The sequence below is a fragment of the Muscardinus avellanarius genome (assembly GCF_963383645.1).
Source record: "Muscardinus avellanarius genome assembly, chromosome: 15".
Classification (NCBI taxonomy): domain Eukaryota; kingdom Metazoa; phylum Chordata; class Mammalia; order Rodentia; family Gliridae; genus Muscardinus; species Muscardinus avellanarius.
The window spans coordinates 86,419,263-86,540,943 of record NC_137801.1 but is presented as its reverse complement, the minus strand read 5'-3'; the positions used below and the strand labels follow the sequence as shown (position 1 = coordinate 86,540,943).

The window sequence follows — 121,681 nt, the reverse complement described above, 5'->3', positions numbered from 1 at the left end:
AGCCAAGGTTGGCTGTGAACCTGCAATTCTCCTGTCTTAGCCTCCCAAGTGCTGGGATTACAAGCCTGTGCCACCATGCCCAGCTCCAATTTTATTTGAAAACAGGGTCTCTCTAAGTCGCTGAGGCTGGCCTTGAACCTGTAATCCTCCTTGTCTCAGCTTCCCAAGTTCTGGGGTCACAGCCTATGCCACCCTGCTAATTCCTGTTGTGGAAGCCAGTGAGTCTGCAGTATTTGATTTGGCAGCCCTAACAGACCAGTACATGGGGGAAGAGTTTCCTAGGCAGAAAAAACAGCACATTAAAAGCCCCAGCGGTGACTTGGCTGGTCAGCTTTATCAAGCAAGGGGGTCTGCGCGCAGGGTGTGCAGGGTAGAGCCAGCCAGCCGCCAAGCAGGAAATAAGAGCTATATATGGAAACCGATGCCATGGCACCCTGTTGGCTGTTGTAACAACTCTGGCTTCCCTCCTGAGGGGCTTGGGAGACCATTTGAGGCTTGTGGCCTGCCTGTGGGAAAGCAAGAAAATCAGTGAAAAGTATTTGATCCAGAAAAGACCGGGTTCCCGAGTCCAACCGAGCTGCAGCAAAGCGTGAGAGTTGCCCTTTGCCACAGGCAGGCAGCCTCTGTGAGAGCAGCTTGGGTGGAGGGGACGGAGGCCTGACAGCATGCTGAAGAATGGGAGGAGAGGAACCAAGTTTAGAGTTTACTGTACAGAAGAGCAAGAAATGTGGTCAGAGCTGGAAGGGGAAGTGAGTCTTGTGGTTTGGTTTGTTTTAGGATGGGAGAAAATAGAGTATGATTGCATGCAGATGGGGAATATTGTAGGTATGTACACAAATTGCCAGCCTCGAAAAAAAAAAAAAGAAAGAAAAACCCTTACACATGTTTTTACTGTTACTGGTAGTGTGGCTCAGGAGTCCTGGCTGACTAGATTCTGCCACCAGCCTGCCTACAAAATAGCACGCATTGGTAAAAGGAAAAAAGGAATTATGTGAGTTGGATCAAACTGGGGAGAAGTAGATAGTCTGGATATCTGCTGCTCCCACGGAAGCAGTTACAATTTATAGACACAAAAGCCAAGCGACCTGCGGGTGTAGATCCAGCCAGGCTGTGCTTAGCCAGGGAGTCTTAAAGTCCTGGGCATCGGTCCTCAGCCGCAGGAGGCCAACGCAGTGGTCAAGAGGTTGCCTTTCATTTCAGAGGAGGTCTGTTTCCCGACTGGTCGCCATCTCTGCCGCTAGGCTTCTAAACACGCCGCCGAGGGCTGCAACTGCTGGCGCCCCACTCATCTGCCAGCAATATTCAGGGCGTTCTCGCCGCCCCGGGGAAAGCTCGGGCCTTGGCTGACCATTCCTTCCTCCGCCGCTCTGGTCCTTTGCTGTGCCCTTCCTCTCCGCACAGCCCTACACTGAGTGCGCAGCATGCTAGTCAGGGCTGGGAGACCTGAGCTAAGGTCCTGTCTGCGACTGCCTGGCTCTGCGGCCCAGGCTCCCTCCGCTCCGGGCGTCCGTCAGCCGCGGCGGTCCCTGGCTTCTCGAAACCAGGTCCTGGGCCTCTGCGGCCCTCCCTCCACCTCTGGACCACACGATACTTTCCTCCTCCTCCTCCTCCTCCTCCTCCTCCTCCTCTGCTTGGCTTTTGCCTCGGCAAACAGACCCGGCCTTGGAAGCAGTCTCTAAGGCGGCCGCCTCCCCGTCACCGGGGACTCGCCGCCCACTCTTCCTTTCACAGGGGACAGTCCGCTTCACAGTCAGAAGCAGCCACGTAGTAAGTGCCGCTTCCAACCAATCAAGAGGCAGTTACCTCAGACCTTTGAGGGACATCCACTTCCACCAATGATCATCAAGTCTCTGCGGGCTCGCCCAGGATGGCCAATCTCCTTCAGAACGGGTATTCCGGGAGCGGCAGGGCCTACCAATCAGAGAAGACAACTCTGGGGCGGTGTCTTTCTCATTGGCTGTCGTGTGCGGAAAAGGGCCAGGCTTCGAGGAATGGTAGCACGACTTGATTGGTAGGTGTGCTGTTGACAACTAAAAGATTCCCGCCTCCTCCAGAGTGGCGGGGCTAGCAGCCAATGGGAGGGCAGGACGCGGCCCGCGGCTTCCTGGGCGCTGCCGGCGGGAGGCTGTCACTCGGGTGGCGGCGGCGGAGGCCGGGCTGAGACGTGGCCGGGAGCGCAGCTGGCTGCTCGGACGTCGGGCGGCGGTCTGAGGAGCGTCCTGCGGGCTCGGGCCGGGGCCCCATGCGCGCGCGCGGGGCCGGCCGCTGATGGAGCGCGCCGCCCGCCCGGGGCCGCGGCCGCCGCCGCTGCTGCTGCTGCTGCTGGGGCTGCTGGCGGGCGGCGGGGCGGCGGGGCGCGCTCGCGGCCTCCCCGCGCCCTCGGCCTTCGGCCTGGGCGCCGCGGCCGCCCCCGCCTCGGCCGCGCGGGTGCCGGCGGCGGGGCCCGGGGCGGCCGCCGAGGTGACGGTGGAGGACGCCGAGGCGCGCGGGCCGGACCCCGACGCCGCCGAGCTGCGGCCGCGCGGCAGGTGAGGCTGGGCGGGCGGCGGCGCCCTCGCGGGGCTGCGCGGAGGCGGCGGCGGAGGAGGCCCCGCGCTGCCCGCCGCCCTCCCGCCGATTTCCACCCCTGGCCGGCGCTGCGCCCACAGCTGCCTGCAGAAGGGACTTTGGAAAGAGGGCGCCGGCCCCTCACCACTCGCGGGCTGCGGGTGCGCGGGCTTCTCTAACTAGACCCGGGGCCCACTGCGGCGTCACCTGGGGATGCCGCCTAAATGTGCAGTTTCCCCGACCTCACCTCGCTTTACCGAATCTGGCATTCCCTGGTAAAATCCTGGCGACCGCAAGCTTAGCAAGTACTCCGGGCAGTTTTGGGGTACACTAAGAGCACAGGGGCCGTGGCTGGGTGCTTGCATCCTGGCAGGCCCTGTGGGGTCGAGAGAGCACCTGTGTAGCATGTAGGGGGACCGGGATGCCATGCCCAGCACGGCCCAAAAGAAAAAAGAAAGTTGATATTAGCATTTAGTATAGGGTTGTCTTTGTCCTTAGCCTTCTTAAACGTGCTACTTCAGTGTACGGGTTTTTTTTTTTTTTTTTTTTTTTTTTTTTTCCTTTTTCAAAAGCCAAGTATTTTTATTTATTTATTTATTTTTAGCGCACCTAGAGAGAAAGAAATGTGCTAATGGAATTAGTGGAATGCTAAACAAATTTAATGAGAAAAGGAGAGTTAGGTAAAACAAGCCAGGGAGGGCTACTTTCTGGCGTAGAAAGTATTTTTAAGTTTCTAGCAGAGGAACAGTAGAGCATAACAAATTAGATTCAGTGCTCAGTGAGATTTCAGAACCTATATTTAGGAAGTCTTTGGGTTTCCTAGTAGTCTCTTGGAGACTGCTATAAACAGGATAAGTACTAATATTCTTTGGTATCATTTGGATGTGATTGATTGATTCATTCATTCATGGTACTGGGGATGGAACTTAGGGGCATTCTGCCTCTGAGCTACACCCCAACTTTATTTATTTTAAAACAGGACCTTGCTAGATTGCTGAGGCTGGTCACAAACCTGTGATCTTCCTGTCTCAGCCTCCCAAGCACTGGGATGACAGGCGTGCGCCACGCTGCCTGGCTCCCCAGCCCTTTTATTGAACCCAGCGGGATTCTACCTCGGAGCCATACTCCCACCCCTATTTTCTTCTTTATTTTGAAACAGAGCCTCACTAAGTTGCTGAGATTGGCTGCAAACCTGCAATCCTCCTGTCTCAGCTACCCCAAGTACTAGAATTACAAGGGTGTGCCACCACAGCAGGCTCCCCAGCTGCTTTTTTTAAAAATTGAAACAGGATCTTACTAAGTTGCTGAGGCAGGCCTGGAACCTGCCATCCTCCTGTCTCATCCTCCCAGGAACTGATTACAGGTAGGCCCGCAAGTGGCCACCATGCCCTGGCTTATATATATATTTTTAAGTAGCAAATGCGTAACAAAACTTTCTTAGGTTTGCTGATGAGCCATATCTCTTGGAAGAGTGGTTTTGTTTATCTTAAAGAAACTTCTGAAACAGCTGCTGGAGCAAACACACTGAGCCGGATGTCTTGTTCTTCTTAGAATACGCCTTGGAGGCGCTTACACTGGCAGCACTCGGGACGCCCTGGGCTGCGGTGCCAGGCAGGGAGCCGCCAAGAGCCACAGAGGGAATGAGGTGCCGGGGATGGACGGCCCGGGTTCTGTGACGGTCACTGGGTGGTCATGGGGTGAGCCAGGCTAGAAGCTAAGCTTGAAAAGTGGCTCGAATTCTGATAGACATTGGACTTGAGGAAACAGCCCAGGGGCACAGAGGCTGGAGATTACATTCAGAGAACGTTTTATCTATGTACATCTGTGTGTGTGTGTGTGTGTGTGTGTGTGTGTGTGTGTGTGTGTGTGCTCGCGCGCTCGTGTGGCATCAAACTGGGAATCTCATCACGTTAAAACTTCCGAATCAGTTATCACCTACATTAGCTTGAGGACGTTACATAGAGTGTCTTGCATGCCGAGCTAGATCAAAATTATGCGTGAAGAATATTTCTCTAGCCGGCGTGGTGGCGCACGCTTGTCATCCCAGCACTGGAGAGGCTGAGACGGGAAGATCACAGTTCCTGGGCAGCCTCAGCTACTTAGTGAGGTCTCTTGCAATCCAGTGAGACCCTGTTTCAAAATAAAGAATTTAAAAAATGGGGCTGGAGGTGTAGCTCGGAGACAGAATGCCCCTGGGTTCCATCCTCAGTACCGCAAAAAAAAAAAAAAAAAAAAAAAAAAAAAAAGTATTTCTCTAGCTACAGTGTGCGCAGGCGCATGAGGTACCGGAGCGAAAGGAGAGCGTCACAGCAGTTCAGAGGAGACGCTTAGCTTTGTGTGGTCTGGACCTGGACAGATTTGAGAGAGAGTTGAGGCAAAAACCTTGGCTCCTGGCAAATGCCTTGAGCCCTCCTCTCTCGGCTAAAGACTGAGACGGATGGCCAGAGGACCCCAGCACACACAGGCCAATGGGGAGGCTCAGGGGAGCAGGAAAGAAAAGGAGTTTGGTGTTGGACCCGGTGGCTCGGGGACGCAGGCCGGCGGAGATGATGCGGGGCTGGAGAGGGGCCGGGGGGATAGTAGGAGTTATGATAAAGGGGAGGCCGCAGGAGGAAACCCCAGGAAGCACTGCCCCTCTCGGGAGAACTGAAGAAGGGAGGATTGGGAGGGCACCCTTGAAGTGGAGTTGAAGGCAGCGGCAGATGTCAAGGCAGACCGCACAGAGGGCAGAGATCCAGCCCTTTCTGCCCCACTGCTTCCTACCCTCACTGACAAGACGCAGTTTTTTGGACGTGGGACCTCTGAGCCTGTTTGTAGACGGTGAGGAAGGGACCTTTATGGACAGGTTAAAAATGAAGGGAACACCCGGGCGTGGCGGCGCGCGCTTGTAACCCCAGTACTTGGGAGGCTGAGACAGGAGGATCGCAGGTTCACAGCCAGCCTTGGCAACTTAGCGAGGCGCTCAGCAGCCTAGTGAGACCCTGTTTCCAAATAAGAAATAAAAATTAGGCTGAGGTAGAATGCCTCTGGGTTCAATCCTCCGTACCAAAAAAATGGGGGGATAGAGGACAAAGTTAAGCCAAGTTGAGGGGTCAGTGTATCAGGCAAGAGGCGACTTCAGGCTCAGTAACAAGAATAAGCGCAGAGGAATTTCATTCACCTGGAGAGAAGATGGAATTTCTGGCAAACAGAACTGTCTAAGGAGAGCTAGAATCTGGTTTAGGGGTCTCCCTGGTAGTGGGAGTTAAGATAGCTTGGAACCTTGAGAAGCCTTGGGTAAGAGCAATTTGATGGCAGGAGATAAATATACAAAGTTAATAAAAGTTTATTTCTAAGTGTTCTTTTTTTTTTCCTTTACTTTGAAACAGGGTCTCACTGGGTTGCAAAGGGTCTCACAAAGTAGCTAAGGCTGTTCTCAAGCCAGATTCTCCTGTCCCAGCCTCCCAAATGCTGGGCTTACAAGCGTGGGCCACCACACCCAGCTTCTAAGTGCTCTAAAAAAGAAAAAACAACAGTAAAAGCCAGAGACTGTGAGCCCCATAATAGTAAACCAATATCCTGTTTATTTCAAATAGGAGAATGAGGGGCCAGGAGTGGCAGTACACACCTGTAATCCCAGTACTTGGGAGGCTGAGATAGGAGGATCGAAGGTTTAAGGCCAGCCTCAGCAATTTGACTCAGAGGTAGAATGCCCTAGTGTTCAATCCCCAGTACAAAAAAAAAAAAGGAGAGGAGGACTAGGGAAGAGATCTGAGTTAACCAAGCGGTTACTACAAACAGCTGTGAAGACAAAACTGTGAAGGGGGGGGGGGCTCAGCGCTTTGCTTTTTGATGTTCACGGAGCAAGATGAGACAGAGGGTTTTTTGTTTTTCTTTTTTCTCTTAATAGATATTTTTTCCTCTTCATTGGTTTGATTCAAAATGCTCACTGCACATCTCAGGCATGAGAAGGAACAGTTTTTTTCTTTTTAAAAAAAGGAGCTATTTTGAGCTTATTTTAAGCTTGCTTTTCTCCTAGCGTCTTGCCAGCGTTTCTTCTGTTAAACATTCGCCAGAAGTTCACGTGGTCCCGAGGAGGCTTGAGGGGCTCAGGCTTGCCTCCCCGTCAGGCTCCCGCGGTGACAGTCCGTGTGGACTAACAGCAGATGTCAGTGCTGCTTACGGTAGCTTGGGCTTTACACTGAGGATGTTTGGGCAGCTCAGAAGTTGTAAAGTTTTATCTTGACTATGCCACTAATTTGCAAAGTCTATTTCCTTTTTCCCCCTCTCTAATTCCTCTCTAACAAAAACATTACTAAATTTGGCATTACCTTGTTGTGCCTTCGTGTGTGTGTGTGTGTGTGTGTGTGTGTGTGTGTGTGTGTGTGACTGAGATTGAATCAGGCATTCTACCTCTGAGCTATACTCCTAAGGCAGTGTCTCTGTGTTACTGTAATTGAATCCAGGGGCATTCTACCTCCAAGCTACATACCCAGCCCTATTATATTTATATTTTTTTTTATTTTGAAATGGTATCACTGATTTGCAGAGGGCCTTGCTAAGTAGCTGAGGCTGGCCACGAACCTGTGATCTACCTGTCTCGGCCTCCCAGGTACTGGGATTATAAACGTAGTCCATCACACCCAGCTAGTTTTTATTTTTTTATTTTTATTTTTATTTATTTATTTATTTATTTTTGCGGGTCTGGGGATGGAACCCAGGGGCATTTTACCTCCAAGCTACACCCCCAGCCCTATTTTTTATTCTTTATTTTGAAACCGGGTCTCACTGAGTCGCTGAGGGCCTCACTAAGTAGCTGAGGCTGTCCGCGAACCGCGATCCTCCGGTCTCAGCCTCCCGAATGCTGGGATGACAAGCGTGCGCCACCACGCCCGGCTGCTAGTTTGTTTTTAAATGAAATCATACACCTCTTTTTGTGAGAGCTTATATTTAGGTAGAGGATTCTTGGCCACACCAAAGAGACCAGATCAACCAAGGCTCATTTTCCATTTTGTGAACTATTCTCCCCCAAGAAAAGAAATGTGAGCTTTTACAATAGGCAGTTGTTACTGGACCAACTCTTCTGTCCACAGACTGCCCCCTGTTACCTGCCCCCACTCCTGGGATTTCTACAGGAGGTTTGGCGCCTTTAAAATTACTTTATGAAGAAATGTAGCATATGCTTATCAGAATCCAATAAACTTAGCTGTAAGCCTGCAGGTGTTCTGGGTGACTTGAGTCAGAGCAAACATTTTTTTTAATTGTGTACTCACGGTGGCATAAGGTCATGGCCGCCATGTTGACAGCATGGCCCAGCGAGGGCACAGCGAATGCCATCTTGATAACATTTCTGGAAGGAATAAAGCGCGTGTCATAGAACGTGGTGGCCGTCGCTTAGGCAAACTGGCGGTTCTCAGGAGAGTAGAATTGGAGGCGTTTAAACTCGTTTGGTGTACGTAGGCAGGTCGCATCTTTTCACATCTTCCTCGGCCTTTCTTGTTGGTTTTCTGTGGACAGCATGTTTGTTGAGCCAGGGTTTATTCATTTATTATCATTACTATTAGGTATTCGGCACTGGTAGGCCGAGAGGAGCTAAATCTCTTTTCCTTGCAAGTCGGACAGGGAGATAACTGTTAGAGGACCGACCGTAGACAGCGGGTGGCAGGTGTGATAGGAGCGTGAAGGGAACGGAGGTGGCCTCGGCGTGGAGAGCGTCGAGGCCAGCGCCGCCCAGGCTCTCGGTCCCAGCCATCGCGGGCCGTGAGACGGGATTCAGAACTGGCCTCATGGAGACTGAACATCTGCTAAGGAAAAGGCCAGTTAACATCCTTTGCTTTGAACTGGAATCATACCAAACCTTAGGAATTAGAGATTTCTCTCCAGAAATTCTGCATATTTAGATTGATTTCGTGTATGTATGCATGTGTGTGTGTGCGTGTGTGCGTGTGTGTTGAGCCCAGAGGCAGTCTACCTCTTAGCTATACCTTCAGCCCTATTTTATTTATTTACTTATTTTTTGTGGTACCAGGGATGGAACCCAGGGGCATTCTACCTCCAAGCTACACCCCAGCCACTATTTTTTATTCTTTATTTTGAAACAGGGTCTCACTGAATTGCAGAGGGCCTCACTAAGTAGCTGAGACTGTCCACAAACCGCGATCCTTCTGTCTCAGCCTCCCAAATGCTGGGATGACAAGTGTGCACCACCACGCCCGGCTCCCAGCCCTGTTTTTTTATTTTTATTTTGAGACAAGGTCTGGCTAAGTTGCAGTGGGCCTCATGAAGTAGCAGAGGCTGGCTATTAACCTGCGATCTTCCTGTCTCAGCCTCCAAAGTACTAGGATTATAAGTGTGCCCCACCACACCTGGCTTTTTTTATTTTTTAATTTGGAAACAAGCTCTTGCTAAATTACTGAGGGACCGCCCTAAGTTGCCAAGGCTGGCCTCGAACCTGCAGTCCTCCCGGTTTAGCCTCCCAAGTACTGGGATTACAGGCATGCGTCACCACACCAAGCAAGTATTTCCCTCCAAGATAGGAGTATAGGGAGGGGTTGGGGAGGTTTCTAATAAGCAATGTTCATCTCGCAAATGGAATTTTTTAAGACATGGGGCAAACTCTAAATGAACAGAGGCACTTTGTTGGAAAGGTTAGCGATCTCTGGTATGTGTGTGTGTTGCTTGGGCTGAGGGAGGTCTGGGAAAGGAGACTGGGTTGGCAGAAGAGGCAGAAAATGGGATTAGGAAGTACACCGGTGGGACTGTGGGGGGCTTTGTGCACCCGCAGGCAGCGTGGCCTTTCTTGAGTGGCGCAGGGGAGGTCCTGAAGCTTATCACATCTGCTGTAGAAGCAAACGTGTGGGAAGAGACGGGAAGAGACGGGAGGCAGGGAACCACGCCAGCCTCTCGGGCTGTTCTGACGAGACGGGAGAATGTGATCTGGGGCCAGGGCCGTGGCAGTGAGGAGGAAGGAAAGACGCTGGAGCAGCTTCAGAAGCAGATGGGAGGCGAGACCTGTCTAAATGGACGGGCGGGGTGGGGTCAGGGCAGGGCTCCTCTCCGTACTGCTGTCAGCTGCTAGGCCGGATCCCATGTGAGACGAAGGAGGTAGAGGAAGGGCCGTGGGGAGAAGTTTGATTTTCTGGATGTGTTGTGGGGACAGGTGGATCTTGCTATCCGGGTGTGTTGGTGCACACCTGTAACCCCAGCATTTGGGGGGCTGAGGCAGGAGGACCACAGGTTCACAGCCAGCCTCAGCTACTCAGTGAGACCCTGGTTCAAAATAAAGAATAAAAAGTAGGGGGTCTAGGTCAGAGGTAGCATGACCCCGGGCTCAATCCCCAATACCACCAAAAAAAAAAAAAAAAAAAACCAAGTGGATATTGCTGAGGCTGGCAAGCGAGGGCAGGGAGGGGTGTGACCTACAGGGGCTGGGTGGGGCTGGGGTGCCCGGGTCACGTCACAGACATGAGGCTCTGCCCTCCAGAAAGAAGGCGCAAGCAGGAGAGACTGACGACCTATGAAGCAGAGAGATAGGTGAGGGTCCCCGGGGGGCGGACCTGTAGAATATAGAGGAAGGACGGCCAGGACAGATTTGGTGGGGGGTGGCTCTGGCAGAGAGGAGCTCATCAAAACCCTGTCCAGAGGGGAGCCTGAAGGATTTGGGATGGAGCGTGCTGTGGAATAGCGCACACCGATGCCTGTGAAAACCAGAGGCGAGAAAGAAACAGATTTTTTCTTTTACTTTTTTTTTTTTTTTTTAGGAATTGAACCCAGGGGCATTCTACCCCCGGACCTCCATGTCCAGCCCTTTTTATTTTTTTTATTTTGAAACAGTTCCAAAGAGTTGCTGAGGGTCTTGTCTGGCTAAGTTGCTAAGGCTGGCTTCGCGCCAGGGATCCTCCTGTCCCAGCCTCCCACGGACAGGATTACAGGCGTGTACCACCATGCCCAGTGTGGCGGGACTCACTGTGTTGGGGTGAGGTGAGCACCCAGAGTCCTGGGTGGGGGCTAACGTTTTCTTTAAGTACATGGGCCAAGTACACAGGGTCGTAGCTATCTTCCTAACGTCCTGCTTGTCGTCAACTTTACAGATCACTCGTGATTATCAGCACTCTAGATGGACGAATCGCCGCCTTGGATGCTGAGAACCATGGTCAGAAGCAGTGGGATCTGGACGTGGGGTCTGGTTCCCTGGTCTCATCCAGTCTCAGCAAGCCAGAGGTAAGAAATCTCAGCTGAACGCTGCTTAGAAAACTTAGTTCTAATGAGAAGTTGCTGGTGTATATAACGCTTGGCTCTGGGCCCAGTTGCCTAGGTTGGAGGCCTGCCTGCCTCTTACCAGCTGCGTCCCCATGGGGTAATCGCTTAACTTCCCTTCTCTTCAGTTCCCCTCCTATAAAACAGGGCAGGTAATAGCACCTACTTCTCAGTATCGTCTTAGCATTTGATAAGTTAGTCATATAAATTATTAGCTGCGGACTACTTCGGCTGTATCGCTGCAGCGCATTGTCTGACCCTTAACGTCTTCATCATTTCTTATTACTTTAAGTTCCCTAGGAATAAAACAAATATAAATAAACACTTAGTTGAGTTTTACTGGTTCTATATCCATGCTGCAGAATCCATAAATTACTATTCCCTACATTTTCCCTCAAGTGTGCCTCCTAATTATAAGCATAATTTACCTGAAATTTTCTTGAAATAGGATTCTAGACAAATTGGATGATTTGCAGAAAGTTTGTACGTAATAGTTCTGAGCTGTAGCCTGGTCCAGGGGAATGAGCACAGAGTGAAGGAGACCCAGGCAGTGACTCCAGTGCTCCAGGCTTTAGCACCTGTCAGTCAGGTGAAGCTCCGCCCCCTGGTGGGGTGAGGGAGGCAGGACCAAAGGAGGGAGCCGGCTCTCCCCACCTTTACCCTTCACTGTGATACAGTAAGTCTTTCTGGGGCCTTTTTTTTTGCGTGTCTGGGGATGGAACCCAGGTGCATTTGACCTCCGAGCTATACCCTCTGCCCTATTTTTTATTCTTTATGTTTGAAACAGGGTCTCACTAAGTTGTGGAAGGCCTCAGTAAGTAGCCGAGGCTGTCTGTGAACCGCGATCCTCCAGTCTCAGCCTCCCGAATGCTGGGATGACAAGCGTGCCCACCACGCCCGGCCTCTGGGGCCTTATTTTGTTGTTTAAATCATTTAAAGGTAAATCCACCTTTTGAGTAGTGGCTGCTAACCTGGAAGCAGTTCCTGATTCCAGACCGCCCTGTCTTCTCCCCTGTGAAGTCCTTCCTGTTGGACACTCCCGAGCATAGACTTTTTTTTTCTTTCAACATCACTCCTTTTCATTAAGAAGCTTCCTAACTGGTATGGAGTTTGAAAAGGGCAAGACCTGCCGGACATGGTGGCACACACCTGTAATCCCAGCATTTGGGAGGCTGAGACAGGAGGAGGGCAGTTGTTGGCCAGCCTCAGCTGCTTAGGGAGGCCCTTCACAACTTAGTGAGACCCTGATTCAAAATAAAGAATAAAAAATAGGGCTGGGGGTGTAGCTCAGTGATAGAATGCCCCTTGAGAACAATGAACTTCTGTGTGTCGTGGATTAGCAATACAACTAGAAATTTGATTGTGAATTACTTCCAAAGTGTGAATAGGTATTGGTTTTTTAGATGGTATTCAAGCAAATCGCTATTCCACCTAAACTCTTGCTTGTGTTCTCCTGGGTTTCATCACTAGTACCAAAAAAAAATTAAAAGAAAAACAGGCAAGAACTAGGGTGAAGGGCTAAGAACAGCCTCAGCAGTGCTGATGGAACTTTCTGGTGCGAATCAATCTCAGCCACCCCTCTGTGAAGACAGGCCTCTCCCACCCTCCAGAAAGCCCAGCCTGGATTCTTTTCTTTTCTTTTCTTTTCTTTTTTGGTGGTCCTGGGGATGGAACCTAGGAACATTCTCCCTCTGAGCTATACCTCTAGCACTACTTTTTTATTATTTTTTATTTTGAAACAGAGTCTTACTGAGTTGCAAAGGGCCTCACTAAGTAGCCAAGGCTGTCTGTGAACCATGATCCTCCTGTCTCAGCCTCTCGAATGCTGAGATTATAAGCGTGGCCACCACGCCCGGCTCCAGCCTGGATTCTTTTCTGTTGCACCCAGGCACAGCACAGCCACGTTTTCACATTTGCTGTGTGCTAAGCCCTCACTAGACTTTAGAGTGCCTAGTACCTGTCGGACAGTAAACTGAAATCATCTTGGAGAACAGTGAACTTCTGTGTGTCGTGGATTATCAGTACAACTAGAAACTTGATTGTGAATTACTTGCACAGTGTGAATAGGTATCGCTTTCTTAGGTGGTATTCAGGCAAATCCCTATTCCAGCCAAGTGCTTGTTTATCTGTGTTCTCTGGGGATTATGCCTGGGGATGCATGTTTTGCTTTGTTTTTAAACTAGACGTAAAGGATGATCGGCAGGACGAGAAGACTGTAAGCTGCTTACATCTGAGGTAATTCTACAGCGTGTTGCAGTGGTGCAGAGCTTGTGTGTGTTTGCAAACTGAAACGTGTACACACACACACACACACACACACAATAAGTTGCATGGTATGACACAGTAGAATGCAAATAGTTGTAATAACCCAAGTGCTGTTGTGTTTAAATAATAAGCAGCTAGTTGTACTCAAAAGATTTTCTTCTAAGTAGCAAAGATGTTAGCCATTTTTAAACTATAGTTCAGTTTTCCTAACTGTCCCAGTCCTTAACCATTTTTTTGTAGTTCATTAAGTGTCCTCCCCCAACCCCTACCCATTAGGTCCTTTGCGTAGAAAACTTTGAAATGTTGAATTGCAAGCACATTTAAAGAGTTTCACTCTGCCTCTCTGCTGGAATATATGAAGAGCTCACAAGCCACTTTTCCTTCGAGAGAAAAATTCCGAGACCTTTTACATTACCTGGATTTTAATTTTCTACTCTACAGGGAAAAAAGAGATCTAAAGGTATTGAAACACAATAGGTTTCTAGCGTTTACTGTTGCCCCAAGTTTTGGGGACCATTTCTTGAGAGTCTGTATTTATAATGTAAATATGTTAAAATAGCATTGTTCTCAGCTTGTAGGATATACTTGATGCTCCTGACACAAAACAGAATTCTCTTAGTAATCCTCCTGATGTTGATTCTTTGGTCCCATTTCATTTTATTTATTTTTGTGATACTGGGGATGGAACCCAGGGGCATCTTACCTCTGAGCTCCACCCCCAGCCCTATTTTTTATTCTTTATTTTGAAACAAGGTCTCACTGAGTTGCAGAGGGCCTCTCTAAGTAGTAGCTGAGGCTGGCCGCAAACCTGCCATCCTCCTGTCTCAGCCTCCCAAATGCTGGGATGACAAGCGTATGTTGCCACGCCCGGCTTCAGGACCCTTTTATGCCACTAAAACTTTTGTCAAGGTCTCTAAAGAGCTTCCTTCCCCATGGCTTATGTCTATCTGTATTTATGAGATTAAAAATTAAAATAAAGCCGGGCGTGGTGGCGCACGTTTGTAATCCCGCATTCGGGTGGCATTTAACACGCTTGCTAGTCATGCAGAAAAGAAAAGGAAAAGGGCCGGGATTTGGTCAAGGCAGTCGTGCTTTTTGCTTCATCAGGAACGTTTTTTGCCAGTTAGAGCAGCGCACGCCTACAGCCCCACCTCCTTAGTAGGGGAGGCAGCAAGAACGCAAGCTTGTGCTTACCCCGTGACTTAGCAAGACCTTGTCTTAAAATGTAACTTAAGTCCGGCGCGGTGGCGCACGCTTATCATCCCAGCATTCAGGAGGCTGAGACGGGAGGATTGTGGTTATGGACAGCCTCAGCTACTTAGGCCCTCTGCGACTCAGTGAGACCCTGTTTCAAATTAAAGAATAAAAAATAGGGCAGGGGCTGTAGCTTGGAGTTCGAATGCCCCTGGGTTCCATCCCCAGACCTGCCAAAAAAAAATAATAATAATACATATATATATATGGATGTAGCTCAGTACTGTAAAAATTAAAATTAAATTAAAAAATTTTTTGTGTGTGTATGTGGTACTGGGGGTAGAACCAGAGGCTTTCTACCTCCGGGCTATACTCTCAGCCCTATTTTATATTTTATTTGGAAACATGGTCTCACTAAATTGCTGAGAGCCTCACTAAGTAGCTGAGGCTGGCTTCAAACTTGTGCGATCCTCCTGTCTCAGCCTCCCAAGTTCCGGGATTACAAGCGTGCGCCACCATGCCCAGTGAAAGAAATAAATAAATTTTAAAAAGAAAATACTGGAATTGAACCCAAGGATATTCTACCTTTTTTTTTTTTTTTTTTTTTTTTTTTTTTTTTTTTGCAGTACTGGGCATTTGAACTCTGAGCTATACCTCCAGTCCTTTTTCTTTTCTTTTCTTTTTTTTTTTTTTTTTTTTCTGGTCTGGGGATGGAACCCATAGGCATTTGACCTCCAAGCTACATCTCCTGTCCTATTTTTTTATTCTTTATTTTGAAACAGGGTCTCACTGAGTTGCGGAGGGCCTCACTAAGTAGCTGAGGTTGGGCTGGAACCTGCTTTCCTCCTGTGCCAGCCTCCCAAGTTCTGAGATTATAAACACGTGCCACCGAGCCTGCTGGCATTCTACCTCTGAGCCCTATTTTACTTTTTTATTTTGAAACAGGATGTCACTAGGTTGCTAAGGCTCTCACTGAGTGCTGAGGCTGTCCTTGAACCTGCAATCCTCCTGTCTTAGCTTCCCAGGAACTAGGATTACTGGCATGCGCCACCATACCAACAGGAAAAAAAAATCTGAAGTGTGAAGGTCTGTTTTTTATTTTTTCCTCTTGCTGTTAACGTGTGACGGAGAAGAACACAATGTCTCCCCTTTTTGCTCATTTCCCGCTAAATTGGGTCAGCCCCCCTTTACACCGTCAGCACAAACGGCCGCACAGAGGAAAGGTCAGAGCGCCCCATTATGAAAGCTGTGTGACCTCCCGCACTCCTCAGAGAGCCCAGGAACCTTGCGCGAGAGTCACTGCCCTAGTACCTGAGAGAACGTACTATAAAAACGTTTGTGAAGGACCGTGGTGGCGCACGCTTGTAGTCCCAGCATTCGGGAGGCTGAGAAAGGAGGGTCTCAGCTAGCCTCAGCTACTGAGGCCCTCTGCAACTCAGTGAGACCCTGTTTCCAAATAAAGAATAAAAAATTGGGCTGGGGATATAGCTCGGAGGTAGAATGCCCCTGGGTTCCATCCCCAGACACACACACACACACACACACACACACACACACACACACACACAATGTTTGTGAGATTAGAAACATTTTGGCAAGGAGAGGGGAATGTATTGTGAGCTCAGTTCATAGTTTATCGTACAAGTTGTATACCGTGGAACCTCTAGAAGTTATGTTCAGAAGATGGCGAAAGGACCACAGAAAAGGACCACGGACTGCCGTCTGAAATGCCCTGACGGGTGCATACAGCAATCACACGTTTCTAACTGCATCTGGTGCGGAATTCCATGAAGGCCCCGACCTTGCCGAGAGTTCATTTCTGTCTGAAAGCCCATGTTTGGTTAGACAGGATCATCAAAGGGGGAGGGCTAGTTGCAGCTGACAGAACTGGCGTGGAGATAGACATGGCAGGGGCCCAGGGCACCGTCAGTAGAGCCGGCTCCGCTGGGTACATCAGTGTCAGGGTCCCCAGCTCCATCAGGAGTGCCCTGAAAACAGGTTTAACTCAGGGCCAGAGAAGATGTATTCTCTGCGCAACAGTTATTAACCCAATGAGACACTGAAGACTAAAGAATTTGATAGAGTGTAATCATTTTAGGTTATTGTCAGTTGAGGGATTGTGAATCACATGTGCACTTGGCAGAAAAATTACAAAGTAGCCCAGGAGCATTTTGCTGTGTTCCGGTATCATGGAGGGAGATAGACTTGGGAGCTCCCAATCCAGGTCATAAATCCTCATTAATTTACTGTCGGAACTGGCTAAATTAGTTCATTTAGTAGAGTTTCAGCTTCCTCCAAATTATTATGGGGCTGAGCTCAATCTCCAAAGATTATTCTGACGTCAGGAGTCAGGTGCAATCGAGTATATGAAACATCCAAATAAATTATTTAGAGAATTGTTTTTGTTTTTGTGGTATTGGGGATGGAACCCAGGGGCATTCTACCTCTGAGCTGTAACCCCAGTGCTACTTCATATATATATTTTATTTATTTATTTATTTTTGCGGGTTTGGGGATGGAACCCAGGGGCATTTGACCTCCGAGCTAAATCCCCTGCCCTATTTTCTATTCTATTTTGTTGTTTTTTTTTTTTATTTTTTTTTATTTTTGGTGGTACTGGGGTTCCTGGAAGCCCTTCTACTTTAGGGCTACACTCCCAGACCTATTTTATATTTTTATTTGGAAACAGGGTCTCTTAAAGCCAGTGAGGCTGGCTTCGAACCTGCGCGATCCTCCTGTCTCTGCCTCCCAAGTGCGGGGATTACAAGCGTGCACCACCATGCCCAGCTTCTATTATATTTTGAAACAGGGTCTCATTGAGTTGCAGAGGGCCTCACTAAGTAGCTGAGGGTGTCCGCAAACCACGATCCTCCGGTCTCAGCCTCCCGAATGCTGGGATTACAAGCGTGCGCCACCACGCCCGGCTTATATTTTTATTTTGAAACAGGGTCTTGTTCTGTTGCTGAGAATCTCACTACTTGCTGAGCCTGTCCGCAAACCGCAATCCTCCTGTCGTAGCCCCCCAAGTATTAGGATTACACGCATGCCACCACCATGTTCGGCTATCAATAGAAAACTTTGAGCTTATCCCTTTACAACATTTAAGGACTTTCTTAAATAAATAAAGCATAAATTCATTACCGGTCACACTGGGTGTGGCCTCATTGCTCTCGGCCTGCTTAATGGGCCCCTTCACTTTCTGGATACAGAAAACACACGGAATAGTGTGTTCTGTTAGTGGTGTTTTGGTTATCAGCGGAAATTCCTGGAGGACAGGGGAGGTCGCCTGTCTCATTAGGATCAAGTGTTTTGCGTTGTTTGGAACTGAGGGTGGTGGAGATGCCTTGGGACACGGATCTTGTTGGCCATTCCTTCCTGTTGACAAGGTATCTGCAAACTTCCTCAGAAGAATATCGACCGCTGGGGTGGTAGCTCAGTGGTAGAGTGGCATGCGTGAGGCCCTGAGTTCAATCCCCACCACTAGAAAAACATTAAAAAAGACAATGCCACATAAAACATCAAACTTCAGTTGGGGCCAGGCGTGGTGGCACACGCTTGTAATCCCCGCGCTTGGGGGGGGCGGAGACAGAAGGATCGCGCATGTTTGAAACCAGCCGCACTGGCTTAAGAGACCCTGTTTCAAAAAAAAAGAAAGTATAAAATAGGTCTGGGAGTGTAGCCATAGCCCGGAGGTAGAAGAGTTTCCAGGAACCGTAGTACCACAAAAAAAAAAAAAAAAAAAAAAAGGGATATCTTTGAGCCGAGAGTGGTAGCGCACACTTATAATACAGTACTTGGGAAGCTGAGACAGGAGGATTGCAGGTTCTTGGCCAGCCTCAGCTGTTTAGTGAAGCCCTCCACAACACAGTGAGACCCTGTTTTAAAATAAAGAATAAGGTTCTGCCGGGCATGGTGGCGCACGCTTGTAATCCCCGTGCCTGGGAGGCTGAGACAGGAGGATCCTGCAGGTTCGAAGCCAGCCTCAGCTACTTAGTGAGGCTCTCAGCAACTTAGTGAGACCCTGTTTCCAAATAAAATATAAAATAGGTCTAGGAGGATAGCCCAGAGGTAGAAGGCTCCTGGGTTCCATCCCCAGTACCACCAAAAAATAAAAAATAAAATAAAATAAAGAATAAGGTTCAATCCTGGCACCACCAAAAAAAAAAAAAAAAACGGGGGGGGGGTCTGAAAACCAGGCATGATGGAGCACTGCTGTAATCCCAGTACTTGGGATTGGGAAGCTGAGACTGGAGGATCACAGGTTCAAAGCCAGCCTCAGCAACTTTGTGAGGCTCTTAGCAACTTGATGAGACCTTCTTTCCAAATAAAATGAGCTGGAGATGTAGCTCAAAGGTAGAATGCCCCGGGTTCAGTCCCTGTAGCACAAACATGCGCACACACGCAGGGTCGGCAATCTCTTTTATGGATTCTCTAGCTTCTACTGGAGGTTGTCCAAGTCTTTTTGCATTTTTTAAATTTGTACATTAAATAGTGCATTTTGAATCTGACTGTGTCATCTAAGATGACGCTTTATCTTGAAGTGTGACAGTCAACAACATAGGAAGCCAATATTTAAATCATAGCTTAGATGAATTGCTTTTCTTTAATTATAGAAATGAAACAGTGCTTTGATTTAATTTTGTTTTATTAATCCCTTAGCATGGCTGAAAGCAACACTGTGAACTAAAACTAATTTATTCTTGCATGCTGGCTGCAAATGAGAAGTTAATTTGACCCTGTTTGTTTTTTTTAGAAAATTGACTCTAGAGTGCATTGTTTTTCTAACTTTTTTTTTTTTTTTTTTTTTTTTTTTGCAGTACTGGGATTGAACCCAGGGGCATTCTACTTCCGAGCTATACTCCTAAACCTATTTATTTATTTATTTATTTATTTATTTAATTTTGTGATGCTGGGGGTGGAACCCAGGGGTTTTTCAACCTCCAGGCTATTCTCCCAGACCTATTTTATACTTTATTTGGAAACAGGGTCTCGCTAAGTTGCTGAGAGCCTCACTAAGTAACTGAGGCTGGCTTCAAACCTGCGCGATCCTCCTGTCTCAGCCTTCTAAGAGCTTGGATTACAAGCATGCGCCACCACGCCCAGCTTTTTATTTTTATTTTTGAAACAGGGTCTCACTAGGCTGATGAGAGTCTCACTACTTTCTGAGTCTGTTCTCAAACCTGCAATCCTCCTGTCTCAGCCTCCCAAGTACTGGGATTACAAGTGTGCACCCTACGCCCAGCTTTATTTTTTATTTCTAAGTTGCTGAGAGCCTTGCTAAGTTGCTGAGACTGGCATTGAACCTGTGATCTTCCTGTCTCAGCCTTCTAAGTACTGAGATCACAGGTGTTCACCACCACACCCAGCTTGACATTTTCTAGATGTTTCTGGATTAAGAATTTATATTTTTATTACCATTTTTCAGAAGTATTTATATACATATGATCACACACAAATTATATTAGAAATTTTCAAAAAGGAGCCCTGGATCATTCCATCTGTATAAACTATTATTTGATTAGCACTCTGTGGTTTGGAGAGTGACATCAAATCTATTCCTATTGAATCATTAACGTAGCCTTGTGAAATAAATATTCTTATTAACCCTCATTTTTCAGATGAGGAAGCTGGAGCTCAGAAATGATCAGAGGTTTATCTGACAAAGTAAAGCCAAGACTCAGCCCTCGGTCCTCCTGTGTATTATTTCCTACCTTCTGGCATTAACACTTTTTAAAATACCCTGGAAAGCCAGGTGTGATGCCGCACGCTTGTAATTCCAGCATTTGGGCAGCTGGGACCGGAGGATCACAGTTCGTGGCCAGCCTCAGCTACCTAGTGAGGCCCTCTGCAGCTCAGTGAGACCTGTTTTGAAATAAAGAATAAAAAACAGGGCTGGGGGTGTAGCTGGGAGGTAGAATGCCCCTGGGTTCCATCCCTGTTACCACACACACAAAAAAGGTGCTTCCCAGTGTGTTAAGAATTTTCTCTCCTAATATGTAACACTTCATGTGCTTTATCAAGGTGAATTACTCAAAATATACAAAATACTTAGCAAGATGCACATAGCATTTAACTGCCTCTTAGACGACCCGAGAGGGACAGTCACGGGCACCCCAACTTACCATATCCAACACCCAGTGCATCGCTGCGGTGGGGTCCCAGGGGTTGTGCGGGTCGAGCAGGGCCAGGCAGCACGACCCTGCCCTTGAGCAGCTTCCGTGCAGAGCCAGCGAGAGACGGATGGGATCCAAGGGGGGTTAAATGCGACCGAGTGTGGCGACATCCACGGCCGGCTGGAGCCCAAGGGGGACTGTAGCCAGGACAGCTGCTACCTGCTCTGAAGTCAGAGGTCAGGTGTTGACAGGGAGCTGCTTGGGCAAGGGACAGGTACGCCGTGGTGTGTGCTCAGGGAACTGACATAGGGGTGGCCGAGAGGAGCCCGGGGAGAGGCTAGGCCAGGTCCTGCAGGGTGTAGGCAGCCGTATTAGGCATTCAGCCTTTTATCCTGAGCCATGGGCAACCCCTGAAGGAACCCAGGTGGAAGGCCCCCGGGACTGTGGAGGACCGAAGAGCAGGCGCAGAAGCAGGGAGGCGGCTTGTAGCTAAGAGACCGCACAGCAGTGGTCCAGAGGGGGGATGATTCCAGCGGCCTGGCGATGCTGGGAATGCTTGCGGAAGCCGTGTGTTCAAGAGGAGGTTCAGGAGGGAGGTGCTTCAGAAAGGAAAATGCCAACGGAGAATTTGGTAGAACGTTACGAACAGGATAAAAAGGAAGAAGCGAGTTTGTTTAGACTTGCAGAGCTGAGGTGACAGATAGCGCTCCATAACACAGCTGTTAAGGAGGCCCGTCTCCCAGAGGAGAGGCCTGGGCCGCTTCCCACGGGCTGGTGTTCTGGGAACAGAACACCAGGCACCTTGAAGGAGAGCGGTCGGGAGGACTGATGGCCAGGCTGAAAGTGTGATGAGGCAGAGAAAATGTGTTTGGAGGATGGGTCAAGTTTATGCTTATTTTTTGGAAGAAAATCACTTATTTTAATGAACTCACAAAGAATAATATCACAAAGGAGACCGCACAAATATTTTCCCAGCCCCCAATTCTGTGCCAACTCAGTGAGCTTCTACAGTTAGAGGCTCTCTTCCATCGACATGCAGACACAGCGAAGCTATTGATTCCAGGACAGGTTTGACTTACGGTTTTTACGTGTTATACTTTTCTTATTGTCCACATTTTCATGCTAAAGTAACTGGGTCAGAGATGATTTTCCATTCCTTCAATTTGAACTCCTTGATTAGAGTAATCCATTTGCAATGCTGCTGTTTCAGCAGTCCATGGGGCGTAGCTCAGAAGTAGAACGCCTCTGGGCTCAATCCCTCGTGCCACAACCAAAAGTAAAATAAATGTTAATCTTTGAGACAATCGGGGAAATTTGAATATGAGATAGTTTTACTAGAATAAACAAGTGTATAGTGGATAAGTCAAGATAGGTGGAATGCTGTCAAGATGTAGATAAATGGTGACACTGGATGGTAGGTACAGGTAGGTTACCCTGTTGGTGCCTTAGCATTTAGTGTGGTTGACAATTTACGTTAAATATATAGTCCCCGTGTGTGTGTGTGTGTGTGTGTGTGTGTGTGTGTGTGTGTGTGTGTGTAGAGGGGGAATTGGCTGTATAGAAAAAAAATAAGGAAGAGCCAGGCACAGTGGTACCCACCTGTAATCCCAGGACTTGGGAGGCTAAAACAGAAGGATTGTAGGTTTAAGGCCAGCCTCAGTAACTTAGTGAGACCCTGTCTCAAAATGAAAAATAAAAGAAGGGTTGGAGTGTGTAGCTCAGAGAAGAAAGAGGAGGAGGAGGAGGAGGAGGAGGAGGAGGAGGAGGAGGAGGAGGAGGAGGAGGAGGGAGAATTTGGGAGGGTTTTTTTGTTTGTTTCATTTTTACTGCTGATGGTGTTTCTTTTGGTGGTTAGTAGTTCTTTGCTTTTTCAGTTGAAATTCCCTCTTCAGCACGAGAATTGGATTTATTTCCACTTCTCACCTCACAAATGCAGGCCCTGGCTGTGTGCGCCCAGGAATAGAAATGGAATTACATCACCAAACTGCTTGGCGATTGCACAGATACATGGAGACCCCAGATCTTTAGTCCCGACTTGGCTAGCCCATGGGACAAATCTTTCATTTTAAAATCATGACCAGGGAATCACAAATAGAGACGGAAACGACAAGAATTTATGCTTTTCCAAATGACCGAAGGGAAAAGCGAGTCCCGGCCTTCGTTTGCGATGCAGAGCGGCCAATCAGCGCGCAGCTGCCTCCACGGGCGAATGGATGAGCAGTGAAAAGCCATCACTGCCACCGGCTCTTTTTCCTCCCAAGAGCCTCGCAGCCCGGCCGGTGACTCATTCCTTTGCTTAGAGGGTGAGCTAATGCTGCTGTGAGGGTGATGTCATCGCTCCACCTGAACTGCATGCATATAGATCGGGCTCTCCAGGAAAACGCCATCTGCCTTCCCACGTGCGCCGACAGGCTTTGCGGAGCTTGCTGCAAAGGTCAGGGCCGCGGGTCTGACTCATCGGCAGCCAATGAGGAAGGCGCTGAGCAAGCGAGCGTCACCCCGAGCTGACAGGACGACTCCAGAGACGGAGTCATAAGTCTTTTTGTATTGTTCTATATTGACAGCATGAGCTCATGCCGGTGAAGACTAAACTTCCTCAGCCTGCTCAGTCATGTCCAACCTCCCTGGTTGTTTAAGCCCCGTGTTTTAATTGGAGATAAGTTGCTTTCACTGCGGGAGGTGCAGCTCATTCTTGAAAGGGAGATGAATTTTGCCCACGTTAGTGTGGCGGTTGCTTCTTGTACTTAGAGCCATCGCCCCCTATGGTTCTGTGGTTGCTTCATAGGGAGAGGTGGGTAAGGGACAGGACCAAGTGAATGCTGGCTGCTGCTGCTGCTGCTGCTGCTGGCCCAGGGACCCTTCCTCGCTGGTATATGCACACCCGCTTTCCCTGTGTGTACTTAAACTACTGAGAATCCTTCACTAAAACGTTACTGGTGAGAGGATTAGACGATTGGCATGCCCATTTTAACTCACAATTTGAATCTGCTGGTCTATCAAAGAGAATACAGAATTCCTTACAAACTATGGAAAGTAGAGAACCATAAATACTTGATTTTTTATTTTATTTTATTTTTGATGTTACTGGGGGCTAGAACCCAGCGGCTTTTCTACCTCCGGGCTATACTCCCAGACCTATTTTATACTTTATTTGGAAACAGGGTCTCACTAAGTTGCCGAGAGCCCCACTAAGTAGCTGAGGCTGGCCTCGAACCCTCGCGATCCACCTGTCTCCACCTCCCAAGCGCGGGGATGACAAGCGTGCCCACCATGCCCGGCTAATACTTGATTTTCTAACTGGTGCGTAACTAAGAATGGGATCTCGTATTGACTAAATACTACATTTGTTACTGTAGAGTACACGTGCCGTGACCCAGTTTGCATACTGGCAACTGCAGGTTGGATATTCTGCAAAAAATAAAATGTTTTAATTTTTAAAAAAAAACAAAGTCTGCGGTGGTGCACACTTGTAATCCCAGCACTTGGGAGGCTGAGACAGGCGGATTGAGGTTGAAGCCAGCCTCAGCTACTTAGTGAGGCTCTCAGCAACTTAGACCCTGTTTCCAAATAAAATATAACATAGATCTGGGAGTGTAGCCCAGAGGTAGGAAGCCGCGGGGTTCCACCCCAGTGCCAAAAAATAAAATGAAGTCTGTCATCAAGAAACATAAAAGCAAGGAGTAAAATAGAACGCTAAAACTCTGGGCTAATATCTGGTGGGATGTGAGTGCCATTAAAAATTTATTAAAAATCAAATGTTTTAGCCACATTAATGTTTTAATGTGTGGTAGCATCCACCTGTAATCCCAGTACTTGGGAGGCTGAGACAGGAGGATCACAGGTCCGAGGACGGCCTCAGCAAGTCTTCTTTGTGTTTTATGAAACTGCCATGTTTGAAGAGTATAGACTCTGCCTTTCACTGAACAAGAAGGGTTGGGAGTGTGCTCCTCCTGCGCTCGCCCGGTGTGTCTTTGGGGCTGGTGCAGGTGTGCGGCCCAGCTGGCACGCTGCGTGGGTGCTGTGCCCCTCGGTTAGCACGCCTGTCGCTCACCGCTGGCGTTAATTTTGGTCATCCACTCAAGGCATCGTCTAGGTTCTGCACTATAGAATTACTGTTTTATTTATTTATTTATTCATTTATTTTCATTTCTTACAACTAATCGTTCCCAGGGAGACGTGTGGAGACCATGCAGCCGTCCTGCTCCGTATCAACAGTTCTACATGGAGTTAGTGCCGCCATTGATTCTCTCGTGACCCGGCCTTTAGTATGATGTTGGCAAAATGCTAATCGTAGCCTGGCATGGTGGCACAGCCCATAATAATCCCAGCATTTGGGAGGCTGAGACAAGAGGATCACAGTTCGTGGGCAGCCCGAGCTACTTAGACCCTTTGCAACTCCGTGAGACCCTGTTTCCAAATAAAGAATAAAAAAATAGGGCTGGGGGTGTAGCTCAGAGGTAGAATGCCCCTGGGTTTCATCCCCAGTACCTCAAAAAAATAAAAAGTTCCAACTTCCAGCCCTGCCTTCTCCCCCACCTACTACTTTTTTTTTTTTTTTTTTTGGTGGTACTGGGGGTAGAACCCAGGAGCTTTCTACCTCCGGGCCATACTCCCAGACCTATTTTCTATTTTATTTGGAAACAGGGTCTCACTAAGTTGCCAAGGGCCTCACTCAGTAGCTGAGGCTGGCTGCGAACCTGTGCGATCCCCCTGTCTCAGCCTCCCGAGCGCGGGGATGACAAGCGTGCGCCACCACGCCAGGCTCTTTTTCTTTTTTTTTTTTTTTTTTTTCCAGTACTAGGGATGGAACCCAGGGGCATTCTACCTCCGAGCTACTACACCCCCAGCCCTGTTTTTTATCCTTTATTTGGAAACAGGGTCTCACTTAGCTGCAAAGGGCCTCACTTAGTAGCTGAGGCTGTCCATGAGCCATGATCCTCCTGTCTCAGCCTCCCGAATGCTGGGACTACAAGCGTGCGCCACCACGCCCGGCTCAGCCAGCAGTTTTTGAGAACACACGATAACATCTCAGTTGCAGTTGTCATGGAAAGTGTAGTACAGTCTTAGCAGGGGACAGTCGCTGTCAGCACACTGACCAGGGTGAAGGCCGGGCAGGATTTCGGCGGGCGGAGCTGGCGCGGGAGACTGTCGCTCACACTCGTGCCTGGGAAGAGCAGTAGTAGTAAGCGTCCTGCCTGACTTCGCCCACGTGGGGAAGGAGGAAGATGGGGACAGAGGTGGTTTGTGGTCACAGGTAGAGGACACCTAGTGTCCTCTTGAGGATGTGGGGGCTGTCGTCAGACAGTGCAGAGCGGCCACAGGTTTCTGAATGAGCCATAACCAGCTTAACTCCAACCCCACGTTCATCACGAAGGTACATGGAGCTTAGACGGAGGAAACTCCTCCTGAGAGCCATAACGAGGCGTTATCGTTGTTCAGGCTGCAATAACAAGGCTTTGGAGAGCATATGAAAGGAGCGCATGAGAAAAGCAGCTTTTGCGGCCTCCCACAATGCCAGAGCTGGGGTGGGGGGGCGGAGCACTCTGCCCCTTAGGGAACAAAACACTAAATAGAAATCCTGGTTGTTTTTTAAGTTAAGCGGGGTGTGGTGGCGGAGGCCTGAAATCTCAGTACTTGGGAGGCTGAGACGGGAGGATTGCAGGTTTGAGACCAACCTCAGCCACCTAGCCAGGGTCTCAGCAGCCTGGCGAGACCCTGGGTAAAACAGCAGGCTAAAGCAGCATCCTTTGGGAATGTCTCTGCTTTCCCTTCTTTTTTAACTTGTATTCTTTCGTATGCCCCCTTTCCCCAAAGTTTTCAACCTGAATGGTCAGGACAATAGTTGTATGATCAGGACTATAGTTAAATTATTAATTGAAGTAAATGATTTTTGGGGGGTACTGGGATAGAACCCAGGGGCATTTTACCTCCAAGCTACACCTCCAGCCTTAGTTTTTTATTTTTTATTTTGAAACAGGGTCTCACTAGGTTGCAGAGGGCCTCACTAAGTATCTGAGGCTGGCCTTGAAACTGCAATCCTCCTGTCTCAGCCTCCCAAGTCCTGGGATTACAAGTGTGCATCACCATCCCCGGCTGATCAGACGATTTTTTGAAATACCAAAGGTCAGTGTCACAAAGACACGTACTAAAGCTCTTACTCAAGAGACGAGATGTTCTTGGCCTGAAGCCTTGGCATTGTCCTGGATCTCAGCTCTTGTGCTCCAGGAAGCTCCCAGGAGGCCGGCTGCGTCTTCCAGTGACAGGCAGGCCCCTCCTCCAGCCTCCCCAGGCTCTCAGCCTCCTGTTGAGGCTTCCTCGTCCTCTTCCTCCCGGTTCCCCCAGCTGCCCCCTTGGCTCTTGGCTCTCAGGTTCAGCCTTCGCCAGGATGCGCTGTCCCAGCAGGACCCACCCGCCCTTCCAGTTGCCCTTTATCTTGTTCTGTCCCCCCCACCCCGTGGCATTCCCCACCCACCATCCCGCTCATGCTGTCCCCTGACAGCACAGCTCAGGCTCCCCAGGAGCGGTGGGCTGGCCGGCTGCTCTCTTGTCTCCCCTGACCGCAGGCGCACAGGCCGGCCCTCCAGAAACACTGCAGAGAAGGAAGGACAGACAAGGACGCAGCCAGTAAGCTTAGTTAGCAGGCTTCCAGCTCCCAGCTGACTTGACGTAAAGCAAAATGGGGCTGGGAGACTGCTGGAATCGGCATCTTCACACCTGGGCTCCTGGGATGCAAGTCTGTGACAGATGGGCCGGGATGAACCGGGCCTGGGAGATGCTGCGCGCGTTGTCGCTTACTCAAGTCATTCTGCGCATGGCCGCATCAGGAGCTCCATCTGCGCATGACCGCATCAGAAGCTCCTGCAGCAACCTCTTCTTGGCCTCGTTGGATCCCAGAGTCTGCTGGGAATGCACCTATCTTTGTGGGACCCTCTTAGCCCTTGGAAGAGTTTGAGAAAAATGAATACTAGACTGCTGAAACATTACTTCGAGTTGATGAACTATGCTGCGTTGTGTACTACTTACACGGAGGCTGGTATATCAGGCTTGAGTCTCCAGGGCTTAGTTACTGCCCTTCAAGATTTCACCTGCTGGGTGTGCTGCGCACGCTTGTAGGCCCAGCATTCGGGAGGCTGAGACCGGAGGATCGCAGTTCGCGGACAGCCTCAGCTACTTAGGCCGTCCGCAACTTAGTGAGACCCTGTTTCAAAATGAAGAATAAGCCAAGCGTGGTGGCATATGCTTGTCATCCCAGCATTCGGGAGGCTGAGACCAAAGGATCGCAGTTCGCAGGCAGCCTCGGCTACTTAGTGAGGCCCTCTGCAACTCAGTGAGACCCGGTTTCAAAATACAGAATAAAAAATAGGGCAGGGGGTGTAGCTCAGAGGTAGAATGCCCCTGGGTTCCATCCCCAGACCCGCAAAATTAAAGAACAAAAATAGGGCAGGGGGTGTAGCAGACCTGCAAAAAAAAAAAAAAAAAAGATTTCACCTGCTTGGTACGGATGCGTGCCTGTAACCCCAGCTTCTCAGAGACTGAGGCAGGACTATCACCAGCCTCAGCAACTTAGTGAGACCTTGTCTAAAAATAAAAATGGGCTTGAGCCACACATGGTGGCGCACACTTGTCATCCCAGCATTGGGGAGGCTGAGACAGGAAGATCGCGGTTCATGGACAGCCTCAGCTACTTAGTGAGGCCCTTTGCAACTCAGTGAGACCCTGTTTCGAAATAAAGGATAAAAAATAGGGCTGGGGTGTAGTTCAGAGATAGCATGCCCCTGGGTTTCACCCCCCAGTACCAGGAAAAAAGAAAATGGGCTGAAGATGCAGCCTAGTGGCAGAGCATTTGCCTAGCACTGAGAGGCTCGGGTTCAATCTCAGCGTTGAAAAGGGTGGGGGGATTTCTGACCCTTTTTTAAGGGCTTTTTTTTTTTTTAAGGTATTTGGGAATAAGATGATCATCCCTTCCCTGGATGGAGACCTCTTCCAGTGGGACCGAGACCGGGAGAGCATGGAGACCGTTCCTTTCACTGTCGAATCTCTTCTTGAATCTTCTTATAAGTTTGGAGATGATGTTGTTTTGGTTGGAGGAAAATCTCTCACTACTTATGGGCTCAGTGCATATAGTGGGAAGGTGAGTAAACAGCAAAAGGAAATCAGAATACATTGGGATGGAAAAGACGATGTCTCAAACCAAACTACTAGTAGTTGAGGGTTAGTGTTTAATAAGAGAACTGTGAAGTCGAAAGGGGAAAGTAAGCCAGGCGTGGTGCGCACGCCTGTAATCCCAGGACCCGGGAGGCTGAGCCAGGAAGATTGAAACCTAGTGAAACCCTGTTTCAAAATAAATCGAATAGGGCTGAGTGTGTAGCTCAGAGGTAGAATGACCGTGGGTTCCATCCCCACCCCACACACATACCACACATACCACATTTTAGCAATTACTAGCCTCTGAGGCTTCACGCACTTGGGTCTTTTGTACACATTTTCGTAAGTTGTTTTTACTTTCTTTTTTTCTTTTCTTTTTTCTTTTTTTTTTTTTTTTTCAGTACTGGGATGGAACCCAAGGGCATTCTACCTCTGAGCTATACCCCCAGCTCCATTTTTTTATTCTTTATTTTGAAACAGGGTCTCACTGATTTGCAAAGGGCCTCACTAAGTAGCTGAGGCTGTCCATAAATCGCGATCCTCCTGTCTCAGCCTCCTGAATGCTGGGATTATAAGCGTGCACCACCACACCTGTCTCCCAGCCCTATTTTTTTGTTTGTTTGTTTTTTTGGTGGTACTGGGGTTCCTGGAAGCCCTTCTACCTCCGGGATACACTCCCAGACCTATTTTTATACTTTTTTATTTGGAAACAGGGTCTCTTAAGCCAGCACAGCTGGCTTCGAACCTACACGATCCTCCTGTCTCTGCCTCCCAAGCACGGGGATTACAAGCGTGCACCACCACGCCCGGCGTCCCAGCCCAATTTTTTACTCTTTATTTTGAAACAGGATCTTTCTAAGTTACAGAGGCCTCACTAAGTAGCTGAGATTGTCCTCAAACTGCAATCTTCTTGTCTCAGCCTCCCAAGTACTGGGATAACAAGCGTGCACCACCCACCTGGCTCTTGCTTTTACTTCTTATCTTTTTTTTTTTTTCGGTACTAGGGATGGAACCCAGGGGCATTCTACCTCCAAGCTCCACCTCCACCCTAATTTTTATTCTTTATTTTGAAACAGGGTCTCACTGAAACACAAAGGGCCTCACTTAGTAGCTGAGGCTGTCCGTGAACCGAGATCCTCCTGTCTCAGCCTCCCAAATGCTGGGATTACCAGCGTGCAACACCACGCCCGTCTTGCTTTTACTTTTTAAAAATCCGGCTGGCCGTGATGGCATGATGGTGCATGCTGGTAATCCCAGCATTCTTGAGATCAAGGTTCATGGCCAGCCTCAGCTACTTAGTGAGGCCCTTTGCAACTTAGTGAGACCCTGTTTTAAAAAATAAATAAAAGACTAAAAAAATAGGACTGGGTGTGTAGCTCAGAAGTAGAATGCCCTTGGATTCCATCCACAGTACTGAAAAAAAAAAATCCTCGCACCTGCTTCCTGTAATGTCCCTGGCTCCTGTTGCTGCGTCCCTTACTGATCGTCTCTTGCTGCTTTCAGGTGAGGTATATCTGCTCCGCCTTGGGTTGTCGCCGGTGGGACGGTGACGAAATGGAAGAAGAAGAGGACATCTTGCTTCTGCAACGCACCCAGAAAACCGTCAGAGCTGTCGGGCCGCGCACCGGCAACGAGAAGTGGGTATTGGGAGAATTTGTGTTGATGTTATTTAGAAGTATCCCTAAAACCAAAATTCATCAGATGTTTCTCTGCAAAGATTCTTTTTTTTTATTTATTTATTTATTTTTTTTTTTTGCGGGTCTAGGGATGGAACCCAGGGGCATTCTTCCTCCAAGCTACAGCCCTGCCCTATTTTTTAATTCTTTATTTTGAAACCGGGTCTCACTGAGTTGCAGAGGGCCTCACTAAGTAGCTGAGGCTGTCCGCGAACTGCGATCCTCCAGTCTCGGCCTCCCGAATGCTGGGATTACAAGTGTGCGCCACTATGCCCGGCTTTCTCTGCAAAGATTCTGTGAAATATTTTGTTCTCTTTACGGAAATGTAGGCCCTAAATTAAGAATGTCCTCCTGGCCGTTAACAAATGCTAAGTTGAGCTTCTCCCCATACGATTCAGGATACGGTAATCAGGAATCCAGTGGAGTGACTGCATGTTGGTTTGATCTGAGGTTAATGATATTTTTCACAGCAAACTCACTGGGAGAAGTTCTTTGAATGAAGAAAGCTCCTAAGACAAAGTTAACATGTTTTCTTTAAGCTTGGACCTATTTAATTCTGTAGTTTGTCTACTAAGTAGTTTCATAGTTTGTTTCATTATCCCAATTTTACAATAATTATTTTATATGCTGGGCATGGTGGCACACACTTGTAATCCCAGCATTCGGGAGGCTGAGACAGGAGGATCACAGTTCATGGCCAGCCTCAGCTACTTAGTGAGGCCCTCTGCAACTTAGTGAGGCCCTGCTTCAAAATAAAGAGTAAGAAACAGGGCTGGGGGTGTAAGGAGGAGGTAGGATATCCCTGAATTTAATCTCCGGTACTGCAAAAAAATATTTTTTAAAAGAATTATTTTATTTTACTTTCTTATAGTGTTAAGATCCTTTATTTGGTCTAATTCCTTTTTGTTTCCTTCTTCAAATAATGAACATCTTATGTAATTTCCACATTTAAATATGTGATTTTAAAAATAAGATATGCTGATCCTGTATCGTGTGCCATATTTTTTAAATCTAATATTAAAGTGTTATATTGCCTGAGTAGTAAAAATAACTTTAGATTTCATCTTTATCATTTGAAAGTGAACCAGACTTTCAGATTTTTGTCTAGTCTGATGCAATATAATTCCATTGTGTTTCCTAAAAACTGTTTGCCAAGCCCAGTGAATAATGTATTTATTCCTTCTACTTTGAGTGGACTGTGGACAGGGCCTCTGCTGACAGCCTGACCTCCCTTATCCTCATGGGATTTTGTTTCCTTAAGAGTTGAGTGCCCACGGGGGACTCAGACATGAGAGCAGAAGTACAACACAACCAAATTCTGAGTTTCCAGATAGGAAAGGTGTAGGCTTCCAAGGTCCACACCTTAAGGATACATTTTTTTAAATAGAGGTCAGAATATTTTCCTAGGACACTTTATATCTAAATGATAAGACACTCTGCTGTCAATAAAGTGGTTTTTCAGTCTGACGTGGTGGTGCAGGCTTGTAATCCCAGCATTCGGGAGGCTGAGACCGGAGGATCGTGGTTCGAGGACAGCCTCAGCTACTTAGTGAGGCCCTCTGCAACTCAGTGAGACCCTGTTTCCAAATACAGAATAAAAAATAGGGCTGGGGTGTAGCTCGGAGGTAGAATGCCCCTGGGTTCCATCCCCAGTACCAAAAAATAAAATAAAATACATAAATAAGCAAAGTGTCTTTTGTGTGTGCCCACTGCAGAGCACACATCAGGGCACATCTGGGTGATCGTCCACCTTGCTTTTTACTTTGGCTTGTTGCTGTAATTTCTCTGCACGTGAGTGAGATGTGGCCAGGTAATTAAGAGATGAGGATGACCGTGTGCAACCACACGTTAGGGTGACTGTTGTATCCGAAGCAAATCACGCTGACGGGTTAAGCGTGAGCGCCTTCCCTTCCGTGAGGACACCGGGGCTGGCAAGACAGTTCTCACCGCGCCTGTCTCGTGGCGAGAGCCAGCAGAGGACCCCTTTCCGGACAGCTGTTGGCCTGTCCCTTCTCATCACAAGGTCTTAGGACTTGTTTCTTCAGTTCTAGGCGAGGTCTGTACTGTTTGGTCCTTTTACTTACGTGTAGATTTCTAAAACATGCCTTTGTGAATTTAAGGTGGAATTTCAGTGTTGGCCACTTTGAACTTCGGTATATTCCAGACATGGAAACTAGAGCCGGATTCATCGAAGGCGCCTTTAAGTCCAGCGGGAACAGAGAAGAGTCTGAAATTATTTCAGACGCGAAGGAGCAGGAAGCCGCCATGCGGGACACGGTGATCAAGGTCTCGGTCGCCGACTGGAAGGTGGTGGCGTTTAGTAGGAAGGGCGGACACCTCGAGTGGGAGTACCAGGTACTGAAGCCACCAGGGCGTACCCACGTGTCCCTCCTCCCCGCTGGCCGCTCTCATGGGTCCAGGGAAACAGCTGTCATTTTGGGTTCTCAGCTTGGTCTCTGTGCTTTAAGAAATGTGTGACTTTGCTGGGCATGGTGGCGCACGCCTGTAATCCCAGTCCTCGGGAGGCCGAGACAGGAGGATCGCAGGTTCCAGGACAGCCTGAACAAGAAGTGAGGCACTCGTCAACCTAGCGAGACTGTTTCAAAATAAAAATAAAAAATAAGACTGGGGGTGTATCTAGGGGATAGAATGCCCATAGATTACATCCCCAGTACAACAAAAAGAGAGAGAGAGAGAGAGAGAGAGAGAGAGAGAGAGAGAGAGAAGACGACAAGGGAGGAAGGAAAAGGAAAAAAGGAAGAAATGTGTGACTTTAGACTGGGCACCATGGTGCACACGTGTAATCCTAGTACTCACAAGGCTGAGATGGGAGGCTTACAGGCCAGCCTCGGCAATTTAAGGAGTCCCTCAGCAATTTAGACCCTATTTCAAAATAAAACATAGGGTGGGAGGTACAACATTCCTGCCTTCGATCTCTGGTACCACACACAGAAAAGAAAAAAAGAAAAAAAATGTATGGCTTTAAGTGGTATTTTATGAGTTGAAACGATGTAAGTACTGCTTGCAGTATTTAAAATTTGTTTTTCGTTTCTGCTCAGTTTTGTACTCCAATTGCGTCTGCCTGGTTGGTTAGAGACGGCAAAGTCATTCCCATCAGTCTCTTTGATGATACAAGTTACGCATCTAATGAGGACGTTGGAGGAGATGAGGAAGACATCGTCGAAGCTGCCAGAGGAGCCACAGAGAGCAGCGTGTACCTGGGTGAGCAGGCTCCGCCTCTGCAGCGGCCGCACTCACGGCCGTCTACACCGCTCCTACCCCCCCCACCGTGACAGCACACAGGGCCGTCTACACCGCTCCTACCCCTCCCGCGGCAGCACTCAGGGCCGTCTACACCGCTCCTACCCTTCCCGCGGCAGCACACAGGGCCGTCTACACCGCTCCTACCCCCCCCACTGTGACAGCACACAGGGCCGTCTACACCGCTCCTACCCCTCCCGCAGCAGCACACAGGGCCGTCTACACCGCTCTTATTCCCCCCCCCCCCCCGTGACAGCACTCAGGGCCGTCTACACCGCTCCTACCCCTCCCGTGACAGCACTCAGGGCCGTCTACACCGCTCCTACCCCTCCAGAGACAGCACACAGGGCCGTCTACACCGCTCCTGCCCCTCCCGCGGCAGCACTCAGGGCCGTCTACGCCGCTCTTACCCCTCCCATGACAGCACTCAGGGCCGTCTACACCGCTCCTACCCCTCCAGAGACAGCACTCAGGGCCGTCTACACCGCTCCTGCCCCTCCCGCGGCAGCACTCAGGGCTGTCTACACCGCTCCTACCCCTCCCGCGGCAGCACACAGGGCCGTCTACACCGCTCCTACCCCTCCCGCGGCAGCACTCAGGGCCGTCTACGCCGCTCTTACCCTCCCTCCTCCCTCCGGGAGCCTCTCGATCTCGCTCCTGAGCGTGTCCTCCATTTGATTGCCTTGAGATCTAGACCCTGACTTCCATTCCTGCTATTTTTCCATTTGTCCAGTTCTGAAATCTCTAATTACTGTAGTATATTCTTTTACTATATTACTATACGTATAATTACGATAGTATATTCTTGGGTGCAGCCTATTTTAGAGAGCCTTAGAAATGTTCTCTGTACAGCATGATGGACATTTGCTTAGCTGTCCTCAAAGTCGGTAACTGACTTACTGTATTTGTATTTAGACTCAAATCTATATCAGTTGCTTCCTTGGATTTATTTATTTATTTATTTATTTATTTATTTATTTATTTTTGTGGTGCTGGGGATAGAGCCCAGGGACATTCTACCACCGAGCTATACCCCCAGTCCAATTTCTTATTCTTTATTTGGAAACAGGGTCTCACTGCGTTGTGGAGGGCCTCACTAAGTCGCTGAGGCTGGCTGGGAACCTGCAGTCCTCTGGTCTCAGCCTCCAAAGTACTGAGTCACAAGCGTGCGCCACCATGCCTGGCCAGTTTGCTCCCTTTTAAAGATTGGGTGGTGGTTGTTGTTTGGTTTTTTTTTTAATCTTTCAATGCATATATACACCTGATCTGGGGGAAAAAAAAATCTGGTGTGTTTCTGAACAGTTGAGAAAAGGCCTTTAATATAACTTTTGAAAACTTTCGAATCTAATTGTTTGAATTACTTTGCGTCATGAAATACCATAAAGTTATGCAATCTCTACCAATGTGCCACCCACCCCTCCATTTCAGTGCAGAGCAGGAGTTTGAAGGGACAAGTGTGTCACACGTGTGTTAGGATAGTATTTGACTGAGTTGCTGCTGGCCATACATCAGCATTCTAGGTTTTTAAATAAAGCCTTGAAGGAGAAATTTATTTCTTGAAGAAGAAAGTCACTCCACCTCAGCTACTTGTTTCGTGAAAGTACAGTGACTTTTCTATTTTTGAATTTTTCTATTGGAATGATTTTTCTGTGATGATGAAAATGTGCTATTATTCAGGGAGCTAGACTGGGGCACCTTGTATATACTGTCCCCGCTATTTTTTATTTTTTTGTGGTACTGGGGATGGAACCCAGGTGCGTTCTACCTCCCAGCTACACCCCCTGCCCTATTTTTTATTCTTTATTTTGAAACAGGGTCTCACTGAGTTGCAGAGGGCCTCGCTACTTATAGCTGAGGCTGTCCGCGAACCACGATCCTCCTGTCTCAGCCTCCCGAAAGCTGGGATGACAAGTGTGCCCGCTGCGCCGGCTCATCCCCTCTATTTTTTGAGTTACTGTTGTGTCAAACTCGAGTACATCAGGCACGATTTCCTCTTTGGAAAGAGCTGTGTAGCATGCTAAGAAATAACTACCACTAATCTAAATTATTAAATCAAGGGGACCTTTTGAAACATTGCGTGGTTGACAGCGTTCTGGTTCCCTCAGGAATGTACCGAGGCCAGCTGTATCTGCAGTCCTCGGTCAGAATTTCAGAAAAGTTCCCCACGACGCCCAAGGCCTTGGAATCTGCCAGCAGCGAAAACGGGATTATTCCTTTGCCAACAATCAAGTGGAAACCCTTAATTCGTAAGTGAATTATAAACTTTATGAACACTGGTAAAGTGTTCAGAGACCTAATCCTAATTCTGTGCCCTCGTTTTAAATAGTGCAGCAATAACAACTATTATATACTTTACATTTTACCAATTAATTTCGAAGGTACTTCTTATGGCAATAATTAATTTTAATTAGCACTTAGAGCATTTTTTTGTCTTTTTATTTTTTGGTGGTACTGGGAATTGAACCCAGGGGCATTCTACCTCTGAGCTAAACCCTTAGCCATATTTTATTTTTCATTTTGAAACAGAGTCTCACTAAGTGGCTAAGAACTTAGCTCAGTTGCTAAGACTGGCCCCGAACCTCTGATCCTCCATCTCAGTCTCCCAGATACTGGGCTACGAGTGTGCACCCTGTGCCCGGCTTCAATTGCTTCTTTAAGTAAATCATATTCTGTGTGATGTTGGAATTTTTTATTTTTTTCTTGTTGTACTAGGGATTGAACCCAGGGTCATTCTACTTCTGAGCTATACCTTCAGACATTTATTTATTTATTTATTTATTTATTTATTTATTTATTTATTTATTTATTTTGCAGTACTGGAGATTGAACCCAGGGCCACTGTACCTCTGAGCTATACCCCCAGCCCTTTATTTATTTATTATTTTATTTATTTATTTATTTATTTTGCATTACTGGGGCTTGAACCCAGGGATATTCTACCTTTGATCTCCACCCCCAGCCCTATTACTTTTACTATTTATTTTGAAATGGTCTCCCTAAGTTGCGGAGGGCCTCACTAAATAGCTGAGGCTGGCTATGAACCTGCAGTCCTCCTGTCTCAGGCTCCCAAGTACTGAGATTACAAGCATGTGTCACCTTGCCCAGCTCCTTTTCATTTTTATTTTAAAACAGGGTCTTGCTAGGTTGCAGAAAGTCACTAGGTTGCTGAGGCTAGCCTCAAACCTGCTATCCTCCTGTGTCAGCCTCCCAAGTCCTGGGGTTACAGGTACGCACCACCACGACCAGCAAGATTGTACTTTTTAAGGGCAGGAACCTTGGGCCATTTGTTTGATTTATATCCTTGAACTAAACTGGTTGAGTATCAGTGTATTCAACCAGGGAACATGGGCATTCTTATTAAAGGCCTAACAGTTATCATTTTTTCATTCTCCTTTAGATTCTCCTTCCAGAACTCCCGTCTTGGTAGGGTCTGATGAATTTGACAAATGTCTCAGCAACGATAAGTTCTCCCATGAGGAGTACAGCAACGGTGCGCTCTCGGTCCTGCAGTACCCGTATGGTAAGCCTCGTGCTCCTGGGTTGAAATGCGGCCTTTTATGTCTCATTCAGTTGAAATCCACCAATAGAACTCAAGTGGAGCGAAGTCGGGGTGTGGGAGGCAATCTCCTGAGTCGTAAGAGCCTATGCACCCCAGAGTCAGACTCAGGGTTCAAATCCCGGATTCTCCACACCCAGCTGTTTCTCACACTCCAGCTTCTCCACACACAGCCCGTAGCTCCCTGTGTCTCCTTCCTGTATCTGTACGATGAGTCTGGTAATCCCTCCATGGTGTTCTGCGGGGTCTCAGTGCGACGATGTGTGTGTTGTCTCTGCCAGCACTGTGCCTGTAAGCATTACTTCTAGTTATCAGCTCTCAATCATCAGCCTACAAGAGGTTGACTGTCTAATGGCCCGTATGATGAAGACAGGGCTTATCTACAGAGCTGCATGAAAGTGCTATAAAGTGAATTTATTTTATTTTAGTTTCATTCTCAAATAAGAAAAATTAGTGCAGAAGTCAAGAAAAGACAAAATTTAAGAGCCGGGCATGGTGGTGCAGGCTTGTAATCTCAGCATTTGGGAGGCGGAGACCAGAGGATCGTGGTTCAAGGACAGCCTGAGCTACTTACTGAGGCCCTCTGAAACTCAGTGAGACCCTGTTTCAAAGTAAAGAGTAGAAAATGGAACTCGGGGTAGAGCTCAGAGGTAGAATGCCCCTGGCTTCCATCCCTACTACAAGAAAGAAAGAAAAAAGAAAGAAAGAAAGAAAGAAAGAAAGAAAGAAAGAAAGAAAGAAAGAAAGAAAGAAGGAAGGAAGGAAGGAAGGAAGGAAGGAAAGACATGAAATAACATTGGTGTATGGTAAGCAGACTTTTTTAAAAATTGGGATATACTCATAAATGAAAGTCTTTTGAATAGTTAGGTATTGCAAAAGTCATCAGGTCTACACTAGACAAAAACATGGGCTCTTCAAGTCAGGTGTGGTGGCGCACACATATAATCCCAGCCTTTGGGAGGCTGAGACAGGAGGATCATGGTTCAAAAACAGTCTCAGCTACTTGGTGAGGTTCTTTGCAACTTAGTGACACCCTGTTTCAAAATAAAGAATAAAAGCCAGGCTGGTGGAGCAGGTTTGTAATCCCCACACTTGGAGGCAGAGACAGGAGTATTGTACAGGTTCGAAGCCAGCCTCAGCTACTTAGTGAGGCTCTCAGCAACCTAGTGAGACCCTGTTTCCAAATAAAATATAAAAAATAGGCCTGGGAGTATAGCCTGGAGGTAGAAAGCCTCTGGGTTCCACCCCCAGTACCACCAAAAAATTAAAAAATTAAATAAAGAATAAAATATAGGACTGGGTGTGTAGCTCAAAGGTAGAATGCCCCTGGGTTCCATCCTCAGTACCGCAAAAAAAAAAAAAAAAAAAAAAAAAAAGAAGGGCTCTTCACCCTAGGTGCTAGAACTGGAAAATTATTATATATAACCTAAATTGATTAAAAAGATAGAGGGGGGGAAAATTGAGGGCTCTAAAGTAGACAGCAGGCTTTATCTGAAACTGATGTAAAGACAAGGTAAGAAAGAACTGTGTGGTCTTCTGGTGTGTGGAACAAAATAGAACACAAAGGAGATGAGTTGGATTTCTGGGACAAACTCTTATGGCAGCCTGCAGTGAGCCGAAGAACAGAATGGGGTGTTTTCCTGAAGCTAGGAAGAAGAATTCATGACCCAAGTTGCGTGCGTGTGTGTGTGTGTGTGTGTGTGTGTGTGTGTGTGTTACAGGAGATGAAACAACCCAGGGCCTTCTACCTCCGGGCTACACTCCCAGGCCTATTTTATTTGGAAACAGGGTCTCACTGAGTTGCTGAGAGCCTCACTGAGTAGCTGAGGCTGGCTTCGAACCTGTGCCATCCTCCTGTCTCAGCCTCTCAAGTACTGGTATTAGAAGCGTGCACCACCACACCTGGCTTCACGAGTTGCTATTTTGTTGATCTCAAGTTATAGCTAGTTCTTGTATTTAAAGGATTTAATTCATTATTAATGAAGTAATGAATGGAGTTGCCCTTAAATTTTTCTAGTCTTACTACTCAATATAAAGAAAATTTAAGCTGCTTGTGTTAGAAAAGAAAATGTCTGTATTTAAAGAAAAAGAAGTAAGGCAAAGGAAGATGTTTTTTGTTTTGTTGTTTTGTTTGTTTGTTGGTGGTACTGGGGTTCCTGGAAACCCGTCTACCTCCGAGCTACACTACCAGACCTATTTTTTAATTTTTTTGGAAACAGGGTCTCTTACGCCCGCGCGGCTGACTTTGAACCTGCACGATCCTCCTGTCTCCGCCCCCCAAGCGCGGGGATGACAGCGTGCCCACCGCGCCCGGCCAGGAAGACGTTTAAAATGTTTTAAAAAGCCAAGCAGGGTGCCACACGCTTGTAATCCCAGTACTTGGGAGGCTGAGAAAGGAGGATCACCGGTTCAAAGCCGGCCTCGGCGACTTAGTGAGGCGCTCAGCAACCCAGTGAGACCCTGGTTCCAAATAAGAAATTTAAAAATTGGGCTAGGGGTGTAGTTTGGAGGTAGAATGCCTCTGGGTTCAATCCCAGTACCAAAATTAAATAATAAAGAAGAGAGATGAAACATTAAAAAGAATTAGTATGACCGGGTATGGTAGCACCCACTTGTAATCCCAGTACTTGGGCCGCTGAGACAGGATTGCAGGTTCGTGACCAGCCTCTGCTACTTACTGAGGCCTTCCACCACTTAGTGAGACCTGTTTCAAAATAAAAATAGGGCTGCCGATGTAGCTTGAAGGTAGAATGCTCCTGGGTTCAAACACCAGTACTGAAGAAAAAAAAAAGTAATTGGTATTATAAGTCATCAGAAAACAGATGATTTTTAGCAGTTAAAGATGTGCCTCTTGGGTTTATCTTAAAACAAGAAGCAAACCCTCTTGCTGTTTGTCTTCGAAGATAACGGTTATTACCTGCCTTACTACAAGAGGGACCGGACCAAGCGGAGCACACAGGTCACCGTCAGGTTCCTCGACGACCCAGCTTACGGCAAGAGCGTCCGCAGGAAGGATCCTGTCCTCCTCTTACACTGGTGGAAAGAAATAATTGGGACAATTTTGTTTTGTATCATAGCAACAACTTTCATTGTGCGCCGACTTTTTCACCCCCAGCCTCACAGGGTAAGACATTCTTAGACTCTAGCTACATCTCCAGGTTTGGGAGGGTTGGACACTGGCAGGGCGGGCGTTGGTACCAGTCGGTACTTAAGCTTGGCCGGGCGGTCACTGTTGCTTCTACGGTCACCGGTCACTGAATGAGGACCCACCTGAGAACTGAGTCGCCAGGCAGGCTCATCCGTGTGCAAATGGCGTAGAGCGGAACCCGCAGACGTACAGGGTGTAGCCCATGAGGCGTGTGGGGTTGGCTGTTGCTGCTGGGCCACAGACCTGCGCACACCTTACTGCTGTGCGCACCTGCGGCAGTCGCCACACAAGGGCACAGTGAAAACACTAGGCCCTAAGAAGTTGGGGGCTCCTCCACTCAGCGATGTCTCTCGGGCAGCCCAGTTCCCCTGCCTGACTGCTCACGCACGCCCTCACCTGGCCAGCCACTGAACTGCGGTTCTAGGTGATGTTTTTGCTAAACCTAATGGACGTTCCAGTCCTTATCCAATTGAAACGCTCCATATTTGATGTGTTTTTGTTTTTGTTTTTGTTTTGTGTGTGTGTGTGTGTGTGTGTGTGTGTGTGTGTGTGTGTGTGTGTGCAGTACAGGGGATTGTATCCAAGGGCGTTCTACCTCCAACTACACTCCCAGCCCTATTTTTATTCTTTATTTTGAGATAGTGTCTCACCAAGTCTCAGAGGCCTCACTAAATAGCGGAGGCTGGCTGTGAGCCTGAGATCCTCCTGTCTCAGCCTCCCAAGTCCTGGGATTCCAGACTCTCATCAACCTAGAGAGACACTGTTTCAAAAATATAAATAAAATGAGGCTAGGGGTGTACTTGGAGATAGAATTCAATGGTTCAATCCCTAGTCTCACACACACACACACACAACACACACACACACACACACACACACACACAGACTAGAGGAATGACAGTTGGAAGATAAGCTTTATTTTCCTTAAATATATTTGGGGGGTGCTGTTTGTTGTGGTTTTACTTTTCTCAACAGTATTTTTCAATGCTATTTTATAACCTAAGCCTATTCACTGACTTCCATTCAGCTCTGTACTGATAGTGATTTTATTTTTGGCCTTATCAGCAAAGGAAAGAATCTGAAACTCAGTGTCAAACTGAAAGCAAGTACGATTCTGTGAGCGGCGAGTCCAGCGACGGCAGCCGGAAGGATCCGAACAACTGCGGATATGTCTCCCGGTAAGAGCTGTGCGGTGCCACTGCGTGCCAGCTCCCCACAGCAGCCCCCGATCCGGGAGGCCTCCAGACCGAGGTCCCACTCAACTTAGGGCTTGTTTTGCTTTTATTTTTTTATTTTTTTGCGGTAGTGGGACTTGAACCCAGGGGCCTTCTACCTCCAAGCTACACCCCCAGTCCTATTTTTTATTTTTTACTTTGAAACAGGGTCTCACTAAGTTGTGGAGAGCCTCACTAAATAGCTGAGGCTGACCACGAACCTGTGATCCTCCTGTCTCAGCCTCCCAAGTACTAGGATTACAAGTGTGCACCACCATGCCTAGGAACAGCTAACTTTTTTTGGGGGGGGCAGATCTGGGGATGGAACCCAGGGGCATTTGACCTCCAAGCTACACTTCCTGCCCTATTTTTATTTTTTATTTTTTATTTTTATTTTAAAACAGGGTCTCACTGAGTTGCGGAGGGCCTCACTAAGTAGCCGAGGCTGTCCACAAACTGCGATCCTCTTGTCTCAGCCTCCCAAATGCTGGGATTACAAGCGTGTGCCACCACGACTGGCTTGCAGCAGCTGACTTTTAAAAGCAGAAGAGAAGTAGGTTAGCTAAAAGGAGGCAGGTCGAGAGATTTGAAAGTCAAGTAGAGGGGCTACTCCGTCGCTCTTTGGTGCTGTGTTGTGCAGGAGGAGCTCTGGGTCAGTTTTATCCCCCCCCCCATGGTACTGGGGATGAAACCCAGGGGCTTTCTACCTCTGAACTACACTTCCAAACCTATTTTATATTTTATTTGGACACAGAGCCTCACTAAGTAGCTGAGGCTGGCTTTGAACTTGTGTGATCCTCCTGTCTCAGCCTCCCAAGTTCTGGGAGTACAAGCGTGCACCACCATGTCCATCTAAGCAATGTTTGTTTTTTTGTGGGTTTTTTTTTTTTTTTTTTTTTGGTGGTACTGGGGTTCCTGGAAACCCTTCTACCTCCGGGCTACACTCCCAGACCTATTTTTACTTTTTTTTTTTTTTTTTTTGGAGACAGGGTCTCCTAAACCAGCGCTCACAGCTGGCTTCGAACCTGTGCGATCCTCCTGTCTCTGCCTCCCAAGCGCGGGGATTACAAGCGTGCGCCACCACACCCGGCCTAAGCAATGTTTTTTTGATAGAAAAGATTAAAAATAATTGATAGGGAAGCCAGGCGTGGTGGTGCACGCATGTAATTCCAGTATTTGGGAGGCTGAGACAAGAGGATCACAGGTTCGCAGCCAGCCTCAGCTACTTAGTGAAGCCCTCCATTACTTAGTGAGACCCTTTTTCAAAATAAAGAATAAAGAGCCGGGCGTGGTGGCGCTCGCTTGTAATCCAGTCCTTGGGAGGCTGAGACAGGAGGATTGCACAGGCTCGAAGCCAGCCTCAGATACCTAGTGAGGCTCTCAGCAACTTAGTGAGACCCTATTTCCAAATAAAGTATAAAATAGGTCTGGGAGCAAAGCCCAGAGGTAGAAAAGCTCCTGGTTTCCACCCCAAGTACCACCAAAAAATTTTAAAAAAGAATAAAAATGAGAAATGGGGCTGGGGGTGTGGCTCAGAGGCAGAATGCCCCTGGGTTCGACCTCCAGTACCTCAAAAAATAACAATAATAATTGATAGGTGTTTTAAGGCTCTCCATTGCACTCAGCCACCTGCTTCAGGATGGTGGGAATCAGTGAGACTCCTGAATTCCATGACCGGAGCAGAATTTACTGGGCAAGAAACCAATGATAGAGCTACTTGCACGCTGTTGCTAAGGGAGTGCTCACAGGGGAGGCAGAGAGAGGCCGGGCCGTGACCCAGCACGCCTCACAGGTGCTCCGCCATGGAGCCAGGAGGGTTTGTCCAGCATGTCCTCTGAACCAGTACACGCAGGACAGTAGCACAGGCTTTGGGAGAATTCAAAAGACTGAGCTGCAGAACGCCTGCCTGCAGGCGCGGGCCTAGCGCCATAGGGAAGGAAGGGGGTCAGGAAAGAAGGAAAAGGAAAAAGAAGAGGAAGCGCGGGGCGAGCGAGCCTGTGCCAGGGAAGCTGGAGGTCATCGCAACTAAACTTAGCACTTCGCATTTCTCTCCCTGTGGAAAGACAGCGAGAGTACTAAATTTAGCCAAGTCCTAAATTTAGCTGTGATGACGTCAGAGGACACCATAAATGAGATCATGTTTGAACTGAGTCTTAATTACAAGAGCGAGGCTCTTGGAGATGGGGAGGTTGGGCATGTGGCCTCGTGAATAAAGGTGCGTTTGCCAGGCGGATGCCAAGTGAGTCGGAACACTGTGCCATACACGTAGGCAGCTCTTCCTTACCTCCATTCCCTGTGGACAGTGTGACTGGTTGTCTTATAAAGCGTTTCTAGAGTACTAATAACAGCCTGTGTTATTTGTGCCTGTTATGCTCGGGAGCATGAGCTCTGGATTTAGTCAGGAATTCAAATCTCAGCTTTGTCATTTATCAGCCGAGACCTTAGACTAGAGGATGCTCGTAAGGTCATGAATACTGTGCTCCTCTGTTTAGAAGCTGTGAATTCAGAAGGTATTCACGATGGGCCCTCCAGCAGGGCAGGGAGCGGTGGGGGCGGGTTTGTGCTGAGGCATCTTGACTAGCTATTTTTAGGAATCGGCGCTGTTACTCCTTCTCTGTGAAGGTAATTGGCCCACAGAGGGTTGGGGTTTGACCCTCCTCCTCTACCCCAGGCTGTAGCCAGCTGAGGCAACTAAGCGATCAGGGTGGATGTGCAGGGCCTCCGGTGATAAACTCAGCCTTCCGAGGGGAATACACGGTGGCTGTCCACAGCAGTGGACGGTGAGAGGAGAGACTGGACTCGCTCCCGGCACGAGCTGCCGCGCCTTTGAGTCCGCGCAGTTAGTCGACAGACATTTATGAGGCCGCTCATTTGCCAGGAGGTGCCCGGGTTCTGGAAGCTTGAAGGGAAAGCAGGATGCTTTCCTACACTCATGACCCCACAGGACAGCGGCGAGGGACACTCGAGCTGCGTACAAAAAAACTGCCCAGTACTGAGAGTAGATAGATCTTTGTCGTCCAGAGTGCCATGTCCGCAGCGCCGTAGGAACAGCAAGCCGCCCGGGGAAGCTCTGCAGAGGTGCCGAGAGAGCAGAAGGAAGGAGGGCGGGCTTCCATCGAGGGCAGAGGGCCGTCTGCCAGAGCAGATGTGTTAGAGAGGAGCGCAGGCCCTGCTCTAAGCTGTGCAAGCACAGCGCGCGCACCAGGCCCACGGCGGTGAGCTCAGGCTGGGGAGGCGCCGCCGAGCGCTGGCTGCAGGTGCCAGCGCCCTCGCCGCCCAACGCTGCTGGAAGTGTGGGCCTTACCCGCAGCTGCTTGGCTGCCTGGGGAGATTTCTGGCTAAAAAAGTAATTAACAAGATTATTTAGGTTTTTCCATGAACTTTGTAGACTGTGCAATGAATTATAACATTTTTTTTTTTTTTTGGCAGTACCAGGGATGGAACCCAGGGGCATTCTACCTCCGAACTACACCCCAACCCTATTTTTTATTCTTTATTTGGAAACGGTCTCACTGAGTTGTAAAGGACCTCACTAAGTAGTAGCTGAGGCTGTCCCCAAACCACGATCATCCTACGTCAGCCTCCCAATGCTGGGATGACAAGCGCGCCCACCACGGCCGGCTGAGGTCATAACATTTTGAACATAAAATGCCACGGGAAAGCCGGGCGTGGTGGCGCACGCTTGTCATCCCCGCGCTCGGGAGGCGGAGACAGGAGGATCGCGCTGGTTCGGAGCCAGCCTCGCTGGCTTAAGAGACTCTGTTTCCACATAAAAATGTTAAAAAATAGGTCTGGGAGTGTACCCCGGGCGAGTGTATCCTGGAGGTAGAAGGGCTTCCAGGAACCCCAGTACCACCAAAAAAAAAAAAAAACAAATAAAATGCCACGGGAACTGAAAGATGGAAGAATAGATTTTAGTACATGATGGAAAGTGTTAGGTAAGATAAATCCGTAAGGCAGTCTCTGCAGTAACAAGTGACTAACAAGTGATTCCCAATTTTAAAAAGCTTGCCCCACACCCTAGGGAATCTGTAAGAATGTTTGCTTAATTTGTGTAAATGGAAGAACTAAGAATGCAGTTAATACAATTCAATCTAGAATCTCTGTTAAAATAAATCCTCAGCCGGGAGTGGCGGCGCACGCTTGTCATCCCCACGCTCGGGAGGCTGAGACAGGAGGATCGCGCAGGTTCGAAGCCAGCCTCAGCTACTTAGTGAGGCTCTCGGCAACTTAGTGAGACCCTGTTTCCAAATAAAATATAAAATAGGTCTGGGAGGATAGATAGCTCGGAGGTAGAAAGCCTCTGGGTTCCACCCCCAGTACCACCAAAAAAAAAAAAAAAAATCCTCCAAGTTTACTAAATGTATGCATTTTTACATATCATAATATAACAGTGAACCAATTTTTACCTTACTGTAAAATTTAAAACTATTGCAAAGTAGCCAGGCATGGTGGTACACTCCTATAATCCCAGTACTTGGGAGACTGAGACAGGAGGATCGCAGATTCAGGGACAGCTTCATCAAGTAGTGAGACTCTCATCAACCTGGCAAGAACTTGTTTCAAAACTAAAAATAAGTTGGGGGGTGGTAACGCACACTTGTTATCCCAATACTTGGGAGGCTGAGTCGGGAGGATTGCAGATTCACAGCTAGCCTCAGCAACTTGTGAGGCCCTCCGCAACTTAGTGAGACCCTGTTTCAAAATAAAAGAATAAAATAAGGCTGGGGGTGTAGTTCAGAGGTAGAATGCCCCTGGGTTCCCTCCCCAGGGCCATAAAAATATATATTGCGGCCAGGCGTGGTGGCGCACGCTTGTAATCCCCGCGCTTGGGAGGCAGAGACAGGAGGATCGCGTAGGTTCGAAGCCAGCCGCGCGTGCTGCCTTAGGAGACCCTGTTTCCAAATAAAAATGTAAAAATAGGTCTGGGAGTGTAGCCCGGAGGTAGAAGGGCTTCCAGGAACCCCAGTACCACCAAAAAAAAAAAAAAATATGTGTGTGTGTGTGTGTGTGTGTGTATAGTGAACTTTTTAAAAACTTGCTTAAAAATGTGTTCTTGTTTTTAAGCTATCTCACAGATTTTGAGCCCATTCAGTGTCTGGGTCGTGGTGGCTTTGGCGTCGTCTTTGAAGCTAGGAACAAAGTAGATGACTGCAATTATGCCATCAAGAGGATCCGCCTCCCCAACAGGTACCGCACGCCCGGGAGCCAGCTCAGCACTGGAAAACCCCATCTCATGGCAAAGGGCTTCTTACCGTCCTGCACAGTCACTCCAAAGAACATTTCTGTTCCACATTGACATTCTTCCACATTGACATTCTTCCACATTGTAGGCGCTTAGTACTACCAGGCAACCAGCTGTCCAAAAGTGTGACACACAGAGCTTGCCGTGTATCTACTTTAAAAATATGCTCTTAGCTGGACCTGGTGGCGTGCGCTTGTAATCTCAGCATTTGGGAGGCTGAGACAGGAGGATCATGGTTCGCGGCCAGCCTCAGCTACTTAGTGAGGCCCTCTGCAACTCAGTGAGACCCTATTTCAAAATAAAGAATAAAAAATAGGGCAGGGGGTATAGCTCAGAGGTAGAATGCCCGTGGGTTCCATCCCCAGTACCACAAAAAAAATTAAATATATATGTGTGTGTGTGTAAGAGAGAGAGAGAGAGAGAGTGTGTGTGTGTATTCCTATGTGTCAGGCATCACATAGGAAGTTAAGATTAAACTAAACAATATTTTCTCCCTGCAGAAGCCTATAACTTTTCAGTATTCTCATTCACACACACACACACACACACACACACACACACACTCACTCTCTCTCTCTCTCTCTCTCTCTCTCTCTCTCCCTCTCACACTGCAGGAAAGATTGTGACCTGTGCCTTATGTTAGTAAACAGCTTCTCATGAAGGAGCAGGTGGAGCCCAAGGCGGTCCAGGGAGGCAGCCTCAGGGAAGTGGTGGCACCGGCTCCGGGTGGCCAACAGGAGCCTCCTCTAGTGGCAGCCATGTCGAGGGGGCTGAGGAGGGGCGGAGAGCCAGCGCAGGGGTGGTGCTGAGGATGGGCGAGGCACAGGGAGGGAGCACCTGTCCCACCAGGCCAGGGGGCTCAGCTTCCTGTCTGTAGTCAGCAGCCCTGGCGTAGGAAGGCGCCGTGGTGAAAGTGGAGGCCCCGGCAGTGTGGGCGGCTCCTGTGAGCCAGAGTCAGGAGTGAGAGGACTTGCTTTGCCGGAGTTTGACTCTAAGGTAGGGACTGAGCAGAAGGAATTGAAGGGATCTAGAAGCTGGAGAAGTCAGTGTACCTGGATGCTTAGCTTGGGAGAGCGGGGACATTACAGCAAGCACAGAGGAGAAAGGACCCACCTCCCATTTATTTATGTTGCTCAAGATGATAGCGAGAGCCGGGCGTGGTGGCGCACGCTTGTCATCCCAGCATTCAGGAGGCTGAGACAGGAGGACTGCAGTTCGCAGCCAGCCTCAGCTACTTAGCGAGGCCCTCGGCAACTCAGTGAGACCCTGTTTCAAAATAAAGAATAAAAAATAGGGCAGGGGGTGTAGCTGGGAGGTAGAACGCACCTGGGTTCCATCCCCAGTACCGCCAAAAAAAAAAAAAAAAAAATTATACACTCTGTGATTCTAACTCTGAATTCAAGGAAGACTCTTTGTTGCTCTTGCTGTCATCACGATTGGCCACAGAGGTGACAACCAGCAGCATCTTTTCTTTCCTGTGCTTCAGGGAGTTGGCCCGGGAGAAAGTCATGCGAGAGGTCAAAGCCCTGGCCAAGCTGGAGCACCCGGGCATCGTGCGCTACTTCAACGCCTGGCTGGAAGCGCCGCCCGAGAAGTGGCAGGAGGAGATGGACGAGATCTGGCTGAAGGACGAGAGGTAACTTAGGCGTGCGTGGCGAGGCCAGGGTTTTGTTTTTAGGCTAGTTTTTATGTTTGTTTGTTTGTTTGTTTATTTGTTTGTTTTTGTGGTACTGGGGATGGAACCCAGGGGCATTCGACCTCCAAGCAACACCCCCTATTTTTTCTTCTTTATTTTCAAACAGGGTCTCACTGAGTTGCCAAGGGCCTCACTAAGTGGCTGAGGCTGGCCACGAGCCGCAATCCTTCTGTCTCAGCCTCCCAAATGCTGGGATTATAAGCGTGCGCCACCACGCCGAGCTTTAGGCTAGTTTTTTGCTTCTGTGAATACTACTATCATTTTCCATAACTTTAGGAATTTTTATTTATTTATATGTTTTATAGAAAAAGAACAGTAGTCTTTCCTGTATCATGTTTTGGAAAGTTCTCTAACCACCCATTGAGATTTGGTCTATTCATTTTGTTGGTTTTTTTTTTTCTTTTTGGGGGGCATTGGGGATTAAACCAAGGGGAATTCTACCTCTAAGCTATACCCCCAGTCCTTTATTTTGAAACAGGGTCTTGCTAATTTGTTAAAGCTGGCCTCAATCTTGCAATCCTCCTATCTCAGCCTCCTAAGTACTAGGATTACAAACATGTACCACCACGCCCAACTTGATGGAGTTTTTGAAAACATACTTATTTTTTAATTATTAATCAGTGGTGTTCTATGAACGGTGATTGAAGGATTCACAGAGTCTTTTCTTATTATGAGGTATCGTCTTGATTCCTTTTGTCAACATTCGTGTGTGTGTGCGCGTGTGTGCGCGCGCGCGTGTGTGTGTGTGTGTGTGTGTTGCTCGTGATTGAACTCAGGAGCATTCTACCTCTAGGCTATACTCCCAGCCTTTTTTTTTTTTTAATAGTCTCACTAACTAGCTGAGGCTGGCCACAACCCTGCAGTTCTCCTATCTCAGCCTCCCAAGTACTGGAATTACAGGTGTGTGCCACCATGGAGGGCTTACTTTGTGTTTTGCATAAAAGGCCGTGCTGCTTTTGCGTGATCTTCCCAGACAACTGTTTTGAGTAGAGAATGAAGGGAGGCGTGGTGGCACACAACTATAATCCCAGCTTTTAGGAGGCTGAGACAGGAGGATCACAGGCTCAAGGGCAGCCTTAGCAGTTTAGGGAGACTCTCAACAACCTAGAGAGACTCTGTTTCAAAACAGAAAATAAGCACGCTTGTAATTTCAGTACTTGGGAGGCTGAAACAGGAGGATCACAGGCTCAAAGACAGAACAGCCTCAGCAAGTCGTAGGACTCTCATCACCCTAACGAGACCCTGCTTCCAAATAGAAGTAAACGGGCTGGGAGTGTAGCTGGAAGGTAGAATGCTTCTGGGTTCAATCCTCAATACCACAAAAATAAATAAATAACAAAAACGACTGGCTCAGAGGTAGAATGCCCCTGGGTCAATCCCCAGCACCACGAAAACAAGAAAGAAAATGAAATTTTCCAATTAAATTTGGTGGATGGGATGCAACATTGTCTGTTCCGTTCCGTCTGTGTGCTGTTCTGCTTGTCATTTGGTCACTGGCGTTGTTATGGTTGGAGCTGTTTAACAAGAGCGCGGCTCGCTGACTGACGTCCATTCACTCCACCCCTCCCGTGTCGCCCACCCTTAGCACAGACTGGCTACTCAGCTCTCCGAGCCCCATGGACGCGCCGTCTGTTAAGATCCTCAGGATGGACCCTTTCTCTACGGAGGGACACATTGAAATCATCCCTCCGTCACCACACAGAAGCAGCTCTTTTTCAGTGGGGATTTCCTGTGGCCAGACGAGCTCGTCAGACAGCCCGTTCTCCCCGCTGGAGTTCTCCGGGACGGACCACGGAGATGTCGGTGGGTCAGCGGCCGCCGCGGACAACCTGCGGGACAGTTGCCTCACGGACTGCGGCGTGGACGACGGCACCGTGGATGGCAGCGCGGGAGGGCTCTCTTTCGAACTTTGCCCTTCCGAGGCTTGTCCTGACGCGAGGTCAAGGGAGAGAACCTCCTCTTCCATAGTGTTTGAGGATTCTGGCTGTGACAACGCGTCCAGTAGAGGAGAGCCCAAAACTAACCGACTGCACCTTGGCAACCATTTTGCTAATAAACCAACTGCGCTCAAGTGCGCCAGCAGCAGATCGTCTTCCGAAGCTACCTTGTCTCTCTCTCCTCCGAGACCAACCACTCTGAGTTTAGACCTCACTAAGAACTCCGCGGAGAAAGTCCAGCCCAGCTCACCGAAGGTGTACCTCTACATTCAGATGCAGCTCTGCAGAAAGGAAAACCTCAAAGACTGGATGAACCGCCGGTGTGTCATCGAGGAGAGAGAGAGGAGCGCGTGTCTGCACATCTTCCTGCAGATCGCGGAGGCGGTCGAGTTTCTGCACAGTAAAGGCCTCATGCACAGGGACCTCAAGGTCTGTATTCTGCCCTTGCAGGACCACCCAGACAACTGTCACACGTAGAAAATGAAGCTGGGTGTGGTGGCACACAGCTGTAATCCCAATATTTAGGAGGCTGACACAGGAGGTTCCTAGATTTAAGGATAGCCTTAGCAATGTAGGGAGACTCAGCAACCTAGCAAGACCCTGTTTCAAAACAAACCAAAAAGAACTGGGGGTGTAGCTTGGAGGTAGAATACTCCAGGGTCGATCCCTGGTACCATGAAAAAAAAAATGAAGCTTTCAAATTAAATTTAACGGATGGGATCACGCAAGGCTTTCTATCTGCTTTTGGGAACTCAGAGCAGTTCTTGCAGGACCTGTCAGTTTTTCACACTATAAGAACCCTTAAGAACAAAGGATGGTGAAGGCATCCGAGCAGAGGTCTGAGAAGATAGCATGAAGGGGCCCGCTGCAAGAACGCCTCGTGTTTGAAACTCCAGACGAGTCGCACGTTCTCCTCTAGGACGTGCTGTGCTCGTCTTACTGTGAAAGGCATTAGTGGCAGCTCTGTCTCCGTCAACACTCCCCCTCTAAGATCCCGAACAACTGGCCATCCAAGACAACTTCATTTTTTTTTTCTTTTTTGGTGGTACTAAGGGTGGAACCCAGGGGCTTTTCTACCTCCGGGCTATACTCCCAGACCTCTTTCTTTTTAAATTTTTTTAAATTTATTTTTATTGGTGCATTGTAATCATACATCACATTGGAATACAAGACTCCGAGAGGATATACAAGCACACATCATCCAATTAGCCCTCATCCAGCCCCCATCCCATTCCCTCCCCCTCCCTCGATCCCATGCTTGTTTGGTGATTAACTTTGATACATTTGTTTATGTACCTCCTGCGTTTTAAAGAGGCTCCATCCTCCCCTATTCCATACCCTCTGATTGGTCACCTTAGTTGCTTCACTATAGGGCCCTTTCTATAGCTCGACCACTTCCTATTGCCCCTTTCCTCCTAGTTTTTGCTGATTAGGGGAAGCATCTGGTTTTAATTTTCTGCGATATTTCTCTGCATGCCGCGTTGCAAATACCGATCCCACTCTTGACAGCCCCAGTAGTGGCCTGGCTAGCTGGTGGACTGATCCAGACCTCGCTGGCTCAAGCAGCGGCCTTGCCTCATGGGAGGCCCCAGACCTCTTTTATATTTTATTTGGAAACTAAATTACTGAGAGCCTCACTCAGTAGCTGAGGCTGGCTTTGAACCTGTGCGATCCTCCTGTCTTAACCTCCCAAGAGCTGGGATTACAAGCGTGCGCCACCACACCTGGCTTATTCTTTATTTTGAAACAGGGTCTCACTAAGTAGCTGAGGCTGGCTTCAAACCTGTGCGATCCTCCTGTCTCAGCCTCCCAAGCACGGGGATTACAAGCGTGCGCCGCCACGCCCGGCTCAACAACTTCGTTCTTGATGGAAGATTTATTTGCTCACAGTTTTTGAGATTTTGAGGTTTAGTCTATGTTAGGCCAGGTCTGTGGGGCTCAGGGGACGGCCCTGGGAAACAGAGAGAGGGAGAGTGCAAAACTCTGCTCTCACATCACAGAGGCCAGAGGCAGAGAGTGAGCAGGGAGAGGTGGAAGCACATAATCATGCGCCCCACCCCGGGGACTTCTTATCAACCAAGCCTCGCTTCCAACACTGCTTTCTCTGAGGGCTAGGAAGACATTCTAAATCTAAATCATTACACTCCACCCCAGCTCCTTAGACCTCTCAGCCACGTCACAGTGCACAATGCATTCAGTCCATCTCCAAGACTCCATAATCCTGACAGTTTTAGCATCACTCAAAAGTCCAAAGTCTACTCCGAGGCCAGGTGTGGTGGCACACGCTTGTAATCCCAGTACTTCGGAGACTGTGACAGGAGGATCGCAGGTTCACAGCCAGCCTCAGCTACTTATTGAGACCGTGTTTTGAAATAAGGAATAAAAAAAAACATAGGGCTGAGGATATAGCTCAGAGTTAGAATGCCCCAGGTTCAATTCTCAGTATTGTAAAATATATATATATCCTTTGAAATTCAAGGTAAACTCCTGACTGTAAACCCCTGTAAAAACAAAAACAAGTTATATGCATCTAATGTACAATGGCACGAGTAAACCTGTGCATTCCAAAAGAGGGAATAGGATCACAAGAAGAAGGAATGGGGCCAAACAGCTCTGGGATCTAGCAGGGTCAGCCTTTGATCCGGCATCTGTAGCAGGTGGTGGTGAGATGCGATCTCCACAGGCCTTGGCAGCCCCGTCCCTGTGGCCGCATTGACGGCAGTCGATGGCATACTGGCTCTTTGAGCCTGTTTCCATGGCTCTTAGCTTGCAGCCTTTCCTTGTAATCCGTGCTTCTTGCACTTCTGAATCTCAGGGGGCTTCTTTTAACCTTGACTTCACCCTCAGAGTTTCACGAATTTCCCCTTTGGGGCCCACTTGCAGGGATTCTGGCCCTGCCATGTGTTGTTTGGCTTCTCAGACCTTCCTTTGAAATCTGGTGGGAAGCCTCCACGACCCATTGTTTCCCAGTGAAGCCAGCGTTCCATGAGTGCCAAGATCAGCTGCCAAAAGGAAAGGTGGTCGCACCCACCTAATCACAGCCACGGGGCCCTTTTCAGTCACAGCAGCAGGGCCCAGTGCTTCCTCCTTCCTTCCATCTCTCTTACTGTATTCCACATCATCTCTCTGGGCCCCTATTTTAAACCTGCCTTTCTGGCTACACTGCAAATCTGTAATGTCTCTGCTTTACTGTCCACTCCCAAAATTGGATGTACAATTTGTTAAACATGGACATCAACATCCACATGCAGTTTGGACACTTTGTTGTTTTGAGATTTCCTCCACTGGCTTAATCAGCCCATCATCTTTATTTTTATTTATTAATTAATTTATTATTTATTTATTTATTTATTTATTTAGTGGCACTGGGGATGGAACCCAGAGGGATTCTACCTCCAAGCTACATTCCCAGCCCTTTTTATTTGTTTGTTTGTTTGTTGGTTGGTTGGTTGTTTTTGGTGGTACTGGGGTTCCTGGAAGCCCTTCTACCTCCGGGCTACACTCCCAGACCCTTTTTTTTTTTTTTTTTTTTTTTTAATTTGGAAACAGGGTCTCTTAAGCCAGCGCAGCTGGCTTCAAACCTGTGTGATCCTCCTATCTCTGCCTCCCAAGCGCTGGGATTACAAGCATGTGCCACCACACCCGGCCCCAGCCCTATTTTTTATTTTGAAATAGGGTCTCACTAAGTTGTGGAGGGCCTAAGTAGCTGAGGTTGGCTATGAACCTACAATCCCCCTGTCTCAGCCTCCCAAGTACTGGGATTACAAGCATGTGCCACCATGCCTGGCTAGCCCATCATCTTTAAATTCAGCCTCAAACAAAATTTCAGAACACAGGCAAAATACTGCCAGAATGTAACACATGTGGCTTCTACTTCATTGTCCTCTGGAGCCCCCTTTGTCCTCTGAAATCTCCTGAGCACCATACATCAACCTGTCTAGCTACATTCTGGCCCTTCCAACTTCCTTTCACAAACCAGTTCCAAAGGTTTACAAAGCACGTGGTTAGACTTAGAAATAACAGGGTTCAGGCCGGGCGTGGTGGCGCACGCTTGTAATCCCCGCGCTTGGGAGGCGGAGACAGGAGGATCGCGCAGGTTCGAAGCCAGCGGCGCTGGCATAAGAGACCCTGTTTCAAAAATATAAAATAGGTCTGGGAGTGTAGCCCGGAGGTAGAAGGGCTTCCAGGAACCCCAGTACCACAAAAAAAAAAAAAAAAAGAAAGAAAGAAAAAAGAAATAACAGGGTTCCCACTCTTCCGGCACTAATTTCTGCTTCATTTAACATGCTCACTGCTGTAATCCAAAACAACTGACCACACAATTTAGAAAAAGGAAGATTTATTTGCTCACAGTTCTGGAGGTTTAGAGGGTCAGTCCATGTTAGGCTGGGTCTTTGGAGCTCAGAGAATGGAGGTGGGAAATGGGGACAGAGGGAGCACAAGGCTTCGCTCTCACATCACAGAGTAAAACAGAGAGCAGGAGGAGGAGGAAGTATAGAATCCCCAAGGCCATGGCCCCAAGGGCCCCTCCTTAGTAACCAAGCTTTGCTTCCAATATTGCTACCTTGTTTTCACAAGGGCTAGGAGGACATTCTAAATCTAAACCAGTGGGGGAAAGAGTCTTTAAGTTGCTGAGGCTGGCCTTGAACCTGTAAGACTATCAATGACTTAGGGAGACCTGCTTCAAAAAGTAAAATAGTGCTGGGTTATAATTTGGAGGTAGAATACACCTGGGTTCAACTTCAGTACCCAAAACAAAGAGTCTTTATGTGAAATCTACCACAGCATTTATACTTTTTCTGCCCTCTGGCTTTGAATCACCCTCACAAGTACACCTAGAGCTTGCAATGGCAGGGGGAAAGGGGCCAAGTGGAAGGAGAGATGCCTGTTCTTACCAGCCTGCTCTGAGTTGGCAGCAGATAACCTCAGTTTCGCCCATTTCTGATCTGTTTGGGTTCTGTAGGAGCAAATGTAGCAATACAGTATGCTAAGCTGCATAAAACTCATACTAAAATGTGCATTTCCTTAGTGTACATTTGTGTGTGTATATGTGTGTCTGTCTGTCTGTGCTGTGCTAGGGATTGAACCTAGGGGCATTCTACCTCAAAGCTACCCTCCCAGCCCTTATTTTACTTTATATTTTATTTGGAAATAAGGGTTTTGCTAAGTTGCTGGCAGCCTTGCCGGGGTCCAGCCCTAGCATGAGTCGAGGTTCCTGTGTTGGTGAGAGGAGAGTTGAGGTCGAATGAGAGAAGGGCTGTCACACGAGACCAGCTCCGAGCTCCTCCAACTTTATTCAGGATTTGTTACAATTTTTATACTTTCTTTTGTGGCAGAAAAAGCAAAGGCATAGCCATGCAAGCAGGAACTTCAAAGACAGGAAAAGTTTTTTACAGACTTCAGGGCAGGGTGCCAGACATTTAAATAATCATAGAAAGTATGCTTTGTCTCATCACAAGGCCAGCTTGAACTTAATCTTACATATTGACCCAAACTAAGGTCAGTCTGAACTTAATCTTTGGCCCAAACTTTATCCTTGGGGAAAAAAATCTTTGCTGCCCGAGTCTCTCACAAGCCGCTGCCCATCAGTTTTAGTTATAATGCTTATACATAAAATTCCAATTACACATATTGATCCAAATTATCCTAAAATAATTTTTTGAAGAAGGGAATGCTAGACATGCTTCAAGGGGGACCTACGCCTTTGCGGGTCCCCTGACGAGCTTTCTCAAGAGCTGCACGAGATGCTTTGGCGCAGCCTCACTGCGCTGCTGAGGCAGGCTCTGAACTTGCAATCCTCGTGTCTTAGCCTCCCAAGTACTGGGCTCATAGGCATGCGCCACCATGCCCATCTTCTTTGTATGCATTTCTGAAAGTATACATGAGTTGTTATTTAGCCGGGCGTGGTGGTGCACACTTGTCATCCCAGCATTCGGGAGGCTGAGACAGGAGGACCGCAGTTTGCAGACAGCCTCAGCTACTTAGTGAGGCCCTCTGCAACTCAGTGAGACCCTGTTTCAAAATAAAGCATAAAAAATAGGGGAGGAGGTGTAGCTCGGAGGTTGAATGCCCCTGCGTTCCATCCCCAGACCCCCACACACACACAAAAAGTGTTATTTAACTATTTTCTGCCACATTCCATCTGCTTATAGTGTTAACAGTAGCTGTATAATCATGAAATGGGTCGAGTGTACCCCAGTACTTGGGAGACCAGACAGGAGAATTGCAGCTTTGAGATTAGCCTCAGCACTTTACCGAGACCCTGTTTCAAAAAAAATAATAAGGGCTGGAAATGTAGCTCAGAGATAGAATGCCCCTGGGTTCAATCCCCAGTGCCAAAATAAACATTTGGAATATACAGATATTTTCTGATGCAAGTAGCTTAAGTTCCTAACAGATTCAGATTCACTTTGATATTTGTAGTTTTAATATATATAACCACAAGCTTTGGCTTTAGGCACCAAAGTAGCTGTTTGGACAAAAGTTATTTTCTTCTAAAATCAATAGTAGGGTGAATTCGTTCCAACCACCCCCTCATGCTATAGCATGGGGCTATAACTGTCTTCTGTATTTCTTTTTAATAAACTCCTTTAAATCTTCAAAAAAAAAATAAAATCAATAGTGGGTTTTAGGTTTTAAATTCTTCTGTATATTTTAAGAGATTTGGAATAATAATAAGAATTAGAAGTAATTCCTATTTTACTATATATTTAGTTGTGTGTAATAACTATGCTTCAGAAATTTGATCAGAATCCAAACTAGTTCCCAAGAATTGTGCTGCGGCAAATAACAAGTTCAGAAATAGCCGGGCGTGGTGGCACACACTTGTAATCCCGGCACTGGGAGGCTGAGACAGGAGGATCACAGGTTCTTGGCCAGCCTCAGCTACTGAGTGAGGCCCTCTGCGACTTAGAGACCCTATTTCCAAATAAAAAATAACATAGGGCTGGAGGTATACCTTAGAGGTAGAACACCTCTGGGTCCAATCCCCAGTACCAAAAAAAGAAAGAGAAGAGAAAGTTGAGATATGTGCCGTTCGGGCTGGAGAGGAGATGCCAGTTTTCAGGAGCACAGACGCTTTGACATGAGACGGTCGGAGCCGCTCAGGCCTGGGGGTGGGCCGCTGGCCTCGCACTTGGCGGAAGCAGGCTGGAGCACGCATTCGTCTTGAGTTTAATGCTCGCCGTCCTCGTGTGCCAAGCTGAAAGCCAGCATGGCTGTGTTTCCGTTAATAGAGAATATTCTTCAGATTTTACGATGTGAACGAGATGTTGGTGAATATGTGTTTAATGCTGCAATATCGTTGAAAGTTTTCTTATATCCATATGTATGCCAGAAAAAAATCCAAGGGGAAAGTTAATTTCCCATGTAGTTTTTTAAAAATCAAAAAAGGTTGTGTTGCCTTCCAATGGCTATTCATTAGCTAAGCATGGTAGTGTACACTTGTAATTCCAGCACTTGGGAGGCTGAGACAGGAGAATCACAGGTTAAAGGCTAGCCTCAACAACACAGCAAGAACTTGTTTCCAAACACAACAAACAAAATAAGGTTAGGGGTGCAGCTAACTGGGAGGTACACGCCTCAGGATATAATCCCTAGCACCACACACACACAAAAAAAGACTCCGGGCTATATCCCCAGCCCTATATTTTATTCCTTATTTTGAAACAGGGTCTCACTGAGTTGCAGAGGGCCTAAGTAGCTGAGGCTGTCCGCGAACCGCGATCCTCCTGTCTCAGCCTCCCGAATGCTGGGATTATAAGTGTGCCCACCACGCCCGGCTTTTAGACAAGTGTATTTATTCATCATCAAATAGAGATCGGCTACCATAGAGCAAGAACGGAACTAAACACCGGGCCAGGCAGTGAAGCCAAAGCCCTTTCTCCCTAGAGCCGACAGCCCGGCCTTGGGGCCCTGCTCCCAGCTGCAGCCAGCGGGCTAACCTGGAACAACTTATTGGACTGCTGAGCCTCAGTTTCCACATCTGGAGATCAGGAGCTGACACTGGCCACCTGGCAGCATTGTGGCACGCGTCGGTAGCGCCTGGCACTTTACAGTGTGCGCGCCCTTGCTGCTCTAACAGTTATCACACCATCATGGTGTCGGCCGTACACAAGGAGACAAGTAGGCTGGACCCCAGGGACGTGGGCCCTAAGGGTTTAAGTAGATTAGTTATTACTTCAATAAACCCAGCTCCCTTTTCCCCTCTACAGTCCTTGTCTGTTTTCTTTTTATTTTATTTATTTATTTATTTATTGCTGGTACTGGGGGTGGAACCCAGGAGCTTTCTACCTCCGGGCTACACTCCCAGACCTATTTTTTTATATTTTATTTGGAAACAGGGTCTCACTAAGTTCCTGAGAGCCTCAGTAAGTAGCTGAGGCTGGCTTCAAACCTGCGCGATCCTCCTGTCTCAGCCTCTCAAGTGCGGGGATTACAAGCATGCGCCGCCACGCCCGGCTTTCTTTTTATTTTCATATTAGCCCATTTTAGAGAGAAATATTCTGAGACTATCTTGTTTCTTCTGTTTCTCTCCTGTAAGCATTTAAATTTACTTTGTCTCCTCTGTACACACGCGCTATACTTTTGTTTACTTTTTCCCAGCCTTCCAACATATTCTTTACAATGGACGACGTGGTCAAGGTTGGGGACTTCGGATTAGTGACGGCCATGGACGAGGAAGAGCAGATGGTCCTGACCCCGATGCCAGCTTATGCCACACGCACAGGGCAAGTAGGGACCAAGCTGTACATGAGCCCAGAGCAGGTGAGTCCTTTGAGACATTAGCCACCGGGCGGGAGGCGAGGCCTGCCTGATCAATCTCCTCCTGTGCTCTCATTGGGCACGCTTGTAATCCCTGTGCTTGGGAGGTGGAGACAGGAGGATTGCGCAGGTTCGAAGCCAGCCTCGCTGGCTTAAGAGACCCTGTTTCCAAAAATAAAAAATAGGTCTTGGAGTGTAGCCCGGAGGTAGAAGGGCTTCCAGGAACCCCAGTACCACCCTAAAAAAAAAAAAGAAAGAAAGACCCAGTAAGAACCAGGCATGCTGGCACAGGTCTGCAATCCCAATTCTTGGGGGTGGAGACAGGAGGATCATAGGTTCGAGGACAGCCTCAGACTTAGCAAGACACTGTTTCAAAATTAAAAAATAAAATAGGGCTGGGAGTATAGCTCAGAGGCAGAATACCCCTGGGTTCAATCCCTATCACAGAAGAAGGAGAAGGAGAAGGAGAAGAAGAGGAGGAGGAGGAGGAGGAGGAGGAGGAGGAGGAGGAGGAGGAGGAAAGGGGAGGGGGAGGGGAGGAAAGAAAGAAAGAAAGACCGACCAAATAAGCCAGTAAGCCTGGGGTGGCCGCACACCTGCAAGCCCATGTACACTTGAGAGAGGAGGGTCACCTGTTCAAGGACAGCCTTGGACTTTCATCTAGCTAGACTGTTTCCAAGTAAGAAATAAAATTGGCCTGAGGCATAGCCCAAAGGTAGAATGCCTCTGGGTTCAGTTCTCTCAGAGGCAAATCCAATCCCTAATACCACACGCGCGCGCGCGCGCGCACACACACACACACACATACACACACACACACAATTATCAGTAGACATCAATATCAGTGATCAATATGTGCCACTGGTTCTTGTGAATATGGATATCAAGTTGAAATTGAATATAAAACCCACAGTGGTTCTTAGCAAAAGGCTTTCCTTTTAAATATTGTTATAATAAGATGAATCTGTAACATGTATATTAAGTTAACAAAGATCAGCCGGGTGTAGTGGCGCACGCTTGTAATCCCAGCATTTGGGGGGCTGAGACAGGAGGATCGCGGTTCACAGCCAGCCTCAGCTACTTAGTGAGGCCCTCTGCAACTCAGTGAGACCCCGTTTCAAAATAAAGAATGAAAAATAGGGCTGAGACTATGTATAGTTCAAAGGTAGAATGCCCCTGGGTTCCAGCCCCAGACCTGCAAGAAAATAAATAAAATTAATGAATTAATTAACAAAGATGAGGAAAGGAAGGTGGTGGGAACAAGGAAAGTAGACAGGAACAGGGATTTTTTTTTTTTTTTTTTTTTTTCAGAACTGGGGATGGAACCCAGGGGCATTCTACCTCCAAGCTACATCCCTAGTCCTAGTTTTTATTCTTTATTTTGAAACAGAGTCTCACTGAGTTGCAGAGGGCCTCACTAAGTAGCTGAGACTGGCCACAAACCGCAGTCCTCCTGTCTCAGCCTCCCCAGTGCTGGGATGACAAGTGTGCACCACCACGCCTGGCTAGGAGCAGGGATTTTTTGATGTACCTGATTTCTGCAAGATTTCTGCAAGTAGAAATAAACAAGCTGGACACGGTGGTACGTGCGTGTGATCCCAGTGCTTGGGAGCTGAGAAAGGTACAGATTCTCACTCTACCCTCAAGCTTCGTTCTTGAGCACATTTTTGGGGGGTACACCTCAGGCCTCAGGGATGAGAGACCAGGGCAGGTTCAGATGTCTCCAACAGCTGCCGGTCACTGGAACATTCCACACTGCTCCCGAGCAGGGAGGCAGGCCGGCTGCAGGAGGAGGCCAGGCCAAGTGTGGTAGAGAGGCTCCGGAGGCCTGGCCACTGCCCCCGGGGAACAGCTCCCAAGTGCTCCTGGAGCCAGGCTAGGGGCCCAGAGAAATTCCCCCAAATGAAAGGGCTCCTCCTCACCAGGAGGCCACTTTGAATGTGAATGCGGCTTTCTGGTCCAGGTTCTGCTGGGATTCCTGGGCTCCTTCTGCAAGGATTTACTGCTGAGTGGGGGGGGTGCGCCTTGCAGGGGTGGCTCCCCCAGGACGGGCCCTCTGCTCATGAAGAGGAGGAGCCAGCACGTGGAGAATGCAGAGCAGGCAGCAATTAGGCCGCCATGACCGCAGTTGATTAGTGGTTTGGAGTAATGAAGATTTTCTCCTAAAAATGGGTGAGGACTGCTTAGAAAGGAGAGATTTGCTGGAGATAGTGCTCGCTTTGAAACACTTCACCCTGGGGGGAGCCGGGCCACTCTGCCGGCTCCGGCTCCTTTAGCATGGCAGGCTCCAGGTTTCTGCCGGCCTGGCTTGCTGATGCATATCTGGGCGCCCGCCTGGGCTTTCCCTCTGTAATGCTGAGCAGCGTAATTACTCCTCTGGGTTCCTGGGCCAGGCTCAGGGGATTAACTCTTGGCTAACATTATCTGCTTCTTTACTATTTAAATCAAGAAGTGGCTAGGTGGACTTCGGGTTCGTGATGCTAAGGTATTAATTGTATTACCTCTGTTCATCAAACCGTCTTTGTGTGGGATTTCAGATTCTTGGAAACACCTACTCTCATAAAGTGGACATCTTCTCTTTAGGCCTGATTCTTTTCGAATTGCTGTACCCATTCAGCACACAGATGGAAAGAGTCAGGGTAAGTATGCGTGTCCTCAGAAAGATTGGAAGAGAAATCATCTTAAAATTTACAATAGGTTTTTGTTTGGGGTTTTTGTTTGTTTGTTATTTTCGTTGTGGTGGTGGTACTGGGGATGGAACCCAGGAACATTCTACCTCCGAGCGCAACCTCCTGTCTCAGCCTCCCAAGTACAGCTACAAACAATTTTTAAAGCAGGTTAGGTGGGTTTTTTTTGGGGGGAGGGGTGCAGAGGTGGGGATGGGACCCAGGGCTTTGCCCATTCTGGGCAGGTGCCTCATTGACCCTAAGATTAAATTATTCTTAATGCCAGTAGCTGGTTAAACCAAGGGGAAGAGGTCATGTTAGCTCTTGAGAGGGGAGTTTTAGACTGCTTCCTTCCATTTAAAGTTCAGTCTGGATGGACATGGTAATGAAGGCCTATGATCCTAGTACTTGGGAGGCTGAGACAGAAGGGTCACAGGTTCAAGGCCAGCCTCAGTAACTTAAGAAGAAAAAAAAGCTTAGTCTTTAAAAAAAAAAGTTTCACTATGATTGAACAGTATCTCTCATTACTACATTTCTTTTTTATTTTATTTCATTGTTACTGGGGATGGAACCCAGGGGTGTATTTTCAAACAGGGTCTCACTGAGTTGCAGAGGGCCTCACTAAGTCGCTGAAGCTATCTGCGAACCCAGATCTTCCTGTCTCAGCCTCCCAAATACTGGGATTACAGGCGTGCACCACCACGCCCGGCTTTTATTTTTTATTTTAAACAGTGTTTTGCTAAAATGCTGAGGCTCGCCTCAAACCTACTATCCTCCCATCTCAGCCTCCCAAGTACTGCAATTACGGGCATGCACCGCCATGCCTGGCTTTGTCAGTACATTTCCGCTAAGTGCAAAGCTAAGGAACACCATGTCAAGTTTTATGGAGTTAAGGTGAATATGGTGGCACACACCTGTAATCCCAGTATTTCGGAAGCGGAGATAAGAGGATCCCAGGTTCGAGGCCAGCCTCAGCAAGTAGTGTGACTCTCATCAACCTAGCGAGATCCTGTTTCAAAATAAAAGTGAAATAGGCTGGGAGTGTGGCTCAAAGATAGAATGCTCCTGGGTTCGATCCTTAGTAAAAAAAAAAAAGAATATGGTATTAGCTGGGCAAGGTAGTACACACCTATATGTCAGTATTTAAGAGGCTGAGACAGGAGGATAACAGGTTCAAGGACAGCCTCAGCAATTAGCAAAGTCCTCAGCAACTTAGGGAGGTCCTGTTTCATAATAAATAAGGGATAGGGCTGTATCTCACAGATAGAATGTCCCTGAGCCCAAAAAATAATTTGTTTATGGAGTTGTGTACATCACAGAACACTCTCAAGAAAGTAAAAAGATGGGTGCTGGGGTGTGCCTCCGTGGTAGACCGCTTGCCTCGTACGCTCAAGGCCCTGGGTTCTGTCCCCAGCACCGCAAGAAAATTTTATGTCTAAATAGATCCATCTCTCAGACTTAAAGTGACACTTTTTTTTATTTTTTAGACCTTAACTGATGTCAGAAATCTTAAATTCCCACCACTGTTTACTCAGAAATTTCCTCGTGAGGTAAGTATAATTCTCATCCCTTATTTTCTTTAAAATCATATTTAGAGCCAGGCAGGGTGGCGCACACCTGTAATCCCAGCTCTTGGGAGGCTGAAATAGGAGGATCGAAGGTTGGAAGTTAGCCTCAGCAAGTTAATGAGACCCTGTTTTAAAATAAAAAGAGCTGCTGGGCGTGGTGGCTCACGCTTGTAATCCAGCATTTGGGAGGCTGAGACAGAAGGATCGCGGTTCTCCGACAGCCTCAGCTCCTTAGCGAGGCCCTTTGCAACTCAGTGAGACCCTGTTTCAAAATAACCAAAAATAGGGCTGGGGAGTAGCTCAGAGGTCGAATGCCCCTGGGCTCCATCCCGACCTGCAATTAAAAAAGAAAAGTACTCTGGCTCTAGATCAGAAGTAGAAAGCCTCTGGGTTCAATCTCTAGTACCAAAATAAGAAAAGAAAAGAAAAGAAAATTGTATTCAGAATTTAAAAAGCCCCAAACAGTCAAGCAGTGAGTTTCCTCCTTTACAAACAAGGAAGCCAGAGATCCAGAGCGGAGAAGGATCTGCTCCCAAGCAAGAGCCCACTGCTGGTTTTTTGTTTGTTCGGGGTATTTTGGGGTTTTTTTGTTTGTTTTTTGTTTTTGTTTTTTTTTTTTTGGTGGTACTGGGGATGGAACCCAGGGGCCTTCTACCTCTGGGCTACACTCCCAGACCTATTTTATATTTTATTTGGAAACAGGGTCTCTTAAGCCAGCTCAGCTGGCTTCGAACCTGCGCGATCCTCCTGTCTCCGCCTCCCAAGCGCGGGGATTACAAGTGTGCGCCACCACGCCCGGCAGAGCCCATGGTTGTTAAGACCAGTGGCGGGACTGGCCGCCCCTTGCCCAAGACCCTGCACTGCCCCATGGACCTCCCTGCGCTTCTCACAGGACCAAAGCACAGTTAGGGCCACGCCATCCCTCTCCTTATTTTAGTGAATTTGTAAAAAAGCTGGCTTTTAAGCCAGGCGTGGTGGCACACGTTTATAATCCCAGCGCTTGGGAGGCTGAGACAGGAGGATCTCACAGGTTCAAAGCCAGCCTCAGCTACTTAGTGAGGCTCTCAACAATTTAGTGAGACCCTGTTTCCAAATAAAATATAAAAATAGGTCTGGGAGTGTAGCCCGGAGGTAGTAAAAGCCCCTGGGTTCTACCCCCAGTACCACGGGGGGGGGGGGGGGGGACTGGCTTATACTTTAAAGAAAAAGGACACTGATAATTGTTTTTGTTTTTTTTAATCCTGGAAACAGGGGACATTCTACCTCTGAGCTTTACCCCATCCCCTTTTATTTTTTATTTTGAAACAGGATCTCACTTTGTTTCTGAAGCAATCCTCCTATCTCAGGCTCCCAAGTACTGAGGTTACAGGTGAACCCCCGTGCCCTGTTTCACATATAGCTATCGACTGTGGGTGTTGGGGTCAGCGCCACACCGGAAGTGGTTCAGAGACTGAGAAAGGAAACTTAAGCTAGTCTTGACTGTAAAATTTGTGTGGGATGAATTTCTGAAGTTGTCTTTAGATTGAACCCAGGGAATTCAGACCCTGAGCTACACCCTCGGCCCTGTTTGTTTTTTGTCTGAAACAGGGTCTCACTAAGTTGATGAGAGTCTTCCTATATTGCTGAGGTTGTCCTCGAACCTGTGATCCTCCTGCCTCAGCCTCCCAAGTACTGAGATTACAGGAATATACTAACACACCTGGCTTAAAGTTATCTTTCTTTTCTTTTTTTTTTTTTTTTGGTGGTACTGGGGTGGAACCCAGGGGATTCTCTACCTCTGGGCTATACTCCCAGACCTATTTTATACTTTATTTGGAACAGGGTCTCACTACGTTGCTGAGAGCCTCACTCAGTAGCTGAGGCTGGCCTTGAACCTGTGCGATCCTCCTGTCTCAGCCTCCTAAGCACTGGGATGACAAGCGTGCCCACCACGCCCGGCAAGTTGTCTTTCTTTTTACAACTTTTTTTTTCCATAATATGTGTGGTCCACTACCATATGATTTTAAAATTTATATTTTGACAAATTTGACAAATATATACCAAATTATAAATTTATTTATTTATTTATTTGCACTTGGGATAGAACCCAGGGGCATTCTACCTCCAAGCTATACTCTCAGCCCTATTTTCTGTTCTTTATTTTGAAACAGAGTCTCACTGAGTTGCAGAGGGCCTCACTAAGTAGCAGAGGCTGTCCGCGAACCGCGATCCTCCGGTCTCAGCCTCCCGAATGCTGGGATGACATGCTGGGATGACGAGCGCGCCCACCACGCCCGGCATGAAGTTAATGACCTAATTGGAAAAAGTAAAAGTCTATCAGCATCAGAAGTATTGTGGCCGGGCGTGGTGGGCACACTCGTAATCCCCGCACTCGGGAGGCTGAGACCGGAGGATCACGGTTCGCGGACAGCCTCAGCTACTTAGCGAGGCCCTCTGCAACTCAGTGAGACCCTGTTTCAAAATAAACAATAAAAATAGAGCTGGGGGTGTCGCTCAGAGGTAGACTGCCCCTAGGTTCCCTCCCCAGTACCACAAAAATAAATAAATAAATAAATAAATAAATAAATAAAAAAAACAATTTCTTTCTAAACTTTTATTTATTTATTTATTCTTTGGTGGTACTGGGGGTGGAACCCAGAGGCTTTCTACCTCCGGGCTATACCCCCAGACCTATTTTATACTTTATTTGGAAACAGGGTCTCACTGAGTTGCCGAGGCTGGCTTCGAACCTGTGCGATCCTCCGGTCTCAGCCTCCCGAGCGCGGGGATGACAAACGTGCGCCACGACGCCCGGCTCCGAAACTTTTTTTAAAAAACTTCATAATATACTCGGGATGCTAACCTGAAATGAAAGGTCTGAGGCCAGCCTCAGCAACTTAGTGAGAACCTGTTTCCAAATAAAAAGTGAGGAGGGCCGGGGATGTACCTCAGAGGTGGAACGCCCCTGGGGCCAGTCCCCAGTTCCAAAACAGGGAGGGAGGCCCGGGGACAGCACCGGGCCGAGCGCCTGCCCAGTGCGCTCAAGGCCCGGGGTTCCATCCTTAGCACCCCAATCAAACCATCAATCACTCAGTCAAATAAAGAACCATTCGGTGACCAAAACCTGGCCCCTGGATCACAAAATCATGTCTTTTATTTCAGTATTTGATGGTTCAAGACATGCTCTCCCCGTCCCCCACGGAACGGCCGGAAGCCACGGACATCATTGAAAATGCTGTCTTCGAGGACTTGGAGTTCCCGGGAAGAGCTGTGCTCCGGCAGCGGTCCCGCTCCGTGAGCTTTCAGGAGCGGACCGTTCGTGAAGGCCCAGCCTCGCCCGCGGCCTGCCAGGCAGCCAGCCCCCAGCGCCTCTAGGGCCCGCGCTTTCCAAAAGCGTGGCCTCAAAAACTTCGGGGCTTCCTAAGTTGTACTCTGGACTGCTTTTTCTAAGTCAAACGGAAGCCAGCTGCGGGGCCTACCCTAACTTGAGCCAACTCGAGTCTGGCTGTGCCTACAGGAGAAGGCTGTCTGGGGGACGGCCCTCTGCCCTGTGTGGGGCTCCTGAGAGGGCCAGGCTTTGTAGCTCTCGCCTCCTGCCTAGGAGGGAAGGAGAAGCAATCCCTAAAATATAGAGCTATTTAAAATGGGAATATTAGCCGGGCGTGGTGGCGCGCACTTGTCATCCCAGCATTCGGGAGGCTGAGACAGGAGGATCGAGGTTTGTGGACAGCCTCAGCTACTTAGGCCCTCCGCAACTCAGTGAGACCCTGTTTCAAAATAGAGAATAAAAAATAGGGCTGAGGTTGTAGCTCGGAGGTAGAATGCCCCAAGTTTAATTCCCAGTACCACAAAAAAATAAAAATAAAATGGAAATATTTTTATAGTACAAATGAATGAAAGTGCCCCCCCCCGTGGTAACTCTATTGTTCTAGAAATATGCTTTCTAGAGATAGGATTATTTTTTAAACCGATTTCTAAGAAAGAAAGAGCTGACTCCGTCTTTGTCCCTGGCGGGTAAATGAGGAATCCGCGCTTATCTTGGAGGCAGGTGGCACAGGGTGACCGTTTGTTACCTAGTTTTCTAGTCTCTTTGTAGCTTTAAATAGCTTCGTTCCATAAGTGGGTCTAAGAATTTAAGAACTCGGCATTTTTGCCTTCAGCAAAGGGGAAATGAAGCTTTTTATGTAAATTGGTCAAAAGTTTTGGTTTTGGGGGGAAAAGCTGTAGTCAGAAGCGGACCGTCTATCACAACTCACTTCTCCAGCTGTGGACTAAATTAATAAAACTGTGTCTTGTGTGTGATCCTTTAGCTTGATACGTCCCCAAGCCGATTCGAGGTAACGGTATAATCATCTCGCCTGCTAACATGTTTTTATTTTTCCCTGTAAATATGTTTATTTTTTATTTATAAAAATTCTGAAATCAATCCATTTGGGTTGGTGGTGTACAGAACGCACTTCGGTGTGTTAACTATGGTGACTTCTTTCAAGTCTAAATGATTTAATAAAACTTTTATAAATTAATGTTGACTCTTTCTTGGGGAAGTTCGCCTCAAAATGGTAGGTTGTCTACTTCACCCGCTAGGGTCCTGGGTTGATGCGGGGTTCTAACCCTACCACCAAGACTTGGCCCTGGCCTGTTCCTACAGCGTCTGTCTCCCTGATATTTTCCAGAGACCCACCAGGTTCCCTTCCCCATTTCCAGGAACCATGGCCAAGAGACACTTGCTGGGCACCTCCGCTGGGCGGGGCCGCAGAGCAGAGGAAGCACCCCAGAGGGAGCCTGGAGAGGAAGGGGCTGCTGTCACTGCCTGACCCCCACGGCCCCCGTGGAAGCACCCTGCACTGTGGCCAACCAGCTCAAAGCACTGTGGTTTGCGGACAGCCTCAGCTACTTAATGAGGCCCTTTGCAACTCAGTGAGACCCTGCTTCAAAAAAAAAAAAAGAATAAATAATAGGGCTGGGGATGTAGCTCAGAAGTAGAATGCCCCTGGTTTCCATCCCCGGAACTGCAAAAAAAAAAAAAAAAAAATCAATATGCAGAGATGGGCATGTGGCACACGCTTATGATCCCCGTACTTGGGAGGCTGAGACAGGAGGATCGCAGGTTCACGGCTAGCCTCAGCAATTTAGGCCCTCTGCAACCTAGTGAGACCTGTTTCAAAATAAAAGAATAAAAAAAAAATAGGTCTGGAGGTGAAGCTCAGAGGTAGACTGTCCTTGGGTTCCATCCCCAGTACCACACACACACACACACACAAAATTAAAGTCCATATATATAAAGAAAGCCAGAATTTTTCTATACCCTAAGAATGAATTCTCTGAGAAAGAAACTGTGAAAGCAAGCCCATTCACAATAGCCACAAATAAAATACCTAGTAATTAGCTTAATTAAGGAAGCAAAAGACCTCTACAATGAAAATTATAAGATATTGAAAAGAGAAAGACACTAAAAGACAAAGACTGCCCATGTTCATGGATTAGAAGAACTAATCGTGTTAAAATGTCTATACTAAACCAGTGGTGCTGGCTCAGGGCTGTAATCCCAATTTGGGAGGCTGTCTGGAGGATTGTAGGTTCTCAGCCAGCCTCAGCTACTCAGGCCCTTTGTAACTTAATGAGACCCTGTTTCAAAATAAAAGAATAAAATAGGCCTAGGGGGTGTAGAATGCCCCTGGGTTCTATCCCCAGTACAACACACACACACACACACACACACACACACACACACACACACACACACATTAAATAATATAAAAATTGGACTAGGTAGAACTCCTTTGAGTTCAATCCCCATTCCTCCCTCCCCAAATTAAAAGAATCCTAACACTAAAAACAGATTAACGTCTAGAACCCTAGCACGGTTGTAAAGGAAGCAGAGTTGGGGCTGTAAGTGGCAGAGTGGACAGGGGGCGGGGCGGTCCTTCAGCCCCACCGGGCCCTCCAGGGCGGAGGGAGGGAGCGTGCAGGGGGCACGGGCATCTTTGGAAGGAGCTCAGTGCTGGCCCTGGATCTGGACTCCCTGGGATCAGCGACGCACTGAGGGAGCAGACGGGGAAAGGCAATTCTGACGTTCTGATGTGCTTTTTCATGTTTTTTCTCCCACTGATATCTGGGCCATTTTTTGCCCAGAGACGGGAACAGCTAGCTCCCAAACCATGTACAGCCACAGTTAGTCTTACTCCTGGAACAGGCTCTTTGCAGGGACCCTAGGGGCCCTTGGTCCACCCCAACGCACCTGCCGCAGCCTGGATAGGGCCTCAGGGCGCCACGTCCGCCCTGCAACTCCAGCATCTGCCAGCAGGTGGCTCCTTCCCCTACCCTCGACCTCAGACCTTGGAGAGCTGGGACGAACTTTCTGAAAGGCTGGGGTGGCGCACACCTGTAATCATCGCAGGTCTTGGGAGGCAGAGACAGGAAGAACACGGGTTCGAGACCAGCCTGGGAAAGTTAGTGAGATTCTCAGCCACCTCGCCAGACTTTATCTCAAAACAAAAAGTAAAAAGGGGGCGGCTGGAGGGTATAATTGAGAGGTAGAATGCTCCTGGATTCCATCACAGTACCAAAAAAATTGGGGGAAAAAACAGGCATGGTGGCACATGCTTGCAATCTCAGTACTTGGGAGGCTGAGACAGAAGGATCACAAGTTCGAGGTCAGCCTCAGCAAGTAATGAGACATCAATCTAGTGAGACCCTGTTTCAAAATAAAAATTTTAAAGTCAGGCGTGTTGGTACATGCTTGTAATCCCAGCATTTGGGAGGCTGAGACAGGAGGATCGTGGTTATGGACAGCCTCAGCTACTTAGTGAGGCCCTCTGCAACTCAGTGGGACCCTGTTTCAAAATAAAGGTTAAAAAATAGGGCTGGGGATATGGCTCACAGGTACAATGCCCCTGGGTTCCATCCTCAGGACTGCAAAAAAAAAAAAAAAAATGGGGCATGGGGCAGGGGGTGTAGCTTGTAGGTCGAATGCACCTGGGTTCCATCCCCAGACCACAATATATATATATATATATATATATATATATATATATATATATATATAGAGAGAGAGAGAGAGAGAGAGAGAGAGAGAGAGAGAGAGGGCGCGCTGGGGATTGAACAACCCAGGGCCTATCTAGCACTGTGCCACACCATGGCCCCATCATATTTGATGAATAAAATAAGAAAAAAGAAAACCAATAAATGACATCTACAGTATCCCAGTGTCTTCTGCTGTGGAGAAGGACGTAACACGGTCTCATTAAATTCCACGAGGCCCTTTGCAAAGCAGACAGCGGGTGAGTACAGTCACAGAAGCTGGCAAGGAGCCTGTCTTTGGGCCACCTGATTTGCATGACCATCCCCAGGCCCAGGGCCTTGGGGCAGTGACAGGGGCCAGGACCCTCGGGTGCGGCCCAGCCGGGCTGGACCTCCTCCTACACTGTGAATAGCATCTCCTCCTCCTCCTCCTCCTCCTCCTCCTCCTCCTCCTCCTCCTCACCCTCCTCCTCCTTCTCCTCCTCCTCCCCTCCTCTTCATCCTCCTCTTTCTCTTCCTCCTCCTTTCCCTCCATTCCCCTCCTACCTCCTCTTCCTCCCTCCTTCCCCTCCTTCTCCCTCTCCTTCTACCCCTCTTCCTCTCCCTCCTCCTCCCCCTTCTTTTCCTCCTTTCCCCTCCTCCCTCCTCCCTCCTCCCTCCTCCTCCCTCTCCCTCCTCCTCCCCCTCCTCCTCCCCTTCTTTTCCTCCTTTCTCCTCCCTCCTCCCTCCTCTTCCTCCCTCCTCCCCCTCCTCCTCCTCCCTCCTCCCTCCTCCTCCCTCCTCCCCCTCCTTCTCCCTCCTCCCCCTCCTCCTCCTCCCCTTCTTTTCCTCCTTTCTCCTCCTCCCTCCTCCCCCTCCTCCTCCTCCCCTTCTCTTCCTCCTTTCTCCTCCTCCCTCCTCCCTCCTCCTCCTCCCTCCTCCCCTCCTCCTCCTCCCCTTCTCTTCCTCCTTTCTCCTCCTCCCTCCTCCCTCCTCCTCCTCCCTCCTCCCCCTCCTCCTCCTCCCCTTCTCTTCCTCCTTTCTCCTCCTCCCTCCTCCCTCCTCCTCCTCCCTCCTCCCCCTCCTCCTCCTCCCCTTCTTTTCCTCCTTTCTCCTCCTCCCTCCTCCCCCTCCTCCTCCTCCCCTTCTCTTCCTCCTTTCTCCTCCTCCCTCCTCCCTCCTCCTCCTCCCTCCTCCCCTCCTCCTCCTCCCCTTCTCTTCCTCCTTTCTCCTCCTCCCTCCTCCCTCCTCCTCCTCCCTCCTCCCCTCCTCCTCCTCCCCTTCTCTTCCTCCTTTCTCCTCCTCCCTCCTCCCTCCTCCTCCTCCCTCCTCCCCCTCCTCCTCCTCCCCTTCTTTTCCTCCCTCCTCCTCCTCCCTCCTCCCCCTCCTCCTCCTCCCCTTCTCTTCCTCCTTTCTCCTCCTCCCTCCTCCTTTCTCCTCCTCCCTCCTCCCCCTCCTCCTCCTCCCCTTCTCTTCCTCCTTTCTCCTCCTCCCTCCTCCCTCCTCCTCCTCCCCCCCACTCCCTTTTCCTCTCCCTCCTCCTCTTCTTATTCCTTTGGGACGGGCCTTCCCTTGCACTGGGGATGGGACCCAGGGGTGTTCCGCCTCCAGGCTGCACCCCGGCCCTTTTTCCTCTGTGTTCGACACCTGGCCCTGCTGGGTTGCGGGCGGCCAGGACTGAGGGTGGCCAGCCCGCTCGGTTCCCCGCCCGCCCCCCGGCCGGCGCGCAGGGAGGAGGCCAGTGGCCGAGCGCCGTCCTTTACTGCGCGGGTCCCCTCCGTCCTACTGGTAGAAGGGCGCCAGGGGCCCCCACCGCCCCAGGGCGGCCACCGCGGGCGGGAGCTCGGGGGCGTCGGCGCGGGGCCCCCGCCGGGCCGGGCCCGGGGCGGGGGGCGCGGGGGGGCAGGCGCTGGTGAGGTCCGGGGGCGCCTCGCCGGCCGGTGGCGGGAAGAAGCCGGGGAGGCCCAGGTCTCGGGCCGTCATGGGGGGCCTCCCGAAGGCCGCGAAGCCGTCGGCCAGCTTGGGGTTGGGGTCCGCGGCGGGCCGGTGGAACTCCTTGTCCCGGAGCTGGGCGTCCAGCGTGGCCTGCTGCGGAGATAAACAAGTACTCCAGGGTTACCCCGCAGGGAGGATGGGCCAGGGAGCACCCAAGACAAGGGCGCTTTATTTTATTACTTATTTATTGTAGTACTGGGACATTCCACCTCTGAGATGCACCGCCAGCCCTATTTTGTTTGTTTGTTTGTTTGTTTGTTTGTTTGTTTTTGCAAGCGACACAAGCTTGTAATCTCCGCGCTTGGGAGGCAGAGACAGGAGGATCGCGCAGGTTCGAAGCCAGCCTTGCTGGCTTAAGAGACCCTGTTTCCAAATAAAATATAAAATAGGTCTGGGAGTGTAGCCCGGAGGTAGAAGGGTTTCCAGGAACCCCAGTACCACCACCAGAAAGAAAGAAAGAAAGAAAGAAAGAAAGAAAGAAAGAAAGAAAGAAAGAAAGAAAGAAAGAAAGAAAGATTTTTTTGCAGTACTGAGGACGGAACCCAGGGGCATTCTATCTCCAAGCTACACCCCCCACCCTATTTTTTATTCTTTATTTTGAAACAGGGTCTCCCTGAGTTACGAAGGGCCTAAGTAGCTGAGACTGGCCACAAACCCGGATCCTCCTGTCTCAGCCTTCCGAATGCTGGGATGACAAGCGTGCGCCACCACACCCAGCCATATTTTATTTTTATTTTGAAACAGGGTCTTACTAGGTTGATGAGAGTCTCACTACTTGCCGAGGCTGGTTGTCCTCGAACCTGGACCCTCCCATCTCAGCCTCCCAAGTACTGGGATTTAAGTATTTGCCATCACTCCTGGCACACCTTGTTTTTTAAATTAAAAAACTTGCCGGGCGTGGTGGCGCATGCTTGTAATCCCCGCGCTTGGGAGGCTGAGACAGGAGGAGCACACGGGTTCAAAGCCAGCCTCAGGTACTGAGTGCGGCTCTCAAACTAGTGAGACCCTGTTTCCAAATAAGATATAAAAATAGGTTTGGGAGTAGAGCCCGGAAGTAGAAGGCCCCTGGGTTCCATCTCCAGTACCACAAAACAAAACAAAACAGAACCAAAATCCTCTCCAGGGCAACTGAACGGGAGAGCAGGCTCCTTCCTACCTCCTGCGGGGTGACCCTGGAGTACTTGTGCTTCCCGAAGGGCTTATAATCGACCATGTAGGAGCTCTGGTAGATGTCTAAATCCACGGGAGCCTAAGAAGAAAGGGGGTACACAAGAGGCCCACCTGTCATCCTGCCACTGAAACCATCCGATGGCTGCTTCTGCTTGCGCCCCGGCCTTGGGAGCCCCGGCCTTGGGAGCCGCTGCGGGCATCCATGGCTCCTCCCCACCTGGACGCTCCCTCCCCTCGCCCTCCCCGGGCTATACTCCCAGACCTTTTTTATATTTTATTTGGAAACAGGGTCTCACTAAGTTGCTGAGAGCCTCACTGAGTAGCTGAGGCTGGCCTCGAACCTGCACAATTCTCCTGTCTCAGCCTCCCAAGCGCGGGGATTACAAGCGTGCGCCACCACGCCCGGCTCCAGCCTTGTTCTTAGGCACCTCTGTAGCTCCAAGACTGGCATGAGTGCCAGGTATACCATGGATGGGTGTCTAATAAATACAGGCTAAATACTAAATAAGCATACCCCAGAACATACCCTATCGCAAACAAACATCAGAGGAGCAGAAGGAGCCCAGCCCACCCCTGTGGCTGCTGCAGAGGCTGCTGGCCCTGGAGGGACACGGGAGACCCCAGCCTCGTCACTCACCTGTCCCGGGAACGTCACCCGCGCCATGGCCCAGGACCTGCACAGACAAGTCGGTCAGCCCTGCTCTGCCAAGCCGAAGGCCCCCATACCCACAACTGTGCTGGCTGGGCACCCTTGCCCGGTCCCCTGGCCCCTTCCTCCCAATCCTGGGATCCCCCGTACACTATCATCCACCCCTGGCCGAGGCACTATGGATACCTGCGCTGGTGGACAGGGGCCCTGGGACAGAGACAGAGGCAGGACTCAGGAATTAGAACTCTGAAAACACCAGATGTAGCTGGGCGTGGTGGCGCATGCTTGATATCCTAGTACTTAGAGGCTGAGACAGGAGGATCACAGGTTCAAAGCCAGCCTCAGCTACTTAGTAAGGCCTTCTGCAACTTAGTGAGACCCCGTTTCAAAATAAAGGATAAAAAATAGGGCTGGGAGCTGGGCATGGTGGCGCACGCTTGTAATCCCAGCATTTGGGAGGCTGAGACAGGAGGATCGTGGTTCATAGCCAGTCTCGGCTACTTAGTGAGGCCCTTTGCAATTCAGTGAGACCCTGTTTCAAAATAAAGAATAAAAAGAAAATGGGCCGGGCGTGGTGGCGCACGCTTGTAATCCCCGCGCTTGGGAGGCGGAGACAGGAGGATCGCGCAGGTTCCAAGCCAGCCACGCGTGCTGGCTTAGGAGACCCTGTTTCCAAATAAAAATGTAAAAATAGGTCTGGGAGTGTAGCCTGGAGGTAGAAGGGCTTCCAGGAACCCCAGTACCACCAAAAAATAAAATAAAATAAAAAATAAAAAATGGGGCTGGGGTGTAGCTTGAAGGTAGAATGCCCCTGGATCCCATCCCCAGTATTGCCAAAAAATATATATAGGGCTGGGGGTGTCGCTAAGAAGTAGAATGCCCCTGGGTTCCATCCCCAGTACTGCAAAACAAAACAAAACAAAAACACAGATGTATTTCTCGTCAGGTACATCAGGCAGCAGGGCAAGGTAAACCTTTAAGGACTACCCTTGGGGTAACATAGCCCTGAGTTTCCATCATCGGCCAATCCTGGGGTGTAAATACTCCAGCATGGCTGTGCACGGAGAGGGCCCTCGTGAGCCAGCGCCCAGGTCCCTCTGACCCGGGACCGCAGCCTGCCCAGGGGAGGGCAGCGCATGCGCGGGGCCGGCATGTCAAGGGAGGAAGGCTCAGAGGCCCAGGATTCGGGCTGAAGGGCTGCAGCCCCAGGCCTTGCCCTGCCTGGCCCGGTCAGCTCTCGGGACCTAGGGAGGCCTCTGCGCCAGGCACAGCGGAGCTCGGCCGGCCGGCCCAACCACGTGTGCATGAACTTCCGTAGAATTTTTATACTGGGGTCCTGGGGATTGAACCCACGGCCTCGCTCACTGGACTACATCCCCCGCGCCTTCGATAAGACCATACTCTCAAGGCTCATTTCCATAGTTTCTCACTGGATTTTCTTTTGAGGTTTTCCAGGCCAGCCTCCGACTTGTGATCCTCCTCCTCAGCTTCCGCGGTGGCTGGGGTTATAAGCGCACACCGCTGCAGGACTGCGCCCGCAACCCCTACACTTTTTGTTTTGTTTTTGGTACTGGGGATTGAACCCAGGGCATTCTACCTTCCAGCTACATCTCCAGCCCCTTTTTGTTTATTTATTTTGAAACAGGGTCTTGCTCGGTCGCTGAGGCTCTCAGTACATTGCTGAAGCTGGTCTCAAGCCTGTGATCCTCCTGTCTCAGCCTCCCACGTCACTAGGATTAAGGGTGGGAGCCACCACGCCCAACGACCCCTAAATTCTCAATGAGAGTCCTATTGGCTGGGTGTAGCAAGGTGTGGCCAGAGGGCAGTGGCCAGACCTCAAATGGCCCCGTGTCCATCCCCCTCCCACCCTGCCTCCCTTCCATTCATTCATTCATTTGTGCGTTAGAGGGGAATAAGGAGTGTGTGTGTGTGTGTGTGTGTGTGTGTGTGTGTGTGTGTTACTGGAGGTGGAACCCAGGGGCTTTTCTACCTCCAGGCTATACTCCCAGACCTATTTTATACTTTATTTGGAAACAGGGTCTCACTAAGTAGCTGAGAGCCTCACTAAGTAGCTGAGGCTGGCTTCAAGCCTGTGCGATCCTCCTGTCTCAGCCTCCCATGTGCGGGGATTACAAGCGTGCGCCACCACGTCCAGCAATAATGAAATTTTGAATGCAGAGGATTCTACCTCTGAGCTAAACCTCCAATCCTTTTAACTTTCCTTTTTTTTTTAAGGGGTATACCCCCAACCCTATTTTTTTTGGGGGGGGGTTTTCCTGGAAGCCCTTCTACCTCCGGGCTACACTCCCACGGGCTACACTCCCAGACCTATTTTTTATTTATTTTTTTTTTTTTGAAACAGGGTCTCTTAAGCCAGCGCGGCTGGCTTGGAACCTGCGCGATCCTCCTGTCTCCGCCTCCCAAGCGTGGGGATTACAAGCGTGCGCCACCACGCCCGGCCACCCCCAACCCTATTTTTATTTTCATTTTGAAACAGGGTCTCCCTAAGTTAATGATGAGTCTCGCTACTTGCTGAGGCTCCAACCTGCGATCCTCCCGTCTCAGCCTCCGAGTACTAGGGGTTAGAGGCGCGCCCCACGCCTGGCCTCCTTTTGGTGCACCGGAGGCTCCTCTCCTGGGGCCGGACCAGCCACACACAGCGCCTACCCCTCCTCTGCCGAGGCGGTGCTCCTGCCGACTGTCCTGCGCCTGTCCTGCTGCTGCTCCTGTCTCCGCGATGGCTCTGGCCTCGTCTGTGTGGCAGAGACTGTTTCGGCCACAGGCCCTGGTCATTGTGATGTGACGTCCCTCCCTCATGGCAGGCCCTGTCTCCGGCTCATCCCTCTGTGAGCCAACACGGACCCTGGCAGCGCAGGGCGGCGGCGGTGTTGGGGGCATGTGCCCGTCTTTCCAGTGCGCTCTGGAATCCTCTCAGGAGAGGGGGGTAAGAGGAAGCCACGTGGCCTATGACATCAGTCTGTGGCTCAGTCTCAGAGCCCCTGCAGGGCTCTGCTGCAGAGACAATGGCTTGCTGGACAGCAGAGTTCCACCTCGCTCACATGCATTAGGATGGCTGAAATTAAAAGAATACTTAACAAGCCAGGCGCGGTGGCCCATGCCTGTGATCCCAGTACTTGGGAGGCTGAGACAGGAGGAGGGAAGGTTGAGGACGGCCTCAGCAAGTAGTGAGACTCTCGACAACCTAGTGAGACCTTGTTTCTTCTTTCTTTTCTTTTTTGGTACTGGAGCTGGAATCCAGGGGCCATTTACCTCCAGTCTACACCCCCCCCCCGGCCCTCTTTTATTTTTTATTTGGAAACAGGGTCCCACTAAGTTGCCTCACTAAGACACTGAGGTTGGTTTCAAATCTGCGATCCTCCTGTCTCAGCCTCCCAAGTACTGGGATCGCAAGCGCGCGCCACCACGCCTGACTTGGGAAACTCTAGATACACCACATTCTCCATGCTTCCTAGTAACGATCAAATCCTGGAGAGTCAACTTTCAAAGCACCCTCTGAACACCCCGCAGCCCTCCAGATCCAGGAGCATCTCACCAGACCCACCCCAGCTGCCATCGCTGTTCAGAGGCAAAGAAAGAAGCTGTGGACCAACCCCTGCACCTGCCTCCTAAGACCTCTCTGGGCTCATCCTTATTTATAAGAGTTCTTCAAACCAGACGCGGTGGCGCGCTTGCTTGTAATCCCAGCATTTAGGAGGCTGAGACAGGAGGATCACGGTTTGTGGCCAGCCTCAGCTACTTAGTGAGGCCCTTTGCCACTTAGAGAGACCCTGTTTCAAAATAAAGAATACAAAAAAAAAAAAAAATAGGGCAGGAGGTGTAGCTTGAAGGTTGAATGTCCCTGGGTTCCATGCCCAAACCCGCAAAAAAAAACAAATAAATAAATAAAAAACATGGCAGGGGGTGTAGCTCGAAGTCAAATGCCTCTGGGTTCATCCCCAGACCAGAAAGAAAGAAAGAAAGAAAGAAAGAAAGAAAGAAAGAAAGAAAGAAAGAAAGAAAAGGGCTGGGGGTGTAGCTCAAAGGTAGAATGCCCCTGGGTTCCATGCCCAGTACCACAAAGAAAGGAGAGGAGAAGGAGGAGGAGGAGGAAGAGGAGGAGGAGGAGGAGGAGGAGGAGGAGGAGGATTGCTGGGGGTGTAGCTTGGGAGTAGAATGCTTTAAGGTCCAATCCCCAGCAACCCCCCTCCCAACACACACCAATAATTCGTTGGCTCCGGATCTGGTTTGCCTTAGGAGCTTAATTACTGTTATTAATTATTATTACATAATGCCCCACAGCCCTTCTGAGGATGCCTCCTACTTCACCCCAGGTCCCCCAGAGGGAGAGCAGGGCCCCAAGGCTGTGTCTATGCAAATTCAGCTTGGTAATAATGTTTAAACCACAGGAGGAAATTCTTCTCCCAAACCCGAAGCCCTCGAGTTCCTCCAGGTTTATATTAAAGGGATTACAACCCATTTCCTTCCTAAAGCGGTAATGCGCCCTGGGAAGCCCGCGGGCCAGGGATTAAGGCCTTTGCACCTTTAATTAGGAGCGGGGTGCAGGAGCCCGGGCTGCCTGGCAGCCTCAGCACCCCGGGCCTCCGCGGGAACCGCCCTCAGCAGAAAACGACACCCTGGGCTCGCAGAACAAATAAACAAACAAAGCAGGCCGGGGGCTAACTAGGGAGCGGCTAGGGAGAGGACGCCGGACCGGCACACCTGCGGACAGTCCAGCTCAGCCCACCGCTCTCCACACCCTGCGCTTGAGGGAGGCTGGCCTCGGCCTGTCCCGTCCCAGAGGCCCGGGCTGCAGCTCAGCCGCCTGCGACAGGTGGCCAGGGGCCAGCCCAGCGACCCTCCACTTCCAGTCCCTGGACACCTCTTAAAGCCCAGATCAGGCCGGCGTGGCAGCGCACACTTGTCATCCCAGCATTTGGGAGGCTGAGACAGGAGGATCGCGGATCTGACAGCCTCAGCTACTTAGTGAGGCCTCTGCAACTCACTGAGACCCTGTTTCAAAACAAAGAATAAAGAGCTGGGCGTGGTGGTGCACGCTTGTCATCCCCGCGCTTGGGAGGCTGAGACAGGAGGATCACACAGGTTCGAAGCCAGCCTCAGCTACTTAGTGAGGCTCTCAGCAACTTAGTGAGACCCTGTTTCCAAATAAAGTATAAAAGAGGTCTGGGGGTACAGCCTGGAAGTAGAAAAGCCCCTGGGTTCCACCCCTAGTACCACCAAAAAAATAAAATAAATAAAATAAAGAATAAAAAATAGGTCAGGAGGTCGAATGCCCCTGGATTCCACCCCCAGACCCACTAAGTAAGTAAGTAAATAAATAAATAAATAAATAAATAAATAAATACATTAAGAAAAAAAAACCCAGATCTAAGAAGTCACGGTGGTATGCCCAAGAAATCACAGAATTAGGGAGGCTGAGACTGGAGGTTCGCAGATTCAAGGACATCCTTAATAATTTAGCAAGACTAGGGAGACCCTGTTTTAAAACAAAAGAAAAATTGATAAATAAATAATAAATAAGAGGTGTAACTGGGAGGCAGGTTGCCCCTAGGTTCAATCTCCAATACCACAAAAAATAAAAATTTTTAAAAAAAGGGCTGGGGGTGTAGCATAGAAGTAGACTGCTCCTGGATCTTCAGATCTTCAGTACCAAAAAAAAAAAAAAAAAAACCAGAAAGAAAAGAAATGCCCCTGGGTTGAATCTTCAATACCCAAAACAAAAGTCCAGATCCACTGCCCCTTTTCCATATCAGAATCTCTTTGAGATGGAGCCAGCCCTGGAATTCACCTCCTAACCAGTTTCGCTGGCCATTCTAGATTCTTGGGAAGCAAGAGGTAAGCGGGCTGGGAGCCCTGCTGTGTCTAAAGGACTGGGGTGGCCCGAGGCCCAGAGTCTCCAGGGTTGGACCGAGCAGAGGGCCAGCCTGGGATGGGCAGGGTCCCTCCTGGGATGGGCAGCCTGGTGGGCGTGTAGGGTACACCAGAAGTGGTACCCAAAAGTTGGCGTGGTGGTGCACCAGCACGCCTGTAATCCCAGCACTTGGGAGGCTTAGACAGCTTCCAAAGCAGCCTCAGCAACTTAGCAAGACCCAGTTTCTAAATTTAAAACGTGCTAAAAGATTAATTCTAGTGTAATTAGGAGGCCCCTGGGTTCAGTCAGTCCTCAATACAAAAAAAGAAAGAAAAGAAATGACACCAAAAGCGCCCGTGAGATTGTTAAAGTGGGCGAAGAACCAAGGGCTGTTGCTTTGTAGTTCAGCATCCATGCACAGTGGTCACCCCCTTATCCATGGGGGTCAGAGACACATTCCAAGACTCTCAGTGGATACCCCAAACCACAGCTAGTCCCCAGCCCTAGATATAGTACGGGGTTTTCCTATGATGAACCATTATTTGTAAGTTTGGCACAGCAAGAGATTAAAAATAATAAGTAATAAACTGAAGGGGGTTGGGGAAGGAGAGGGAAATCGAGGGAGCTGGCTCTATGGCAGAAGGACTCTATGGGGCCACAGCCTGTGGAGGGAGGGGTCTCCAGGAGAGGGTGGGGCGGCTCTGCTACGGGCTGAGGGGGTCTGTGGGTTAATCAGGAGGGAGACTGACTGGCAGGTAGCTTCTAAGGCAGAAAAATGGGGGGTCCCTGAGGCAGGAGAGGCGTCATCTAAAGGCCCCTTGCAATCTGTGCCAAGGGGTAAGTTTTCCAGTAAGTGAGGTAGGGGACTTTTTCTATAAGAGAAAGGCCTTTACAAAATGGAGTTTTGTGCTCACCAGCCATCTAACAATAATAAAAAAGAATAATGCACTATAAGTCACTTAAGACTCCTTCCCTCAGTGCCACACACACGTACGCACGCACACAGGCACACACGCATTCACGCACGTGCGCCCACTGTAATTCCCAGTTCTTGGAGGCTATGACGGGACGATTGCAGACTTGAGGCCAGTATTAGCAATTTAGCAAGACCCTGTTTCAAAATAGAATTAAAATAGGACTGGGAGTGCAGCTAGAAAGTAGAAGGTCCCTGAGTTCAATCCCTGGTATCAAAATAGTAATAGTAATAATAATGATAATAATAATGATATCAGTATTATTGGTACATATCCACTATGAAATACGCATCTCTTTAAAGAAAATAATTTCTTCAGATAAACTCAGATGGAAAGATGCCTGTGTCCATTATAAAAAGAAACCATTTCTCTCTCTTTCTCTCTCTCTCTCTCTCTCTCTCTCTCTCTCTCTCTCTCTCTCTCTCTCTCTCTCTCTCTCTCTCTCTCTCTCTCTCTCTCTCTCTCTCTCTCTGTGTGTTTTACTGGGGATTGAACCCAGGGGGGTATTTCACCTTCCAGCTATACCCATCTTTTTTTTTTTTTTTTTTTTTTTTTTTTTTTTGCGGGTCTGGGAATGGACCCAGGGGTATTCAACCTCCCAGCTACACCTCCAGTCCGATTTTTTAGTCTTTATTTTGAAACCGGGTGTCACTGAGTTACAAAAGGCCTAAGTAGCTGAGGCTGTCGGCAAACCGCGATCCTCCTGTCTCAGCCTCGCAAGTATTTGGATTATAAACGAGCACCACCGCACCTGGCTTGGAAGAAATCATTTTTGCAAAGTTTTTTTTTTTTTTAAACCTTTGATATTCTTGGAGACAACTGGACAAAATCCTTTGCCAAAAGGCCTGAAAACTGAACAGAAAATAACAGCCCTCGGGTTCTCTTTCCCCTAAGAAAGCGGGGATGCGCCCTGCGCACGCGCAGTCACTGTTGCTGCCGCTGTTGGAGCCGCAGGTGAAGATTCTCTGCTAAAAAATAAAAAATAAAAAAATAAAAAAAAACAATAAAAAATAAAAAAGGACCTCGTTCCCTGAAAGACCTGCCTTTGGTGGCAGTGATGGCAGCCTCTTAGCTGAGTTTATTTTACCTCCTGGTACCTTCTGTCAACCTATCTAAATTCTTTCCAATGCTTTGGGGACCTGCGTCGGGGTCAGCGCGGGGTCGGCCATTGAGAAGTGGACAGCGCCAGGTGATCAGTAAGTCGCACCCTCTCCCTCTTTCCCGGCCTGACCTGGCACCGGGCAGGTAATCTGGGTGAAAATCTCCATCCGTGCCATCACCCCGAGCCAGGTGCGGAGAGCCGCGCCTCCCGCAGCCGGCCGATGACAGACCTGCGGTCACCCGGGGTCAGCCGGGAGCCCAGGCAGGAGGTGGCCGCGGCCACCAAGAGCCCTGCCGGGCCCAGGCTAACACCCACCTCAGCACCCCGGCTGGTGGGGAGGCGGGGCAGCATTGTTAGGCGGCTCCAAGCAGATTCCTTCCTGCCCTGAGGTTTGGGGACAAGAGCTGGAAGTCCTGGCCGCTGTCTCGCCCAGGGGCGTGTCTTTCAGGAGCCCATTAAGTCTGATTGTATCTTTGCACACAAAGTTGTTTTTTTTTTTGTTTTTTTTTTTGTTTTTTTGGTGGTACTGGGGATGGAACCCAGAGGCCTTCCACCTCCCGGCTACACTCCCAAACCTATTTTATATTTTATTTGGAAACAGGGTCTCTTAAGCCAGCTGAGGCTGGCTTCGAACCTGCACCTGTTTCAGCCTCCCAAGCGCGGGGATGACAAGTGTGCGCCACCACGCCCGACTGCACACAAAGTATTTTTCAAGCCATGACCCAAGAGCTATCCCAGTACACTGGTACAGAAATCAAGTAGAAATAAATTCTGTTTGTGTACACGGGTGTGGCACTGGGCATGGAGCCCAGGGGCATTCTACCTGCCGGCAACACACCCTCCCAGCCCTATTTTTATTTTTATTTTGAAACAGGGGCAAGGTTGATGACCATCTCTCTCTACCTGCTGGGGCTGTCCTCCACCCTGCGATCCTCCTGTCTCAGCCTCCCAAGTGCTGAGGTTACAGGTGCACACCACCACCCCGGCTTAAAGGTTGGTTTTAGAAAATGGGTTCCTCAGTGTTTATTCCAGCAACCTCAGATATAACGCCAGAAACAGTAGGAATAAGGTGAAGACAGCCGGGCGTGGTGGCGCACGCTTGTCATCCCAGCATTCGGGAGGCTGAGACAGGAGGATCGCAGTTTGAGGACAACCTTAGCAAGTAGTGAGGCCCTTTGCAACTCAGTGAGACCCTGTTTCAAAATAAAGAATAAAAAATAGGACTGGGGGTGTAGCTTGGAGGTCAAATGCTTCTGGGTTCCATCCCCAGGCCCGCAGGAAAAAAAAAAATAATAATAATAATGTGAAGAATACTTCAAGACAATTTTCAGGGACACATGCCCTTTGTTGATCCATCTTATTATCAGGGATTTATTAAATAGCTATATATACACTTAAAATTTGTCTTCAGCTCCCAAAGATTTCCTATTTGTAGTTCTTCTCTTTTCATTTCTATTTAGTTATTTTGGTACTGGAGACGGAACGCATGGGGCATTCTACCTCTGAGCTATGCCCCAGCCCTATTTTAGTTTTCATTTTGAAATAAGTTCTCCCTAAATTGCTGCTGCTGCCCTAGACCTGCGATCCTCCTGTCCCAGCCTCCAAGTGCTGGGAATTACGAGTGCATACCACCGTGCCCAGCTTCTTTATTCTGTTATGCTACTATTTGAAACGAGGTCTCGCTAAGTTGCTGAGGGTCTTGGTAAATTGTTGAGGCCAGCCTTCAACTTGTAGTCTTCCGGTGTTAGCCTCCTAGTACTGGATTACAAGGGTGTACCACCATGCTCAACTCACAAAAATCTTTGTTTGTTTTGTTTTTTGCAGTACCTGGGATGAAACCTAGGAGCATTTTATCTATGAGCTACACCCCCAGCCTTATTTTTTATTCTTTATTTCGAAACAGAGTCTCACTAATTTGTGGAAGGCCTCGCAAATTGCTGAGGCTGGCCATGAACCTACGATCCTCCTGTCTCAGCCTCCCGAAGGACTGGGATTACAAGCGTGCCCACCACGCCCGGCTCAGCTCACAGACATCATCCGTGTATTTCTGTGTCTGCTAGTCCGCCCCTCCCTCTCCATCACTCCAGGTACCTTTGGTATTTGGTGCTGAGGACCGAGGCCGAGACCTTGGGCCCGTTCTACCACAGAGCTCCACCCTCTCCACGTTGAATGTGGCGGGACCTGGGGCGCTCAGGGTCAGTGGCAGGCGCGCAGGACTTTCCATCTAATAAGGACCCAGGAGGATAGTGACAGCCCCCTGGAGAGAGATGTGTGTCTCTTCTGCTGTCTGACCTTAATGAGCTACTTAGTAAGGCCCTCTGCAACTTACTGAAACACAGTTCAAAATAAGGAATAAAAAATAGGGCTAGGGGTATATAGCTCAGAGGTAGAATGCCCCTGGGTCCAATCTCTTCAATCCCTAGTACCAAAAAAAAAAAAAAAAAAGGTACCAAGTAGCTGAGGCTGGCTGCAAACCTGCGACCCTCCTGTCTCAGCCTCCCAAGTACTAGGATTCCAAGCGTGAGCCACCACACCTGGCTCCAAGAGTTTCTACCAAGGGTTCACTGTTGCTGTGTCAGGTAACCTAAACCTACCTGTCCGGACAATAAAAGCCAGGGTACCAAACAACTGCCAGAGGAGGGGAGAGACCGCCGGCTACCCGAGGAGACAATTAAAGGCCGGGCTGTGTGAGAAGTCACCGTGCCCTTTGATCAGAGCGGCTGAGGTGCGCCCCGGCCCTTGGGGTCGTGGGAGAAGAGGGGCTGGGCAGGGGGGAAATTTCAGTCCACCTTGAAGTGTCAAGTGTTTGTTTTCCCCCAGACAGTTCCTCTCACTTCCTTTCCAGGGAAAATCTACCCTCCATGTTTCTTCAGGAAAATAGCCTGGCTTTCTTCAGCTGCCCTTCCCAAAACTTTAAGAAGCTCAACGCAAAAGTTAATGCTTCCTAAGAAGGCCTCCCGCGGTAAACATCAGGACACGTGAGAAGGCTGGGGCGAGCTGGAGGCTTAGGGGGGCTTTGTGGTGGTTTTATTTAATTTATTTATTTTTTGCAGTACTGGGGATGGAACCCAGGGGCATTCTACCTCCAAGCTCCACCCCCAGCCCTATTTTTTATTCTTTATTTTGAAAAAGGGTCTCACTGAGTTGCAAAGGGCCTCTCTAAGTAGTTGTGTGAACCTTGATCCTCCAGTCTCAGCCTCCCAAATGCTGGGATTACAAGCGTGAGCCACCATGCCTGGCTTTTTCTTTCGTACTGGGGATGGAACCCAGGGGCATTCTACCTCCGAGCTATACCTCCAGCCCTATTTTTTATTCTTTATTTTGAAACAGGGTCTCACTGAGTTGCAGAGGGCCTCACTAAGTAGCTGAGGCTGGCACCAAACTGCAATCCTCCTGTCTCAGCCTCCCAAATGCTGGGATTACAAGCATGCGCCACCGTGCCTGGCTTGTTGTGTTTTTTTTTTTTTTTTTTTTTTTTTTTTTTTGGTGGTACTGGGGTTCCTGGAAGCCCTTCTACCTCCGGGCTACATTCCCAGACCCATCTTCCCATTTTCCCATTTTTATTTGGAAACAGGGTCTCCTAAGCCAGCACACGCGGCTGGCTTCGAACCTGCGCGATCCTCCTGTCTCTGCCTCCCAAGCGCGGGGATTACAAGCGTGCGCCACCACGCCCGGCCTGTGGTTGTTTTTTAATGTAGAATGTTTCTTTTCTTTTTTCTCTCTCTTTTGCAGTGCTGATGATTGCACTCAGGGCTGTGTGTAGAGCAGGCCTCTGATCTACCGCAACGCTACATCCCCAGCCTCAAGGCAGTGAGATTTCCATCTTTTGGTACCAGAATTGAAATACAATATCTTGACACTACTGAAAGCTAGAATGGAAATCATATTCACTAGCCGGGCGGGGTGGCACAAGTTTGTAATCCCGGCATTTGGGAGGCTGAGACAGGAGGATCACAGGCTTGCAGCCAACCTCAGCTACTTAGGGAGGCCCTCTGCAACTCAGTGAGACCTGGTTTCAAAATAAAGAATAAAAAAAAAAATAGGGCAGGGGGTGTAGCTCAGAGGTCAAATGCCCCTGGGTTCCATCCCCAGATCCGCAAAAAAAAAAAAAAAAAAAAAAAAAAGAAATCAGACTGGAGGAGTAGGTAGGAGGAAAAATGCCCTTGGGTTCCATCCCCAATACTGTAACAACAACAACAAAAAAACCATATTGACTAAGGCCCCAGCGTTCCTTTCAGCCCTGGATCCCCACTTCCTTTCTTCCTCACTCAGGACCTCAGGGATGGAGAAAGGTCCTGAGTGGTCCCGCAGTTTGGGCGGAGGCCCAGGGGAAGCTGGAAATGGTTCCAGCTACTTGGCCCGAAAGCTGTATCCTTTTGTTTTCCTCGGTGACTCTAGGCACTGCAATAAAACTTGAAATTCTCTCTCTGGGCTTCCCAAAGCTGTCCCAACTGCAGGCCCCGAGGCTCCATTGACTTCAAAGCACTTAGCAAGAAGGGAGAGAAGCCGACCAGCCCGGAATTCTTCCCTCAACGCCCCTGTTGATTTAAGTCAAAAGTATTTCAGTCCCAACAGTTTTTGAGGGGAAAGGGATACTGGGGTGGAACCCAGGGGCATTCTAACCCCCAGCCCTTTAAAATGTTTTCTCCCTAAATCGCCAGGGGGGCTTGCTGAATTGCGAGGCTAGCATTGAACCTGCATTCCTCCCCTCTCAAGCCTCCCAAGTCCTGGGATTACAGGTGGGTGTCCAGCTGTCCTCGTTTTCCAGATCAGAACCTGATCCTCCTGCCTGAGAATCCCAAACCTGGGTTCCATCCCCAGAACAGGCGTGCGCCACCATGCACGGTGGCGGTGTTTTTAAAGGACCTTGTGGCCGGGCATGGTGGGTCACACTTGTCATCCCCGCGCTTGGGAGGCTGAGACAGGAGGATCGCGCAGGTTCGAAGCCAGCCTCAGCTGGCTTAAGAGACCTTGTTTCCAAATAAAATATAAAAATAGGTCTGGGAGTGCACCCCGGAGGTAGAACATCCCTGGGTTCCATCCCCAGTATCACTAAAAAAAATTTAAAAATAAATAAATAAAGGGCCTTGTGCCAGGCACTGTGCAAATCCCAGAAGACAGGTTCAACAGAAGCGGGTTGAGGACGTCCAGATCCATGTTCCCCATATCACAGTGCTTCTCCGCACACGCGAACTGCAATCCTGCCTCAGCATCCCGAATGCTGGGATTAAAAGCGTGCACCACCACGTCCGGCTGAGTCCGCTTGTTTTATTTTATTTTTATTTTTTTGCGGGTCTGGGGGTGGAACCCATAGGCATTTGACCCCCGAGCTACACCCTCTACCCAATTTTTTATTCTTTATTTTGAAACAGGGTCTCACTGAGTTGCAGAGGGCCTCGCTAAGTAGCTGAGGCTGTCCGCGAACCACGATCTTCCGGTCTCAGCCTCCTGAATGCTGGGATTATAAGCGTGCGCCACCACGCCCGGCTCTCCTCTCCTCTTATTTTAAGAGCAATTTTTTGGACTAGGTCAAGTAGCACATGCCTGAAATATTAGTGACTTAGTAGGCTAACGTAGGAAAATTGCAAGTTTAAGGCCAGCCTCAGCAATTTATTTATTTACTTATTTAATTTTTTGCAGTACTGGGGATGGAACCCAGGGGCATTCTACCTCCAAGCTACACCTCCCAGCCCTATTTATTTATTCTTTATTTTGAAACAGGGTCTCACTAGTTGCAAAGGGCCTCACTAAGTAGCTGAAGTTGTCCTCGAACTGCGATCCTTCTGTCTCAGCTTCCAAAATGCTGAGATTACAAGCGTGCCCCACCACGCAGGCAGCCTCAGCAATTTAGATCTTTTCTCAAAATAAGAGAGCAAGGCCGGGCGTGGTGCTCACGCTTGTCATCCCAGCATTTGGGAGGCTGAGGCAGGTCACAGTTCGCAGACAGCCTCAGCTACTTAGTGAGGCCTCTGCAACTCAGTAAGACCCTGTTTCAAAATAGAGAATAAAAAATAGGGCTGGGGGTATAGCTCAGAGGTAGAATGCCCCTGGGTTCCATCCCCAGTACTGCACAATAAATAAGAATAAAATAACAAAGCAAAAGGTCTGAGATGTAGCTCAGTGGTAGCGTCCCTGGGTTCAACTCCCAGAGTACTATTAAAGAAGGAAGGGAGGAAGGAAGGAAGGAAGGGAGGGAAGAAGGGAGGGAGGGAGGAAGGGAGGAAGGAAGGAAAGAAGGGAGGGAGGGAGGGAGGAAGGGAGGGAGGGAGGAAGGGAGGGAGGGAGGAAGGAAGGAAAGAAGGGAGGGAGGGAGGGAGGAAGGAAGGGAGGGAGGAAGGGAGGAAGGAAAGAAGGGAGGGAGGGAGGGAGGGAGGAAGGAAGGGAGGAAGGAAAGAAGGGAGGGAGGGAGGGAGGGAGGGAGGGAGGAAGGAAGGGAGGGAGGAAGGGAGGGAGGGAGGAAGGAAGGAAAGAAGGGAGGGAGGGAGGGAGGAAGGAAGGGAGGGAGGAAGGGAGGAAGGAAAGAAGGGAGGGAGGGAGGGAGGAAGGAAGGGAGGAAGGAAAGAAGGGAGGGAGGGAGGGAGGGAGGAAGGAAGGGAGGAAGGAAAGAAGGGAGGGAGGGAGGGAGGGAGGGAGGAAGGAAGGAAGGGAGGGAGGAAGGGAGGGAGGGAGGAAGGAAGGAAGGGAGGAAGGAAGGAAAGAAGGGGGGAGGAAGGGAGGAAGGGAGGAAGGGAGGAAGGAAGGAAGGAAGGAAAGAAGGGAGGGAGGAAGGAAGGGAGGGAGGAAGGGAGGAAGGAAAGAAGGGAGGAAGGAAGGACGGGAGGAAGGAAGGGAGGGAGGAAGGAAGGAATAATTCTTAGCAATTCTCTGACACTATTTTTTTTTATACTAAGGATTGATTTGTTTTTTGCTTTGTTTTGTTTTGTTTTTTTGGTGGTACTGGGGGTGGAACCCAGGGGCTTTCTACCTCCCAGCTACACCCCCAGCCCTGTTTTTTATTCTTTATTTTGAAACCGGGTCTCACTGAGTTGCAGAGGACCTCACTAAGTAGCTGAGGCTGGCCGCGAACCGCGATCCGCGGTTCAGCCTCCCGAATGCTGGGATCACAAGCGTGCGCCGCCACGCCGGGCTCCGCAGCCTTTTAAAAATTTTTTTATTTTCAAACACAGTATTGCTAAATTGCTAAGGTTGGCTTCCAACTTGCAATCCTGTCTCCGCCTCTCAAGTCCTGGGACTACAGGTGCGGGCCCCTGCGCAAGGCTCAGCGATACCTTGAAGCAGTTGCGCCCTAGAGTCCTTTCCGGAGCCGCAGGGACCGAGGAGCAGCGCCCAGGGCGGGGCTGGCGGAGACCCTGCAAGGCCTCCTCCTCCATCACCGAGGGGCGAGGGCCGGGGTGTTTGTGGACAAACAAACCCTTGTCTTCTCAGGTGATCCATCTTCTCGTAGCTCCGTCTGCACAGGGGTCGCTGCCCACCTTGGCGAAATGGTCTAGAAACCTCAGCAGGATTTAAAAAATAAATCAAATGTTGGCTGCAATTGCTGCACGATGCAAACTATCATCTCTGTCCTGCTCCTACGAGACCTGGGGTGAAACCGGGTCTCGCTGTTGAACATAAAAACCTGGACTATAAACTGAGCAGTCTCCCACTTCCCCTGGTCTCATCGGCCACCAGCCCGCCAAGTCTCCTCTTGCTGACATCTTTCTTTCTTTCTTTCTTTCTTTCTTTCTTTCTTTCTTTCTTTCTTTCTTCTTTCTTTCCTTCTTTCTTTCTTTTTATTTTTTGCAGGTCTGGGGATGGAACCCAGGGGCATTCAATCTCCGAGCTACACCCCCTGCCCTATTTTTTATTCTTTATTTTGAAACCGGGTCTCACTGAGTTGCAGAGGGCCTCACTAAGTAGCTGAGGCTGTCCGCGAACCGCGATCCTCCAGGTCTCAGCCTCCCGAATGCTGGGATTACAAGCGTGCGCCACCACGCCCGGCTTATTCTTTATTTTAAAACAGAGTCTCGCTGAGTTGCAGAGGGCCTCACTAAGTAGCTGAGGCTGTTCTTGAACCACGATTCTCCTGTCTCAGCCTCCCGAATGCTGGGATGACAAGCGCGCCCACCACGCCCGGCATGAAATTAATGACCTAATTGGAAAAAGTAAAAGTCTATCAGCATCAGAAGTATTGTGTCCGGGCGTGGTGGCGCACACTCGTAATCCCGCAGCACTCGGAAGGCTGAGACAGGAGGATCGCAGGTTGGAAGACAGCCTCAGCTACTTAGCGAGGCTCCCAGGGGCATTCTACCTCCAAGCTACACTCCCAGCCCTATTTTTGTGTGTGTGTGTGTGTGTGGGTCTGGGGAACCCAGGGGCACTGGACCTCCGAGCTACACCCCCTGCCCTAGTTTTTATTCTTTATTTTTTTTAATTTTTTTAACTTTTAAATTAAAAATTTTTTTTGGTGGTACTGGGGGGGGGGTAGAACCTAGGGGCTTTTCTACATCTGGGCTATACTTCCAGACCTATTTTATAATTTATTTGTAAACAGGGTTTCACTAAGTTGCTGAGAGCCTCACTAAGTGGCTGAGGCTGGCTTCGAACCTGTGCGATCCTCCTGTCTCCGCCTCCTAAACCCAGGGAATACAAGTGTGCCCCACCACGCCCAGCATTACTTGGTGAAAATGTTTCAAAATAAAGAATAAGCTGGGCCTGGGCGTGGTGATGCACGCTTGTAATTCCAGTTTTTGGGAGGCTGAGACTGGAGGATAGCGGGTCGTGGACAGCCTTAGCTACTTAGTGAGATCTTTTGCAACTCAGTGAGACCCTGTTCCAAAATAAAGAATAAAAAATAGGGCAGGGGGTGTAGCTCAGAGGTTTCATGTCCCTGGGTTCCATCCCAAAACCCGCAAAAAAAAAAAAAAAAAAAAGTAAAATTTAAAATAGGGCTGGAGTATAGCTCAGAGGTAGAACATACCTGTGTTCAATCCAAGAAGGAGAAGAAATCAGAAAAGAAAGTGGGAGTGGTTATGGGTACGGCAGCCCACACTTGTAATCCTAGTACTTGGGAGGCTGAAACAGGAGAATTGCAGATTCAAGGCCAGGCTCCAAGCTACTTGTGAGGCCCTTTGCAACTCAGTGAGACCCTGTTTCCAAATAAAGAATAAAAAAATAGGGCTGGGAGTACAGCTCAGAAATAGAATGCCCCTGGGTTTCATCCCCAGTACTGCCAAAAAAAAAAGGTTTGGGGTGTCACTTGGAGGTAGAATTCCCCTGGGTTCAATCCCCAGCACCAACCAAAAAAAATCCCAGCACCCTGGCACATCATCACTATCTCAGGCTTCACAGCTTTTTCTGACTGTGACCTTCCTGCCTTCCTCTTTTAAAGACCCTGGTGAGCTGGGTGTGGTGGCGCACCCTTGTAATCCCCGTGCTTGGGAGGCGGAGACAGTAGGATCGCGCAGGCACAGGTTCGAAGCCAGCCACTCTGGCTCAAGAGACCTTGTTTCCAAATTAAAAAGTATAAAAATAGGTCTGGGAGTGTAGCCCGGAGGTAGAAGGATTTCCAGGAACTCCAGTACCACCAAAAAAAAAAAAAAAAAAAAAAAGACCCTGGTGATAGCCGGGCGTGGTAGCGCAATCCCCAAGCTTGGGAGGCTGAGACAGGAGGATCGCACAGGTTCGAGCCAAGCCTCAGCTACTTAGTGAGGCTCTCACCAATTTAGTGAGACCCTGTTTCCAAATAAAATATAAAAAATAGGTCTGGGAGTATAGCTTGGAGGTAGAAAGCCCCTGGGTTCCACCCCCAGTACCACTAAAAAAAATTTAAAAATAAAGACCCTGATGATTACATGGCCTCGGGCTAATCCAGGATAACCTCCCACTGCAAAATCCTTAATTTAATTCCTCAGCAAAACCCCCTTTCCCGAGGTAGCTAATATACCTACCATTTTGGAATTAGGGTGAAGGCACCTTTAGGAGGACCTTGAATCAGTAAACTACACCCTTGGCCACCAGTATTTATTTATTTATTTATTTATTTATTTATTTATTTATTTATTTATTTATTTTGCAGTACTGGGGATGGAACCCAGGGGCATTGTATCTCCAAGCTACATCCCCAGACCTATTTCTTATTCTTTATTTTGAAACAGGGTCTCACTGAGTTGCAAAGGACCTCACAAAGTAGTAGCTGAGGCTGTCTTCAAACCACAATCCTTCTGTCTCAGCCTCCCAAATGCTGGGATCACAAGCGTGTGCCACCACGCCCGGCTGCCACCAGTATTTAAAAGCCTGGGAAAGTCTCATGTGGTGGTGCACGCTTGAAATCGCAGAATTAGGGAATCTGAGACAGGAGGATGGCGGCTCAAGGACAGCCTCAGCTACTTAGGCCCTCTGCAATTCGGCGAGACCCTGTTTCAAAATAAATAATAAATAATAGGGCAGAGGACGTAGCTCAGAGGTAGGATGTCCCTGGATTCCAGCTCCAGGCGCGCGCGCACACACACACACACACACACACACACACACACACACACACACGTGTTGAGATATTACGGAGCTTGGCAAGCCTCTGTGTGGGGATCCCGCTTCCCTTGTATGTGGGGAATTCCTGTGTGCTTGGGGAGCTCGGCAGTGCGATCCTGGGCTCCATGGCTGGAAGCGAGGGTGTGCGGCGGTCCCAGTCCGTGTTACTAGACACCCACATCGTCTGCGGCAGGAAGGGGCTCTCGGGTTACCATGTAAATTGACTTAGGCTGCAGAAAGGATGACAGGCAGACCTCTGCTAAGTGTGGAGATGCCATTACTCCTAAATCAAAGGCCACGGCGAACTCTGGCAGGCACCTGTCAACGGGTAAGAGAAAGAGCTCATGAAGGGGTGGGAGGAGGGCTGGCCTCTCCCGGCTTTATTTTTATTTCAGGTGAAGGGTCAGATAGGGAAGCCACTCCCGATGGTCTTTATTTATGGTTCTTAGAGGCCCGGTTAGTGGAGCGTCATGGGGAAGAGGGATGGCTATCGGGGACCCAGCTCCTGGCCGGGCTGATGACTGATGGAGGGGCCTCCAGCTTGGCGAAAGCCCAACTTTTTTTTTATCTTTTTGGTACTAGGGATAGAACGATAGAACCCAGGGGCATTTGACCTCTGAGCTACACCCCCTGCCTTATTTTTTATTCTTTATTTTGAAACAGAGTCTCACTAAGTTGCTGAAGACCTCACTAAGTAGCTGAGGCTGTCGGCGAACCGTGATCCTCCTGTCTCAGCCTCCCAAGCACTGGATAACAAGTGTGTGCTACCCTGCCCCGTTTATGCAAAGATTTCCAACAGAAGGGAGGCGAGGTGATGTAAACCAGCCAATGGCAGCGAGCGCAGCTGGGCGAGGACTCTGGCTTTAGGTGAACTGCTGGCTATCGAGCAGACGGAGGCAAGTGGTTCTTGATGTGCTGCTTGGACCACACAAACCAAAGTGGGGCTTGACAGGGCTGCTTTGGGTCTTTTAGGAAGGCCCTGTTTCAAAATAAAAAATAAAAAGGAGCCGGGCGTGGTGGCGCACGCTTGCAATCCCAGCATTCGGGAGGCTGAGACTGGAGGATGCGGTCTGAGGACAGCCTCAGCTACTTAGTGAGAACCTCCACAACTCAGTGAAACCTTGTTTTAAAGTAAAGAATAAAAAATAGGGCTGGGGGTGCAGCTCAGAGGTCAAATGCCCCTGGGTTTCATCCCCAAACCCGCAAAAATAAATAAAAATAAATAAATAAATAAATAAATATAAGCCAGGTGTGGTGGCGCGCACTTGTCATCCCAGCATTCGAGAGGCTGAGACAGGAGGATCGTGGTTCACGGACAGCCTCAGCTACTTAGTGAGGCCCTCTGCAACTTAGTGAGACCCTGTTTCAAAAATAAAGAATAAAAAAATAGGGTAGGGGGTGTAACTCAAAGGTCAAATGCCCCTGGGTTTCATCCCCAAACCCACAAAAATAAATAAATATACATACATACATACATACATACATACATACATACATACATAAAAATAAAAAGGGCTGGGGGTGTAGGGGTGTGGCCAGTGTATGTCTTCACTGATGTGGCCACTGGCTACTTCCCTCTCCAGCTCCACATCTGTCCCTTCAAGATAGGAGAAGAATTAAGTCTTTGGAGAAGAAAATGTTTATCTTCACAGAAATCACATGCATGATTATGTGAGGATTTGCACATTAGCATATCTTTACCTGAAAAGCAAGCTTATAGAAGTTTTCCCCAGGCCTGATAAAGCGACCTTGGGACCAGAGGCCTGGGCAAGGGTAACCTGGGCTCTCCGTCCTTGGTCCCCCTGGGTCATGTGGAATGAGTCCTTTGCCTGAAGCCAGGGCTGAAGTTTCTACTTTCTCTCTCCCCAAACTCCTGCCCCAATTGGGGTTGAACCCAGAAAATTCTACCTATGAGCTAAATGCCCTACCCTATTTTTTATTTTTATTTTTTAATTTGGAAGCAAGGTCTCTTTGCCTCAAACCTGCAGTCCTCTGGTCTCAGCCTCCCAGGTACTGGGATCACGAGGATGCGCGCACCAAGACACCCAGTTTGGGATACCATCTTCAATGAAATGCGAAAAAGATCCTAAAGATTATTTCAGATGACTTCTTTTTGTGTGTGTGTGGGTTTGGGGATGGAACCCAGGGGCATTTGTCCTCCGAGCTACACCCCCTGCCCTATTTTTTATTCTTTATTTTGAAACAGGGTCTCACTAAGTTGCAGAGGGCCTCACTGAGTAGCTGAGGCTGTCCGCGAACCGCGATCCTCCTGTCTCAGCCTCCCGAATGCTGGGATTACAAATGTGCACCACCACGCCCGGCTTCCAGATGACTTCTTGAGAAACAAATACTTATTTGATAAAAATTAGTAGCTAGGTGTTACTTAGTGAGGCCCTTTGCAACTCAGTGAGACCCTGTTTCAAAATAAAGGATAAAAAATAGGGCTGGGGGTGTAGCTCAGAGGTCAAACGCCCCTGGGTTCTGTCCTCAGTATTGGGGGAAAAAAAAAAAAAAAACCTATAAGAAAAATGAGTTATTTTCTTTGGGTTGTATGATTTCCCAAAATGTTTTAGTTTCCAGTAAGGAAACATATAAAAGCCGGGTGTGGTGACACATGCTTGTAATCCCAGCATTCAGGAGGCTGAGACGTGAGGTTCCCATACAGCCTCAGCTACTTAGCGAGGCTCTTTGCAACTCAGTGAGACCTTGTTTCAAAATAAAATAAAAATAAGGTTGGGAGCTCAGACATAGAATGCCCCTGGGTTCCATCTCCAGTACTGAAAAAAAAAAAAAAAAAAGACTACTGGGATTACAAGCCTGGCTTCATTTAAAAACTTTTTAAAATAGTGATTAAGGCTGGGCGTGATGGCACAGGCTTATAATTGGGAGGCTGAAACAGGAGGACTGCTCAGGTTCAGAGTCAGCCTCAGCTACTTAGTGAGGCTCTCAGCAACTTAGTGAGACCCTGTTTCCAAATAAAGTATAAAATAGGTCTGGGAATATAGACCAGAGATAGAAAAGCCCCTGGGTTCCACCCACAGTACCACACACCAAAAAAACCCAAACAACAACAACAACAACAACAACAACAACAACAACAACAAAAAACTATATAATTAAAGTGTGTTTCAAAATAAAGAAATGTAACTTCCAATTCCCTATAGGGGGTGTCTTTCAGAGTGTGTTGTCATAGAGGAGAAGGGCCGCTAGGTGTCTCTGTCCTTTTAAATAAAACAGACGCGCAGGAGGTAAAAGTCGAGTTAGGGTACAAAACAGCCCTGCTAGGTAGGACCTTTCCTCAAAGCCATAAGCCGTTCTCTCCAATCTGCCTCTCGTTCAGAATAATTTGGAGCTGCTGGGTTAAGAATTAGACTCTGAAGAAAACCCGCCAAACTTCCAAGTGTATATGGGTAAGCAATTTGCTAGGTAAGATAAAGGAAGGCATTATATTCTTAAAAACATCAATTACTCGAGGGAAAATGGCTTCAAAGTTTTTATAATTTACTACCACCTAGGCTCCCAACTTTTTTTTTTCCAGACTTTTTCTAGATTAGACCTTTATATTTAAGAACAAATATGAAACGTGGGCATTATAACATTAAAATTTACTTTCCAATTGCCTGCGCCATGATTGTCCCTATTAAATTAACAGGAGAAATGTCAAAACCAAACCCAACAATTTTGTTTCAGGCCATTGAAGAAGAAAGAACAAGAAAGAATTAAAAAGAGAGAGAAAAAAAGACCCACATGCCATGTTTACCTAAATTAAGAAAACATTTAGGTCCCTAAGCCAAAATTCTATTTTATTAAGACAAACATAATCCTTTCTAGAGTATTTTCTAGAAGATTGGGGGGGGGGGATGTGTTCTAGAGGAGACCGTAATTCTTTCCTGGTTCCAGAAAACATGAATAGTTCCATTTGAAGTGAGATTACAGAGCAGGCATCCAATCTGCTACGTTATCTCTGTATTTCATATTGAGAGGTGAGCACATAACTAGCATCAAGAAAGTTAATATCAGCTGGGCTTGGGAGGCTGAGACAGGTGGATCGCACGGGTTCGAAGCCAGCCTCAGCTACTTAGTGAGGCTCTCAGCAACTAAGTGAGACCCTGTTTCCAAATAAAGTATAAAAATAGATAATGGGAGTATATAGCCCAGAGGTAGAAAAGCCTCCTGGGTTCCATTCCCAGTACCACAAAACCAAAAATAAACACAAGAAAAAGAAAGTAAGTTAATAATACCCCGGTGTGTGGGGGGGAGGGGCTCTGAATTATTAAATATTTGGAACCATCAGTCGGCAATTGGATAGTCAAAAATGTTCCCTTCCTCTTTCCACTCTTAAAGGAGACACCGCTCAGACCCGTCGCGCGTGGGGTTACGCTGCGCGGTGGAGGAGACGACCTCCTGGTTCTTGTCTCGAGCCGATGAACGGCGGCCGTGCGGCCCTTTGGGGTCGCGCAGTACTTTCGTTAGTTTGTTTCTGGGCACGGTACCGCACGTGAAAATTCAGAAGAACGGAGCGCACGTCATATGGCACAGTTGGATGAGACTGTTTTCTCTAAATGAGACTTCTTTCAGAATTGAAGTCGTTACAAATTTAAAAGCTCGGCTTCAAAGTGCCAGTTCCGAAGCCACTTACTTAAACGCCTTTGAAAATGTGCACTTTTGAAAGAAAACGAAATCACGCCCAAAGTCCGCACAAAACGAACACGTGCTTCCCCGCTCGGAACAGCTGGGCGCCCAGCGCCGGGGAGGCCACCGCGGCCGGCTCCCCCGCCCGCCCGCCCGGAGCGGCCGCCCACCGCCTGGTGCTTGGCCGTCCGCGACCGGGTCCCGGGAGGCCCGACCGCGAATAGAGAGGCTTAGAGCTCGGGGTAAAAAAAAATCCAAGCTGAGCCGGTGGCCTCGCCGGCCGCCCCGAATTCACTAACTCGGGGCCTCTTTTCTCGCTAATTAGAAAAGGCGCGACGTGGGGCTTCTCTTCCCGTCTTAAGGGTCCTCCTGGCTCCGGCGGGAGGCCGGGGCGCGCGCGCCGCGGTGGGTGGCGCTTTTCACCTTAAACCTGGCGGCGCCGGCGGCCGGGGGCGTGGCCGGGGCGTGGCCTGGCGGTGGGCGTGGCCTCCCGGTATAAAAGGCCGCCCGGGCTCCGCCCGCACCTGCCCGAGCCGCCGCCGCGCGCCGAGCGCACCCGCCGCCCCGTCCCCAAAGGGATGCTCTCGCCCGGGCGGCGAGGCCAGCCCCGCTCGCCCCTGGCCGCGGCCGCGCCGCAGCCGCCCACGGCGGGCGACATGGCCCTGTACTGCGGCGACAACGCGGGCGCCTACGCGCAGCCCGGCCTGCCGCCCCCCGCCGCCCCCGGGGCGCCCCCCGCCGCCCGCGCGCCCTACGCGCTGGCCGACTACGCCGCGCCGCCGCCCGCCAACCCCTACCTGTGGCTGAACGCGCCCGGCGCGGGCGGCCCCGCGTACCTGGGCGCCCCGCCGCCGCCGCCCGCCGCGCCCGCGCCCTTCCTGCCGCCGCCCGCGCCCGCCGCGCCCGCGCCCGCGCCCGGGGAGCTGGGCTGGCTGTCCATGGCCAGCCGCGAGGACCTCATGAAGATGGTGCGGCCGCCCTACTCGTACTCGGCGCTCATCGCCATGGCCATCCAGAGCGCGCCCGAGCGCAAGCTCACGCTCAGCCACATCTACCAGTTCGTGGCCGACAGCTTCCCCTTCTACCAGCGCAGCAAGGCCGGCTGGCAGAACTCCATCCGCCACAACCTGTCGCTCAACGACTGCTTCAAGAAGGTGCCGCGCGACGAGGACGACCCCGGTGAGCGGGGGGGGGGGGGTCCCCGAGCCCAGCGCGCCCCTCGCGGCCCCGCACGCACAGGCCGCGCAGAGTCTGGATCCTCCATCCGGAGGGCATCCCGGACCGCGTTCACCTGGGCATCCCAAGGGTCGGCACGCACAGGCCGCGCAGAGTCTGGATCCTCCATCCGGAGGGCATCCCGGACCGCGTTCACCTGGGCATCCCAAGGGTCGGCACGCACAGGCCGCGCAGAGTCTGGATCCTCCATCCGGAGGGCATCCCGGACCGCGTTCACCTGGGCATCCCAAGGGTCGGCACGCACAGGCCGGGCAGAGTCTGGATCCTCCATCCGGAGGGCATCCCCGACCGTGTTCACCTGGGCATCCCAAGGGTCGGCACGCACAGGCCGCGCAGAGTCTGGATCCTCCATCCGGAGGGCATCCCCGACCGTGTTCACCTGGGCATCCCAAGGGTCGCTTAGCGACCGCGACGTGGGTACGGAGTGAGAACGCGGGGAAGCCGGGCGCGGGGGCGCACGCCGGCCCCGGCCACTTAGGGAGGCCTTCCGCAACTCAGTGAGACCGTATTTCAAAATAGAGAGGCGGCTGGGTAACTCAGAGATAGAATACCCCTGGCTTCCATCGCCAGCACCAAAACAAAACAAAACATCCCGCCCCCGAACTCTCAGAAGGTGTCGAGAGGGTGAGCCCGGGATGCCTTGCCCCCCAGGGAAGCGGCCGGCGGGCTGCGCATCGCGGCTTCCTCGCCGGCGGGCTCCCAAGGCCCTCCCTGCATCCTTAGTAACGGGTCCTGTGCACCCTGGAGAGGCGGGGCTGGACCGCGGAGGCCCCGGGGCCGGAGGACGTAGCGGGTCCTTAACCGGGTGGTTTAGAAACGGTGGTTTAGAAACGAGGTCCGGGCCGGTTCCTTCTCGCTAAGCCTGGTGGCCCGTGGAGAGAGGAGGGGGCGTCCCGGTGTTGGCAAGGCTGTTGCCCGGCCGGTGGAGGGCGGCAGGAGAGAGAAGGCGCGTAGGAGCGGGACACTGGAGGTTTTCCAAAGCAGCCCGGCCTAGGGAAGGTGAGGGAATTGGGTGGAGGAAGGAGGAGAGAAAAGCCTTTCCGAGCACACCCCGCCCGGGCCCAGGGGTTGGTGGAAGTCCTGTAAATAGGCGGAGCCCGTCCCTGAGGCCGGCCTGCGTTTGTTTGTCCGAGTGGGGCTGAGGGTGATCCCAGGCCTCCCGCAGCTGCGAGCAGCCCCACCAGCCCCCTGGGTCATTCTAGAGCAGTGCCAGCCGTGGGTGTGATTCTAAATTTTTTTTCTAGTAACCACATTCAAAAGTTAAAAACACTAGTGACTTTTTTTTTTTTTTCAGAGACAGGGATTTATTATTTTCCTGTGTATGTGGTACTGGGGATGGTACTACCCTTTGAGCTACACCCAACCCTATTTTATTGCTTTATTTTGCAACAGGGTCTCACTAAATTGTGGAAGCTGCCCACAAACCGGTGATCCTCCTGTTTCAGTCTCCCTAGTACTGAGATTTGCAAGCGTGAACCACCATGCCTGGCTTAATATTGTGGGTTTTTTGTTTGTTTGTTTGTTTTTGTTTGTTTTTTTGAGCGGGCAGGGAAACTGGAGGTTTTTGTTTTTGAGCGGTGCTGGGGATTGAACCCAGGGGTGTTAACCTCAGAGTTATTCTATTCCCCCAGCCCTTTATTTTTGTTTTAAAACAGGGTCGCTAAGGTGCTGAGGTGAGCATGCAATCTGTGATCCTCCTAGTACTGGGATTAGAGGCGCGTGTCACTACAACCAACACGATATTTTTAACTTTTTTATGTGTAGCTAGGAATCGAACCTAGGGGTGTTCTACATCCAAGCTATACCCCCAGCCCTCTTTTAATTTGTTCTGTTTGGAAACAGGATCTTGCGAATCTCACTACTTACTGAGATTGTCCTTGAAACTATAATCCCATCTCAACCTTCCAAGTGCTGGGATTACAAGAGTGCACCACATGCCCAGCTTCCCCAAGCCCCTGCAGAATGAACCCAGGGGCATTCTACCTCTGAGCTGCACCCCCAGCCCTATTTTATTCTTTATTTTGAAACAGGGTCTCACTAAGTAGCTGGGGCTGACTGCAAACCTGCAATCCTCCTGTCTCAGCCTCCAGAGTACTGTGATTACAGGTGTGGGCCACCACGCCCAACTTCAATTTTTTTTTTTTTTAAACAGAATCTTACTAGGTTACTGAGAGCCATGCTAATTGCTAAAGCGACTCTTGAACCTGCAACCCTTCAGTCTCAGACGCCCAAATACTGAGATTACAGACATGCACCATTATGCTGGGATTGATATTATTTTTAAAGTAACCAAAATGTTGTTTCAGCACATAACAAATATAAAAGGTACTAATGAGATTCTTTTCTATTATTTTGTTGGTCAGAAGTCTTCAAAATCCTGCATTTTATGCCACATCTCAATTTTTTTTTGGGGGGGGAGCTGGTCTGGGAATGAAACCCAGGGGTATTTGACCTCCGAGCTATACCCCCTGCCCTACTTTTTATTCTTTATTTTGAAACCGGGTCTCACTGAGTTGCAGAGGGCCTGGCTAAGTAGCTGAGGCTGACCACAATCCTCCAGTCTCAGCCTCCCGAATGCTGGGATTACAAGCGTGCGACACCACTCCGGGCTCACATCTCAGTTTGGACTGGCCACATTTCACGTGCCCAGTGGCCACTGTGTGCTAGTGGTTACTCTGTTGGACAGGGCCTACAGTTCTAGAAGATTCATCTTCCTCATTCAACTTCTGGGCCACCCAAGATTATCATGTCAGTTTCATATGAACTCCTCTGAACTTCATGCTAAAAGTTCAAAGCTATGGATAGTGTCTTATCAAAGCTATGGGTACTGCAAAAACAATACAAAACAGCTATTTTGGGCTCAGTGGTAAATTACTTGTCAGCAATTGTGAGGCCCTGGGTTCCACCCTCAGCACCTAATAGAAACAATAATAATATAACTGTATCAAAATGGCTCAATATAGCAGGGTGTTGTGGCGCACGCTTATAATCCCCAAGCTTGGGAGGCGGAGACAGGAGGATCATGCAGGTTCAAAGCCAGTCTTGCTGGCTTAAGAGACCCTGTTTCAATATAAAAATAGGTCTGGGAGTGTAGCCCGGAGGTAGAAGGGCTTCCAGGAACCCCAGTACCACCAAAAGAAAAAAAAAGGCTCAATATAAAGCCGGGGGTGGTGGCGCACACCTGTAATCCCAGTACTTGGGAGGCCAAGACAGGAGGATCACTGTTTGCGGGCAGCCTAGCCTACTTACTGAGGCCCTCTGCAACTCAGTAAAACCCTGTTTCAAAATAAAGAATAAAAAAGAGGGCTGAGTAATAAAGAATAAAATGGGGCTGGAGGCATAGCTCAAAGATAGAATACCCTTGGGCTTCATCCCCAGTAACCCCCCAAAAAAGGCTCAATAGACGTATCTAGACAAGCATAGGTAAGATTATCTAAGTGATACTTATAACCAGACTTGATGTGGTGCACACTTGGAATCCCAGTACTCGGAAGGCTGAGGCAGGAGTATGGCAGGCTTGAGGACAGCTTCGGCAAGCAGTGAGACTCTCATCAACCTAGCAAGACCCCGTTTCAAAGTAAAAATAAAATAGGGCTGAGGGTGTAGCTCAGAGGCAGACTGCCCCTGGGTTCAGTCTCCAGTACTGCAAAAAGACAAGAATGCCAAGTCTGGAGCCAGCCTGCTTACATGCTGGTTCTTGATGCCAATGTTGTGTGATAACTTGGAGTAAAACAAGTTATTAACCAACCTGCGCCTTAGTTTCCGCATCTGAACACTGGGGCAGTAGCAGTGTGTGTCTCCATAGAAGGATAAGGAGTCACCGAGGTTCTCCACGGAAGGCTCTCACTGTAGGCTAAATACCAAAGCTTTGTTTGTTTGGTACAAACAATGAACTTGCGACCCTCGTGCCTCGGCCTCCCAAGTACTGGGGCTGCAGGCCTGTGCCACCACATCAGGCTTAATAGTTCTTTCACACATCAAATGTTCCTTTTTTTTTTTCTTTCTATTTTTTTGCCAGAAGTTAATTAGGCTGTTGGGTGAGAAGTTCCCAAGGTGACAGTTCTTTCCTCCCTTGGTTGGGGATAGCAAGGGAAATTTTCTAAGCAGAAAACAGGCACTCTACGCATTAATGTCCCTGTCTAGTGGACAAAAGCTTGAAAGTATTGAAGGGACAAGTCCTGCCCACGGTAGCAGTGGACATGGATTCCCAGAGTTGTGGGGTTTTTTGTTGTTGTTGTTGTTTGTTTTGTGGTACTGGAGATGGAACCCTTCTACCTCCGGGCTACACTCCCAGACCTATTTTATATTTTATTTGGAAACAGGGTCTCTCAAACCAGCGAGGCTGGCTTCGAACCTGCCCGATCCTCCTGTCTCTGGCTCCCAAGTGCGGGGATTACAAGCGTGCGCCACCGCCTGGCCCCTGCCCTATTTTTTTATTCTTTGTTTTGAAAAAGGGTCTCACTAAGTTGCAGAGGGCCTCACCAAGTAGCTGAGGCTGGCCACGAACCGCGATCCTCCAGTGTCAGTCTCCTGAATGCTGGGATTACAAGCGTGCATCACCACGCCTGGCCCCAGAGTTTTTTTTTTTTTTTTTTTACTCTAAATATATGTCATCTGCCAGGCCTGGTGGCGCACGCTTGTAATCCCCGCGCTTGGGAGGCGGAGACAGGAGGATCACGCAGGTTCGAAGCCCCTCGCTGGCTTAAGAGACCCTGTTTCCAAATAAAAAATATAAAATAGGTCTGGGGGTGTAGCCTGGAGGCAGAAGGGTTCCATCCCCAGTACCACCAAAAATAAATAAACAAATGAATAAATAGTCATCCAACGAGTTGGAGTTGTTAACACTTAATTGGTGCTCAGTAATAATTTATCTTTGTGTTGGGGGTTGCTGGGGATTGAACCCGGGGGATCTACCTCTAAAGATAAACCCCAGCCCTTTGTATATTTTGCTACAAGGTCTTGCTGAGTTGTGGGGAACCTTGTTAAGTTGCTTAAGTTGGCAGAGAACCTTCAATCCTCCTGTCTCAGCCTCCCAAGGACTGGGACCACAGGCGTGCACCACCGCACTGAGCAATTCTTTATTATGTGCCTTTTTGCAGGGGGATATTTTTTTCAAGGGTGGGTTGTTCAGTTTTAGAAGAATAATAATTATAATAAATACTGGGAAGCTGAGCATGGTGGCGCACAGTGGCAATCCCCAAATTCTGGAGGCTGAGACAGGAGGATCACAGGTTCACGGCCAGCCTCAGCTACTTAGTGAGGCCCTCTGCAACTCAGTGAGACCCGGTTTCAAAATAAAGAATAAGAAATAGGAGCCGGGCGTGGTGGCGCACGCATTCGGGAGGCTAAGACCGGAGGTCGTGGTTCAAGGCCAGCCTCAGCTACTTAGTGAGGCCCTCTGCAACTCAGTGAGACCCAGTTTCAAAATAAAGTAAGACTCTCTGCAATTTAGTGAGACCCTGTTTCAAAATAAGAAAATAAAGTAGGCCGGGTGGCAGTGCATGCTTGTTAATCCCAGTACTTAGAAGGCTGATGCAGGAGGATCCCAGGTTCAAAGCCAGCCTGGGCAAGTTAGTGAGGCTCTGAACACTAGTAAGATCAAGTTTCCAAATAAATACAATTGGGCTGGGGTGTGGCTTGGAGGTAGAATGCCCCTGGGTCCTAGTACTGATTGGAAGGCAGGAAGGCGGGCGGCCGCAGACTCTGGAGGGAGGAGGTAGATACTAGATTTCTTTGTGTGTGTCACACAACACACTGGTGAGCACACTGGTGATTGAGCCTAGGGGAGTCCTACCGCCACGCGTCACCCCAACCCTCATTTAGTTTTTATTTATTTGTGGTACTAGGGATGGAACCCAGGACATTCTACCTCTGAGCGACAACCCCAGCCCTATTTTTTATTCTTTATTTGGAAACAGGGTCTCACTGAATTGCAAAGGGCCTCACTAAGTAGCCGAGGCTGACTGCGAACTGTGATCCTCCTGTCTCAGCCTCCCGAATGCTGGGATTCCAAACATGTGCCACCACGCCCAGTTTATAATCTCGTTTACTAGCGATGATTATTAATCTCTTCCTATGCTTAATTGATAATTTTGTTGTGGTGGTGCTGGTATTGAGAAATGAACCCAGGGGCATTCTCCCTCAGAGCTACACTCCCAGCCCGATTTCATTTTTTATTTTGGAACAGGGTCTCATTACATTGCAGAAGACCCCACAAGATTGCTGAGGCTGGCCGTGAACCTGCGATCCCCCTGCCTTGACCTCCCAAGCAATGGGATGACAAGCGTGCACCACCACGCCAGCCTAATTTATAAACTGAGCTCTATCGTGGGCACACATATACAGGGGGACACCGCGGGGCGGCGGGCGCGGGCTGAGCTGCGGCGGACGGGCGCGGACAGCTCCGTCTCTGACTCGCTTTCTCTCGCAGGGAAAGGCAATTACTGGACTCTGGACCCCAACTGTGAGAAGATGTTCGACAACGGGAACTTCCGCAGGAAGAGGAAGCGCCGCTCCGAGGCCGCGGCCGCGGGGCCGTCCAAGGCGGATGAGGGGCTGTCCTCGACGGGGGCCGCCGGGAAGCCCGACGCGGACGGCCCCTCTGGCCTGCTGCGGCAGCCCCTGTCTCCCGGGTCCCCCGAGGGCACCAAGAGTACTGCGTCCTCCCCGGGGCCCGGGGTGCTCAGCTCCGCGCCCTGCCTGAGCGCCTTCTTCAGCAGCCTGGGCACCCTGAGTGGCAGCGGGGGCCCCCAGCGAGCCGCCCCCAGCAGCCGCCATCTAGGGGTGCAGGGGGCCCCCCTGCCCCCCAGCAGCACCTTCCCGACCACCCCCATCCCGGAGGCCTCGCCAGACACCTTGCAGCTGAGCGCCGGCCCGGGCAGCGGCGGCCAGCGCACCTCCTACTACGGCCCGTTCCCGGGCAGCGCCAGCGGCGGCCAGGGCGGCCCCTTCGGCGGCCCTTTCTACAACTTCAGCATGGTCAACGGCCTGGTCTACCCCCGCGAGGGCTCCGAGGTGTAGCCTGGCCGCGGCTCGGACTCCCAGACGCACCCGGGCTGCGGTCCAGGGCAGGTTCCGAGGGGCTCTGCGCTTGAGTCACCGGACGGGGGACATGCTCACACCCCAGCAAGCTTTACCTGGGGTCTCAGGACTCGGGCCTTGAGACAGGAATCGCCTGGCCCTGTTCCTGGGCAGCTTGTGAGCCTCGCACTCTGTCCTTTCTGTCACCGGCTCCCAGCTGGCAAGCTCAGACGTGTCCAGACAGCTGGAAACCAAAGCCAGGGACATTACTGGGCGAGAAGACAAAGCCCGTGGTGGGGCTGCTCTGAGCAGCTGCTGGTGGCAGCATCCTGAGCCCCCTTTTTTGGGGGGTTGAGCCCCAGGGCGCTCTACCAAGGAGCGACACCCCCCAGCCCTTCTCATCTTTTCATTTTGAAACAGGGTCTCGCTAAGTTACCGAGGCTGGCCTCGAACTTGAGACCCTCTCTCAGCCTCCCAAGTACCAGGATTACAGGAAGGTGCCCTCATGCCTGGCCTGGCCTGATTTTTCTGGAAAAGCCAAATAATCTTTTTTATTATTTTTTTTAATAGGAAACCTCCAATATCCTGTCGCCTCTGGTTAAAGTTTTTGTGAGAACACACTAGGAAACACCCCAAGTCCCAGAGCTGCATCCGGTTCACGGGTCACCTCCGCGTGGTGCCTGCTGGTACCCTTGGCAAGCTCTGTGCCACGGGGGTCGTTCCAACGGTTGGCAACTCGGCTCATGGTCGGAGGTGGCAGGACCCCCCCCCCCCCGGCTTCCACGGGAGGAAGGTGGGATTCTGAGATGTGGGGGGGCTTGCCAGGGTCACACGGCCAGGAAACGAGCCCGGCAGCCAGTGCCCGCCCCACCTTCCAGGTCTCAGACACCGGCAGCCTCTAGAGAGACCGCAGTGCTCAGAAGCTAGGAACGAGGCTCCCCCGAAGACTCAGGTTGGAGTAGTGGTCGCCGTAGAGGTCCCGAGCGCCAGAAGCGCAGGCCTTCAGATCCTAGGTGGCGATCTTAGCCTGGCATCCTGTCCCTTTTAGCTGGAGACCTGGGTATTTTACTTCCTACCCAAGTATTGTTAAAATTGTATTAAGCGTAGATTTTTTTTAAAGCTGGGTGTGGTGGCGCACACTTGTAATCCCAGTACCTAGGAGACAGGAGGATGGCATGTTTAAAGACAGCCTCAGCAAGTAGTGAAACTCATGGACCTAGTGAGACCCTGTTGCAAAGCAAAAAATGCAGGTGTGTGGGGGGGGGCTAGGAATTAAACCCAGGGGCGTGCTACCTCTGAGTTACACCCCAGCTGGAATTTTTTTTTTTTTTCCCCCTCGGTACTGGGGGTGGAACCCAGGGGCATTTGACCTCCGAGCCACACCCCCTGCCCTATTTTTATTCTTTATTTGGAAACAGGGTCTCACTGAGTTGCAGAGGGCCTCACTTAGTAGCTGAGGCTGTCCGCAAACTGCGATCCTCCAGTTTCAGCCTCCCAAATGCTGGGATTACAAGCATGCGCCACCACGCCCAGCTCATGGATTTTATTTTTAATAGCCTCACTGACTTACCTAGGCTGTCCTCAAACCTCCTCCGGTCTCAGCCTCCTAAGGGTACTTAGGATTACAAACATGCACCACGTGCCTGGCGAATCACAGTTTTTGTTTTGTTTTGAATTGAACTCTGGTATTCTGCCTTCAAGCTATGCCCCCAGCCCTTTTTTTTTTTTTTTTTTTTTTTTTTTTTTTTTTTGGTACTGGGGATGTTGAACCCAGGAGCCTTCTACCTCTGGGCTACACTCCCAGACCTATTTTATATTTTATTTGGAAACAGGGTCTCTAAAGCCAGCAAGGCTGGCTTCGAACCTGCGCCATCCTCCTGTCTCCGCCACCCAAGCGTTCGCCACCACCAGGCCCCTGCCCTATTTTTTTATTCTTTGTTTTGAAACAGGTTCTAAGTTGCAGAGGGCCTCACTAAGTAGCTGAGGCTGGCCACGAACCGCCATCCTCCAGTCTCGGCCTCCTGAGTGCTGGGGCGACAAGTGCGCCACCATGCCCGGCTAATCATAGTTGTTTTTTGTTTTGTTTTGCTTTGTTTTTGTTTGCGGTACTGGGGATGGAACCCAGGGCATTCTACCTCCGAGCTACACCCCCAGCCCTATTTTTTTATTCTTTATTTGGAAACAGGGTCTCACTGAGTTGCAGAGGGCCTCACTAAGTAGCTGAGGCTGGTCGTGAACCACGATCCTCCTGTCTCAGCCTCCCGAATGCTGGGATTACAAGTGTGCGCCACCACGCCCAGCTCTAATCATAGATTTTAAATGGAATTTTTATAGTTTTGATATGATAAACCATTTGTGGTAAAAAAGTTTTTCTCTTGTTGCACTGGGGCTTAGACCCAGAGGCGCTTTTCCACTGAGCTATACTCCCCGCCTTAGAGAGACAGGGTCTCATTAAGTTACCCAGTGGCCTCCAATTTGTGAACCTCCTGCCTCAGCCTCCCAAGTAGCTAGGCTTGCAGGCGTGCACCACTGTGCCTGGCTTGGTTGGTTGGATTTTTTTTGTTGTTTTTTTGTTGTTGTTTTTTGTTTTTGCAGGTCTGGGGGTGGAACCCAGGGGCATTCTACCTCCGAGCTACACCCCCTGCCCTATTTTTTAGTCTTTATTTTGAAATTGGGTCTCACTGAGTTGCAGAGAGCCTCACTAAGTAGCTGAGGCTGTCCGCGAACCACGATCCTCCTGTCTCAGCCTCCCGAATGCTGGGATTACAAGCGTGCGCCCCACGCCCGGCTTGGTTGGTTTTTTAAAACGAGCATGCTGTGTATCTCGGCAAGCCCTCTCATTTCTGAGCGTCTTCACCTGATTAATTCTTACAGTGGATGGTCACCTCTCAGGCCCAGCAGAGAACCTGGTAACGCACTTGGCAGACACCGGCCATGTTTGTTGAACGGGAATTTAGTTAAGAAGTGTTCACTGAGCGGGAATGGTTATTGGAGCTCCGGGAAGCGATCCATCGAGATGAAGGTCATGTCTACGGAGTTGGCTTTGTTCTTCTGGGGTCTTTTTTTTTTTTTTTTTTTTTCATAACAATCACATGCACATTGTTTTTAAAAAAAAAAAAAAATCTAACTTTTCCCTGTGTGTTCTTTAAGATACAGAACTTTTTAAAAAAATCTTTATTTTGAAATAGACATATGGAAAGCTATTTTTTTTAAATGGCATACTGAGGTACAAATTCTATCACCGTTACTTTTTATACAACCAAAGAAGCCACCCACCCCTTACTGCTTGTACAAAAAAGTTTCTCTGGATATTTTTGTATGTGGACAATCGTGGACTTTTATAAATATCGTTTCTAACACGATTCTGTATTTGTAAATTAATTTATACTCTGAACCGGGAGAGCAAAGACATTTTTTTCCCTTGAAAACACACCTCATGCTAAACACTGGGTGAAGTGGTGCGCACCTGTCATCCCAGCTTGGGAGGCCGGAACGGGGGATTCACTGGCTTGAGGTCAGCCGCAACAGCTTGGTGCAGCACTCCATATAGTGAGACCCTGATACAAAAGAAAGAAAAAGGGGTAGGGGTGTATCTTGGAGGTAGAGTGCCCTGGGTTTTATTTTATTTATTTTGCGGTACTGGGGATGGAACCCAGGGACATTCTACCTCCAAGCTACACCCCCAGCCCTAGTTTTTATTCTTTATTTTGAAACAGTCTCGCTAAGCTGGAGAGGCTTAATTTTTGTGGTGCTAGGGACTGAGCACCTCACTGAGTACCTGAGGCTGGCCTCGATCCAGATCTTCCTTTCTCAGCCTCCCAAGTACTGACCCCTGGGTTTAGTCCCCAGCACCACACACACACATACACACACGAAAAGAAAAAAGTACGGGGCAGGTTGAGAAGAATCACACGAGAGTGCAGCGTCGGGGTGGCGACTTGTATGTTCATTGGTTTGAGTTTGGGGTGTTTTTTATTTTTTTGGTTCGTGCTGAAGATTGAACCCAGATGCATTCTACCTCCAAGAAGCAAGGTCTCACTAAGTTGCTGAATCTGTGATCCTCCCACCTCAGCCTCCCCAGCCTCGGGTACTGGGAACGCAGGCGTGTACCACTGTGCCCACTGTGGTTTATTTATTTACTTATATTTATTGTAGTACCAGGGATTGAATCCGGGGGCATTCTACCTCCAAGCTACACACCCAGCTCTATATCAATCTTTATTTCATTTATTTGCGGTGCTGGGGATGGAACCCAGGGCCATTCTACCTCCGAGCTACACCCCCAGCCCTAATTTTTATTCTTTATTTTGAAACTGGGTCTCACTGAGTTGCAAAGGGCCTAAGTACCTGAGGTTGTCTGTGAACCGCGATCCTCCTGTCTCAGCCCTTTTATCATTTTGAGACAGTCTGGTCCCGTTGCCCAGGCTGTCCCAGAACTTGCGGTCCTCCTGTGTTGGCCTGAGTCAACTGGTGTTCCAGGTTGCGTTCGATGCCAGGAGCACACCTGCCCGCCGTCACCCAGGGGCCCTCCAGCCTTTGCCTCGCAACCCCCGGGAGGCTGGGTAGGTGGCGGTAAGTCCACTCTGATGGGACCCACAGATCTACCGCCAACATCCACAGTTTGCCAAGGAGGTGGGGGTGGCATTTTCCAAATAATAGGAGTTGCGAGTATAGTTTGAAGGTAGAATGATCCTGGGCTCCGTCCCTAGCACCACAAAAATTAACATTTAAAACAGCCAGGGGTTGGGAGGCCAAGGATAGTGGCGCATGTTTGTGATCCCAGTACTTGGGAGGCTGAGACAGGAGGATCCCAGGTTCGCGGTCAGCCTCTGCTTAGTGAGGCCCTGTTTCAAAGTAAAGAATGAAGCTGGCTGGGGTGGTGCAAGCTTGTAATCCCAGCATTTAGGAGGCTGAAACGGGAGAATCTGGCTTCGCAGCCAGCCTCAGCTACTTAGGCCCCTTACAACTTAATGAGACCCTGTTTCAAATAATAATAATAGGCTGGGGGTGTAGCTCAAAGGTAGAATGCCAATGGGTTCCATCCTCAGTACTGAAAAAATAAAAAGTAAAAAAAAAAAAATGGGGGCTGGGGATGTAGCTCAAAGGCAGAATGCCCCTCGGTTTGGTTCTTAGTATCACACACAAAAAAGAAAAACCTGGGGGTGAGCCACGCGTGGTGGCACGTTTGTGATCCCAGTACATGGAAGGCTGAGACGGGAGGATTGCAGGGTTAAGGACAGCCTCAGCAAGTTGAGGCCCAGCAACATAGCAAGGCCCTGTTTCCAAAGAGCTGAAAGTGTTGCTCGAAAGCCTCTGTTCAATCCGCAGTAGAACAAAACAAAAAAAGACCATCTCATTGTTGACCTCCCCGGGGAGGCAGCTGGGAGCCCCCAGGATGCAGAGCAGGTGCCTTGGGGCTGCCCCCGGGAGCTCAAGCCCCTCCTAGGGAATGGCGGGCTCCTTCCAAGGCGCCAGAGACACGGAGACTAGAGGTCCCGATTCTCGGGCCCCACAGGCTTTTGTGTTCTCTGGCAGCTCCCCTGGCTGCAACCTTGAGGTTGTTAATGAACACGGAGCCTGGGGCCCGGATCAGCTGACCCAGGGCTGGAGACCCCTGGGGCCTCGGCTTTGTCTTAGGAAGCCACCAGCCGCGGGTAGCTGGACAAGGAATTTCCTATCAGTAGCAAAGAAAAGAACTGCCAGGCTCCCTGGCACAAGACCCTCAGCAACTTAGTGAGACCCTGTTCCAAAATAGGAGGGGAGGAGGGCGCCAAGTACGATGTTTAAATAAAATAAAATGGGACTGGGGTGCAGCTCAGAGGAAGGATGCCCCTGGCTTCAATTCCCAGCACCATGCACACATACAATAAAAGAAAAACATTGTGATAATAATACTCAACTTTGCAGGTGCCAGGCACCATCTTAAACACCTGTGTGGAATAGAAAACCATCTCCTAGCCGGGCATGGTGGCGCACACTTGTCATCCCAGTACTTGGGAGGCTGAGACTGGAGGATCGCAGGTTCAAGGACAGCCTCAGCCAGCAGTGAGATTCTCATCATCCTATGAGACCCTGTTTCAAATAAAAATAAAATAGGGCTGGGAGGTAGAATAGCCCTGGGTTCAATCCCCAGTGCCACACGCACACACAAAGAGATAAAAAATAAGCCTGGCGTGGTGGCACATGCTTGTAATCCCAGTACTTGGGAGGCTGAGACAAGAGGATTGCAGGTTTGTGGCCAGCCTTGGCTATTTAGTGAGGCCCTCTGCGACTTAGTGAGACCCCATTTCAAAGTAAAGAATAAAAAAAATCAGGCTGAGGGTGTAGCTTGAAGGTAGAATGCCCCTGGGTTCCATCCCCAGTACCACAATAAATAATAAATAAATAAATAATAAATAAATAAATCTGCTCACCCAACCCTGTGAAGACCCCAGCTGTAGCTTGCTGACTTGGACTTCTTCATTTCTTCCTTCCTTTCTTCCTATCTTTCCTTTTTTTCTTTTTCTTTTTTTACTTTGTGCTGCTTGGAATTCAACCCAGGCTTTGTGGGACTCAGGGGTGGAAAGCCCTAACTCTTTTTTTTGTTTGTTTTTTTCAGTACTGGGGATGGAACCCAGGAGCATTGGACCTCTGAGCTATACCCCCAACCCTATTATTATTATTATTTTCAAATAATTTCACTGAGTTGCAAATGGCCTCACTAAGTAGCTGAGGCTGTCCATAAACAGCGATCCTCCTGTCTCAGCCTCCCGATGCTGGGATTACAAGCGTGCGCCACCACGCCCGGCCTCAACGCTTGCTTGCTAATTTATTTATTTATTTATTTATTTATTTATTTATTTATTTATTTGTTATTTGTTTGGCGGTCCTGGGGATGGAACTCAGGGGCATTCTACCTCTGAGCTACACCCCAGCCCTATTTTTTCTTCTGTATTTTTAAGCAGGGTCTCACCGAGTTGTAAAGAACCTAGTAGCTGAGGCTGGCCACAAACAGCGATCCTCCTGTCTCAGCCTCCCGAATGCTGGGATTACAAGCGTGCGCCACCATGCCCGGCTTCAACTGTCTATTTTATTTTAATTTTAAAACAGGGGTCTCACTAGTCTGCCGAGAGCGTCCCTCTTTGCTGAGGCTGCCCTCCAACTTCTGCCCGGGCATTTCCCGAGGCTGACTGAGGATCCTGCCGGTGAGCACAGAGCCTCAGCTGAGCCGCGAAGGGAGGTCGCGGTTCCTCGGATTCCTTGGTCTCCTCCTGGTCAGTGTCCGCAGGCAGCCGGGCTAAAGATCTCCGCCTCGGGCTCTAAAGCCCAGAAAGGCCAGACCGCAAGGGCGATGGCTGGGAACACTGCGCTCCTAGGATTTTCATCCCTGGACTCGGCAAACCTCCCATTGAGTTCCCTGCCAAGCGCTGGGCTCCGGGAGCCTAGGCCAAGACCCAGCCCTCCCCACTCCGCCCTGCGCTCACCAGGGAGGCCGGCGGCCCCGAGGAAGCAGGTGGGGGCCGGGCAGATGTGCGTGGCGCAGGGGCTCCCCAGGGCCTTGGAGGGGCCCCGCAGACTGCCCAGGGAAGCAGCAGCCTCTCCCCAGCTGGGCAGAGAGATGGTAGCCAGGGCTCCACCACCACCCACCGCTATTTTTTTTTTTTTTTTTTTTTTTGCGGTACTTGGGATGGAACCCAGGGGCATTCTACCTCCAAACTACACCCCCAGCCCTATTTTTTATTCTTTACTTGGAAACAGGGTCTCACTAAGTTTCAGAGGGTCTCACTAAATAGCTGAAGCTGGTCTCGAGCCCGGATCCTCCCGTCTCGGCCTCCCAAGTACCGGCATCACTAGCATGCGCCACCACACCCTGCTTATTTTATTCTTTATTTTGAAACAGAGGGCCCCGCTAAATTGCAGAGGCTGGCCAAGAACCTGAGACCCTCCGGTGTCAGCCTCCAAAGTACTGGGATTACAAGTGTGCGCCCACTTCTAAAACACGGACGTGGGCAGCCTTCAGACACGCTCAGCTCCTCCTGCAGGCACCAGGGAATCTAATTGTTTGTTCCACACAAAAGGTGGATCAGAGAAAAATCGCTTCTTTATTCCTCCCTTTTACATCCTCTCGCGCACCTGCGGAACCTGGGTGCTCAGAGACCCCGCGCGGCGTGCAGCTGATGATGGGTTACACCCAAGCGCACCAACACCTAAATCCCCCCAGATTTACCGAGATTTTCTTTAGCTTAACTAGATTTCTAATTGTCCTGCCACCTGTACTGAAATGTACAGTACGTGTTAATCTGGAATTCTTTTCTGTTTCCATAATCTTGCTGAAGTTTCCTACACTCAAACAGTAAATCCAACTTGGTCCCGGGGTTTTAAAGAGGGAGTTCAATCCACTTTTATGATTTGCAGCACGACGCGTCCTTGGAGGTACTGGACCACTGAGAGCCCAGCACCAAGTCTCCCTGTGGTCCCCGAGTTAAGACTTCCAGGCTGGAAGCATTCCCGGCGCCTGCCGGCTCACCCAAGCTTCCCATCCTGTCAGAGAAGCTTACAAAGAAATCAGGAGAGCACCGTGGATGCATGGCGGGTTCCATCCCCCACCAAAGGTGGGTGCATTTGATGGGAGGATAAAAACATAAATTGGATATTCATTTCCTTCGCCATTTTTTCTGGACACTTTTAAGGCAACTGTGTCTAACTGTGACTCTACTAACTCATGTTTGTAACCAACTGTAACTAACTATGACCACATTTAACTGCCACAATGACCTTAAATACATTTGTTTTCCTTCCCCATCCTTTACTGGAGATTGTACCCAGGGGCAGTCTATCTTTGAGCTACACTCTCAGTTCTTTTTAGTTTTTTGTTTTGTTTTGTTTTTGTGGTACTGGGGATGGAACCCAGTGGCTCTCTACCTCCTGGCTACACTCCCAGACCTATTTTTTTTTTTTTTTTTTTGCAGGTCTGGGGACGGAACCCAGGAGCATTTGACCTCCGAGCTACACCCCCTGCCCTATTTTTTTTTTTTTATTCTTTATTTTGAAACCGGGTCTCACTGAGTTGCAGAGGGCCTCACTAAGTAGCTGAGGCTGTCCGTGAACCGCGATCCCCCGGTCTCAGCCTCCCAAATGCTGGGATGACAAGCGTGCGCTGCCACGCCCGGCTAGACCTATTTTATATTTTATTTGGAGACAGGGTCTCACTGAGTTGCCGAGAGCCTCACTAAGTAGCTGAGGCTGGCTTCGAACCTGTGTGATCCTCCTGTCTCAGCCTCCCAAGTACTGGGATTACAGGTGTGCACCACCAAGTCCCCTGGCTAGGTACATGGTTTAAGTATCAATTTCCTCATATTTCAAGTTGGAAAAAATGTGTATCTGCTCTGTCACTTTTAGGATTTTTCAGAAATTTAATATACTGAGCTGGGCGTGGTGGCGCATGCTTGTAATGCCAGGATCATTGGTTCTAGGCAGCCTCAGCTACTTACTGATGCCCTTCCCAACTTTGTGAGATCTTTTTTCAAAATAAAGAATAAAAAATAGGGCTGAGGTTGTAGCTGGGAGGTAGAATGCCCCTGGGTTCCATTCCCAGTACCAGAAACAAAATTAATATGCTAAAATAAGAAGCCATTTCTGAATATGTGATAAAATATGTAACCATTTTGTAAGCAAAAGTACTCTTACAAAAGAGCAGAGCCAGATGTGGTGGTGCAGGCCTAGACTCCTTCGGAGGCTGAGACAAGAGGATCTCAGGTTCGAAGCCAGCTTCAGCAACTTAGTAAGGCTCTTAGCTACTTAGTGAGACCCTGTTTCCAAATAAAAATTAGAATAGGGCTGGGAGTGTAACTTGGAAGTAGAATGCCTCTGTATTCAATCTCCAGAATAAAAAAATAAAAGAAGAAGACCAGGCTGGTAGTCAGCATTTTATTTATTTATTTATTTATTTAGTGTGTGTGTGTGTGTGTGTGTGTGTGTGTGTGTGTGTGGTGGTACTCGCTAAGTTCCTGAGGCTGGCTTTGAACCTCCAGCCTCCTGTCTCAGCCTGCTAACTACTGGGATCTGGGCATGCACCACCATGCCTGGCTTAAGTTCTTCCTTCCTTCCTTCCTTCCTTCCTTTCTTTCTTTCTTTCCTTCTTTTTCTTTCTTTCCTTATTTTTTTGCGGTACTGGGCATGGAACCCAGGGGCACTCTACCTCTGAGCTACACCTCCAGTCCTATTTTTTATTCTTTATTTTGAAACAGGGTCTCACCGAGATGCAAAGGGCCTCGCTAAGTAGCTGAGGCTGTCTGCAAACGGCGATCCTCCTGTCTCGGCCTCCTGAATGCTGGGATTACAAGCGTGTGCCACCGCACCCAGCTTAGTATTATATTTTTCAAAAATCCTGACATTTTCTGTAGTTAACAATGACTATTTCCGTCTTATAAATGGAAAATTCTGGGCACAGGGAAGTGAGGTCATGTGTCCCAGCTCAAAGTTTAGACACTGGAGATGCTAACTCTGGTAGTTGAACTTGTAGTTCTCATTCAAAGGAAAGATCACACATCTGTGGTCCCGCGCAGCCCAGGCAGGAGGCCTGGGGCGGAAGGCAGCTGTAGCCCCACTTCAGCCTCTCAGCTCGCGGGTGCCCCAGCCTGTGGGCGGAGCACTATCTGATGGGATTGTTGGGATTCCTAAGGATTCTCCTGCCCCTCCCCAATAATTTGACAGACCCACCTGCAAGCCCTAGCCCTCACTGATAAGGAGCTGGTCCATCAAGGCCTTCCCGAGTGGGCGGTCCTGAGGGAGGCAGCTTCCCTGGCCTTGGGCCAGATAAATTCAGCCCAAGTGCCTGGAATCCCAGTACTTGGGAGGCTGAAACCCGAAGATGGCAGTCTAGAGGCCAACCTCAGCTACTTAGCCAGACCCTGTTTCAAAGTAAAACATAAAAGGGGATTGGGGGTGTAGCTCAGGGGTAGAAGGCCCCTGGGTTCAATCCCCAGTACCATAAAAAATAAATAAGAACAAAAGAAAGGAAAGAGCTGATGATACTTCTGATTGTTTGAGTACTCCTGGGTTCAACCTCCAAAACTCAAAAAAAAATAAAATAAAATAAAATAAAAGGCGCAGTAAACCAGGTGTGGTAGCACAGGATTGTAATCCCAGCATTCAGGAGGCTGAGACAGGAGGATCGTGGTTCGCGGACAGCCTCAGCTACTTAGTGAGGCCCTGTGCAACTCAGTGAGACCCTGTTTCAAAATAAAGAATAGAAAATAGGGCTGGGAAAAGCCGGGCGTGGTGGCCCACGTTTATAATCCCAGCATTCAGGAGGCTGAGACCAGAGGATCGCGGTTCGCAAACAGCCTCAGCTACTTAGTGAGGCTATCTGCAATTTAGTGAGAACTTGTTTCAAAATAAAGAATAAAAAATAGGGCAGGGGGTGTAACTCAGAGGTCAAATGAGCCTGGGCTCAATCCCCAGTACGGCAAAAAAGAAAATAGAAAGAAAATTAAAAAAGAAAAAATAAAAAGGCACCATGGTGCAATGCCTTTAATCTCAGGATTTGGGAGCCTGAAACAGGATTTAAAAATTAAAATAAATATAGGACTGGGATTTGGGAGGCTGAGACAGGAGGATCGCGGTTCGTGGCCATCCTCAGCTACCTAGTGAGGCCCTCCGCAACTTACTGAGACCCTGTTTCAAAATAAAGAATAAACCGGGCGTGGTGGTGCACACTTGTCATCCCAGCATTCAGGAGGCTGAGACCTGAGGATCACAGTTCGCGGACAGCCTCAGCTACTTAGTGAGGCCCTCTGCAACTCAGTGAGACCCTGTTTCCAAATAAATAATTTTAAAAAATGGGCAGGGGTGTAGCTCGGAGGTCAAATGCCTCTGGGTTCCATCCCCAGACCCGTTAAAAAAATAAATAAATAAAATATATATATGTACACATACATACATACATATATATTTAGGTCTGGGAGTGTAGCCCGAAGGTAGAAGGGTTTCCAGGAACCCCAGTACCAAAAAATAGGGCTGGGGGTGTAGCTCGAAGGTAGAACAACCCTGGGTTTAATCTCCAATAACACACACACACACACACACACACACACGCACACACACGACTAGCTTCTTTTTTAATTTTTTTTATGTTTTTGTGATACTGGGGATGGAACCCAGGGGCATTCTACACCCCAGCCCTCTTTTTTATTCTTTATTTTGAAACAGATTCTCACTGAGTTGCAGAGGGCCTCACTAAGTAGCTGAGGCTGGCCGCGAACCGCGATCCTCCGGTCTCAGCCTCCCGAGTGCTGGGAGTACAAGCGTGCCCACCACGCCCGGCTCTATTTGCCTCTTTAAAAGGACCAAGAATGGCGAGTGGAGGGGTTGCGGATGGATCTTGGCATATTCCTTACCGCCCTCGGAAGAAATATTTGACCAAACCAGGCCCACTGACTGGGAGTAATGATGCCTTTGTGCTTCAGGCCCCAGACTTTCACCACGTCTGATGCCAGGAGTGACCCTTCCCTTCCGCACAGCCCCTGCTCTGGCCTCCGGGGCATGGCCCCATCCCTAGGAGTCCAGATAGGACGCACTATCACCACATCAGGGCGCTTAGAACTCGCAATTGCACCTGCGGAACGGTCTCCTCACGTGTCCCTGGAGCCTATCAATGGCAGAGATCTCTCAGCCTCTGAGTAAGAAATGAGCGGGATGAGATAAGCGGGTCCACGGGGGCAATCTCAGGGCCTTGGGAAGCTCAGATGTATTTGGCTTTCTCGGCCTGGTGGTGCACGCCTGTGATCCCAGTATTTGGGAGGCTGAGGCAGAAGGATTGCGGATTCAAGGCCAGGCTTAGCAACTTAGTGAGATCTTGTTTCAAAAAGAAAAAGCTTGGTGTAGCCGGGCGTGGTGGCGCACGCCCACGCTCGGGAGGCTGAGACAGGAGGATCGCGCGGGTTCGAAGCCAGCCTCGGCTACTTAGTGAGGCTCTCCGCAACTTAGTGAGACCCTGTTTCCAAATAAAATATAAAAAATAGGTTAAGGGTATAGCCCGGAGGTAGAGGCCCCTGGGTTCCATCCCGGGACCACAACAAATAAAAAAAACTTTTTAAAATAAATAAAGATAAAAATAAATGTCAGGCATGGTGGCACATGCTTGTAATCCCAGTACTTGAGAAGCTGAGACAGAAGGATTGCAGGTACTTAGTGAAGGCCTGTTTTAAGTTAAATAAAGAATAAAAATACAGCCTGGCGTGGTGGCGCACGCTTGTAATCCCAGCATTCGGGAGGCTGAGACCGGAGGATCGTGGTTCGAAATTTCAAAATAAAGAATCAAAAATAGGGGAGGGGGTGTAGCTCGAGGTCGAATGCCCCTGGGTTCCATCCCCAGACACACACACACACACACACAGTATAGCTCTGAGGAGGTAGCATGTCCCAGGTTAGATCCCTAGTCCTAACCACCTGCAATCCTCCTGTTTCAGCCTCCCAAATGACAGACTTGAGCCGCCATGCCCAGCTTCTGTTTGACTATTTGAAGCAACACTGGGGGTGGTCGTCTGTCTGTCTGGTTTTTGTCTGTTTTCTGTGCGGCTGGGGGCTGAACCTAGAGGCATCTGCCCCTGAGCTACCTCAGTGCTTTAAAACTTTTTAAAATTAATTAATCAATTAATAGTTTCTTGGCACTGGGGATGGAACTCGGAATGTTCTACCTCTGGGCTATATCCCAACCCTTTTTATATTTTATGTTGAAACTGATAAGTAAAATAAAAAATTAAATGCGAGTAAAATAAAAAAATAATGTGCGTACGGCGGAGTGTGAAAAACACGAGAGAGGTCCGGTACAAGTGGCATGTAAAGTTTTAATGGCACGGCTCTCCCGGGGATCAGGGCGAGGCAACGTGGGGACCGCGCGCCTGTCCGAAGCTAGAGGACGCGGGCTCTCCTTTTAAAGGCATGCATCTCGCGAGATGGGGGTTTTACTCGTGGGAACGCCCAATTCTCGCGGGGGTTTCAGCCCCTCCCTTGCCCTGCAGAGGTCATGTGACACAAAGTCACATGAGTGCAGGACCCAACTTAACATTCCGGCCTTTTGATGGTAGGGATAATGGATGACGATTGGACCCTCTAGCTTCTTCCTGCTGTCAAGGGGCGTCGTCAGGGGCCCCAGGCCGGGAGGAGTCGGGAGTTCAGTCCCCCAGAAGGGGGTGCAGGTGGGTGCATAGCTGCAGTGCGAATTGGAGGTTACCCTGGACAGCTTAGTGATGTGCGCTTGAGGAGGCTTGAACAGGCAAGGGCTATTAAAGAAAAAAACAAATCATGAGATTGAGCAGGCAACCAAAAAGGAGACTGGCTTACTCAGTACCTGGAGAGCTACCCTGAGCTGGCAAAGAGGATGGAGGTTGAGGGATCCAGGAGCCATCAGTCTTCAGCCAGGCTGAGTAGGGCCAGCGGCGGGGCCTGGTCTGGAAAGGTGCTCCCCCTGTGTTGAGGCACCTGGGGCTCACCCTTTTCCAAGGGCACTGTTCCAGTGGCCCTTCTGGCCACACGCCGAGCAGTCTGATTGGTAGGCGTGGCTTTGCCCCACTTGAGGCAGGCTCCTGGAGGTAGTTGTTGTTGCAGTCCTCCACACGTAGGTGGCGCTCCAGGGGGCTGAGCCGCCACCGCCAGCCAAAGGGCAGCTACCAGGGATCTGCTTTTTGGCAAAGTCGGAGTGTATGCTCCATTTCCGCCTGTTTCTCTCTGGAATTAAAACTTAGATGCTATGTTAAGGTTCTGTCAGCTGTGACGGACCTATACTCACAAAGAGCGCGTCCCGGGGCTGGTGTCTGGCAAGAATGGCAACGCAGACTCCCCACGGGCAGAGGGTGTCGCCCCAGCCCCGGCGTTTCCCACAGCACCTAGGGCGCGCCCACGCGGGCCGCCCAGCAAAACTGCAGTCTGGCGCGGGCCAAGATGGCGACTGTGACATCACCAGGCAGTGACTACGCGCCATCACAAAATGGCAGCTGGCGGGAAAATAAATGGAAGCTGATGGGGGAGAGCATTTGGAAGGATACCAGACCGCTTATAAAAGTTCCTAACTATTCCTGGGCCACCGCAACCTATTTCCCAACTCGTATCAAGGCAGACAGGCTCTCAGGGCATCTGCTAGTATAAAGGTTCGACTCCCCATAATTGGTTCGCGGGCGGAAACGAAGAACAGGAAATGGGCGTCCCCGATTTCCCTGCTCAATCGTTCGGAAACAGAGGTTAAGAGATAGGATAGAACGTCTTCATTCCTTCTCAAAACCAGAGGATGACCTGGTCATCCGCAGCGTGGTCCCAGTGGACCGGGGGACAATGGGTCACCAAGCGCTTGGATTTTTAGGTCCCAGTGGACCGGAAGACCCAAGTCCGGAACCCGCTAACCAAGGGAAGGAGGCAGTTTACCGGAGTGAAGTGTTGCCAGCCAGCGCTGGCTGCGACAGAAGCGCTGAGAAGCTGCTGGGAGCGTGGTGGAGCTGGGGCGCGTGGATGCCGGTGGCTGGTGTGGACGGCACTGGCGGCTGGCGCAGGTGGGATCAGTGGGGGTGCGCAGGCGGCATGGCTTGCCGGGCCCGCGGCGTGGAGACAAAATGGCTTCCAGGCACATGCCAGACACTGAGGCTGGGCCCCGAGGAGCACCGCCAGTGAGCCTGGCTCGGGGCGGGTGGGGCAAACCGGCCAGAGGTCCCGGCGGTGACCGGAGAACCAAGCTGGAACGGTGCTTTAGAAGGTACAAGCGGCAGGCAGAGGTCCTGGCCCGCGCAGGCGGTTGGCAGGCAGAGCAAGTGCCAAGCTGCCTGGCTCAGGCCGGAAAGATGGCCGCCGACTCCTAGGATTGGTTAGGAGTGGAAAGTGGGAGGGATTAAAGATTGTGAGGCCTCCAGTGAGGCCATGAGGTGGGAGGGGTTAAGGATGGCGAGGCCTCCAGTGAGGCCATGAGGTGGGAGGGGTTAAGGATGGCGAGGCCTCCAGTGAGGCCATGAGGTGGGAGGGGTTAAGGATGGCGAGGCCTCCAGTGAGGCCATGAGGTGGGAGGGGTTAAAGATGGTGGGGCCAAGATGGCGGCCCCCCAGTGATTCCACGTGTGCAAGATGGCGGGCCAAAGCTGGCGACCCCCCCCCCAGTAATCCCATGTGGCTGCTTACCGGAATGGCCAGGCCCAGGCAGCAGGGGTGGGCAGGCACAGGGTGAAGGGCGCCAGGGCGCGAGTCCGAGTGGAGGAACCAGCTGGAGCGCGGGCTGGACTTGGCGGGCTGGGGGCTGTTTAGCAGAGTGGCGGCCGCCTAGATGGAGGAGGCAGGTGGCCCCGGCAGGCGGGTCTAAGCAA

General features: G+C 49.6%; 3 protein-coding genes across 3 annotated transcripts; 2 read left to right on the top strand and 1 right to left on the bottom strand.

The window, feature by feature from the left end:
* Nucleotides 1-2,268: 2,268 nt before the first annotated feature.
* Nucleotides 2,269-66,583, top strand: EIF2AK3 (eukaryotic translation initiation factor 2 alpha kinase 3; the record flags this gene model as incomplete). Its single annotated transcript, XM_080711435.1, has 17 exons — nt 2,269-2,528; nt 10,617-10,746; nt 28,291-28,485; nt 30,003-30,136; nt 32,296-32,530; nt 33,235-33,397; nt 35,542-35,682; nt 36,834-36,956; nt 39,896-40,116; nt 41,206-41,318; nt 46,422-46,544; nt 48,086-48,235; nt 49,881-50,661; nt 58,837-58,998; nt 61,533-61,634; nt 63,149-63,211; nt 66,371-66,583. 17 exons carry the CDS (start codon nt 2,269-2,271, stop codon nt 66,581-66,583), a joined length of 3,309 nt encoding a protein of 1,102 aa, XP_080567561.1.
* A 5,406-nt stretch (nt 66,584-71,989) lies between these two features.
* On the bottom strand, nt 71,990-74,036 carry SPMIP9 (sperm microtubule inner protein 9; the record flags this gene model as incomplete). The annotated part of the gene is made up of 3 exons (XM_080711434.1): nt 71,990-72,292; nt 73,359-73,451; nt 74,010-74,036. 3 exons carry the CDS (start codon nt 74,034-74,036, stop codon nt 71,990-71,992), a joined length of 423 nt encoding a protein of 140 aa, XP_080567560.1.
* Nucleotides 74,037-97,685: 23,649 nt separating this feature from the next.
* Nucleotides 97,686-105,363, top strand: FOXI3 (forkhead box I3; the record flags this gene model as incomplete). Its single annotated transcript, XM_080711739.1, has 2 exons — nt 97,686-98,286; nt 104,774-105,363. 2 exons carry the CDS (start codon nt 97,686-97,688, stop codon nt 105,361-105,363), a joined length of 1,191 nt encoding a protein of 396 aa, XP_080567865.1.
* Nucleotides 105,364-121,681: the final 16,318 nt, after the last annotated feature.